At 42.3% G+C, this 144,179-nt stretch overlaps 2 protein-coding genes, 1 long non-coding RNA gene and 1 other non-coding gene across 6 annotated transcripts; 2 read left to right on the top strand and 2 right to left on the bottom strand.

Moving 5' to 3' along the window:
* Positions 1 to 37,140: 37,140 nt before the first annotated feature.
* MFAP3 (microfibril associated protein 3) lies at positions 37,141 to 54,150 on the bottom strand. Its single transcript, XM_005894399.3, is given in 4 exon segments — positions 37,141 to 41,427; positions 44,279 to 44,380; positions 44,383 to 44,756; positions 54,096 to 54,150. Coding segments are annotated over 3 exon segments (1,086 nt in total). The 5' UTR covers positions 44,573 to 44,756; positions 54,096 to 54,150; the 3' UTR covers positions 37,141 to 40,633.
* A 9-nt stretch (positions 54,151 to 54,159) lies between these two features.
* FAM114A2 (family with sequence similarity 114 member A2) lies at positions 54,160 to 89,902 on the top strand. 3 transcript variants are annotated; one of them, XM_070374659.1, is made up of 14 exons: positions 54,160 to 54,253; positions 59,053 to 59,294; positions 59,601 to 59,700; positions 60,100 to 60,192; positions 63,231 to 63,322; positions 64,459 to 64,593; positions 65,097 to 65,255; positions 65,874 to 65,997; positions 70,158 to 70,237; positions 77,839 to 77,961; positions 78,465 to 78,604; positions 82,233 to 82,305; positions 85,857 to 85,910; positions 87,956 to 89,902. In XM_070374659.1, exons 2-14 carry the CDS (start codon positions 59,067 to 59,069, stop codon positions 88,055 to 88,057), a joined length of 1,503 nt encoding a protein of 500 aa, XP_070230760.1. In that variant the 5' UTR covers positions 54,160 to 54,253; positions 59,053 to 59,066; the 3' UTR covers positions 88,058 to 89,902. The 3 variants fall into 3 exon arrangements, with proteins under 3 accessions (XP_070230760.1, XP_070230762.1, XP_070230761.1); XM_070374660.1 differs by having other exon boundaries at positions 54,191 to 54,232; XM_070374661.1 differs by lacking the exon at positions 82,233 to 82,305.
* Positions 55,724 to 55,826, top strand: LOC138988660 (U6 spliceosomal RNA). Its single transcript, XR_011464932.1, has one exon. It is a non-coding gene; the product is annotated as a U6 spliceosomal RNA (small nuclear RNA).
* A 10,317-nt stretch (positions 89,903 to 100,219) lies between the features above and the next one.
* LOC138988655 (uncharacterized) lies at positions 100,220 to 110,110 on the bottom strand. Its single transcript, XR_011464928.1, has 4 exons — positions 109,981 to 110,110; positions 109,720 to 109,825; positions 104,098 to 104,192; positions 100,220 to 100,356 (listed from the first exon to the last, which is right to left on the bottom strand). It is a non-coding gene; the product is annotated as an uncharacterized lncRNA (long non-coding RNA).
* Between the last annotated feature and the right edge of the window lie 34,069 nt (positions 110,111 to 144,179).

Genomic DNA, 144,179 nt, shown 5'->3' with positions numbered 1-144,179 from the left:
GTGTGTGTGTTTGCAGGACTGAAAAGATTGGTACGAGGAGGTGGGGCGGCCCTGATCATCCTGAGTTGTTTCCTGTAAGCATGTCTTCTTGGAAGTTCACAGCCATCTTGACTCTGAGACCCTAGGATTCAAACAGAACCATATGATGAGCAGTAAAGAGTGAGGATGGTAAATATGACTTTCTAACATTCATCTTGGATTATAGATAAACATAAGGAGAATCAGTATTAATTATATTTAGCACCTTTTATAGTACTGTTTACTTGCTATATGCCAGGCACAGTGCCAGGTACTAGTATCTATTTTTTCACTTAACCCTTAGAACATCCCAGTAAGTTAGGTACTATTATTGCTTCATTTTTTTTAGTCAATAAAACTGGAACTTGAAAAATGGCTAGACTCAGGGCAGAGACTGAGTTTTGACCTCATAACCCACCTTGTAGATACCATGTCAGGCCTAGTGAACTTGCCTGGGACTGCATTCTAGAAGACCCAGAAGGTTAGCCTCCAGCTCATTGGGTGACTTTAGAGCAAGTGAAATTTCTCATATGGGTTTTGAATTCTTCAGCTAAATGAGTGGATCAGCTCTAAATCCTCCAGGTAGCCCTGATTCAGTAGCCAGATGCCTATCATTGGAAATACACCTTAGTCTTATCCAGGGAAGTCCATGGTCACTAAGTCACAGAGGGGGTTCAATCATGGGACAGTGAGATATGTACCCATGACCTTTACAGTTCTTCCTCCTATGAGAGTCTGATGCCAATTTTTTTCCGTCTGTTTTCAAATCTAAAAGGCCAACATTTGTGCTCCCTGAAGCTTGGTCATGCTGATTGCGAGGTAGCTCTATTTTCCAGCTGCAATTTGCTCAAGTTACTCAGGAGGCAGGGAGGAAACACCCATCCGTCACTCAGTCTTCCTCCTGAAGACCATGCTTGGCTGAGCACGGGACACTGGGTGGGAAGACCCTGAGACAATTACTCAAAATATGCTTGCTGCTGGTGCCACCATTGTCTCTGAAGACACCTCATTTCCCTACCCCCAGCAGTGCTCTCACTTGGTTGAATGCTGAATGTCCATTAGGGAAGCTCATCCCTTTCATATTTCTGGGGAAAATCTGACACATAAGGACAGGTACCACTTAAGATGTCAAGGCCGCAGCGCAACTGGCAGGTAAATTTCTGCATAAAAATTCCACTTTCAGCTTCGGAGCAAGGAGATCATGTAAGATTCTCTGATGGCAGTCAGACATGAGGACTGCCTTCAGCCAGAGAGGAAGAGGGATAAACAATCTCTGGAATCCAGCCAATTCTTTCACCAGCTGAAGATTTCAGTACTGACTGCCTCTACCCTCACAAGTCCAGTCTTTGTACAAGGCCTCTCCCAAGATCCCTCTCCATGTCTGCCATAGATCAACACCTCCTACAGCATTACCTCTTTTCTATTTCTTCTGCCATATCCTCTTGGAATAATGTCCTAACTTATCTTCCTGCCTCTAACATCTCTGTATGACAATCCATTCTGTAGAAAGTTGCCATTTGAAGACTGTTGAAGGGGGATTCTGGAACAGCAGCTTTCCAGCATAGGAGATTTCCAAGGCTTCTTGAGTATTTACAGAAAACAACACTTCTATGGCCCGTTCTCCAAGCCTAACACTTATTGTGTGCTTACTCCATGATGGCAGGAACGACACTAGCCACTTCATGCATTAACTTGTCTTTCACAACAGCCCTATGAGGTGAGTAATTGTCATTTAGCTGCTAAATCATGTCCAACTCTTGGTGACCCCATGAACTGTAGCCTGCCAGGCTCCTCTGTCCATGGGATTTCCCAGGCAAGAATACTGGAGTGGGTTGCCATTTCCTCCTCATAATACAGCTGAGTAAACTGAGGCTGAGAGATTAAACAGCCTGCCTAAGATCTCCCAGTTTATAAGTGCCTAATCCAGATTTAAACCTGAACAGTCTGCATTTCCCCTTTTTTTTATTATTACTTTTAATAGACTTGATTTTTTAAAGTAGTTTTGGGCTTATAGAAAAATGAAGTGAAAAGTATAGAGAGTTCCCATATATCCCATTATCTTTGTCCCTCCCCAATTATAGAGTGTCCTCTATTGTTAGCGTCTTGCATTGGTGTGGTACATTTGATGAGCTAATATTGATACATGGCTATTGACTATATAGGAGTCCATAGTTTACATTAGGGTTCACTCTTGGTATTGTATATTCTATGGGTTTTGACAAATGTGTAATGACATGCCTCCACCATTATGATATTAAACAGGATAGCTTCACTGCCCTAAGAATCCCCTGCACTCCACCTATTGATTCCTTCCCCCAACTCTTGATATTTTTATTGTCTCCAACTACAGACCCAGCTGCCTAGAGGCCCTTCATAGTTTCTAGCTTCTTCCACTCTCTGGAAGAATAAGACAGGGTGGGATTCAACAAAGTCAGAGCCCATCATCATCACCAATGGTGGGAAGGGACTTCTTAGACTGATTAGCCATGGTTCTTAATGGACTCTGTTTGCCTGTCTCCACAGACTTGACAGGTGACTGGGGGTGGAGAGATGGGACTAAGAGTATCATCAGCAGAGTCAGAGAATTCAGTATATGGAGCAGGTGATGGAATGAGGCAGCAAAGAGCTGTTGGGTCGGCTCGCTCCAGCCACAGCCATGAGGTGGCTAATGCTATTGCAGCTGCCTGTGGCAAACATACCCACAGCACGTCCTTCAGAAGAGCGCCACCTCCAACCACTTACGCAGTGCCGCTTCTCTGAGTCTTTCATGTGCATGTGGGTTTCCTGGGCATCTTGTTAAAATGCAGATTCTAATTCACTAGGTCTGAGGAGAGGCCTGATAGTCTGCATTTCTAACAAGTTCCCAGGTGATGCTGAGAGAAGCAGGGATGTAGGAAACAGAAGATGAATTTACATTGGGCTCATTGCCTGTTTTGTCATTGGGCTTGCTGCCTAATTTCCTTAAAAGCTCTGATTATTTCTTATGCTTCAGAGAAATACTTGCACCTGGCTGAGTTCAGTCCTAAGTTCCACCATTAAATAGGGACATTTTCAACCTCATTGTGCTCAGATGAAGGCACCTGGGATGGATAATGAGGCAATTATTCAATAACCAATTTAGTCTTTCAATAAATATCTGCCGAGCTCCTAGAGTGTGCTGAGCACTGTCATCTTGAGACCAGCCTAGCAGCCAAAGGGACCAAAACTAAGCAAACAATCAAAGTAATTTCAAGTTGTGATAAATGCATGGAAGGACACTAACAAACGCCTAAGTTGCAGACTATTGAGAGGGAAGGGAATATTTTAGAATAAGTGGTTGTACTGGTTTCCTACTGCAGGTGTAACAAATCAACACAAACTTAGTGGCTGAAAACAAAACAAGTGTATTCTCTTTCAGTTATAGATGTGAATGAAGTTCAGAATCAGTCTCACTGAATTAAGGGTCAAGGTGTCTGGGGACTGCTTTCCTTCTGGAGGTGTTGGGGAGAATGTTTCCTTGCCTCTACCAGCTTTCAGAGGTTACCCATATTCTTTGGTTCATGACCCTTTCCTGGAATCACGCCAACCTCTGTGTCTGTTGTCACATCACCTCTCTGACTCTGGTCTTCCCACTTCCCTTTCATAAAAAGACCCCTGTGATGACACTGGGCCCAAGAAAATAATCCAGAATAATCTCCCCATCTCAAGAGTCTTAATCAGGGAATTCCCTGGCAAGCCAGTGGTTAGGACTCAGCTTTTTCATTCCTGTGGACATGGGTTCTATTGTCGTTTGGGAAACTAAGATCCTATGAGCTGCGTAGCATGGCCAAAAAAAAAAAAATTCTTAATCACACCTGCAAAGTCCCTTTTGCCACGTGAGGTGACAGATTGATAGGTTCCAGGGATCGGAATGTGGACATTTTGTGGGGGGTAGGGGAGCAGATGTTATTCTGCCTACCACAGAGTCAAGAAAGCCTCTTTGAGGAAAGAATATGTAAGCTGAAAACTCAGCAGAAGTCAGAAATGAGAAGAGGAGAAGGAACAGCTTTCTCAGCAGAGCAAACAGCAAGGGCAAAGACCCTGGGGAGAGAGCTTTTAAAGCCCAAGCACTGGAGATAACCCCAGGATGGGGAAGTACAGGAAGCAGACAAGATGAAGGGGCAGCAGACAGCAGGGGCCACATGGGCTATGATGAGGACTTTGGGTTTTATTCCAAGTGTGATCAGGAGCCACTGGAAAGCCCAAGCCTGTTACTGACATGACCTGACTTGTGTCTGAAGGGACGATGGTTAGAGTTCTCCTTACCAGGTGAAGGAAACCATCAGTCCTGTGGGGAGCTGAGTTTGGGTGTAGTGTGGTAGTGTGAAGGGGGAGGTATCTTGGTCCTAACTAGCTTGTTTCCAGGCAACCCACATATACAACTCCAAAGACACTCCTTTTATAGTTCTTTCACTGGTTCACACTCTTAACCTCCAGTCCCACAAACTAGACGTCTCTCATTTCTCTAAACCCTTTGATGATGTTGCCTTGAGGATTTGTCCCTTTTTTGCCCCTGTTTGCATCTTTACTCATCTCTGCTCAGGCTCATTCTCTTGACTTTAGATGTCCATATCCCTGTCTTCCCTACCAAACTGTCATCTCTTCAAGGGCCTCTCCCATATATCTCTCATCTTTGCATCTTGTCACTAATTGGAAGCTTGGCTCTAGTAGTCCCTCTGTAAAAATACAGGGCTGACAAACAAATGGTTTCAGCTGCAGATCAAAAACTACTCAAATATGAGATGAAGATGCATCATTCAAAGTAGCTCCCTCAAAATCCAAGGTGCTGGCATGAATGATAACACCACCAGGAGTGGACTATTGAGAATAAAGTCCATATGGCAAGAGGGTGGGGGATGGTAGAGATGGTGTTGGTAAAAACATTCATGCCTTCAACAAATATTTTTGTGCATCTACCACACCTCTGGAGAAAGAAATGGTAACCCACTCTAGTATTCTTGCCTAAAGAATCCCATGGAGCCTGGCAGGCTACAGTCCACAGAGTTGCAAAAGAGTTGGACACCAATGAATAAAGCATTTCCTGTTCCCACCCTGAAAGAGGTAACTGGATAGTCTTCAACTTCCTCTAAATGCTGGGAGTGAATTTCCTTTGCTTCACTAAGCCCTTAATACTCCAAGATAAACTGGGCTCTTCTTAGATCCAGATTTACTGGCGCATGGCATTGAATCACAGGGAAAAGTGGGCAAAAAGATCCCTGTATTTGTTAAGAATTAAAAAAAAAGAAAGAAAGAAAAGAAAGAAGAAAGAACTCCCTCTCCCTTCTCCATCTCCTTTTATCCTCATATGTTCAAATGGTCACATGGAAGTTGAGTCAAGATGTGGCCTGTGCAGGCCTATTATTATGCCAGAGACACAGTGGGGGGTGGCATTGTTTTGACAAACTTGAAAGGCTTCAAAACCCAAAAGGCTTAAATGTAACACGCTGTCTCTGTAAGCTGTCACTCAGAAACTGCTCCAACCATTGATCTGGGGAGAGTGAGGACAAATCAATGATTGGGTAGGGAGAGGTCTGCCTTTCAAGTCCATGCTTCTCTTATTTGCTATTTCTGGCCAGGGAGAGGGATGGTGGGGGTGGGGGTGGGGAGTGTGGGGGGCGGGGAAGGCACTGGGTTATTTTGAAAACCTTACCTTAATCACAAGGAATAAACATTAGAGACTGTAAGCACAGGACCCTCATCCTACAGATATTATGAGTGAGGAGCCTTACTACTGACTTTCCCAATCAATTCCTCCACTCACCTCACCTTAAACCCTCCCTGGGATTAAGGAGTCCCAGAGGAGGGGAAGGTCCTTTTCATCCTGGTCACTGACATATAGAGGGAAAAACTGAGGGCTATCCAAACGTCTGAAACAACTCAGTTGGTTAGTTTAAGAATATGGTTCCTGTGTGACAGACGAATGCACGTTTAAGTCACAACTGTTTGAATGAAGACAAAGAACTGCACTTGGCTGAGTGATTATACTGTTTGAAAGCCTAGACTTAATTTTCATGCCTCAGGCCCAGGATCTGCTTCTGTGAAACAGCTTTCTCTGCCCCACTCAGCCACAATTTGGCACTTTGTGCCTGATGAATTCTTCTGAAAAAGCTCTTGCTGAAACAATTGCGGTTGTTTGGAAGCACTGTCCTGGTGTGTTAGTCCATCTCCTTGAGAACAGGCTTCCTCGGTGACTCAGTGGTAAAGAATCCACCAGCCAATGGAGGAGATACCGGCTCGATCCCCCCTGGAGGAGGGCATGGCGACCCACTCAAGTATTCTTGTCAGGGAGATCCCATGGACTGAGGAGCCTGGGAGGCAACAGCCCATGGGGTTGCAAAGAGTTGGATATGACTGGGTGACTGAGCATGTACACACAAATGTCTCACTGATGAAGAAATAAACACTTGACCACACAACCCTATATTATGTTAGTTATAGAAAAAGATGAAAGGGGGTGTGCCTAGTTCTGAGTCAGAAGGAAACAGGAAGATAGAAAATGAGGAAAAGGAAAGAATAATAAAAGAGAGGGACAGATGGTAAGGTTCCAGGAGGGAGACACAAATTTAAAAGGTAGGGGCTCAGCTGACAGTGAATTCTTATTATCACTCCGCTCTGAAGTGCTAATGAAAAGATTAATGACAAAGAACTCCATTGTTCAGACTTCTTTGGCTGCTCTTTATCTTCTGCAGTTCCACTCTGAAGGGGACAGCTTCAGGGGAACTAATTTTCTGTACTGCAGCCTAAAAGGCAGAATGCTACCACGAAAGCTGGATGAAACCAGATTTGGCTCGAGATGGCTCACGGGGGTCTTTGTTTCTTGGTTGAAAAGCAAGGTTTTTTGCATCTACTGTGATCACCCATAGAACTGGATGTCGTTCTCCCTACTCAATCACATCTGTCACAAAAAAAGAGAGCCACAGAGAAAAGCAGAGGATAAGAAAGGGACTTTTGGGGTTCCCGACTTTCCATTCATTGAAATCCTCAGCAAGTTGCGTGGGTCATCTCATTTAATCCTCACCTTTGGGTAGGTACTTTTATTATTCCCATTTACAGATGAGGGAACTGAAGCTGAGAATAAATAACTTGCCCAAGATCAGATATCTGATCCTCATTAGAGCCCAGATTTGAGACCAAGATGGTTTGATTCCAGAGCCCACTCCCTTCACCAGGATGTTGCTGGACTCTGCCCACCAGGAGGCAGACAATCACTGATGGGTGTGGCGTGACGGCAACGATGTCGGTGGCAGTGGTGATGATGATGACACGTGAAAGCTAGTTTATTATTACTGAGGGTATTTTGTGCCTAACATCATTACTAAGTGATTTACCTACATTGCCCTATTGAAACCTCCTGACAGGTAGGTGAGGTAGGTTTTATGGCTTGTAGATGAGAAACTTGAAGTCCAGAGAGATTTAGACTCACCCAAGGTTGGAAGGACTGATGCTGAAGCTCCAATACTTTGGCTACCTGATGCAAAGAGCCGACTCATTGGAAAAGACCCTGATGCTGGGAAAGACAGAAGGGAATAACAGAGGATGAGATGGTTGGATGGCATCACTGACTCAATGGACATAAGTTTGAGCAAGCTCTGAGAGATGGTGAAGGACAGGGAAGCCTGTCATGCTGCAGTCCATCATGACTGAGCGACTGAACAACAACAACAACAAAGGTTGCCCAGTGAATGGTGCAGTGGCGGAGCTCAGAATTGAGATCACGTCTGCTGCTGCTGCTGCTGCTATTAAGTGGCTTCAGTCGTGTCCAACTCTGTGACCCCATAGACGGCAGCCCACCAGGCTCCCTCGTCCCTGGGATTCTCCAGGCAAGAACACTGGAGTGGGTTGCCATTTCCTTCTCCAATGCATGAAAGTGAAAAGTGAAAGGGAAGTTGCTCAGTCGTGCCCAACTCTTAGTGACCCCATGAACTGCAGCCCACCAGGCTCCTCCATCCATGGGATTTTCCAGGCAAGAGTACTGGAGTGGGGTGCCATTGTCTTCTCCGTGAGACCAAGTCTACCTGGCTCTAAAGATGATGGTAAGGCTTGGAAGGGTTAAACCACAGGACATCTTCACTGACTAGACTTCAGTCTGACCCACAGAACCCCCGTGGAGAAAGGGATCTTCTAATTCATCCCTTTGCCTTTAGGGGGATACTGATAGTTGCAATGGGGTCAGAGACTTTTAAGGGGCTTGTTCAAGGTCACAGATTGTTTGACATCATCTCAAGTCCCCACTACCCAAGACTGTTAAATGATTAAGAGTTGTCTGCACTGCCTCCCTGAGTTCTCTGGCCACTCCATTTCATTCCCCCACCTGGTACCTAATGTCCACTTGATGTTCCTGCGGTGCTGCATTCCTTCTTATTCCTGCCTTTGCTGCCTTTCTTGAATCCTTTTTACTCACTAGAATTTATCTTGCCATGTCCCTCCTGACCCTGCCAGGTGGCTAAAGTCAATTTGATCAAACTCATTTGCACTAAAGCATTAATGGCTTATTATAGCAATCCTTCTGGGTAAGTGCTGCATTTTAAAACACCTCATCTAAATCCTGGACCAATGCTGTACACTGCAGTATAGTGGCAGGCAGCCTGAGAAATATTTTGGTGAGGGTTTGTTTCTTTCTGGTTAGGCAAATCACTTGACCTGGACACTAAGGCAAGTCTCCCCAGCATTCACCAATTCAGAGACGTCTTTCCTTGGCAGATCTTCAGTTGCTTTCATCTGCAAAATGGGGATGGGGTTTTTTTTTGCCTGGAAGGATAGGGTTGGGCCTGCCATTCTCCAGCAGCATTAAGATCAGTTTAATTCCAGAAATCTAATCCAGAGAGGCAGAGACTGTCAGGCAGCCAGAAAAATTAATGAGAAAATTGGAGTAAACATGATGTGTGTCTTGTTGACTGGGGTTGGGAGAAGGTGACTTGATGCCAGTCTGCAGAGTCGGGCTCTCTGGGGTGTGTGTACGCGGTCTACGTGCCTCTTTGGAAGTGCTGTGCGCGCCGAGCTAATGAATTCAAAGGCACGGATGAGAGCTTAGAAAAGAATGCCTATACCTGGATAGTTTCTGGAGAACCTTTCATTTACTTGAATCACATCTTAGATCTACCCTCTGTGATCAAATTAATGAGGAGTAGCACACACACAAAGCCCCTTGGTGTCGGATAAAAAAGACATCATGCTCAATAGGAATGGCGAGAGGGAAAAAGCAATAAGAGATTGAAGAGCTTCTGTTATTCTCTGCCTGGGTATAAGCTTTACAAAGCAGGATTTCTTCTTTTCTCTGCCCTAGAGATGCAAACTTCAGAAATGAAAGTTGCCATTTGATTGAGTCCCTTGTAATGGGGAGATTCTTTTACAAAGGATGTACACAGAAGGAGCTGCCATTACCTGACAACCCATTTGCTTTAATCGATCCAATATTTTTATTACTGGCTCATTCCTTTGAGAGGAAATTTGCTTGGCAGAAAACAGGTACAAGATGGATAATGGGGACCTAGTTCCTTCATCTGTGCTCAAGGGAGGAGAAAGTCAGGGACAAGGGGAGCTTATAGTGAGAGTGGCTCAGATTATCTTAATGACTCGAGGATTTTTGGTGACCTGGAAGGTCATATGTTACCATTTTAATCTCTATTACAGAGGGACGATAGCATAGTGCAAGGTTGCAAAGGCAGTGCCCACAGGGAGACAACAGGTAACATAAATGGTAAATTGATTCGTGTAGGAAACACAACAGGCCAAGCCCAAAGATAAGCAGTACTTACCCTGGATTTCTGGGCTCAGCTGGTAAAGAATCGGTCTGCAGTGTGGGAGACCTGGGTTTGATCCCTCGGTTGGGAAGACACCCTGGAGAAGAGAAAGGCTACACACTCCAGTATTCTTGCCTGGAGAATTCCATGGACTATATAGTCCATGGGGTTGCAAAAAATTGGACATGACTGAGTGACTTTCACTTTTCACCCTCAATTTCTGGAATATAATGGGGAGTGGTGGGTACTGTGCTGAGCTACAATGCACTTGAACTGTCAGGGATCAACCTCTGGAAACTAGTTGTAAATATACTTTATTGAATCAAAAAAACCTAGATTAGAGTTCCAGTTCTGCCTCTTACTGGTTATGTGATTGGGGGAAAGTTATTCAACCACATAAAGTGAAAACAGGAAGTTAAAAAACAGCATGAGAAGGATGATTGCTATATTGGTCAGTTTAGGCTAAAATAAACTGCTGTAACAAACATCCACTGTTATAGGTTGTATTGTGTCTCCCTAAAAATCATATATTAAAGTCCTAACTCCCCAGTACTCAGTTCAGTTCAGTTCAGTCGCTCAGTCGTGTCTGACTCTTTGCCACCCCATGAACCGCAGCACGCCAGGCCTCCCTGTCCATCACCAACTCCGGAGTTTGCCCAAATTCATACCCATTGAGTTGGTGATGCCATCCAGCCATCTCATCCTCTGTCGTCCCCTTCTCCTCCTGCCCTCAATCTTTTCCAGCATCAGGGTCTTTTCAAATAAGTCAGAATGTAACCTTATTAGAAAGTAGGGCCATTACATTATACAATTAAGATGAGGTCATTATGGTGGGCCCTAATCAAATATGACTAGTATCCTTATTAAAGAGAAGAAATTTAGACAAAGATATGTATATTTGCAAGATACCAGGTGAAGATGAGGCAGAGGGGCCTTCCCTGGTGGTCCAGTGGTTAAGACTTTGCTTCCAAAGCAGGAAGTACAGGCTCAATCCCTGGTTAGGGAGCTAAGATCCACATTCCTCACAGCCAAAAAATAAAACAGAAGCAATATTGTAACAAATTCAATAAAAAGTTTAAAAATGTCCACATCAAAAACAAAAACAAAAAAATCAAAGATGAAGGCAGAAATCAGGGTAATGCTTTTACAAGCCAAGAAATGCCCAAGATAGGTAGTAAACCACCAGAATCTAGCAGAGAGCATGGAACAGATTCTCCTGCACAACCCTCAGAAAGGATCAAGCCACAGGAACATCTTAAACTTGAACCTCTAATCTTTAGAATTGTCAGACAGTAAGTTCGGGTGTTAAGCCATGCAGTTTGTGGTACTTTGTTACAGTATCACTAGCAAACTATTGTATCTACTGAGTTCTAATGGCTCAAAACAAGTTTATATTTTGCATATGCTACATGCCCATTTGGGGTTGGCAGGCAGCTCTGCTATCATAATCTTTCAGGTACCCAAAATGATGGGAGAGTCACCATCTCAACTTGAAGCTCAGGGTTTCCCTTAGTGATGAAAGACGGCATGGAGCTTAGCAGGTGCTTGTGTGCTAAGTGGCTTCAGTCATATCCAGTTCTTTGGAACTCCATGGACCGTAGCCCACCAGGCTCCTCTGTTCATGGGGATTCTCCAGGCAAGAATACTGGAGTGGGTTGCCATGCCCTCCTCCAGGGGCTCTTCCTGACCCAGGGATCGAACATATGTCTTATGTCTCCTGCATTGGCAGGCGGGTTCTTTACCACCAGTGCCACCTGGGAAGCCTGGAGAATAACAAATAATTCCTTAAATACCCTGCTCACATTTCATTGACCAAACCAAGTCATACTGAAACCAAGCAGGACCCTATGGTCCTTGCCCTCCATGTCCTCAGCCTACCTTTTGTCTATGGAAAAACTTTAGCAAAAGAATAAGTTTAATCAGAGAAGTGAGAAAATGCAGAAACAGGAAAATAGTCAGATGAGACCAAACAATAATGGTTAGGTGAGTAAGCAAACCCAAGGACTCCTTCCCAAAGTCTATAGATAATATTCTGTGCCATATTCTGTTAGCTGTCTTATAGACACTGAAACCCCCACCAGGCAGAAGTTAACTACATGATGACCAGCCTGCAGCCATGACATAAGCTGCCACAATTTCAAGAATTGGCCTCAAAGAAGTGGGAACAAACCAACCCTGGAACTAAAGACTGACTATACTTAAGGCAATCAAGATGACGCTGATCAGGCCACTGCATGACCAATTGCAAGATGACTGTCAGAGCTGACTGTGCTATTTATTTATGTAACATAAATAAGTAAATTGATAAAAGATCTTATTCACTGATTGTCAGTGGAGCAGGAGGAGTTGGCCTTTGGACAGGACTCGCTCTCCCTTTTGGCATCCAAAACAAAGCAAACTGCCCTTTCTACTAGCCTTCCCTCCTTATTGGTTTTTGAGTGGCAAGCAGCTAGACTCCTCTTTCTGTAACAATATGACCATGCAGAATATCAAGGGTGGGGGGGAGGGGGGAGGGGAAGGAAGTATAATTGTCTAAAGTATCTAGAAGGAGAAGAGAGCCAGGTGATAGACATGAGTAATGTCTATCACAATTATTCATGAATATCAGTATAGAAAAAACAATTGGGTAAAAATTTACCAAAAAGGGCTGATTGATGTTAGCTTATACTTGAATTAAATATTTTTCTGTATTTTCTAATATTTTCACAAAAGATATATGTATATCACCTTAATAAGCAGCAGGGAAACGTTTACTTTTAAAAATAAAGGTTATATAACTTATCAATGGTTAATGAATAGATGAACCACTTAATAAATGCATGGGCCAAGAAAATTTTTTAAAAGGCAAAAACCCCAACTCTAAATTTCTCACTTTTTTTTTCCTGTAAAAGGAATGGATAAGGTTGCCATTACATGTAATGAAATTTCCTTATTTGAGAGACTTTATATATAAGATGGAAATGAACACAAAAACCACCAGGTTAGTTTCTTATCGCGTAGAAATTTGCTGATAGAGTAGATAACTTTGAACTGTGTTGTCCCGTTTACCATGTTTATATTGATGAGATAAACTTCCACAAATGTGACTGATGAAGATCATGGGGAGGGGATGTTTATTCAAGGGAATACAGTCTCTAGGCCTAGAGAAAAAGAAGGTATATAATGGATGAGAGGTGGTGTCTTAGGGCAGGTTTCCCAGAAGGAGACCCTGAGATGATACTGTGCTCACATGTGATTTATTAAGGGAATACTTCAAGGAGAAACTGGTGAGGGAGTGTGAGCAGCAGAAAGAGGCCAGGCAAAGCTGTGATTTCATGCTCAGTCCCAGCCTGACCCCTGGGGGAGCTCTGGAATGTTAAGTGACACCTTAGGTCTGGCCCTGACTTGAGGCAAGAGAGCTGAGTTTTCAGACCCCCGCCCTCGTTGGTCATTGGTTCTCAGGCACTTTCAGCTCTCCAGAAGCGAGGGCAGAGCAGACCAACAGCCGGAGAGGCAGGCCTCTGCAAAAAGTAGCAGGTAATTCATCAGAAGAGCACGTAGAAGCTGGCTGAGGGATTGCAGAAATGGTGAAGGGGATCCAAGGGCTCTGGGTGGGACACAATGGATGGAGTAGTGGAATATGCCCACTATAGATGGAGATTCCCTGCAGACTGATGTCCTAGCACCCAGATAACTTGGGCTTCATAGACTGTGAATGGGGCTTAAGTAAGAGCCCATGGGAAATAATTTTAATCAAGACAGACAACATGGCTCTTAACCATGCCAGTTTCTTGCTGGCAGTGGTGGGGGGGACCCATGTGGCTTTTGGCCATAGATACCTGATATGCTACTGTTGTGAAGGACTGGCAGGTGGTTTCAAGTCTACATGAATCAGATCAGATCAGATCAGTCGCTCAGTCGTGTCCGACTCTTTGCGACCCCATGAATCGCAGCACACCAGGCCTCCCTGTCCATCACCAACTCCTGGAGTTCACCCAGACTCAACGTCCATCAAGTCAGCGATGCCATCCAGCCATCTCATCCTCTGTCGTCCCCTTCTCCTCCTGCCCCCAATCCCTCCCAGCATCAGGGTCTTTTCCAATGAGTCAACTCTTCACATGAGGTGGCCAAAGTACTGGAGTTTCAGCTTTAGCATCATTCCTTCCAAAGAAATCCCAGGGCTGATCTCCTTCAGAATGGACTGGTTGGATCTCCTTGCAGTCCAAGGGACTCTCAAGAGTCTTCTCCAACACCACAGTTCAAAAGCATGAATTCTTCGGCGCTCAGCCTTCTTCACAGTCCAACTCTCACATCCATACATGACCACAGGAAAAACCATAGCCTTGACTAGACTACGTGAATAGCTGGGGGGGAAAGTGCATTGTATTGACTGTGTTGAAATTTTTTACAAACTTGAGGGATGAAAAATGACTTGTTGGGTGGGCCTGGTGCCCTTATGAAGATGTGACCTCTCTTACTATCATCTTGCCCTCTCTTACTATCATCTTGACTGGAATCCAGCCTGCTTGCTTCTCCCTCTCCCTCCCTCTCTCCTGCTAAGGACTAGAAGGCTTAAGTCAAAGCTGCCTAAGGCCTGCATGAGAGAAAGCACAGGAAAAAGATTTGTAGAGAATCAGTCCTGGGTTCAAAACCTGGCTCTGTCACTTACCCTGAATCTCAAGTTCCTTACATATAAAATTGGGAGTGATAACCCGTTTTGTGCTGTGCTATGCTCAGTCTCTCAGTCGTATCTGACTCTGTGATTCTCATGGGCTAGAGCCTGCCAGTCTCCCCTGTCCATGGGGATTCTCCAGGCAAGAAAACTGGAGTGGGTTGCCATGCCCTCTTCCAGGAGATCTTCCCAACCTAGGAATAGAACCCAGGTCTCCCGCATTACAGGTTGATTCTTAACCACCTAAATCACCAGGGAAACCCAACAGCTACACCCGTTAGGACTCTATTGAAGTTATAGGGGACTGGACCCTTTCTGAGTCTTAATTTATTCATCTATACAGCAGTGTAATAAATGAATGATAAATGATGATTATGACAATGTTGATCATTCTTACCTCTCAGAATTGATGTGGTGGGGTGGTGGGGGAGTGGTTAAAGAACTAAATATAGCAGTGTGCTGTGAATAGGTTACTGCCCCTGGCCTATCCTGGGTGCCCCTCTAACCCTCAGTCTCTTTAAAGGAAAGAAGAGTGGCTCTTTCCACAATTGCCACTACTGCTCAGGACATTTTTCATATAGACATGAAGCTCATTTGAAGTGCTGCATCCTGTGGTTTCTAATAGAAATCCTATTGCTTTCCCCGCAGCCATTGTGAGCTTATGACTATGGCTGTCTCTGGGTGAGTGGACACAGGGCCTTCCAGTGGGAAAGAAAGCCCATCAGATCAGGTCTGCTGGGTCCAGGTGGAATAACTATGAATGAGGAAATGTCAAACCCTTCTCTTTCTTCTAGTAAAGGCCTTTGACCAAAATGGACCTGTTTAATTTATAGGCCGGAAGTACAAACTGAATCTTGTACCATATGCATTTGTCTCCTCTCTCTTTTCTGCAGGAGTCTGGGGCTGGGGGAGGGATTAATAGGCTTACTCTAAGAAGGAGAGACGCAAGGAGTGCCATCGAGTCCTTTGTGTTTACAGCACTTGAAAGGATGGATCTCTAACAAGTCTAATTTAATCTTGGCTCAAATGAAGGAACAGTGAATTCCAGGCTGGGAAGAATAAACTGAGATGCCATAGGACATTAGAGATAATTTAATTCAACTCCCTCTCTTGTTAGATAAGGAACCTGAAGCTTGGGGGTGGAGAGGAGGCACTGGTGTGTCCATGGCCACATAACAAATTGCTGCTGACTGAGCCTGGGAGCTGAACTGAGTCTGGGCCAATGCTCTGGGCTCTGCCATTCATTTCTGTGCCCTTGTCATGATTTTTGTCATATTTACACGCCATCTGTACCTTTATTAACCTGGTTTCTTTATTAATTGAGTTGATTTGGTTTTTTATTCCTAAATAAATTTATTTTGAAAGGAAACTGCTGCAAAGGGAAAGCAAGGATCATTTACCACAAATAGAAGGTGACTGTAAAAATAAATGCTATGAACCGAAGCCACACAGTTCAATTTTAGCAAGGTAGTGCTATATGTGAAGAGACTACTCAGTCTTTGAAAAGGGGGAGTCATAATGTTAAAGAGAATTTAAAAGGGAAAGTGTTTTTATTTTAACCATAGGAGAGGATGTTTTTTAATGTGCTGTGGACTATCTAAAATTCTCTCATATCATGAGTGACTAAGTTTATCAGGAAAGAAAATGGGTGTGAAAGTGTCTAAGGAAGTCTAATACTTTACCTAGATTAGAATTCCAGTTGTGTCACTTACTTTGAGCAAGTTAACTTAACCTCTTTCCGTTTCAGTTTCTTCACTCATCAAATGGGAACAAAAGTGTGTGTGTGCCATGGGATTGTTGCAAGCATTCAATTAGACAGTACATATAGAGCCGTCAGAATGCTGCTTGGCACAGAGCAAGCACGTGACAGCATCAGGTATTCCTGTAATTATCATTATTAAAATTTTAAGTGGTATTTACTCTCTAGTAGAATTACAAATTTATTTGTAAAGGTTTACATAGTAAATATCTTAGGCTCTGCAGTTTGTATGGTCTCTGTTGCAACCACTCATCTCTGCCACAGCAGCCAGAAAGCAGCCAGAGGTAGTACATAAACAAATGGGCATGACTGTGCTCCAATAAAACTCGATTTACAAAAATAGCAGCAGGCGGGACTTGACCTGCAGGTTACAGTTTCTGCTAGAGGCTCATAGGTATGGAAAACAAAAGCATTCTATCTCATACCTTCGTTCAAATCCCCAGTTTTTCAAGCCAACCTTACACACCTGAAACGTGGGTTCTTTCATCTTAACTGACTCCCATATGACCATGGGGCTGGACAGCCACTGAACTTGATGTAGAGGATCAAAGTTAAAAGCACAGGTTTGGGAGTCAGGATGACTTTAGTTCCCTGCTAACCCTGTAAGGGGTATCATTTTCTTTTTACACAGGAGGAAATTGCAGCTCAGCAGGGTGAAGTAATTTGCTCAATGTCACACAGCCAGCAAATTGATGTCTATTCCACAAACATGAAATTTGGTTCTAATCCAGAAACCCCAGGGCCAGCAGCATGTCCTCATGACAATTCCTTTGCTGGTTTCGAATCTCTGTGGTAAGGGAGGGGAGGGCCTGAGGAGGATTGATACAGCACTGGGAATGATGCTGCTGGCTTAGGGTATGATTATGACCTTGGGAGGAGGGAGAATCTAGTTCTCAGAGACTATAAGACCGAGCGGAGAGTGCGCAGGGCCAGACAGTCTCCTCTCTCACTGGGGAGCCCTCGTTGTGTACTTGGGCAATTCTTCTTCTCTCTCTGTGCCTCACTTCCCTAAACGTAGCAATAAGAAGCAGCATTTTATTAGTACACAGGGCACAGTGCTCTCCAATACCTTTACCTCATTTTCTCCTTGAAAGTTGAAACTGCCCTGAGATGTTTATCCCCACTTCAGACGAGTAAGGTGAGGCTAAAAAAGTTAATTTCAATTGCCCAGGGTCACAGAACTAGAAAGAGCACAGCTGGGATTTGAGTGCTAGTCTGTCTGGTTATGCTTTTCCAGTTCAAAATATCCCTCAATGGAGTCTCTCTGTGGGGATTCCACAGGTAAGAGGGATGTACACGGATGCTAATTCCAGAATCAGAGGTAACTCAGGTCACACTTTTAGCATGTGCTTGGCACTGTGCAAAGTCAGCCCTTCCAAATGACTTTATAAACGGGGGTGGGGGTGGGGAATAACAGATCTGCTAACCGAGGTTCCTAGACTTTATGTAACTTGTCCAAGTTTACTCAGCCACTAAGAGCCAGTTAGGCTTTGAATTCAGGTCAAACTCACTCCCAAGCCCATGCTCTTAATAGAGCTTATCATTCAACCAGGGACACCTTTGAGAGAGAAAGGCACTATCAACAATTATGCCAGGATAGCAGATAGAAACAGGGGTGTGTGGTCATTCCAGTTCCTGACCATCGGGTTCTCTGCATCCGTCAGGACCACCCCAAATCAGGATGACATGGAGAGGAAATCTACTACAGCTGACAGAAGCACCAATTTAATTGTTACAATTAACATTTACATTGATCTTAGGAAGCATTTTAGGGAAGAGGTAAAGTCCTGTGGAAATAAGGCATTTGGGGTTTGGTGTTTGACATTTTTGGAAGCGGTGAATTTAATTGCCTCTAGAGTTGCTACAAGAAGTAGTCAAAGAGCAGCTGGCACCGTCCCCCTAGAGACTGGTTTTCTTTCACTCTCTGACTGCATGCACTAAGTGAAAAAGAGAAATAGATTAAAACAGTCTCCAAGGAAATGGAGATAAACGACTTTAGATTTGCTATGATAAGAAGACCAAGGAATTTCTTAGATTCAGGAAAGAGACCAAACTACTATCAGACTATTGCTTGAAACCACACATACCTCTAACTCAAGGCTAGTATCACACGTAGGCAGTGCTGGTGGCTGTCTCCACTGGACACTTGGAGGCATGCTGGGGAGAGTTTTCTGCATCAGAATTCCTAGAATTCTGTCTGCCCTAATGGCCTTATCTCTTTGGGTAGAGATTTTGTTCCTCTAGGAGCCCAATTTTAAAAATAAACAACCTTACAACCATTTGAGTTCATTTTCAGTCATATGCATGGTGGAACTTCTTACATATCAGATCTCCTTTTGAATTTGACTGTTGGCTGGGATATAAGAAAGGTAAACTGTGCTAGGGAAATGGTCAGAGGGGAAGCTTCAGGACATGGATTTTTGTCAAAGGAGGTTACCTCAGTGTGGGGTCCTGGGCAGCCAGGAGGCAGCAAAAATGTTTTGAATAAGTGGTTCTCAGTAGAGCAAAAGTGTTGGGGGTGGGGGTGGGGGTGGGGGGAAGATGGCACTAGGAGGGTAAAATCTATCACTGCAGCCTTGCCCATGCAAAGCTCCTAGGTGACGGCCCTGTAGAGAATGGCCAGGTCATGGGAGACAAAGTGGTAAAAGGCAAAGAGGCCAGGGAACCAGGACCCTGGGAGGGAGGCTGGGGTGAGTCTGCTAATGTGAGACTCTAGACAGGTTAATTGCCCTGTGATGCCTCACCTACCAAGCATGAAGTTTGGCTGAAAATGAAATAATCTCTGAGGTCTTTCAGCTCTAATACTAAATGCGATTCTGGACTGAGTGCCTAAGTGAATCTTGCTGTGCATAAGTGGGTGGCTTAGGGCTAAGAGGCTCTTGACTAGAGTGCAGACATGATCCAAACCACACATCTCTCCCCTCCACGTCATCCCTTCTCCTCATCTTAATTCTCTTGATGACCAAGGAAAGCTTTTAACTTCTCCTTGTCCTATTCTTTTCAACCTATGGGAAGGGGAGCAGAAAAGACAGCAAGAGGGAATAGTGGCTGAACAAAAGCTTCTGATGGGTCCTCTCTGATCAGGTGCCACCTTGGCTAAGAGGACACTGACGAGAGTCAAGATGTTTGACCATTAACTGCAGCAAAGAGGAAAACCTTATCTGGAGATGGTCCAGGGACTGACCACAAAGTCTGGAAAAACACACTGGGAAATATCAGCTAAGACATTTACCTTCTCAGTGTTTTGCTTTTTCATCTTTAGTGAGGAGTCAGATTTAAAGTAATATTTAATGAACATCTACCCTCAAAGGGTGCTTGGTGAGAGCACTGTCCCAGGTGGGCCGTGCATCTTAATCACCTCGGTTTCCCCCAGTGCACCGCAAGAGCACCTTCTCAGGTGTCCTGTATGTCTCCTTTGGAGAGCTGATCTCAGGCTGAGACCTTGCTGGCAGATGTCAACCATCCAGGATCTCAGGAAGATGTGGTTAGCAGCTGGGAGCCTGCTCAAAGTTTGGTGGAAGATGCTGTCTCTGGGGCTGAGATTGCAGCAGCCCTTGCCTTCTGGCTCTGGCTGCTGAAAAATTGTCTCTCTGCCTCCTGGATGGGGAGGGGCCAAAAAAAATACAACACCCAGTTGGGGATATGATGGGTGATGGAAGTAAAGTCTGATGCTATAAAGAGAAATATTGCATGGGAACCTGGAATGTTAGGTCCGCGAATCAAGGCAAATTGGAAGTGGTCAGACAGGAGATGGCAAGAGTGAATATCGACATTTTAGGAATCAGCGAACTAAAATGGACTGGAATGGGTGGATTTAACTCAAATGACCATTATATCTACTACTGTGGACAAGAATCCTTTAGAAGAAATGGAGTACCCATCATAGTCAACCAGAGTCCAAAATGTAGTACTTGGATGCAATCTCAAAAATGACAGAATGATCTCTGTCCATTTTCAAGGTAAACCATTCAGTATCACAGTAATCCAAGTCTATGCCCTGAACAGTAATGCTGAAGAAGTTGAAATCGAATGGTTCTATGAAGACCTACAAGACCTTCTTGAACCGACACCCAAAAAAGACGTCTTTTTCCTTATAGGGGACTGGAATGCAAAAGTAGGAAGTCAAGAAACACCTGGAGTAACAGGCAAATTTGGCCTTGGAGGACAAAACGAAGTAGGCCAAAGGCTAGCAGAATTTTGTTAAGAGAATGTGCTGGTCATAGCAAACACCCTCTTCCAACAACACAAGAGAAGACTCTACACATGGACATCACCAGATGGTCAATACCGAAATCAGATTGATTATATTCTTTGCAGCCAAAGAAGGAGAAGCTCTATACAGTCAGCAAAAATAAGACCGGGAGCTGACTGTGGCTCAGATTATGAACTCCTTATTGCTAAATTCAGACTTAAATTGAAGAAAGTAGGGATAACCATGAAACCATTCAGGTATGACCTAAATCAAATCCCTTACGACTATACAGTGGAAGTGACAAATAGATTCAAGAGATTAGATCTGACAGAGTGCCTGAAGAACTATGGATGGAAGTTTGTGACAGTGAACAGGAGGCAGTGATTGAGACCATGCTCAAGAAAAAGAAATGCAAAAAGGCAAAATGGCTGTCTGACAAGGCCTTACAAATAGCTGAGAAAAGAAGAGAAATGAAAGGCAAAGGAGAAAAGGAAAGATATACGCATTTGAATACAGAGTTCCAAAGAATAGCAAGGAAAGATAAGAAAGCCTACCTCAGCCATCGGTGCAAAGAAATAGAGGGGAACAATAGAATGGGAAAGACTAGAGATCTCGTCAAGAAAATGAGAGATACCAAGGGAAAATTTCATGCAAAGATGGGCTCGATAAAGGACAGAAATGGTATGGACCTAACAGAAGCAGAAGATATTAAGAAGAGGTGGCAAGAATACACAGAAGAACTATACAAAAAAGATCTTCATGACCCAGATAACCACAATGGTGTGATCACTCACCTAGATCCAGACATCCTGGAATGTGAAGTCAAGTGGGCCTTAGGAAGCATCACTATGAACAAAGCTAGTGGAGGTGATGGAATTCCAGTTGAGCTATTTCAAATCCTAAAAGATGATGCTGTGAAACTGCTACACTTAATATGCCAGCAAATTTGGAAAACTCAGCAGTGGCCACAGGACTGGAAAAGTTCAGTTTTCATTCCAATTCCAAAGAAAGGCATGCCAAGAATGTTCAAATTACAGCACAATTGCACTCATCTCACACGCTAGTAAAGTAATGCTCAAAATTCTCCAAGCCAGGCTTCAACAGTACGTGAACAGTGAACTTCCAGATGTTCATGCTGGATTTAGAAAAGCCAGAGGAACAAGTGATCAAATTTCCAACATCCTCCGATCATTGAAAAAGCAAGAGAATTCCAGAAAAACATCTATTTTTGCTTTATTGACTACGCCAAAGCCTTTGACTGTGTGGATCACCACAAACTGTGGAAAATTCTTCAAGAGATGGGAATACCAGACCACCTGACCTGCCTCTTGAGAAACCTGTGTGCAGGCCAGGAAGCAACAGTTAGAACTGGACAGGGAACAACAGACTGGTTCCAAATAGGAAAAGGAGTACATCAAGGCTGTATATTGTCACCCTGCTTATTTAACTTATATGCAGAGTACATCATGAGAAATGCTGGGTTGGATGCAGCACAAGCTGGAATCAAGATTGCTGGGAGAAATATCAATAACCTCAGATATGCAGATGATACAACCCTAAGCAGAAAGAAAAGAAGAACTTAAGAGCCTCTTGATGAAAGTGAAAGAGGAGAGTGAAAAAGTTGGCTTAAAACTCAACATCCAGAAAACTAAGATCATGGCATCTGGTCCCATCACTTCATGGCAAATAGATAGGGAAACAGTGCAAACAGTGTCAGACTTTATTCTTGGGGGCTCTAAAATCACTGCAGATGGTGACTGCAACCATGAAATTAAAAGACGCTTGCTCCTTGGAAGAAAAACTATGACCAATCTAGACAGCATATTAAAAAACACAGATATTACGTTGCCAACAAAGGTCTGTCTAGTCAAAGCTATGTTTTTTTCAGTAGTCATGTATGGATGTGAGAGTTGGACTATAAAGAAAGCTTCACCCTCAAGAATTTATGCTTTTGAACTGTGGTGTTGGGGAAGACTCTTGAGAGTCCCTCAGACTGCAAGGAGATCCAACCAGTCCATCCTAAAGGAAATCAGTCCTGAATATTCATTGGAAGGACAGGCTGAAGCTAAAACTCCGACACTTTGGCTACCTGATGCAAAGAACTGACTCATTAGAAAAGACCCTGATGCTGGGAAAGATTGAAGGCTGGAGGAAAAGGAGACGCCAGAGGATGAGATGGTTGGATGGTATCACTGATGCAATGGATGTGAGTTTAAGTAGGCTCCAGGAGTTTTGGTGATGGACAGGAAAGCCTGGTGTGCTGCAGTCCATGGGGTTGCAAAGAGTCAGACACAACTGAGCGACTGAATTGGCTCACTTTGATTCTATGCTGCATGGGGCCTTCTGTTAAATTCCTGCTGGATTCAAGTGCCATATGTGAAAGCAGCCCCACTCTCATCAAAACTGCCATCTTGATGTTTAGATGGTTCATAAAGAGCTTTCACAGTATTTCATCATTTGATCAGCACAAGTAGGAAACAGATAAGGTAAGACTTGAGACACATAGCTGGAAGTGAAACTAAAACTTTTTTTAACTCCTAAGCCCAGAGCTTTTACATATTATGTTATAGAGAATGAAAATGAATTCTTTCTGAGCCTTCAGTTCATCTGGATAGATAGATGGCTATGTTTAAAAAGAAGGAGGAAAGAGCAGGCCCTGGAATATCCCAGATCCAGGGAGGGATACATTCAAGCTAGGCTCCTCACCACTCCCCTCTGGAATTCTTGAGAATTTGGCTTCTTGATATAACCTTGAAGTAACTGCCCTACGCTATCTAATTTTGCCCCTGGGCTGTGTCTACCTGGACAAGGCCGACTTTACTCCTTCTCAGCCTTTCCTCAGGAGCTGGTATCCATCAAACCCCATCAGGGACTTGTGCAAATGCCTTCATCCTGATGTGTTGCCTTCCAAAAGCAGTGAGGATATGGGCTGTGGCTGATCTCCAGGAGGAGCTTGGCTTGGTGTTGAGCATGAGGCTTTAGGAGACAATAACAGACATGTCCCCAGGTCCCAGCTGGGCCTGCATGGCCACCCAGGTACCACATGCTGTTTTCCACCCAGGGTCTACATTAGGCCCTTGGATGTGGGAGGCAGAGCAGCCGTGAGCCTTGCTGTCCATTCTGCGACACAACAGTGGCCTCTCGTGGCTGTCAGCAGAACTAAGACATTCCTGTCTGTCTCTGGGTTTTCTTCAGTTTTTCCTGTTTGTATGTATTGAAACCTATTGAGTGTCAGCTATGGTTCTAGGCACTCTGGACATATCAGTGAACAAAACAGTTTTTACCCCTCATAAGGTTTACACTTTCTTGTGTGAGTTGTGGGTAGGGGACAGAAAATGTACATACATATATGTGTAAATATACATGAAAAACTATAGAAGAAATATAGAAAAAGAATTATAGAAAAGTAAGGCAGGGAAGAGGGTTTGTGGGGGGAGGGGGAGGGGAGCACTTTGCAATAAGCGCAAAGTCTCATTAATAGGTGACACCTAAGATGGACGTGAGAGACATGAGGGAGGGACACCCAGGGAGTTGCTACAGCAAGGATTAAAGGCCTTGAAGTGAGGGACACCTGGCCATGTTACGAACAAGGTGGCCAGTTTGAATGGAATAGACCGAGTCAGGGAAGAGCAGCAAGAGCTGCTGTCTGAGAGTGGTGGGGCCAGATCACACAAGGTGCTGGGTCTCCAAGTGTGGCCCCCAGCTGGGCAGCATCAGTGTCACCTGGGGACTTGCTAGAAATGTAAATTATCGGGCCTTGCTCTGGACCCACTGAGTCAGAAACTCTGGGAGTGGGTTCCAGTGGCCTGTGTTTGAACAAGCCCCCCAGGTGAATCAGATGCTGTTGCATTGTGAGAACCGCTGACGTGAGGCCCCCTGGGCCATCTTGGAGACTCTGACTTTTATTCTGAGGTGAGAAGACATTAGAAGTTTGGGGGCAGAGGAGTGACGTGATCTGACTTAAGAAAACCACACTTGTGCCCTGGTCCTACCCTCAGAGATTCTAATTTAATTAGTCTGCGATATGGGCTGGGCAGTGAAATTTCTGAAACTTTCCAGGTGATTCTAACATGCAGCCAAGAGTGCAGCCCCTCTGGCTTCCAGGTCAAGAACAGACTGCAAGGGATCAAGGGAAGAAGGAGAAGCTCAGTTGGGAGGCTACTGACGTAATATGGGTGAGTTAGGAGGATATTGCTATTATACAGGCGAGGAGTGATGTTGGCTTAGACCAGAGAGGCAGCAGTGGAGGTAATGAATAGTCAGGTTCTGGATCTGTTCTGAAGGTAGAACTGTCAAGATTTTCTGATAGATTCGATGCAGAGTGAAAGAGAAAGTGAAAAATCAGATGACTGTCATGTTTTTACCCTGAGTAACTGGGAGGACACAGTTTCCTCTTTGCTAAGGTGGGGAAGACAGTGGGAGGAAGAGGTTTCCCCCATGGAGCAGGATCAGGAATCAAGATTTTGAACATGTTGACTTTGGGATGTCTATTGTTGACTTTGGGATGTCTATTTGAGATCCAAATGGAGATGCTGAACTAGGTTCAGGGGAAATGTTCATGCTGGACATTCTGTGTGTGAGATGTCGGTGTAGGTGGTACTTAAAGCCCTAAGACTGGCTGAAGTCACTTAGGAAGGGAGTGTAGATGAAAAAGAGAAGTTCAAGGGAGGCTCCAAGAGCCAGAGGTGTCCCAGGAACCCAAGTGGTAAAGTGTTGCAGGAGAAAGGGAGTGGCCAACTGTCACAAGTGGATGACCAGGCAAGTAATGTGAGGACTGAGAACTGATCGCTGGATTTAGCAGCATCAAGGTCACGGTGAACTGCATTGACTGAGAACAGTGTCAGTGAAGGGACTGGGAGAGGGGCAGAGGCCTGTTCATGGAATGGGAGGAGAGGAATTAGAGACACAGAAGACAAACAAATCTTTTATGAAATTTTGCTGCAAAGGGTAGGTGTTGGAAGAGAATAGAGTGAAGAATGGTCTTTTTTTTTTTTTAATACAAGAAGCATAAAACATGTTTCTATCTTTTGTTGGGAACACTCTTCCAGTGCAGGGAGATTAGTAGATATGTTAATAGCAACAAACATATATTAAGCACATTTTTATGCTCCTGGCACTGTTTTATTCATGGTGCACATGAATTATTCTCCTCACATTTTCTCCTCACCACCATCCTATGAGAAGTTTCTATTATTATCCCCAGTTTACACCTAAGGAGCCTGAGCTCTGAGAAATAAATGAATGTTCCCAGACACACTGCCAATAAGAGGGGAAAGCAGAGGTTCCATCCTGGAATTGGCTCCAGAGCTACAGCCCTTGATCCCTTCTCTCCAAGCCCCACTGTCTGCCTTCCCGCATGTGGGCTGCCCTTTTAAATCCTTGCATTTTGGATTAGAAGCAATCATGCCAAAAGCACCACTAGAAAGTCTCCCAGTTATAACTGGGAGGAAAACTTACAGTTTTCTCTTTCCACTGCCCCTCCTAACACAATGTTGCTGTCTACGACCTGGAACATCCTGGGTGCACAAGCTGGCCTTTCTCGCCCTGTTGTAGCCATCTGCAAGGCAGTCTCACAGGTTCTGCTCAACACATCTCCTTCCTTTGTTGCCAGCCTTGATGCTCAGGTGTGCTCCCTACCTCTTCCTCACAGAGTGCCCCTCTGCCCCAGGCTGAGTGACCCCCCCAGCTCAGGGTCTGCTGGCAGACACTGTTGTAACAGTCCATACCCTTGGTAGAAGCAAAGAAAACAGTATTTTGACTGGGTTGAACAGTGTCCCCTGAAGCTTTATGTCCACTTGGAACCTTCGGATGTGACTTTATTTGGAAAGAGGGTCTTTTCAGTGTAACTAGCTGAGGTCATTCTGGATTACAGTGGGCCCTACTCTACTGATGGTTGTTTTTATATGAGAAAACAGATACACAGACAGACCCTCAGGGAGAAGGCCACGTGACGACCGAGGCAGGGACTGCAGTGATGCAGCTACAAGCCCAGGAATACCAAGGATTGCTGGCAACACCGGAACCTGGGAAGAAGCAAGGAAGAATTCTTCTGTAGACTCTTCAGAGAGAGCATGGCCCTGATGACCTTGACCTCACACCTGAACTTCCAGAACTGGGAGAGAATAAATTCCTTTTGTCTTAAGTCACCCCGTTTGTGGGAGCAGTTTGAGGAAACTAATGCAGTATCCATTGGCCAACATTTGGCAGTGCTCCTGTGAGGGATTCTGTGGTACCTCCATGCGCTATGCCTGTCAAGTAGCACAGCACTGCATCGAGATCACCATTAAGAATGCATGAAGGAAAGGGTCAGAATGATACATCCAGGAGGATCCTTGGAGATAATACAGCACAGCCAGCTTCTTTTAAAGATGTGGAAGATAAAGTCGAAGAAGGGAAAGAGGCGTGTTCAAGGTCACGTGGCTATTTAGTTTATGTTCCACCCCTGTAACCTGGAACCCTGCTGGTACCTAGCAGGTGCTCAATAAACATTTGTCCTATGAATGAATGAATGGGACCCAAATGCCTGATTGTGTTCTCAAGACTTGCTAAGATCAAAACCCATACTACATTATTTAAATTAGCAATTCTTTTTCCCCAAATGCCACGACTAATACCTATTAGCTATGAATCGATTTCTATTGCTGAAAATGTCAAGGCTTCTTGGAGAATCCAACCAGTGAAAATTTCTAAAATTGAAGCATAATGCTTCATAGGTTTTCCTTTACTACCCGAAAAGGACTTTCTTGTTCCATTGGACATTCTTCTTTAATAAATGGCTGAGTTTTATAAAAGTAGTGCCACCTAAAATTTGCTTATACCAACCCATTAACTCTAGTTATGCTTATCTTCAGGCCTTGGAGATAAATTCTTCACTGGTTGTTCATAAGCATAAAGGAAACATGACTAAAAGCCACCATTCATCAGGTAACAATGGTATGTTGGATATTCATCAGGCACTTTGCTACATTATTACCTATCTTCACAATAAAGATTGATAACGCCTTTCAAGATATTGATTGTACCTGTGGTGTCCACCTGAGTGGACCTGAGTGTCCACCTGAGTGGATAATACCTTTCAAGATATTGATTGTTCCTGAGTCTGCCACCAGTCTCAGAATGAGCTCTTTTTGGAGGTCTGACATTACCAGCGACGGGCTGATGGTTTGGTGAACATGCAGGAAGATGTTCTTCTGGGTTTTAAAACTTATGAGAACTTATGTTACAGATAAAGTTTCTCAAGTGTGCAAAGAGATATGTCCAGAGATAGTTGTTACAGAAATGTTTGCAAGAGCAGAAGATTGGAAACATCTAAAATGCCCAACAACAGGGGTTGGTTAAAGGGTACATTCAGTTGATAGGATTCCAGAAAGCCACTCAAAAGGATGAGGCAGATCTACAACTATTCCCATGGAAAAATATCCAAGATGTAAGGTCTGAATAGTACAGTCCCATTTGTGTAAAGTAAATACAATGATAAAAAATACACAAAGGAAGGAAGGTGGAAAAGAAGGATGATATTGTCTTATTTGTGTAAAATAAAGATAATTACAAAGGGTATATATAGAAAGGGAGGGAGGGGAAACATTTCTGGAACAATGTATAAAATACTGATCATATATGGGGAATATAATAACTAGGGAACAGAAAGTAGGAAGCAAAAAAGATTTTAACCTCAAAACCTTCTTCAATCTTCATATTTTAAAACAATGTGCATGTATTAAACTAATTTAAAACCCAGTTATTTAAAAATACTAAGAAAAATATTGAGTATATGACTTGTTATTAACACCCTTGGGGTTTACAAAGAGACCACAAAGAAACCATGCAAGCTCATTTCTGCACTGATGCTCAGAAACTAAGAAAATGTTGGCTCTTAGCAGAATTTATACTGATTCATGCAACATCAGCTTAATAAGATGCTCAGAATAGACAGACTAGGGCTAGTGTCACAACACATTCAAAATAGAGTGGCCAAGTCATAGAGGAAAGATACTCCAGAGCACAAATATTGGACAGATGGATGGTGCAAGATAGTTCCCAAAATGTTACTAAATCTCCAAAGGATACAGAAAAATGTAATATGTAGCATGAGTTCTTAATTCATAAGGGGCCACTTTTTTTCCTGAAGCAAACATTTATTTCCAAATTCTTTTTCCTGCTGTAGTGGGCTAATGTGAGTCAACAGACATTAAGCTGTAAAATTAAAGAGTGATCTTTATATCTCCTGATTGCATTGTCTGTGCCAGGCATTTTACACTTCACAGCCATCTGTGAAGTAGGGGATTCACAAATAGGTAAACTGGCTTTCAAAGAAGTCAAGTAATCTGTCCAAGTGGAGCCCTGCATTGAGCCTCCTGTCTGCTAAGCTATGTGCATCTCAGCATTTCAGGAAAGGGGCTGGCTTAGGCATCATCTCATCCTGCGGGAGAGGAAGCTGAGGTCCATGGAGGAAGAGACTTGCCGAAGGGTCCCTACACCAGGGTCCATCCTGGTAGTGGCTGAGGCGGGTCTTGAACTTGGGCATCTGCTTGCAGTACATGTTCACCCACCTTAACTTTCCTTTAACTCTTGGGTATATGGAAGGTGTTTCAGACAATGTTGAACTGAATTAAATTGGGCTCTTACATGTACTATATTGTGAGGTCTCCAATAATGAGGCTCCTTTCTGAAACTTGTACTTCCCAAATCTGAACGTTCTCTTCTCAATTTTTGCACTGTCCCTATGGCCCTTGTCAATTCCATACTTTGTGGATGGTCGATATATATGGCACCACTTAACTTCCTCTAAACCAAAAATATGTGTGAAAGCATAGAGCTTAATGGTTATTTCCTTCTAACATGTATTTTGAAGGGTAATGCTGATTTTGTTACTCCCTTCTTTAAAACCATTAATTTTTAGAATAAAGTCTCAGGTTCCTAGCCTGTGTTTATGGAAGGAGGGGTCCTCAATCTGGTTCCCTGATGCTATGGCATTATCAGGAGACTTGCTCATCTTAGTTTTTCTGCTCAAATGCAACTTTGTCGTTCACACCTTCTGAAGATGCTTTTCCACCTGCCTGGAACATTCTTCCCCTGAGCAATTCATCAGTAGGGATTAGCTTAAAGGCCATTTCTTTGGGGAGGTGTTTCCCAAGCCTCAGGGCAGGCTTTTGAGGTTCTTGTCACCCTTGTACTTCCTGGGTCACTGTAATCTTTCCCAGCAGCCTGTGGGCTCCAAGAGGGCAGAAACCACATTTCTCTTATTTATCACTCTGGGCAATGTTCTTAGTGGTCAGCCTGCAGGGACTAGTGTTTTACTTGTTGAGTAAGTAAACAAACAAACAAAAAAATATGCAATATACATAAAAGATCTCAGGATTTATATAAAAGGTGTACACATCTGTGATTTCATAGTTTATCACTATTTTATACCCAAGTAGATAATGTAAGCTTATAATGATATTCCCAAGTTATTGACAAAAGACTCTACTCAGTGTGCTGCCAGAGAAAGTGGCAATGAAATTCATTTGAAAACTATCTCCATTAAAGCGGTCAAACTGAAAAAAATCTTCTTACAATGGGAACATTAACTATCTGGAAAAACAAAACACTTAGCAAAATACCTATTGATGCCAGCAAAACAAAGTGTTACTCTACTCTGAATTAACATAAGCTGTATTTATGAATTTTTATATTACAAATGGGTACATTTCATTTTCCCCCATCTTATTTACTCCCCAGGAGGTTCACGGGTAATAGAACAAATGAATTTCTTTCTCCATTAGCCTGTCATTGCCACTTTCAAATGGCTTCCTACTCCAATATTTTTCTCATAATAAGTGGTAAAGCCTTCAGCCTTCTCATTTCTTAACCGTGTCCTTTGTGTTCCAGATGAGATAAGCAGTATAGTACCTTCCATCTGCATCAGGGAAGGAGGTAAACTGAGGCAAAGATGCTAAATGATTTAAGTTTATGTAATCAGAATTCATCCATCCACCTGTATCAGTGATGCAACAAATTTTTAGTGATTGTCAATTTGGTGCCCAGCTCTGTTTTAGTTGCTGATAACAGGAAATAAGGTAATGTCCTTGTTTTCATGTAGTTGATACTGTAGATAGGGGGAATAGACAAGGAGTAAGTAAATAAATATCTAATGGAGTGATAGATGGAATATTTGTGTTCCCCCAAATTTGTATGTTGAAATCTAATCTCCAGTGTGACAGTATTAGGGGGTAGTCAGGTGGGGGGTCTTTGGGAAGTAATTAGGTCATGGGGGTAGACCCTCACGAATGAGATTAGTGTCCTTATAAAAGAGACCATGCTGAGCTCTCTCACCTGTTTCTACCACATGAGGACACAAGAAGAAGAAAGCCATCTGCAAGCCAGGAAGCAGGTTCTTACCATACACTTAATCTGCTGGCACCTTGATCTTGGACTTCCCAGCCACTAGACCTGTGAGAGGTAATTTTGATCTACTCGGTCTATGGTGTTCTGTCACAGTAGCCCAAATGGACTAAGACAAATAGTGACAAACACTGTGGTAAAAATAAAAGTTATTATTAGAGTTATTTAGCCCTGACTCTAATCCCAACCCTGGGGATACCTACTATTGTGTGGAAGCCTCTCTGAAACAGTAATGGCATCATTGAGATCTCAATGCCAAGAAGAAACCAGTGAAGGGAACATCTGGAGGAAGGCATTCTAGGCAGAGGGAACATGACCAAAGGTTCTGCAGTGGGAGCAGCTTGGTATGTTCAAGGAACAGCAAGGAAGTCAGGGTGGCTGGGATGCAAAATGAGGTGTGTGGTGGGCGAGGAGTGTGGACAATTGAGGAGCCAGCTTATAGCGAGTCTTAAAGGCCACAGTGAGGAGTATGGACTGTCTTTCAGAATTTTCTTCTAGTGATGGGAGACACTATAGAATATAAGCCTAGGATAACACACGGTTTATGCTTTTAAAGTTCAGTCTGGTTGAACTGTTGAGAATGGATGGATCACCTGGGAACAACAGTGGGGGACATCAAATAATACAGGCAAGAGAGGATGGTGTTCTGGACCAGACACCATCAATGTCAAAGGAAGTCGAGGGCAGTGGATGGATTAGATATATGGTTTCTGAAGTTAAATAAGAGAAATTGCTAATCTATTGAATATTGAGAGTAAGGGAACTTGAGTCAAGGATGAAACCAATTTTGGGCTTGAGCAAATAACTAGATGATGGTGCTATTTACTGAGAGAAGATGGTGGGCATAGAAACGAATGTATTCCTTTGTTATCAGGGCAGGGAATAAAAAATTCTGTTTTGGACATATTAATTTTGAGATGCCTTTTAGAGGTACCTGGCCAATTGGAGATGCCAAGTCGTGAAGTGTTAGATTCACAAGTCTGGAAGAGAGCACTTAGAGGTAGAAATATCAAATTGGAGTCACCAGTGTGATGATGGTATTTAGAACTTGAACGTCACTGATGTCTCCAAGGAAGAGAGTGCTGTTGGAGAAGGGGCAGCCACACCTCCCCAGCCCTCACCCCTAAGTCCTATATTAACCAATATGGTCATACACCATACCACAACAATTTCGCTCCCTCCCAACCAAAATCCAGCTACATTAGACAAAACATTTACTGTCTCTTCTGTAAGAAAGGTGTTACACTAAGGAATAAAGGGCTATAAAGATAGGTGACTAATACATGATGTCATCTCTCAAGTTGCTCATAAACTGGAAAGGAAAAGAGCAAATATAAAAGGTAGAATGTTATTTTATTTCCAAGAGAGTGGAGGTGTCTTTAAAAGGTAGACTTGGGAAGACACACTCGGAGCAGATCATGTACATGCCTGCTAAGTCACTTCAGTCGTGTTTGACTCTTTGTGACCCTATAGACTGTAGCCCAGCAGGCTCCTCTGTCCATGGGATTCTCCAGGCAAGAACACTGGGGTGGGTTGCCATGCCCTTCTCCTGGGGATCTTCCTCACCCAGCGATCAAACTCTTGTCCCCGGCATCACAGGTGGATTCTCTACTGCTGAGCCACTGGGGAAGCCCAGAAGATTATGGGGAGGTCAATTTTTTTTTTTTTTTACTGCAAAGAAAGTAGGACAGTATTGAAGATTTCTGAGTTCCATGACCAGATCAACACCTTTCCTTCCCTGTTGAAGTCTTGTTCAGCCTCTCTGGTCTGCCTCAAATCTCACCCCCTTCATATTATTGCCCACCCTCTATTATCACTCACTTTTCATCTTTAACTCCTTCAGCTTTTCCTATCTAGTGCTAATCCATTTAGTGCTTGATGCCACACTGTCTCTTTCAGATAGTTCCTTTTTCAAGATGTCTATAAATTCCTTCTAAGTAGGATCCCGGTCTTAAATTCATAGTCTCTGGCTCAGGAGGGAAACATAATAAGCCCTCAAGCAATGACTGCTGCTTCTAGTGTCACTTCAGTGGATTCTTCTTTGACCTCTGATTAGATCCAGATCTCACAGACTCATTTTCTAGCACACCTCTCAGTTTTTAACTATCTACCCCACATATGGGGGCTTCCCATGTGACTCAGTGGTAAAGAATCTGCCCGCCAAGCAGTAGACATAAGTTAGATCCCTGGGTTGGGAAGATCCCCTGGAGAAGGAAATGGCAATCCACTTCAGTACTTTTTGCCTGGGAAATCCCACGAACAGAGGAACCTGGTGGGCCACAGTCCATGGGGTCACAGAGTCGGACACGACTGAGCAACTAAAACAACCCTACATGTGACTATTTGAATAGGTTCTGTCTTCCTATAGACTATTAGTTCCCAAAGAACAGGAACCACTTCTGATTTTGCTCATGATGATATCCCTCATTTGTGTGCAACAAACATTTGTTGAAAAACTGAATAGGCAGGGCCTTAGGTGTTCAAAGGGTCAGGGGCTTGAGCACAGCAGCCTCAAGCATGATCCATCCACCTGCTTGTAGTTTCTGAAAGAGCAATGAAATTCATATGGCAAAACTACCCCTCAGATGGAATTCTTCCTGATTAACTTCCCTTCTGCTTAGGGACAAACTTTCCCAGAGAGTGGCTCTTCTCTGGTAAGGAGGCCCCTAGAAGGCTGATTTATTGTCACTTAGGACACTTGAGTCTTCCTTCTTCATACAGCTGAGCAGGAGGCAAAGCAGTGTTCCCAACTGTTAGGAAGAAGCGGCCTGCTGGCAGCAGCTATGATCATCCAGGCAGATGGAGCGACATATGTATATTTACATATATATTTCCTAATCAATAGGTTCCAGTGAAAACATGAAAACTCATGAACATGATTGGGATTTAAGGAGCTCTGAAGGAGTTTAATTCCTTAAAGAAAATTAGCAAATTGGAATTTTTTTCAGCTGCAGATAACTCCAGGACAATAATGAATAGTACTATTGAATGATCAAACTTTCCTACCTACATTGCCAAATCCCCTCTTCTAAATTAGGTACTGCTAGCATTTCCTCTTAAGAAATAAACTTTGAAATATTTTAACCTTATTCCCGGCCCCTGTATGCTTTTCTGACAGTCTTTCCTCATAGCCACACAGGCTTACTTTTCTTTTAACAACAGGCCAAGCTTGTCCCCTAGGATTTTTGTTATTGCTTGCTCATAGCAGGTGGCCAGTACATATCTGTTCATGAATAAATAGGTTAAGATAAGCCAATTATGCCCCAACAGAAACCCATAACTTGTCTGTCTGCTGTTTGAGCCAATTGGAGATAATATAAGTGATGACTTGAAGATTTAACCTAAGATTTAATGCTTGATTCTTGCATGTGTCAACTGAAAAAAAACAACAAAAAACCACCACCACAACCTAAAAGTTGAGAATTATGTTTTATTCAGTGGACTCCAAGGACTTTATACTGAGGACTTAAGTCCAGGATCCAGGCTCCCAGAGAGCTCTGAGGGATTGTTCTGAAGAAGTAACAGAGGAGCCAGGTACATGTTTTTGCAACAAAAGCAGAAAGGTTACTGCAGAAGCTTACTGTAAATCAAAGAAAACCCAGATATCTCAATTTAGTGAACTGAACCCTTCTCTATGTCTGGGAAGATGTGAGTCTGGGTCACTGAAATCATCCCTTTGATAGGCACCTTACCTATCTAAGGCCAGTATCCTGCTAGTCTCCATCCTGAATCCCCTTATGGTGCGCAACTGGGGAAGGCTGCAGTGGCTGATGGCTTGATGGCTGCACCATCCTTTGTTTACAGATATAGCAGGTGACATTTGTCATCCACACATGTGAATATCAAGGAACATAGCCTGCAATTTTACCCACCACAGAATTGCATTTTACTCCTGTAATTCACATGAAGATGAACTTGTTGCAATTACCAGTTGCCCACAACTTCCGTTCCTCCCTCCTTTCTTAATAGAACACTTTGGGGAAGTGTGTCCAGTTAAAAAACATACAATTTCATCTTCCCAGGCTTCCTTACAGCTACAGCAGGTAGCATGGAACCCAGTTCTGGCAGTGAAGTCAGGTGAGGCTTCTGGAAAGCTACTGCCTTCCTAATACAAAGGTACAGACTCAGCTGCTGTGTCTGTTGCCTTCTCCCTGCCTGGAATGTATACGTGATGCTGAAGGGAAGCAACTGTCCTATGTAGCAGGTACCATCAGAACTCTGTCCATAACCTTTTGAAACTCATATGAAATTGTTATATTGACTACAGATTTTTCTATTGAAAGCTCCTGTACCTCTGGCAGAGGGCTTCTGCTGGCTATAGGATCATGCTTAGCCTGGTCGGAAGTACCAGAGAGTTAGTGATGCTGGAAGCAGCCCTCACTGACAGACAGAAGTTGGTGTATAAACATCCAAGCTCCTTGGCCTTCAGATGGGACAACTTTGAGGTGTAAGCTACAAACACAAGGGGCAGATAGGGTGTCCTGACTCCCCCAGAGGGCCTGAGCCCAGTTGCTCAGAGAAATAATGAACTCATCCTGTACTGGCTCTCTTTTTCATCTCACTCCTGGGTTCACCTTCCAGATAAACTACTTGCAGAGGAATCCTTTCTCTGGGGAACCCAATCTCAAACATCTTGTGACTGTGCAGATGAAGGCTACATGCTAAGGATGGAAAGAAATCTAGAAGTCTTTCGATAAAAAAAGACTCGGATGGAGCCCTTGATGCCAAACTTGGGCTGTTCTAGCCTAGGGCTGAGTTTCTCTGGACTTTGTGTTATTTAAGAAAAATAAACCTCTTACTTGGGTAGGCCACCACAACTGGGTTTCTGTGGCATGCAGCCAAATGCAACTGTAACTGAGAGACATCTGGAGAATTCTCAGTTGAGTCCAAGTGCAACCAGTCATCAGCTGGACATGCCTGCTAATAAAGCTGACGCTATGGCTACGTGATTACCAGACACTGTGAGAGTTGGACTGTGAAGAAGGCTGAGTGCCGAAGAATTCATGCTTTTGAACTGTGGTGTTGGAGAAGACTCTTGAGAGTCCCTTGGATTGCAAGGAGATCCAATCAGTCCATTCTGAAGGAGATTAGCCCTGGGATTTCTTTGGAAGGAATGATGCTAAAGCTGAAACTCCAGTACTTTGGCCACCTCATGCGAAGAGTTGACTCATTGGAAAAGACTCTGATGCTGGGAGGGTTTGGGGGCAGGAGGAGAAGGGGATGACAGAGGATGAGATGGCTGGATGGCATCGCTGACTCGATGGACGTTGAGTCTGGGTGAACTCCGGGAGTTGGTGATGGATAGGGAGGCCTGGCGTGCTGCAATTCACGGGGTTGCAAAGAGTCGGACACGACTGAGCGACTGAACAACTGCACTATATTGCATGTCATAGCTTGCACAGTATTTGCTGACATGTTGCTGTATTTAATCCTCATGTTAATTTTGTGAGGTAGGTGTTACCAACTCCACTTTACTGAAGTCCAGAGAGGCCAAGTCCCAAGATAGGGGCTAAATGGTCATTCTAAGGAGTCTGTGGCATTTAAGAAATGAGTTGACCTCTACTTGTTCTTTTGCCTGTCTCCTGAGATCCTGTGCTTTTCCATGCCTGCTTCACTGCCATGGGACTGCAGACATTTGCTCTCCCCACTGCCACACCTCATCACAAACCCTACACACTAATCATAAGCTCTGTAAGACAGGGGTCCCCAACTGCCCCAGCCTCAGACTGTTACCCCTCTGTCGGTGGCCTGGGCTGCACAGCAGGAGGTGAGCGGTGGGGGAACGAGTCAAGCTTCCTCTGTATTTATAGCCACTCCCCATTCATCACATTGCTGCCTGAGCTCCACCTCCTGTCAGGTCAGTGGTGGCATTGGATTCTCATAGGAGTGAGAACCCTACTGTGAACTTCGCATATGAGGGATTCGGGTTGTGCACGTCTTATGAGAATCATCCTGAAATCATCCTGCCCACCCTCACACTCACCCACCCACTTCCCCTGCTCTGTCTGCCCCTGGTGCCAAAAAGGTTGGGGACCACTGCTCTAAAACATGTGCTAAATTATCTCTAGGCCTTTACTCAAGCTCTGCCTTTCCTAAGAATGGCTTTATTTTAGAAATGGGAAACTGCTGTACTTGCGCCAGGTGAGGATGGTCTGGTAACTTCACTCTCATGCCAACTGTAGGCAGGACACCCATCTCAGTATGGCTCATAGCACCGAGAACATACAGATGCTTAGTAAACATCTGTAAAATTTAAATGGGTAGACATAGTAGCATCCAAATTGACTTCAAATTTACCCCTGCTCAAAATCATTAACATCAAATTCCACCAACATAAAAATGAATACATCTCTACAGAAGACTTCAGACAAACAAAATATACTCCACTGAACATTTAATGCATTACATTCAAGTACAACTTTTTTTTAAAAAAAAGGACAAAATTATAAGTATTCATTAAAAAGGTAACTATTTAAACATCATCTGAACCATATTAAGTAATTCATTTACTTTTATGAAATGTGTTGAGAACCTAGAGGTTATGCATAAGGCTTAGCATTTTTAACATTGCTGGCCTAGGAGAGAAAAGATTGTATTCTTTAAATGGTGATTCAGGAAATCTGATATATTCAATACTTGTGTTACAATAGCTGGTGTGTAGAGGCAAGACTAGCACCCATGACTGGCTGGGCCCTGGAAACAAACATGCCATGCTCCCATGCTGCTCTGGGATACAGAATACAAAATCTGACCTAGGCTGAAACAACGTGCAGGGTGTGGAGAGGACTATGGCGCGGGTTCACTGAGGACAAAAGGGAAAGCTGTGAATTTTCACTTTAAAAATATGTGTTAAGTGAGGTGACGAAGCCAGGAGCCTTCACACAACTATTTGGTGTCAGCAACTCCCAAGATACTTATATCAAGGTGGCTGGGAGGAAATAAAAATGTCCACTGGGCCAGACTCAAGAACTAAAGTGTTGGAACAGATACAACTTTGAGGATAGGTTTATCAAACAGCTTATAAACAAGTGGCATACCAGTTCAAAAGATGCCTGACTGGTAAGGAATTTCAGCTGGCAAGGAATCTCTAAAAATGTTTATATGCCTTGTCTTGGTAAATTTATTTTACAAAGCCACCATTTTATTTCACAAAGATGATAAGGGTCATTAAATCCCAATACAAGACAAAATTTATAAATGATGACAGAACTATTTCAAATCCAAATTGCCGAGTAAAGGCATGTTCACCAATTATAAAATCTAGCAAGACAGAAGGATAATTACACTACCACTATTGTCAAAAGACTGTTAGACTGTAGCTGAAGTTCAAAAGGTTAAGGATTTTACAAAAAGATAACAGGAGTATTAATTATATATGAAGAGTATTTGATTAGCTAGAGAAAATGTTAGCCAGTGTGATTTTCTTCCTGTGAACAACTATTTCAGATTTACAAAGTACCGGCTCCACTTAAATTTTGACCTACTTTATCAGTGGCACCATAACCTGGAATACTCAGAGTAATCCAATTACTTTGGCAACTAAATTGTCACCATTATACTTCTAAAGTAATTTATCCAGGATACACTAGAGTAGCCTATATCTCTTATACAGTATTGTGCAACTTACAGTTTTTTTCTGAATATTTCTTATTTTTCCCAAGCCCTGTTTCCCAGGACTTTGATCATTAAATATGTCTACCTTAAGGTTCCAAATACCTATGTCTATTATGAAAACATGGGGGGGTAAATTCATTCTCTTTAATGTGACAAGCTACATTCTAAAAATGACCCCAAACCTGCTATATAGGTACAGGTTATGAAGTGTTATCTAAAGATCTGAGGGACATTTAGGGGACAGACTCAGACCTTAGAAAAGGATTTTAAAGAATTTTAAATTCTCAAGAGAAACATTCTGGGAAGGGAAGAAGTGTTCTATAATCTAGGGCATGTTCCAGAGCCCTTGTTCTCATAGCCAAATGTATGAAAACAGTTTTCTTTAAAGGAATACAGGTCTATGAGCCAAGACAAGATTTGGCTAAATGATTGGTAGCTTCTGTTTGGCTCTGGAGGTTTCCATGGAAACAGCCTGAGAGACAGAAAAGGCAGCATTATCGTCTTTATCTGAAATGCCACCTGATAAAACTGCATATTGATTCATTTGTGCTATCCAGAACCAGATGTATTACTTCTGATAAGCCTTCACAAAGGGAGGCAGGAGTTCTATCTGGCCACACTTCAAATTTCCTGCCTTCCTCCATTTGAAACCTTAAATTAAAATCCTGATAAAACCTCCCCTGAACATTTCCCTCAGGAACCTCTAGTTCAAGTAAAGCTTCAGTAATCAGAAGCCAAATGAAGAAATGTGAAGCACACAGAGCTCCATTGCCAAGTTCTTAAAATTATATGACGCCAAGCTTACTGTAGTTGAAGAAATGACTCTGAAGAGTATTTACAATTCCATTATATCAGATCTCAGCCAGGCAACAAATACTGTCCGAAGTGTTTATTATACACAGTTGAATCAAGTGGCATCATTCATAATTTTTCTCCCTCTTTATGTCTAGATCATTTGTATGTGTGTGTATATATATACCTATATATCTGTATCTATATATTTAATATAGTAACACACAGCACACACCATTCTCTAATCTTATTTCAGGTTAGTGCTTCTCAGAAAGGCCACAAAAGCAGCCCTAGCTTAAAATTCTACATCTGATGTACACAAAAATAAAAACCTCAGCAACAATAAAATATAAACAAGACAAACAAGGTAAGGAGGCATGCAACCTTTAGCACCGTATTTAAGACGATAGAGTAAAGAGTGTTGACAGAGATCTAAAGAGGAATTCAGCTGTGGGTTTCCCTCTGGAATGAGATCCCAAACACAGAACTGTCTCGTAGAGTCCAGTACTTTTAAAAAGGGAAAGCCTGAGAAATTCCATTAACAGAAATGTCAAAATCCATAATTTACCAGAGACAGATGATTTGACACTGCTTCTTATTCTAAAAACAATAAAGACATTATTCTTTAGGAACAAATTTTTCACTTTGGGAGATCAGCTGAGAAATCAGTGCCAGCTCAGTGATTTATCATTTAGCTCATTTATCATTTAGCTCAGCTAAATGATACCTCAGTAAGTTAAAAAGACTGCTATACCCTCACAAGGACCAATTTACTCATGGAAAGTAGCTTACTCATGAGCAGTTAGGTCCCTGATATCTGTATAGCAATATATTCATGGGTGATACTGGAAAGATTCAACAGAGCATATACAATTGTATGCTCTACCAGCAAGACATCTGAAAAACACCCACACTTCTATGCACTGCATTGATGTGGGAATCCAAATCACAGAATAAAATCTCAGGTAGGTCCTTTCTGTAAAAAGGGACTCAAAGTCTAGGGAAGGGTTTATTTAGAAATGAGCTGAAGATTCTTATGGTTTAAAGGTGGTAGGTAAGAAGTCAGAGGGCTAGAAAGGACTTTAGATATCATCTAGTGCAAATCCCTCATTTTTAATGGCGGGAAAACTGAGGCTTCAAGAGAAGTGTCAGCTTTAAGCAATGAAAGAACTGTGACTAGAAGAGAAGTCATGCAATTTTGGGTGTGGTACTTTTCCCGTTACACTGATCTCTCAGGCTCCTTTAAATCTCAATGTGTATCATTTAATCAAGCTTGGGGAAAATGACTGAGAAAGATCAGAAAGGAAAAATGCTGAAGTTTTAGAAAGATTTTGGTAATAATTCATGTTCTGATAGGCTTAATATTAATGAGGGGGGAAATCCTACTTATTTTTTGATAAAAATGTTATTTTCTGCATGAAACATGTTCTTTTTCTGCAAGCTGTTTTTGTAGGTATGAGGGTAGCTCACAGTTGGCAGCTTTCAAATGACCCATCTTTGTAGTTAGAGTTCGATTCAGTAGATCCTGTATCATCAGGTGGGCTGAAATGACTGCTGTCCTGAGAATCAGTATCAATACTTTTCGTCTCTGACTGAGGGTGGACAGAAACTTGAACTGCTATCTCCTGGCCTTGTTCACTCAGGGAACCATCATCTGAATCTCCTCCTGGTGAATTACTCCGGCCCATCTCTGGGTTAATGACAAAGATGCCATCTTGCGCATTCAAGGCAGGTCTCTCTTTAATTCTCTCTCCCATCTCATCAGGGTCATCCACTCGCACAGCCTCAAACATCTCCTCTACAAAGGCCCGGCAGTTTAGAATAAGGGGTGGCAGAGGGACGCTTCTTGCCAGTTCTTCAATATAACGAGCAAACTCCATGGTTTTAAATTGCGTGACTTTGGCAAGTTCCAGAGTCTTGGCCGAGGTGATGATGGGGATGCGTTTTGCAATCTCAAAGGCCTTCTGGAGTTTCTCTGCCCCTTCAGTTCGGAAGAATTCATTGATGGCTTTCTCAGTTTTACGAAGATGGCTGCTCATCATGCACAGCCGTGTAACATTCAAGATGAGAGTGATTGTAAAGGCAATCAGGCAAACAACCATGTAGTAGACACTCATGTCTCCTGAGGTGAAGATAACACGCAGGGTGACCGAGTAGGAGGCACGGGTTGGAGAGGTGATATGACATGTATAGAGCCCACGGTCAGCAAAGGCTACGTTGGTGATATTCAGGAAGTTATCAGAAACCAACCATTTTCCACCTGATAACCCAACAGAAATAAAAAATTACAGCATAAACAGTACTATTACTAAATACGCAAACTGCCTTATCAATATTCCACCTCTTCATGAGAGCACGTTACATCAACTCATCTATTAGGTTCTGCTATTTTGTTAAATGATGTAAGACAGGGCAGACTTTTATGTTCAGAGTCTGAATTTTAAACAGGCTGGAACTTAAAAAAGGGAATCAAGATCTTCCTGAAACTAACGATTATTGTGGCTGCCTTTTCACTGCTAGATGTAAGACACCTTTCAGGGAGACAGGTGTGTCAACATAATGCTAAGTGACTAACCTTAAAAAGAAATGTTTATATATATGTGTGTATGTGTCTATATCACAGTCTCTACCTACACATTCTCATACACTAGAAGGCTATGTCTCAGAAATACAAAACAATGGCTATTTATAGGGTAATGAGTAATTTTTACTTCCTTTTTAACTTTCAATAATTTACTGTTTACTTATTTACTTAAGAAAAGACAAACAAAACCCTACCAATTTAATGTATTTGTTCAATTACTAACTGGCTAATCTGGCATGCCTTATACATGTTAATTTGTCTTGTTAGAAAAGGTTGGTTGATGATAACATCTTGATTTTCTGGCCAGAGTAAATAAAGCACAAGCCAAAAGCAATGTCTCACAAGTGAGGGTAAATGAACAGCCTGGCAGACAGAATAAAAGTTGCCCTAACATGCCTAGACTTCTACTTTAAATTGAAAACATGCTGCCTTTCTCCCATACACGAAGGTATCTTCATTCAGGAATGTGTATACAAATGTATATGAGTATGAAAACCAAAGCACAAGGACCAACAGCCTTGAATAACTTGGCTCTGCCTGCACAGTTCTCACCTCTAAGTCCTCAGTGTGCTCTGTGCTTTAACTATACAAATGCTTTAACTGCCATTCAAAGACAGGATAGATGGGCTAACATGGGGTGGAGGGTATGGGTCCCCATGCCTACAGGTAGTGGCCCAGAGGAGGCTGGGGGACTGCTTGTTAAGCACTGCTTCAGTGCCTAATTTTCTAGCTCCCTTTCATCTCTGAGATTCTACGGTTCAGGATTTAGGGGCACTTCAATTAGTAAGCACTGTGGACCGTGCCCATTCTTATCTACATCAACATTTATCTAAATTGTGTAGTTATATTTTTACTAATGTAAAAAGAGAAGGAAAACATGTAGCTATGAATATAGTCATTATTTTACAAGCTTCTGTCTATAAACCTGGAGCTATAAAAAAGATACCTTGTGAATCCACAGTATGATGAACTATATACATAGACTCCATTCATCAACCACTATAACCACAATCTAAACTCTCTAGCTCACTTGCTGATAATAGCTCAAGATTTATGAACCTTATACTAGACTGACATGCTTTTTAAACTCCTCTCACTTGAGATTCATAAAATTTAATACAATTGTCCAGAGCTGCTGCTGAAAGCATCAGTGATAGATGTTAGTGGTTTTCAAAGTAAAGGCAAAATAGAAAAATAAAACTGCCATTCTACTTGGCTGGTCTCCTAAAATCTGTTTATACGACCAGTCTATAATAATCACACTTACTGAGTAACTCACATCTTAGATGTGTTTGTCAGGACCCTAGGGCCAAAAAAGATAAGGCTCCAAATAGGGAACCCCAAATCATGTTCAAAATACATGTTCAGGGCACCACTCTAGACATTCTGATTTAACAGATCTATATTCTTAAGAAGCTCTGTTCTTTCTAACATTCTAACTCTTCAATTCCTTGGTGGCCAGTTTCTCAGTCTGTAGAAGGTTAAAATGTTTAGCATATACTTTAGAAGGAAGCACCATCTGTCTCCTTTTCTGTTTTCCAGTCTAAGATAAATAGCCAAGAGATTAGATTATCTTTCTAACAGAAAATATAAGCAGGCCTTTTCCAAAATGTAGCTTGTGAGGATACCATAATTTAATCTTTACCCCATTGATATTTCATGGCGATTTCTTTCTAAGGTGTTTTAACACAGGTAGTCTTCAAAAAAAAAATCTAACAGAACACTAGTTAAAGGAAACAATATTCTGATTAAGATGTGTACACAGGTTCTTAAATAGCAAAATCAAATAAAAACCTGTCAAAAGGTAGACCTTGGTCACCTTACTATGATGTTTGTGTGATTTTTTAAGACTGAGACACAAAAATATGTAAAGAGAAACTTTCCTATTTTCATGCAGTTAAGGTACAGAATTAAAAAGAGAAATGAGCTGGAAGGGCTTATAAAGTTCCTCCTCCATGCCCTTCTGATTCTCAGAGGGAGTTAAAACTTTTATGTACTGATCTTTATAACCATTTTCAAAAACATCCGGGATTTCCTCCAACATTTTTAGTAATTCATTTCTGAGTAAAAACAAAAAAATTATTTATGACAAGTTCACTTAACCAAAATCCTTCTTGATCTACTCATACAGGGCCAGCACACTGTACTACTCACAGTACAGTCTAGGTAAATGGTGCTCCTGGAGCTGTGCAGTACACAGTCCACACAGCTGTGTGCAGCAACCCTGATGGAGCCAACCTTGAATGAAGAAGGAAACCAGTTCGCCAAGAGGGGAGGAAACAGCTCACCATCATTATGTGAACACTTTTTAAATTTGTAACTATACTTTATTTTTTTTCTTCTTCTGGTTCAGTAATTACCATTATTTCACTTTTCCTGATAGGTATAATACCCTGGGCCTTTCAAAAGTTTTAACTATTTATTGCAGTACCTCATCTTGGATATTCCTTGTTGAATATGCCATAAAACCAAGATTGAAGTAACAGGAAATGAGTAATCTTGACTAATTATGCTTTGGGATAATTACCTCTGTCTCTGTCATCCAGCTGCTGTCCTTTTGAGTTGTACCAAGAGACCGGTTCATAGTGGTCGACTGTGAGAAGACACTTGATTGAAACACTAGTTCCTCTCTGGCTATGATGACGTCATCACCTGAGTGGGAATCTGCTGAGAGTTCAAAACTTGGAAGAAATGATGCATTGGAAGAACTGTGATTTGTTCCCAGTGGGATCATCTGGTTGAAGTCTACATCTTCCAAAGCAAAAGCAGCTGGCACAATAACACTCACCACTAAAGTGGATAAACAACAAAGTGGCTTCATGGGAAAATGGGAGAAAATCTCGTTTATATTTGGAGAACTCAATAGCTTCTATATTACAACAAGAGCACAGTGGGTCATTGATTGCTTGGTACTGGAATTTTCAAAAAAAAAAAAAAAAACCAAACAGGTAGATCCAGGTATATTCTGGAGTCTTCAAGATTAAAAGATACGAGTGGAGACCAACCTGAAAGAGAGCCAGATACAAAATTTAACCAACAAAGACTCATAATGGAGTGAAGCTTTATGTTCGAGAAATAAATAGATGTGAAACTGATTAGAATAACTGACATAAATATTATGAAGTGAAACAGTGAAAATACCACCTAAAAATTTCAACAGAGTCAGCAGAAAAAACACTGAACTGGGAAATGGCAGATCTAGATTCCGGTATTAGCTTTGCTAATAACTAGCTGTAAGCCCTTGGCAAATAGCTATGCTTGTTTTCTCATGTGTCAAATGGGGACTAGATGAGACAATCTCTAAGGGCTCTTCTAGTTCTGAAATGTTGTGATTCTATTTCACTCTGACAAATTCCATGCAAGAGGGAGCCAATGAAGGCTAAAATATTTAACTTAATGATCTTTTATTCCAACCTGCACCATTACCATCTGCTGTTATATCAATAATGTAAATCAACTGCTACATAATAATTATAACCATGGAGTTCAAAATTTGAGTAATTCAAGTATATAGACATTAGATATAAATAACGCAGGGCTACCTGAAGTAGTTTTTTTTGTAATATTAGAAAATTGCACCACTATGCATAAATAGTTACTGGCTTTTGAGGCTATAGAACTTTCCTCTTGGGTAAGAACATTAAACAAAAGAATTTTCCTTTAATAATTTTTTCAATATCAAGAGATAAGATACAGTATATTTAATAAGCTTGTAAGAATACCAAATTTCTAACTCAAAGTCTATAAACTAGCTATGGGAGGAACTGACACCTTAAATGTCTAGTTAGCAGAAATACAAACTACAGAGAAAGATTGTTAGACACATTCAGAAGAGTAAAATATCACAAATAAAAGCAAAATAATATCCCATTTCAAGAATCTATGTGATTATGATCAACTTCCTGGTCATCTGATTCCTCTTTTAAAATCACTGACTCTTACAGAAATATTTCAATTTCTATAAAATATGGGATGAAACACCTAGCTTTATTTCTTGTAAGGGCCAAACTAAAGAGTTTTGGAAATGACACTTACTTCCCTGTATATTCATACAAAAGCTGCTTGATCATGTAACACAAAAAGCAACAGATCACTGTATTTTGCCATTAAACTGCTCAGAGTCTAAATTTGACAGTTAAGTTGTAAACATCATATAAATTTCATTAGTCCTTGAAAGGATGGTTAGATGATGACAATAATTTTCTCTATCTTACAAATTTAAGGAGGGACCATTTGAAGTAAAACAAAGAACTTCAGAGTTTGCTATACATAATAGATGAACACTGTATGTTTTCATTTCTTCCCCAAATCCCATTAAAATGACACAAAGCTCTTGGGCACTGAAGGGGATTACAGAAGTGATCTGATCTAACCTCTTCACCCTGACTTGCTCTTCATATTATATAGTAAGCAGGAGAATCCTGGCCTCTATTGGGAGGGAGTTGAGAGTGGAAACAATGGAAATAAAAGCTTACAGAATGACTGAAGTAAACCAGGCACTGTGCTCAGGCTTGATAGTTCTCAACTTCTTTTCTACTACAACTGGCAGATAAGATTTTTGTCCTTTATTCTAGACTACTGGTTCTCAATGGTGATAGGAAATGAATGTGCTGAAAAGTACTCCAAGTTTCACCCAGGACTTCCATAAGGAGATTCTGTGGCTTCGTCCAAGTTGGCATTTCCCAAATTTCATTCATTTCTTCTACTGTCATTATTTGTTTAAAAACTATATCTTTTTATTATTTTTTATGCTTTTCTTAAAATTATATTTTATGCTTTTCATAAATTATTATTTCTGCTTTTCTTAAACTCATTGTCTTTCACAAAGTCTGGATAAAAGTAACTGTACACTAGGCACAATGCAAACAAAGCTATGTTATTAACTTGCAGAGAAACTTCTATCTGTTGAAGGCTCTGAGCTGCAGGCCTGCTCTCTTTTGTAGAGAAAACAAAACAAACCTCCACAACTTGTTTATTCTAATAGTACCTCACTTCTTATCCTGCCATTCCTTTCCTCCCCACTGCTTCCTACCACTGAGTCTACAACCCACTATCTTAGACTAGGGGTATACATTTTCATCTATTCAACAGTGTCTACTGAGTACCTACTATGTGCCAACCTACTGTACCACAGACACTGTCTCTGCCTTCATGGAACTCAGTCAGGTGGAGGACATGGTCATTAAATATATTCAAAATACACTAAATGCTACCCAAAGGAAAGTACAGGATGCTATAGGGAGCTAACCATGTTGCAGAAAGCTTCCCTGAGAAAGTAAGGTGTGTGACAAGACTTGGGGGGTAAATGGGAATGGAGAATGTTGGGGAGAGCCATCGAGGTAAAGGGACACGGGGCAGAGAAAAAGCAGATCAGTCACTGGTTAGCAAGGTAGTCAAGAAAAAGAGCTACAAGCAGTCATAATGAGAGACGGTGGCCAGAGAGTCATGGGTCTCATTCCTGATCCTGAAGAGGAGCAGTTTGGCCCAAGATAAAAACTGGAGATAAGACTTTGGGAACTGGAGTGGGAGGCTGAAGTGAGTGAAGGAAATTCACTATAATTAAGAATTGTCCAAGGTGAAGCAGTCAAAGAACTAAAAGGCTCAAAAGTGAGGTAGATCACCTGTGGGGATGCTACTGTCACCCCAAGATCAAGGAAGAAGACACCAGGAATGGAAGAAATGGACTCACTCTCCCTGCTCTGAGATGTAAGCATTTCAGAGGAACGAATAGCCTCCACGTGAGGGGGCTGTGGGGCAAGTGTCCTGGCAGTATTACTGCAGTGTGGAATTCCTTCTTTATGCAGCTTCCCCGAGCCTCCTCGCAAGGCCTGCTGCTTCTTCCCATCCAGATCAGGAGTTCACCTGAATGCAAGACGGCTATTCCCTGAGCCCTGTGGCCCTCACCAGTACACGACTCACCTGGCTCTGTACTGCCAGGCAGTCTACTCCATCTCACCTATGAGCCTCTTAAGCACAAGGACTGTATTTTTTAACGCTATGTGTCATAACTAGCACATACTCAATAAATACTTAATGATGAATAGTTTAAATTTGATCAAGTATGTGATGGATCTTTGTAAACTGACAAATGTTATACAACAGGGATCATAATTATTCAGACTTACGTGCACTTACTAGCACTTGTGATTATTCTCTGAGACAAAAAGAGCTACTGCTAGTAACCTCAAAAGATCTTAAAGGCATAATGCCTAAATGCATTCCTTGAACCGACCACTAACCCTCAATGTCTTCACTTACCATCGTGTCCCAGGAAATAATGGTAGGAATAAAAGATAACCAAGTACAGTTTCCAAACCAGGTTGAACATCTCAATCTCCTAAAGAACTTGTTAAAAATAAAGATTACTGGGTCCCACCCCAGACCAGTGAATAAAAATCTCTGGGTTTGGACCTTGGAATTACGGTTTTTAATTAGCTCTCTGGGTGATTCTGAGGCAGAGGGCTCATGGACTAGCAACCACTAATATACTTCTTCATTTCCTCTGTAACAGCCCTACCTAATGGTGCTCGACTGTCTGAACACTTTCAGCACAAAAGAGCTATCACTCAGATTCCACTCTGGATTAAGTTCACCCTAGAAACTCATACTTGCAGGCCTCTGATAGGCAGAGTGGCAGAGAACTTCAGTGAACAGACTCTCTAACCAGGTTTCCTAGGCTCGACTCTAATCAGCCTTTCGACTTCTGTTAATGACTTAATCTCTCTATGCCTCAGTTCCCTCATCTTTAAATGAGGGAAAATAATAGCATCTACTTCCACAAGATTATTGCAAGGTCTGAAAAAGACAGTATGTGAAAAACAGAGTCTGGTAACAGTAATCACTGTTAACTCTAGTTATTATTATTGTTGATATCACTTCGAGTGCTAAAATCAACACTTTACAGCAAAACCATTATTTAAGATATATAAAACACTTTTACTTGGAATACCATGAAACCACTTAAATATTTTGGAGGGGGAAGGAGTAACATCATAAGGTAATTTCAGTCTTTAATTTTAAATTTCACACTCCTCTCTCAGTGCAAATAGTTCACAAAAATATGGATCAAACAGGCATTGTAAACGGACCTTGGAGACTAACAGGACGTTACATTGTTTTCACCATGTCCTGAGTTTGTGCCAGAGAGCCTTTGTTGTTTCTTTTTTGGAGCTCTGCCTTCTTGGATCCAGGAGGAAGTCAACTCACTAAGAAGAATGTTCCCTTGGAATGTGGACTGAGACACTGTGGGTTAGGGACATTTGAGGAAGAGAAGGATTATAGGGAGCTGAGGCAACCACGTTAAAGGACAACAGGGATGGAGAAGGGAAAAAGAGCAGCCAGGAGACGGGGTCTAGGGAGGCGGGTGGTGGTGGTGGAGAGAGTTACAGAGGGGAAGAGAAAGAGAGGCTCACACATGCTGCTCTGGCTCTTGACAGAGTTCTACTTCCTGGCTCCAATAAGACTTTTTTTTTTAAAGAAATAAACATCTTTATCTAATTTCATTCAAAATTAAAACCACAAAAATGAAAACTGAATGTGCAAACAATGAAAGAAATGGAGAACTGGTCAGGTGGGAGAAAGAAGATTAAGTTCAGCAAAACCTGGAAGACAGGAAAAGAAAGGGCTAACTATATATAAGACAGGGAGAAGTACTTAACAGAAGTGTAATTGTGCTCTGAGCACAAAAGAGAAAGGGAGACTTCAGAAATTTTAGGAATGCAATTCAGTTTTAAGTTTGGGACTTTGTATATCATGCCTGCTATTCTCAATGGGGCAGCTGACATATGGAGGGTAAGAAGAATTCAAAAAGGAAAATCAAAGTGCCACTTTCTGTAAATAGTTAAAAAGAGCTATGCTATGCTTGTGAGTAAAGTTACTTAGTAGAATGTTTTATTACCTGTCTTCTGCATGAATAGGAATAACAGAAGAGTGTGATATTTAAATTTAATCTAACTCCTTTTTCATCTTTCAGGTACAGGAAAAAGTTAGCTTCTCTAGGATCATGAATAATCAGAAATATAGATGATTTTACCCTACAGAACCATTCTGGATATTGGCTGTATCATTAAAAAGGAAAAAGAAAAGTGCCTAAGTTATTATCCCTAACAGACTGCCTTGTTGCTGTGCCTGCCAACTTCTGAGAGAAGAAATATTCCCATTCTGTTCCAATTCTCAACAGAAGTGAATAAGGAAGCAACGTGGCTAATTTCCATTCTCGTGGCTCAATATTAAGTTGGCTGAAGAAATGGCTGTTTGCAGAAATAGTTCTGGGATAATTCAAAGGAAGGAAAAACACTGATGCCCAGATGGTACTGGTTTTTGCTCCAAGAATACTGGGATCGTAATGGTTCATTCTCCATAATTAAATGCATTTGAGCTGTATTTACAACTCATCCACTCTTCTCTGCCTGCACTGTTACACTTGAAAAATGGAGAAGTTCCCTTACACAAGGCACACAAATGGTCAGTGACATTCTGAATTGGCAAAGGGGAGAAAAAGGAAATGAAGAGCAGACTGTTAGCACTCCTCTATCCTTTCAGAGAACAAACAAAAAGCTGTTCTGCTTACACGCAAGCCTTACTATAGCAATCTGTAACATACAAAGGTTAGTAATACACAAACAGAAATCACCATTTTGAGGGCCATTTTCCAAAAAGTTTCTAACTTAACATAGCCCTTATGCTCCCAATAGAATCTTGGAGCCACTGCATACCTCATCATTGGCGCTTAGGCACTCAAACGTCAGCATATTTTCTGGCACACTGAGGAATACCCTCTTCTGTATTTGCTGAAGCTGTGCTTCAAACCCAGGGTTATTTGTTTTGCCCTTGACTATGATCATTTTTGCCATAAGCATCTGCTGAAGCTACACAAAGACACTGATTTCCTTGCTCATTTTTTTTCCCTCTGTGGTCTGACCCTACCCCCCAGTATCTCAAACTTCAGGATAACTAAAAAAAAGATCTTTACTCTCACCCTCAGATCTACCTGTCTAGCATATATATAACTTGAATGATAGCCACACAAATCTTCCAGTTTTGCAAGATCAAAGTTACAGTATCATCATGGCTGTGTGGTTAGGAGTGCGAATTAGGATTAAGAGTGCTTGATCCTATCCTTGTGTGAAGCTATGGGATCAAGAGGCCTTAGTATATACATCTATTGAATAAGGTTATTTACAGTAACCACCTCATAAGGTAGTTGTGAACACTAGATGAACTAATGTACATTTTAAATTCATGCCATTATTATTCACCTTTTCCTTCTTCCTTCTAGATGTTTTTCGATTAAGTCCTGCTGTCCCTGCCCTAGGTCACCTGGGTCCTTTTACCTTACCTGGGTACCACACTATCCTCTTAATTCTTAAATGGGTCTCCTTAATTCCCACCATATCCCTCTGATGTCCCAAATATTGCTCCCCTCAGAACTGGTCCTAAACACAAACCCAAAAGAGTCAAGGCAATTTTAAAATCCTCTACCCATGAAATAAGCTTCACATTTTATGGTATCCGTAATTCTCCAGGAATGGATTCAGGTGGTAGAAGAGAAGCACGAAGTTGGAGCCCAGCTGTGCCTGCATGTACACTAATTCCTTGCTAAAGGAATGAATGGATTAGAAGTCAAATCTGGTCTTTAGTTATACCTGTCACTAATCAGTTGTGTGACAGGTGTAACCTAATCTTTAGTGGTCTCAGTTTTCTTACAAACTGATTATCATTCCTATTTTCCTTTAAATCCTATAATTTCCCCAGCTTCCCTGTCATGGCTCAAAGCTTTAACTATACTTATTTCACTCTCTATTATCTCCAAATAACTTTCCACTTAAAAGTTTTGGTTCTAATTGTCCCTTCTGCTTGAAACTTCCTGCCCTCCCCATCTTTCTGTGGAAATTGGACCTTCTCTACAATATCCAATGTGTTTTTGACCTTATTCAAGAAGCCTTCCTACCTAAGCTCTCACTCTTCCTTCTGGATTTCAGATGAATTCTTTTGCTGTCAGTCTTCTAGCACACTGACAGCACTCAACTGTAAGACTTCACAGTTTCCTTCTTTTATGAATTATCTGTATGTCCAAAAGACTGTAAGCTTACCAAAGACAAGAGTCTAAAACCCCCTTGGTGGGGGTGGAATCAACATTCTGAATTCAGACACCCATTAATGTGGCAGTCAGAAAGGGACCTGCTATAAGTGTCTTATTGACTTTTTAGTCTCAATCTCTGGAAATTGTTAATGGAGAGATATGAAATATGGAAACATAGTTTTTCTCTCTTTTTTTTGGTGGGCAGAACACTCTAGAGTGAATTTGATCTATAACTCGTTTTCTCAAAATGCAATTCTTAGATCACTTAAATTAATCTGGGGTGCTTATTAAAGATGCAGATTTCTTGGTCCCACGCAAACTTAGCCCATCTTTTAATTTTTCATAACCATATTGTTATTCAGCAATTTGCAAAATGTGTTGCACGGGTCCCTGGGGGTCCCTGAGACGTCTTCAAAATGATTTTCGTAACAACACTAGAACATTATTTGCCCTTTCACTCTCATTCTCACACAATAGGTGCTGTTTTCCAGAGGCTACATAATGAATGATATCACAAGAGAATGAATGCAAAGGAGGTATGACAATCTAGCTGTCGTCCATTAAGTCAGATATTAAAGAAACTTGTAAAAATGCAAAACAATGCCATTCTCTCAAAAATTTTTTTTGCGGGCAAACTATTCTTCATAGACATGCCTTTTATGTTAACATGTAATGAATTTAATTATTTTAAATAAATAACTCTTTGGAAAACTGTTTTGACATCTAAAATGGCATAATAATAGATATAAGCCACACAAACAAAACCTCTTCAATATTCTCAAAAAGTTTTAAAAGTCTCAAGAGATTCTAAGACCAAAAAATTGGAACAATTTTCACTACAATTATCATCAACACTATTTAAAAGGTAAGATTAAGACACAATTAAGCGGCAATGGCACCCCACTCCAGTACTCTTGCCTGGAAAATCCCATGGACAGAGGAGCCTGGAAGGCTGCAGTCCATGGGGTTGCTGAGGGTCGGACACAACTGAGCGACTTCACTTTCACTTTTCACTTTCATGCACTGGAGAAGGAAATGGCAACCCACTCGTGTTCTTGCCTGGAGAATCCCAGGGACAGGGGAGCCTGGTGGGCTGCCGTCTATGGGGTCGCACAGAGTCGGACACGACTGAAGCGACTTAGCAGCAGCAGCAGCAGCAAGCGGTTTACCAAATTTCTATTCTTAAACTCCAAATTCTATGCACTTTCCATTACAACAGAAGATCAGAAGAAAACACCTATTTTATACTTATAGTGTTTTTAGTTTGGGGAGAATACACATTTTTAACATGCTCCCAGGTGATACTGATGCCCCTAAATTTAGAGGATCACCATTAAAGCAAATAAACTATCTGAAGGGTTTTAGGAAGTGACAGTTATTATGTATAGATATTAAAATAACTCTGAAAACATGAAATTGAGTTAGAAGTCTCGGGTTCTTAAAAGGTCAGGTGCCTTCACCTCTCTGGGACTTTTTTCACATCTGTACATCTGTACAATGAGGGTGTCTGTAACTTTTTTCTGGCTATCAGTTTGGTTGCACGCATTCTCATTGCCCAAGAGCAACTGAAGAGGTACATCTTTTTGATGAGGGGTCAGGGGTAAGCTAAAGTCATAAATCACAGCATGTTACTCTTCAGCACAGAAGCCTTCAAATGCCTTTCCACTGCTTTTCAAATAAAAGTCAAAATTCTTATCTTGGCTCACAAACCCTACAAAATTTGGCCAGTTTAAGTTCCTGGTCTCATCTTCCTCTTTTCGGTCCACTCACAGTGGCCCTTTGCCTTTTCCTTAACCTGGCTCAGTCTGTTCCCATGATAAGGCCTTTGCAGTTGCTATTTCTTCTGCTCCTAATACTCATCAGCAGCTCTTCATAAGATTTACCCCTCGCTTCGTTCCATCACTTTGTTCTGCTTAATTTTCTTTAAAGCACGCACTACTATCTTAGATAACCGTGTTTGCTTGTAAACTTGTTTATGGTCGGTTTTCTCCACTAGGCTGTCAACTACTTGAGCACAAAGCCACAGTCTCTCGTAAACCAGGGTGTCCCAAAAGCCCAGAGAAGTGTCTGGCAGGTAGGTGGAGCTCAGTAAATACAGGATGGCCGAATGCCTGCAGCAGTCCAAGCCAGGCTTGCAAAACGGCCACGGATACTCCAGCTTCTTTTACCTTGTACCCTAACCCACCGGCTCAAACCCACGTCTCGGGTGCCCCACTAAACCCTCCACACCCCCTACAGCGACCCCAAACTAGCCCTCACTCACCAGACGCCTGCCGAGCTCCTTCCGGCCGGAGCTGCTGCTTGACCCGGAAGTTCTCTCGGTTAAGCGAGGCCGTCTCCACCCTGAAAGAGGACTTCCGGGGCAGTAGGAGCAGCTTGTCGGAGAAGGCAGTGGAGGCGGTGAGGGAGGAGGCGGCCTGGGTGAGGGGCTTTCCCGGAGGAGGCGGGCCGGGTGTGAGGTCCTGGGGTCGCCGAGGAACGGGAGGAAGCAGCCTGGGGCTGGGCGGCTGGCCCCTCGCGGTGGACGCTGATGCTGCGGAAGTCCTTTGGTTATTGAAACGCTAAGCCCGTGTGAGGAATTCTCGTCGTTGTCAGCGTCGGAGAACTTAGGAGCCCAGGTTTACGCCAGAACTCCCGTTGGGCACTCGGTCTTGTAATTGGGAAGAAGGGAGAGCAGATTTTGTCCGTCTCGAGACACGTGGTTATTTAGTAAAGATAGTAATGCTCCAGGCAACCACTTCGTACTAACAGCTCCTGTTTACCCGTGAGCGATTATGTGCCAGGCTCTGTTCCGAACCCCTCACGTCCACTGGGTCGTTTTGTCTTTCTAGGAACTCTGGCATGTAGGTTTTACAGATGTGGAACCAGAGACGCAGATAGGTGACTAATCCCACAGTCACTCAGGTATAGAGTTGGAAGAGTGTCAGCCTAACTCCAGAGCCCATTATATTACTATATACTATATATAACATCTAATATGTGTGTTAAGTACATACCACTGTGTTTTGTAGCTTGGCGAGAGCACACGGATAGCAAAAAGATGGTAAAAGAAAAAGTAAATATGTGTATTCAGCTACAGGAAACATTGATGGAACTTTGTGCAAGAACTGTGTAGCTCTGGGAGTTCTCTGGTGGTCCAGTGATTGAGACTCTGCACCCTCGATGCCCCGGACTGGGGACCAGGGCAACTAAGATCCTACAAACCACGCTGTGTGGCCTAAATAAATAATTTAATTAAAACAGCAACAAAATAGCAACTCTGTAGCCTTTCCTGTTAGGCCCCTGTAAGTAGGCAGAAATTGTCTTAAATTAATTCCCAGTCTCCAAAACTTGTCATACGGTTCAGTTCAGTTCAGTCCCTCAGTCGTGTCTGACTCTTTGCGACCCCATGGACTGGAGCATGCCAGACCTCCCTGTCCATCACCAGCTCCCGGAGTTTACTGAAACTCATGTCCGTTGAGTTGGTGATGCCATCCAATCGTCTCATCCTCTGTGCCCCATTCTCCTCTTGCCTTCAATCTTTCCCAGAATCAGGGTCTTTTCAAATGAGTTAGCTCTTCGCATCAGGTGGCCAAAGTATTGGAGTTTCAGCTTCAACATCAGTCCTTCCAATGAATATTCAGACTGATTTCCTTGATGTTTTAGAAGTGTATAATGTATCATATAATGTATGGTTTATCATATTCTCTATGGTCTAGGATCTATGATGTTATATAAATCTATCTTTCTAGCTTTATGCCTCCTCATCATTTTCCTTCTCATAACAACTACTTCCAGTATCTGTCTGCATTCCACACTTTCAGACCTTTGAGCTTTCCTTTGTGTTGTTTCCACACCCTTGAATTCTCTCTTTGGCGTCTTGATCTGTCAAAATCCTAAGTGCCCTTGTGCTGGCTTTGGCAGCTAATATACTAAAATTGGAACCATCCAGAGAAGATTATCAGGGACCCTGCTCAAGAATGACTCCCAAATTTGTGAAGCCTTCCAAATTTTTTGGCTATGCTCCAGTGTCTTGCAGTTTATAGTCCATGGGAACTTGAATAGAATTTGCATTCTACTATTATGTGAAAATTGTATAAATCTTAATTATGTTGGTTTGATTCACAGTGCTTTACAGGTAGTAGACCTTCTGTTTCTCTCTATATTCATTCTATTAATGGATATTCATTTCTCTAATTCATTCTATTAGTGGATATTCATTCTATTAATATCCTTCTATTTCTCTGTATATTCATTCTATTAATTTTTGAGAGTTTTATATTGAAACTCTGACTAAAAATCTTGGTTTATCTACTTAAAAAAATAATTGTAATATATAGTGGATCCATACGTAACCTTGTTCAGTTTTCCCAAGTCTCCTGTAAATGTGTTATCATGCTTTTGTAATAAAAAAAAAAACTAAAAAAGACCAAAATCCTAAGTTCCCTTTAAGGCAGATGTTACAAGTTCAGATGCCTACAGAGGTTACTCAGGTAACATAAATGAGTCAAGTGGAGTTGGGTGGAGGTTATGGGGATCTAGAGAGCACTACCCTGTCTAAAAGATCCTAGCAAATATTTGGCATGAGCTAGTTATTACCACGGAGAAGGCAGTGGCACCCCACTCCAGTACTGTTGCCTGGAAAATCCCATGGGCAGAGGAGCCTGGTAGGCTGCAGTCCTTGGGGTCGCTAAGAGTCGGACACGACTGAGCGACTTAACACTTTCAGTTTTCACCTTCATGCATTGGAGAAGGAAATGGCAACCCACTCCAGTGTTCTTGCCTGGAGAATCCCAGGGACGGGGGAGCCTGGTGGGTCTATGGGGTCGCACAGAGTCGGACACGACTGAAGTGACTTAGCAGCAGCAGCAGCAGCAGTTATTACCAAGTTGAATGTGGGCCCAGTGTTGTCAGATCTTTCGGTTTTACAAAGGAAGTTGGAGATTTCTATTTGTATATGAAGTCTGATTTTAAAATGTTAAACCAATTAGTATAAAAAAGCATTAAACACTCTGCAGGCCAAACAAAAACCTCTGTAGGCTTGATTTGGAACTCAGAATTCCAGTTTGTGATCACTGTTCTGTGCTATTTAAAGTTTTTAAAGGTATTTAAAGTTGAATGTTATTTCCTGATCCTTGCATACTTTTCCTTGCTGCCTGTCCTTTAAAATTTTCTGTGTACCTCAGTTATAGTGCTGTTTACAGGCTGCCTTAGTTGTTATTATGTCTCTCATTTTTAGTATGTTAGAAATGTTTTGATGGCATTGATGGATTGGATCTAATTATGTGGTTAGATTGTGTGTGTGTGAGTTAGTCTCCTCTGACTCTTTGCAACCTCATAAACTGCCCCTGTGTCCATGGAATTCTCCAGCAAGAATACTGGAGTGGGTTGCCATTCCCTTCTCCAGGGAATCTTCCCAGCCCAGGCATTGAACCTGGGTCTCCTGCATTGCAGGTGGACTCTTTACCATCTGAGCCACTAGGAAAGCCCGTGGTTAGTATATATAGGTACAAGATATGTGCTTATTTATACTTAAGGTCTGGGTGTGTGTATGTATGTGTGAAATGCATTTCTTTTCCTCCCCTGGTGATACTTTGTTATCTCAGAAACCAGCATCTCCTGTTTGTAAATACACCAGTAATATCTTTGCTTTAATCGCTAAAGATCTGTACTTCTGGAAGGAATTGAATTGGTTAACTTTGCTATTCAAAAGCTGGCGTGATGTAAATCTTATCCTGATAGCTGAAATTTCATAATCTTCTCTTTGAAAAATTGAGGTAGGGATGATTAAGAACTAATAAGGTTTTTAAAAAAATGTCAATTAAAGGAAAAGTTAATAAATTGGACTTCATTGAAATTTAAAAGTTTTGCTCTGTGAAAAATTATGAAGAGGTTGAAAAGATAAGCTACAAACTAAAATAAAATATTTACAAAGCACATATCTGACAAAGGACTTGAATTGAGCTCTCAAAACTTAACAGTAAAAAAAAAGTCCAATTAGAAAGCGAGCAAAAGATAAAAATAGCTGTTTCACTGAAGAGGATATACAGATGGCAAGCACATGAAAAGATGTTCAGTATCATTACCATTAGAGAAATGCAATGTAAAGCTTAAACCCATATTAGCGCACCTATATCAGAATGGTTCAAATAAAAAATAACACTGCCAAATGCTGATGAGAATAAAAAGAACCTTGATTTCTCGTATATTGCTGGTAGAAATGTAAAATAGTTCAACTACTTTGGAAAAGAGTACGGCAGCTTCTTAAGTCCAAGATTGCCACTAGCGGCTCAGACGGTAAAGTGTCTGTCTGCGATGCAGGAGACTCGGGTTTGATCCCTGGGTTGGGAAGATCCCCTGGAGAAGGAGATGGCAGCCCACTCCAGTATTCTTGCCTGGAGAATCCCATGGACCACGGCGCTTGGCAGGTCCATGGGGTCACAGAGTCGGACACAACTGAGCGACTTCACTTTCACACAGCTTCTTACAAAATTAAGCATGCACTGGTCATTTATTCCAGGGAAATGAAAGCTTATATTCCCATAAAAACCTGTATATAAATGTTTATAGGCATTTTAGTTGTAATAGGCCTAAACTGGAAACAGCCCGGGCATCCTTCAGCAGGTGAGTGGTGAAACAACTGAGATGCACCCATACCAAGGAACACTGCTCAGCAATGAAGAGGGAGAAACTACTAATGCAGCAGCTTGCATGGATCTTGAGGGACTTTTGCTGAGTAAAAAAACTCAGTCTCAAAAGGTTACATGCTGTATGACTGCATTTATATAACATCTTGAAATGACAAAAGTATAGAGATGGAGAGTGTCAGTGATTGCTGTGGGTTAGGAGGTAGGTGGGAGTGGCTAAAGATAGCTAAAACACAAGGGATCATTGTAATTGAATTATTCTGTATCCTGACTGTGGTAATGATTATATGAATCTGTGCATGTGATAAAATTTCATGGAAGTAATTATGCTCGCATGAATGAGTGTAAAGCTGGTGAAATTTTGAGTTAGATCAGGGGATGGTACATATCGGTACATAGCGGTATCCTGGTTATGAAATGCTATAGTTACACAAACTGTTACCTTGGGGAAAATTGGGTGAAGAGTACATTAGAGCTCTATTATTTCTTACACCTGCATGTGACTTAGTGATAATCTCAAAAAGTTTAAACAAGTAACAAGTAAAAAAAGCCTATAATTAATTTTTTGGGGTGGGGGGGCTTTTATTTTACCAGGCAATGATCTAATCATGTCGAATAAAGATGATCTTGAGACTGCAGTGATAACTGAAGCAACTCCTATCCGTGAAGATGAGAACTGTGAGCCAGTCAAGAATTTTGAGTCAGTTGACCAGAGTGCCAAGTTGGAGAGTAAATCAGAACCTGTAGCTTCTACTCGGAAAAGACCAGAGTCCAAACCTTCCAGTGACCTTGAGACAGAAGTTCTCCCTGTTCAGGCATCACAGGCTGCAGGCAAAGTAGAGTATCTATTAAAACACTGAAATTAAAAAATATTGGGGCTAAAAGGAATATGGAATCAAAACAAACTTGGGATTATACTTATTTACTTCCTTTTAAAACCATAAAACACTAAATTTTCTCAGTTCTATAAATGCTTACATGCAGTTAACATACATCTGCCAGTCAGTACATTTCTTGAGCCACACAGTATGTATTTGTTCAGCCATACTTTTGGCCAATAATTAGCTACCTTGTGTATGCACTCTGACTTCCCTCTAATTTTTCCATTTTTCTTTGGTTTTTCTGGCTACTGGGAAAAATAGGAGACTGTTTCCAAAGATGTACCCCAGTCCGGATGGGGCTATTGGGGCAGTTGGGGCAAGTCCTTGCTGTCCTCAGCCTCAGCTACAGTAGCCACAGTAGGTAAGGTCATCAGTCATTTTGTTAATTTTTGTGCATATTTTGCTACAGATCTGTGTTAAAAATGACTTTGTTAATCATTCTTCCATGATTATGCAGAGGCTTTATAGTTTGAGGATGCATTAGAACGATGGGCTGATTTATATTGCCACTAAAATTTATAATTTTCATTAGAAGGTTGACATTTAGGAATTATAAATATAAAACTATTATTTAGTGATAATCAATTTTTGGGGGGAGGAGATAAGGATAAACTCCCCAAAATCAGTTATATAAGGTCAAAGTAAAGTCTTGTAATGAATTTTAAAATCTGTGGGTTTGAATTTTGGTTTGTTTCTTAAGTTTTGGTGGCTAATTGCAAGTAATATTCAAATATGAAAATGTTATCATTTTTCTCATCAGGACAAGGTATTTCAAATGTCATTGAGAAGGCAGAGACTTCCCTTGGAATCCCTAGTCCTAGTGAAATTTCAACGGAAGTCCAGTATGCAACAGGTCAGTATATGGAAATGTTACAGCCTAGAATTATGGATTGAAATGGAATAGTTCAGCTCATTTCTTCAGTAGATGTTTATGGATTGTGATGTTCAGGGTGTCATGGGACTGATGAGAAAGGAGACTTGAAATCTTTGACTGACAGAGATATATGTCCTTTAACCACTTAGGTGTCTGTTTTTCATTATTTATGCAAGGGGATGATATTTTATATTGCAGAGGACTGTTATAAACATTAAATAAAACCATGAATATAGAATGTAAAAATTGTCTACCTTTTTGCTTGGCACAATTGAGTAAGAGTCTAATAAGAGTTAGCTGAATGTGAATCTGTTGTGGCTTGAAAAAATATTTTAATGTATTAGTTTTGGTGTTGTTGCCCTGTCACTAAAGTTTGGTTCATTTTTTTAAGCCTTTTTTTCCTGTCCTTCAGTTTGCATAGTTTTTGTTGTGGCTTTGCTAATCTTTTGCTGTGTCTAATGCTATTAAGTCCACTCAGTGACTTTTAAAAGGACCTGGATTCCATCCCTGGGTTGGGAAGCTCCCCTGGAGAAGGGAACAGCTACCTACTCCAGTGTTCTGGCCTGAAGAATTTCATGGAGAGAGGAGTCTGGCAGGTTACAATCCATGGGGTTGCAAAGAATAAGACACGACTGAATGATGTTCGGTTTTACTTTCATTATATTTTCAATTCTAGAAATTCCATTTGTTTCTTTTTTCTTTGAATTTTCCGTTTCTCACCTTCTGATGTATTTATTTTAGTGTCCCTGTCTGCTAATACTGTCATCTCTGACATCTGAATCTATTTTTGTTGAGTAGTATTTTTTCTTGGTTATGGATCACATTTTTCATTTCTTTGATTCTCGAAATTAAAAATGTTACATAGTTGAGTGGATTTTGTTGTCTTTTAAAGGGAGTGAGTTTTGTTTGGAGGGCAGTGAAGATATTTGTAGCTTGTGTGCATGCTTAGTTGCTCAGTCATGTCCGACTCTATGACCCAATGGACTGCAGTCTGCCAGGCTTCTCTGTCCATGGGGTTCTCCAGGCAAGAATACTGGATTGGGTTGCCATGTCTTCTTCCAGGGGATCTTTCCAACCCAGGGATCGAACCCAGGTCTCCCACATTGCAGGTGGATTATTTACCGTCTGAGCCACTGGAGAAGCCCAAGAATGCTGGCGTGGGTAGCCTATCCCTTCTTCAGGGAATCTTCCTGACCCAGGAATCGAACCGGGGTTTTCTGCATTGCAGGCCGATTCATTACCAGCTGAGCTACCAGGGAAGCCCATTTGTAGATTAGGTTGATGTTTTTAAGACTTCATTTTAAGCTGCTTTAGGGTGAATCTAGGGTAGCCTTTATAAGTGCTAGTTAGCTTAGCTACTAAGCCTCTAATCCTTCTGAGGTTTCTATCTAATTTCTAGGTGTTTAACTAGGTCTGTCTACTTGATTGTTTGGAAGTCAAGTATCTCTCAGCCTAGCATGAGCTTTGGGCATTGTTTAGTTTATAGCTTCATGGTCATTCTTTGCCCAGTATCATGGAGTCTTCCAATATAAGAATAGCTTAGTATTCAGCCCAAGACTCAAGGGCATGCCTGTGTAGATAGCTGGAAATCTTTACCTCTGTAGCTCCCTCCTCTTCAGTACAGTAAAGTCTGAAGATATTGTGGGTTCAGTTTCAGGCCACTTCAATAAAGTGAATATTGCAATAAAGCGAGTCTCACAAGTTTTTTTTTTTTTAGTTTTCAAGCATATGTAAAAATTTATACTATGTTATAACCTATTAAGTGTGCAGTAGCATTATATCTTAAAAAAAGTGTATATACCTTAATTAAAAAATACTTCATTAATGAAAAATACTAACCATTATCTGACAATGGAGGGTTACACAAACCTTCAGTTTGTTAAAAAAAAAAGCATTATCTGAAGAGTGCAGTAAAGTGCAATAAAATGAGGTGTACTTGTACTCTGACCTGCAAATTCCAGGTGCTTCAGCTTTCTTGCCTGTTTCTTCCACTTAGTAAGACCATGCTCTGCTTGGGTTTCCCTTCCTTGTGCTGTGGTCTGGAAAGCAAACCAATGAGAATTCTCTTCATTTTTTTCTTTTCTCTCCTGAACCATAGTCCAGTATAGTCTGTTGTCTAGTATCTGGAGATAATTGTTCTTCATATTTTGTCTACTTTTCTAGATGTTGTGGTAGAAGGGCAAGTCTGACATCAGATAATCCATCATAGTTGGAAGCAAAAGTCCTCCCTACAGTAGATTATTTGTTGATCTCCTATAATAGATTTTAGTGTTAATAGTACAGATAAAAAAAAATCTCCCTAATGCATGTCTGAATCTTATGAAGAAGCATAATTTTCTAGGATAAAGTTTAAAATAGCCTGGATTTGAAAAAAAAATCAGATTTATTGAGTTAATAATTTACATAAAGTTTGCTCTCTTTAGGTATAGTCATCCTGTAATATCCATGGAGATTGGTTCCAGGAGCCCTCCAATAGATATCAAAATCCTCAGATGCTCAAGTCCTTTATATAAAAATGAGTATCCACAGGTTTGACATCACAGAACAGAGGACCAACTGTTTATAGTTTTATGTATTTTGACAAGCATTAAATCCTCTTTACACTGTGTAATCATAGTCCATTGTGATTATTCAGATATAGAACATTTCCTATATCTGTATAGACAGGACACAAGAATATTTTTACACCACACCCCCCATGCCCCTTTGTAGTCACTCCCCTCCACCAGTTCTCCACTCTCAGTGACCACTGACCTGTTTTCTGACCCTGTGGTTTTACCTTGTGCAGAAAATCATGTTGTCTCTTGTATATAATCAGTAGGTTGTTCAAAAGACTGGATTTTGTTTTGAAATGAAAATGAAAAAAAGTTGCCTTAGCTTATATTTTAAATAGGCAAATGGTTTAAAATGCTTGAAAAATGCTAAGGCCTTGTATGTTGGAAGTAAGATCTGATTTTAAAAAATTCATATAGATGCTAATAAAGCAAACCTATTTACACATCCCTTCCCTACTATAGGAGAGACAAGTGCCAAAGAGAATGGAAACTCCTCTCCAATGAGTGGGCCGTTTGGGGTATTCTCGACCATCTCTACTGCTGTTCAGAGCACAGTGAGTAAAAATTGCCAAGGTGGCCTGCTTCCTTCCATGATTATAATGGGTCTTGTCTCTCTCTCTTTCTTTTTCCTTAAAAGTTGTGGGGACTGATTACTCTTATGGTAGTTCAAATTGCCGAAGATCATTCACTTTGATCTTAAGTGTAGAGTGAGAGCTACTTGAAAAACTTAGAAGTAAAAGAGGGAGGAGGAGATGAGTAATGGAGAGGTAATGTACATAATATTTTATGGACTAAGAATTCTTAGTTTGTTGATCCTAGAAAAACCTCTCTGCTTTACAAAAATATTTTTCTCATAATTACATCTTTTAGATGAAGGGAAAATGAGATGTTTATGATGAGTACTTATAAAGGCATAGATGATTAGAAACATTTTTGAAAGGATTATATAGGAAGCTTAATATCTCCTGCATGACAATAGCTAGTACTTTTTATTTTAACTTTTTACTTAGTATAATCTATATTCAGAAAAATGAAATCGTAAGTGTTTGGTTTTAATTTTCACAATGTGCTCATATTCAGACTGAGAAACAGCATAGTGGTATATCAGATGTCTCCCTGTGCTGTCTCCCTGTCTTCTATGCCTCCCTCTATTGCCCTCTAAGATAGCTACACTTCTGTCTTCTACCAACATACATTAATTTTGCTTGCTGTATAAAGAATCATAAAGAATGTACTCTATTGTATCTGGTTTCTTTCATTCATTATTATGTTTGTATAATTTATTCATGATATAGCTGTGTGGTATATTCTATTTTCTTTGTTGTGCTTCATTGAGTGACTGTGTAACACTCATTCCAGAGTTGGTAAGTGTTGAGGTAGTTTTCAGTTTTTAGCTTTTATAATAGTACTCCTGTGAGCATTCTTGTGTGTGTTTTGATGAACCTCTACACAATTTTTTGAGTTTTTAACCATGGGTACCGTTGCTAGGTCATAGGATATTCATATATTCAGACATACTCATAGTTTTCCAAAGTGGGTATACTGCTTTACATTCCCATAAGTACAATATGATTGTTTTAGTTGCCCCACTTTCTTGCCATTTGGTATTGTTATCCACTATTTTACATGATCAAAACATGCAGGTGTCTTTCTTCAACATTATTGTGACGAGGTTACATGTGTTTCCTAGGGAAAGAGTGTTATCAGTGGGGGTTTGGATGCCTTAGAATTCATTGGAAAAAAGACAATGGATGTAATAGCAGAGGGGGATCCTGGATTTAAAAGAACCAAGGGTCTGATGAACCGGACTTCTACGCTGTCTCAGGTACTATTTGCATTTATCTGTGTACTTTCTGTTTCTATTTTGATTTTTTGCCTGTGTTAACTTGGGACCTTGTTAGTATTTCCTTTTGAGGACTTTTTAGTGAATGTTTTTTTAATTAAGGTTTTTTTTTTTTTTGGTGAGGAGATGCACAGCTCTAATGCTTAGAAAAATGCGCAGTTCTTTTTTTTTCCTCCTCTTTCCTTCCCTCAGAATGTCTTCTCAATGCAGTATAAGATGCCAAGCCCTTTTAGGGTTGTTTATTAGATTAATAGTAAAAACCACATTCAGAAAAATACTTGGTTCCTAGGGTGTTATTTACCCTGTGTAGGAGCAAGTTATGTGATCATATTTTCCCTGCAGCTCCTGAGCCTATCTGATTTGAATCACAGTTCCATAATGAAAGAGCAGTGTTATTCATCTCAGTTTTGCTTCCCTCGACTTTCAAAACTCATCCTTAAGCTTTTGTTATGTATTGCAGTATAATGCCTCCATCTCTCTTTCAGGTTTTACGAGAGGCAAAGGAGAAAGAAGAACTATGGACTTCCAATGAGGTTACCATGGAAACAGACAAGAAAACTCATTATGGGCTACTCTTTGATGAATTTCAAGGCCTTTCACATCTAGAAGCTCTGGAGATGCTCTCTCGAGAAAGTGAAATAAAGGTAATTCCAAACCAAAAATTTCATCTGGGGTAGTCTTTCAGCAAAAGCACACTGCATAGTCTCTTTGCCTTTGTGCAGTTGGAAAATGAAATGTATGTCAGGTAGAGGCATGAGACACTCTGAAAATACTATGCCAAAACAAACAAATTAATATTTGAATTAATTGCTAGAAAAGAATGAGTCAAGTGTTGTTTCTCTAAATTTTTAAAGACAAATGGACAGATTAACAAAGATGTCTTAATAGTACATCTATTATTTGTCCTTCATCTTGTTCTTTTTTTCAGGTTTCTTTGGCTTAAGATGCTGATTTGGATTTAGTTACCTGTTAGCTTTTAATTGATTCAAGACTATTTCATTTTCTCCTAATTTTTAAGCTGAGTTAAGCACTAATTTCTATACATTTCTGATTTATATTGTTTTTCACTAGATGAAGTACATTCAGGATGGTATGGCTGCAGTGGTTTATATTGTTTTTGGAAGCACAAATTCTCCCTATCTTTCCTCTTGTGTTAAGGTTCTTAAGAGCTTGTGAATTCATAATTTTCATTTTACTATGGTCTATAACCTCTTTTGCATTTGAGAGTGTTTTTCTTTTTCATGCTTATTATATCAATTCAGGTGAAGTCTATTCTTAATTCTCTAAGTGGAGAAGAGTTAGAGACTCTGAAACTTGAATTGGAGCAACTCAAAGAAGCATTTTCCCTAGCAGAGCTCTGTGAGGAAGAGGAGGAAGAGAAGAAAGGTAATATGGAAATCCAGCCTTTGAGTGGGAAAGATACAGTGTGTTTATGTGCTGTACGTATGTAGATGTCAGTACATATATAACCATCATATGTCCTAAATATTTTATACTAGTCTTGCAAAATTATAATTTTTCCTTGGACACTTTATATACCTTTGAAACTAGCTTCTGAAGTAAGTACAGGGTATCTTGTTGGCTATTTATCAAAGAACTTGAACATGGCAGCAAATGGTCTGTGTATTGTATTAGAACTGACTTGTGAGGAAAATCTAGATCATCAAGGTCAGCTTTTAATATCTGGGAAAATAAGTGGGGCTTTCAGCATAGCCCTGTGGCATTAGAGTCCCTATATATTATTGTTCATTCCAAGTGATGAAGGCAAAAGGATATTGGTCACCAGAATGTACAGAGATACTGAAGAATGCACTATAGAGATCTATCACAGAAAACAAGTCACTATTTTAGAAATATAGGACAGTAAGATATGGGGTTTGGCACTACAGAATGGCAAAGAATAATAGCATTGATAGATCTCAAGTCTTTTACAATCTCTAACTTTTGCCATTAGATTTTTTAACCAGCAGATGGGGAGTGTTAAAGGGTTGGGGCAAGGCACAATATGCCCTGTCTCAATGTAAGCTGATAGCATAGATTTTTTTTCTTTTATGGCCTCCTACCTAATGGGGTATTAATTAATGAATATTGGGCAGGGATCTATTCTGGTCTGTGGTAATTTTAATGGGTGATGTGGAATATATTTTATTTATTTTTATTTGGAGGATAATTGCTTTACAATGTTGTGTTGGTTTCTGCCGTACATCAACATGAATCAACCATAGGTATACATATGTCCCCTCCTGTCTCCCTCCTGCCTCCCACCCCATCCCACTCCTCTAGGTTATCCCAGAGCCCTGTATGTACCACATCTTCTTAAACCATTTGTCTGGTTATATAATATCTTGCTAAATAGATAATATTTATATAGTATCTTACTCTGTGTAAAGAGTCCTGATACGAAATGGTCCTTGAATATGAATTTTTAAAGCTGTCTTGACATACTGAGAAGACAGTAAGCATGGTAGATAAAAGGATGGATTTTGGAGTTAGACCTGGGTTCTAAATCAAGATCTGCCATTTATTAAGCCTTGTGACTTGGGAAGTTACTTAACCCTGAGCTTCTGTTTCCTCAACTATAAGTAGAGGTGGCTAATCCCTCTCAGTTTGTTATAAGGACTCAATGAAATGTTATGTTTAATGTGTGGCTCATAGTAAACACTCAACAAATGGTGGCTATTATTTTCGTTATTAGAATAGCAGGAGTAAATAAATAAAGATGTTCATTTTCAAAGTCTCACTTAGCAGGACACCTATAAATTGATTTTTGATTTGCTTAAGTTGCTCCATTGCTGCTAAGTCACTTCAGTCGTGTCCGACTCTGCGACCCCAGAGACGGCAGCCCACCAGGTTCCCCCGTCCCTGGGATTCTCCAGGCAAGCACACTGGAGTGGGTTGCCATTTCCTTCTCCAAGGCATGAATGTGAAAAGTGAAAGTAAAGTCGCTCAGTTGTGTCTGACTCTTAGCGACCCCATGGACTGCAGCCTACCAGGCTCCTCCGCCCATGGGATTTTCCAGGCAAGAGTACTGGAGTGGGGTGCCATTGCCTTCTCCGAGTTGCTCCATTATTCCTAACCAATTCCTGGTTATTTTATGAACTTAATTTAGGTTATTTGTACATAATACCATTAACAGTATTTGTTTAATTTAGTCAACATCTCACTTTGTATAGTAATCAGAAATCCTGATTTTAAATACCATTCAGAGGACTCTAGGGAATTTCTAAACAGATGGATTTGTGTCTATGAGATTTTTATTCCCTACCTGTTTGCCAGAGATCAGGATTCTTCAAAGACAGCATTGGAGTGCTGCATGCCACCCTTTCCAACAGACCTCCATAGTGATTCTGGGTGAGAATGCAACACTGACCTTGGTATTTAATTATATCTCAATGAAGTTTAAAAAAAAAAAGTGATGGTAGGATAGAGGAGAGAAAACCACAGAGCCCGATTCTGGTGATATTGATCATCTTCAGTTTCTGTCAGCATCCTTAGCCTTTGCCCTTCTACCTTATGTACCTGATCCCTTCATTTTTGTAGGAGACTTCCTGCTTGTGGTGCCAGCCTGTCTTCTGAGTCCCCCCAAAGCACCAACCCTGTCTTCCTTTTGTCTTTGTATACTTTTGTTCTAATACAACAACTGCTTTTTATGCTCAAATTGATGGGGAGTACATGACAAAGATCTCCATTTCCCCCCCTGTATTTTATCTTTTCAAAAAATACTTATTTGTTTTGTTTTTTAGATTCCACATATAAGTGATAACATAGTTTTTATCTTTCTCTGTTTCACTTATTTCACTAAGCCTAATACCAGGTCTGTACATATTGCAAATACATTTTTTGATTAACCTTCAGCAGTAAAAGTTTTTTGAGCACTTAAACCCTAATATGTGTGTGTGTGTGTATATTTGAATGTGTATAAATTATAAACATGTCCCCATAATAATATGTTAATTTACATTTTAAAGTGTATCCTAGAAAATAACTTCTTAAAGAGTGAGACAAATGGCTATAAGTAAAAGTCATTTTTTTTCCCTCCTACACTTACTCTTTGAGATGCTTGCATCCCACTTGGATGCATATTCATCCCTTGATCCCAAATAATTTAGAGCTTTGCTGGGAAAACAAAATTCCCTGCTAAGAGTCAGATTTTTAGTAGGATATGATTAGGAATTGTTTAAACAAGTTACAAAGGTCACAGTTGTATCATTGAGTGAGGTCAGTTTTTCCCAAACTGTGTTATACCTGGGATCACTAAACGATTTGAATGGTCTGCCTTGAATCCCAAGCGAGGACAAAAGACTAGCAGATAGAGAAGAATCAAGGCAGATTTTCTTCCCCCTAAGGATTTTGGGGAGGAAAGCAGGTATGAAGCTGTAATAATTTGCTTTGGTAACCATGAACTAGTGACTGAGAGATACTCACATAGATTGTAAGTGCTAGGAGATTTCTGTATACAAGAGTTCTCTCTGTAGTCTTTGGTGCAGAAAACACTTGGGCTCTGCTTCAAAGAGGAGATTGGCTAGGATTTAGATGAATAGAGAGAAACAGAGAATTTCCTGTCATTTGTTTGGATGTGTTGATTGTTTTTGATCTTGACTCACCCATTTGCTTGCGTGTTTCTCAGGTATTAAGTATTCCATGTTCCACATCATTGCTCATCAAGCTTATTCCAATAGCTTCCTCACCATCCTTCCAACATCTTGGAATCCTTTTTCCTCTTCCTTTCTTACTATCTACCACTATTCTTATCTGGATCCTGGATTATTGCCTCAGCCTTCCTGCTTTCCTTCATGTTTCTCTTTGATTCCATTCCTACCAGGAAGCTAAAGTGATTTTTCTAAAATTTTAATTGGATTTACCTGTCTGTTTAAAATCATTCAGCAGCTCCTCATTCTCTTTGTGAAAAGTTCTGAATTCTTCACCATGGCTTCACCATGACATCCCTTAATACCTGAATCCTGCTTACTTGCCTAGCTTCATTCTATCCCTCTTCTCCTTCTTCCATCAGGACAATCCCAACGTATGGAACTTCTTGCCTTGCTTTCTGGATCTTTGTACTTGTTTTCTCTGCCTGAAGCCATTCTCTTGGCTAACTTGTACTCATCTTTTATGTTCCAACTTAAATTTAGTTTCTTGGGAAGCACATGCGTAGTACTCGGTTAGTACTCTGCCTTCATCAGTTCTCCATTCATGCTTATAGGATGGAATACAAAGAGCACAGGCTGTGGATTGGGGGTGGGAAGGGCAAGGTTTGACTCCTAATTTGTTATGAGATTTGGGGGATGTAAAATTAACCTCTTCAGGCCCTATTTTCTTCATCTCTAAAATGGGATAATGATGCCTTTTTTTTTTTAACAAGCCCATTAAAAGAATTCATAATAAAATATACATTAAAAAGGATTTTGTAACCACTAAAGCACCTTGCTCGTATAATTCGCTTCTGCTGTTAGTACTACTGCTGCTGCTACTATTTCTCTTTTCTTCCCCTGCAATGATCCACTCCAGTCTTTGTACAGTGTTTTACATGGGACTTGTTTTTCTAGGGGATGAAGACTTTACCAAAGAGATAACAGAGCTATTTTCCCAGCTGCATGTCTCCTCCAAACCAGAGAAACTTGCCAGGGTAAGTTTTTCCTCTTGGTGAGTTTCAGTTTTTTACATACATATATTTAGTGGATAAAGAATGTAAGGTTGTAAATTCCTGGCAAGGATGTCACCAACACCAAGGGTACATTCTGAGATCCATACCTTGTATCCGCTTCTTGGTTTCACAGGTTAGTGTGCTAAACTCACACTGCGCTTCCCACCCCCAACGCCCCTACACGTCTGCCATCCTCACCTGTTTTCATATGGATTGCTTTGCTTGTCTAAAAGCTTAAATTAGGCCCCAGCCATTGGTTGTGCTCACCAGCCATTGTGATACCAATGGGCTAGTTCTCTATTGAGGTCTCACTCTGTTGACGTTCTCAGGGCTCTGAGTGATTCACAGATGATGGCATGACCCCTGCAATTAGGTAGCTAGAGGTTGCCATTTCCCAGAACCCAGTAACTCAGATAATGACTGTTTAGCTTGTGGAAATGAGAGTTCTTGGCCTGGACCTTGCTCTTTGGTGGTGGTGCCTGAGCTGTCGTCACACAACTGGAGCGTGGAAGGACTTTGGTCAGAGCTCAGAGTGGGTTGGGAGAGACTGTTAGCAGAGTAGGACCTGCCTACCATTTACGCCAGTGTGCCAGCTCTTGGGAACTATTCTCTGGGTCTTGGGCTGCCTGCTGCCTCTTCACTCTCTTCTCCTAATCTCGAGAAACGTCTTAGAATCAGCAGCAGGTACACATTGCTTCCTGGCCAGGGAGAACTTACAGCCATTAAATAGACATCAGAGTCATCTCTTGCATACCCCAGGGTAAGAAATATGATGCTTGAGGGAAGTTATGCATTGCTCTGTCATTACCAGTGAAAATGCTGCATTCTCCAAGAAAGCTTTCAGCACCTCGCCTCAGCAGCTCCTCTCCCTCATCTTGTCTATAGCATTTTATAGCTTGGATCATAATGTTTTTGTTTTGGAAATAATATCCAGCTTAGAAAAAAGTTGCAAGAATAGTACAAATAGCCATTCATATACCTTTTATGCAGATGTACCTGATAACATTTTACTTCATTTACTTAATCATTTGTGCTTGCAAATATGTTCTCTTTTTCTATCCCTTTCTCTCTACCTCCCTCATACACACATGCACACACATGTTATAACTATTGTTGGGATTATTTCTGGCCCTGTCATGTGCAATGCAGGGTCTTTAGTTCCACAACCAGGGATCAAACCCATGCCCTCCACAGTGAAAGCACGGAATCTTAACCACTGGACTGCCAGGGAAGTCCCTGGGACTATTTTTTTTAGAGTAAATTATAAGTATGATAGCCCTGTACTCCTAAATATTTCAATATGTGTCTCTTAAGAATATGGATATTCCCTTACATAACCACACTAATTATCAACTGCAATAAATTTAACATTGATATCATACTTTAGGTAGTCTGTTGTCTGCATTCCAGTTTTGTCATGACCTGATAATGTCCTTCATTTTTTTCCTCTAATGTTGGAGCAAGAACATGATCATAAATTGTATTTCTTTGTCACATGCTCTGTCTCTCTTAATCTGTATTTGCTTTGTTTTTGTTTGTTTAGTCTCCTTTAATATGGAATAGTCCTTAGCCTTTCTTTGTCCTTTATGATTTTGACATTTTTGAGAAATACAAGCCCCTTCTCCCTTTATAGAAGTAGAGTATTCCTTACTTGAGGGTTATCTGATGTTTTCTCATGATTAAAGTCAGGTTATGCATTCTCAGCTGAAAGAGCTCATAAGTAATGTTGTATCCTGCACAGGGTACAACATATCTCGAGGCACATGATGTCCATCTGTCCCTGATTGGTGGGGTGTTGTCTGATTTCTTACTGTATGGTTATGATTTTGTTCCTGTGCTGCTAATGAGCTTTCTGTGGGGAGACATTTTTAAGACCATACAAATACCCTGCTGCTCATAATTTAGCATTCTAGATTTAGCAACTATTAATGATTCTTGATGCACCAGTCTTTACTGTGAGGATTGCCAAATGATGATTTGTTTCAATCCCAGTACATGCTTCACATTTACCAGTTGGCTGTCAGCTGCTGAAGAGTTAAGAACTTTCCCTTCTCCCTTTGTCTCTTTATTATCTGTTATTGGTATGGTCTCATGGGTTTCTATTTTTTTCCCCATTGGTTTGTAATTCATTACTGTCCTTAATTACTTTGGTGTTCAAATTGTCCTTCAAGCTGACTCCTGTGTGATGTGTCCCTATTAGTCTTTGAGTACTTCCTTATTTGGGGGCATAACAAGATCTTGTGCCTTCCATATTTCTCCCTAGAATCAACCTGAAATTCAAGGAGCCATGGTTCCTTTTTGCTATTTCAAGCCAAAACTTGGGTGCTAGATGTATTCATTGCTTAGGGTATCTTTGCTTCTAGGCTTGTTGGCAGAGCTGTGTGTGTGTGTGTGTGTGTGTGTTTGTTGGCAGAGCTATGTGCATGTGTTAAGTTGCTTCAGTCGCATCCAGCTCTTTGTGACCCTAAGGACTATAGCTCACCAGACTCCTCATCCATGGGATTTTCCAGGCAAGAATACTAGAAGGGATTGCCATGCTCTCCTCTAGGGAATCTTCCCAACCCAGGGATCGAACCTGTGAGTCTTATGTCTCTTGAGTTGGCAGGCAAGTTCTTTACCAGTAGTGCCACCTGGGAAGCTGCAGAGCTAGGAAATGTATTTAACTACACACATGTGCACCACCCTGTGTATATGCATAAGTGTATGCATGTGTGTAAATGTGTATACTCATATACTTATTTTAGAGATCATGAGTTCATACCAATAACCCCAGTTTCAGTCCATTTTTATGGGTTCTTCCTTGCCTCTCCCCATTTTACATTTGTCTCTTTCACAGTAAGAACTCTGTCTCCCAGTAACATTACCACACTTTCTACTTTCCTCTATTCTGTAATGCATTTGAAATGTATGCTTGCCCATACTACTATAAAACCAATCTACAAAAAAATTTATGATTTATTTACTGTCTCCTCTGGTTAATTTGATTTCATCTTTGAATATGTAGAGTATTAACATGTTTTCAAGTCACAACTTCAAAAAAATATACACAGAAGTGTCGCTCCCTCTCAATTCCTATCTACTCCATTCTCCACTCTCCTTTTATATTTTGAACTTTCTTGTTTTCCAGCATGTCCTTCCTATGTTTCTTTTTTAGATAACAGATATATTTTTTTAATCTCCTTCTTATATAAAAGTATACATACTATATGTATACTCCATGTAGCACTTTATTCACTTAACTGTGCAGATGTACTTCATAAAATTATCATTGGTTCTTATTTGTTTTTAAATGTGTGTATCTTACCTCCCATTCTAACAGTTAAATTTCGTCAAGGCTGGATCTGTGATATGCTTTATTGTTCTTAAGATCCCACCTCTGCCATCTTACTTTCTGTGCAGTCTTAAACAAGTTGCTCAATCTCTCTGTGCCTCAGCTTCTCTGTCTGTGAGGCAGGGATAATGTAGGGTTCCTGTAAAGATTTAATGTGTTAATACACACAGAGCTCTTAAAAGTGCCTGGCCCATAGTAAATATACATTGTTTATGGTCCTGAAGAAGCTATCTCAGTGTGTTATACATTTAGATGTTCAATAAATATATGTTTACAATAAACCTTTATTTTGCTAGGTGCTAGGGAAAAAGTAATGAAAGAGACATAGATTCTTTGCTCAAAGAGATTATAATAATAAGTTATTAGTCCTAGTCATTCTCTGAAAGCAGTTTTCATATTGTTTATATTTTGGGTTTTGAGACTTAAGATATACAATGATTAAGGATAAGGGCCTGATTATTTCCAGGAATTTATATGAGAGTCTGTATGATTCAGAGGAAAAGCAATGAAGTAAAAATCTGAAAGCACAATTCTGATTCTTATTCTGACCCTCACATGTGATATGGGCAAATCCCATTCCTTCTTCAGGCCTCACTTTTTTTAAGCAAAATAAATAAATAAATAAGCTGTTGCAGAAGCTAGGCTCAAAGGTGCCTTTTAATTTTTAGGTCTTCCCTAATGGCTCAGTGGTTAAATAATCTGCCTGCAGTGCAGGAGTTGCAGGTTGTATCACTGGGTCGGGAAGATCCCCTGGAGGAGGAAATGGCAACCCACTCCAGTATTCTTGCCTGAAAAATCCCACAGACAGAGGAGCCTGGCGGGCTACAGTCCATGGGGTCGAAAAGAGTTGGACATGACTAAGCATGAGCCTAGAGGCTCAGATGGTAAGGAATCTGCCTGCAATGCAGGAGACCTGGGTTTGATCCGTGGGTCAGGAAGATCCCCTGGAGAAGGGAATGGCTGCAAACTCCAGTTCCCTTGCCTGGAGAATTCCATGGACAGGAGAGTGACAGCTTATGGGCTACAGTCCATGGGGTTGCAAAGAGTCGGACACAACTGAGCAACTGACAACAGCAACAAGCACTGATGAGTCTAGATCTCAGACTAGTTCCAGACTGATCTGGGTGTGGAGGGTGGCTACCGTTGGTATTTTTTTGAAAAGGATGATAAATTACACTGAGTTGATACAATAGACTGTAATAACATCACTTAATGTATTTATTACTAGAGAGGTTATTTTAAGTATATATTATGCCTACTAAAATGATTCTTAAGTATGTTAAATTTATAGTATCAGTTTTCTTTCTGTTTTATATGGCCTTATCTCTTTATTTTTCTTTTTTCCATCTCACATAAATCAGTGTCTGTTTTTTCCTCTCATTTTATCTCCTCAAAGAAATTGTAAAGACTTTCACATATATTTAGACTATTCGTCAACTGTTAGAATTCTTAACAGCCTCATCTTTCACTGTTCTCTTCTATATAAATTTTACCTCCCCAACCTCATCTTTTATCACACTTCTCCCATATTGGCCTTGGTTCTGTTCCTTGAATATACCAATTTGGTTTCCCTCTGCTTATGTCTCTCATTGTCTAAATATTTTATATGGCTAATACCTCTTACATTTCATAATTCAGCTCAGATATTGCTCCTCAGAGATTTCCTGCCCACCCAAATGGAATCTGCTTTCTACTCACCCACTCTACACTCTTTAGCACTCCATTTTATTTTCTTCACACATTTACATGTTTGCTTGTTAATTGTCCTTTGGTAGTAGAATAAAGATCAGGGCCATAGTTTGTGTTAGTCACTATATTCCCAGCATCTAGGACAGTATGTGCTACATATTTGTAACAAATGAATAAATGTGCCCTGTTATCTGGTCTTACCAGTTATCTGACAGTTTTCTCAGTACACCTTGTGTTTTCTTGCTTCCAAACCTTTATATAGTTAATGTGTTTATTTATTTTTTAATTTTGAAGGTTAATGCATAAAATGCATAAGTAGTGGGAAGGTTATAGATCAGAGCCAGATTATACCTGAGGGACTTCTGGGAGTCCCTGTATTACAGGGGAAAGAACCTTGAAGTGAATGTCGAGTACATAGATTCTACTCTAGCTCATTCATGTGTACCCTTGGTTATGGCACCACTTATTGATCCTTAAAGGCTCAGCCCTAATACTATGTCTGTAATAAAGCCTGCGAGTCTCTCAGTTTTCAGTTGGAATGACTCTCAAGGTCTTCTTTGGATTCCTATTGCTTAGTTACAACTCTGAACACATTCTGTCTATATAAAGTCACTCAAGTGGGTTAACTCATGTAATGACAGTAAACATTTCCTTAGAAACCTGGACTCTCTCAGTTGCAAATGACAGAAACTTAAATCAGACTGGATTAAGAGAAAGGCATATTTATTAGCTCAAGAAACTAGAAAGCTGGGGCTTCCTTGGTGGCTCAGTGGTAAAGAATCTGCCTGCCAATGCAAGGAGACCTGGGTTCAGTCACTGGGTTGGGAAGATCCCTTGGGGAAGGAAATGGCAACTCACTCCAGTATTCTTCCCTGGGAAATCCCATGGACTTAGGAGCCTGGTGGGCTACAGTCCATGGGTTGCAAGAGTCGGACACAACCTAGAACCAAACAACAAGTTGAAAAGGTATTTAGGGGACTGTAGGCATACATAAAAGGGTTGTTGAGGTGCCCATCTCCTGAGATGTCTTTGAAAGTTACTTCGAGCAGACAGTGTTTGGATGGAGAATTGAAAGAAAATTGAGTTGCCTTGATTTAAGGGGGAAAAATGGGAAAGACACTCTGGACTAAGTAAGTAACATGAAAGAACAGGCACATTACCGGACATTATTATCAGTTCATAAAGTGGAAAGTGGTGAGAGAAGCTGGAGAGGTAGGTAGACTAGATCATGGGCACTTTTTAGATCATGTCAAAGAGCATGATCTAGTTGATGGGGAGCCATTGAAGAGAAGCGGAGAAATCAGCTATGGGCTTAGATAGGTCACTGGTACCACTGTGGAAGATGGATTTTAAGATGAGCCAAATTGGAAGCAGGGAGACCAGAGTGCTATTGCCATAAAGTATATCTGGACTCCTGTGGTGGTAACAGGAAGAGGAGAGGCAAATTGGAGAAATACGTAGGCTAAAATCAGACCATGTTGGTGCTTGGAAAGGAAGAATCTAGGATGGCTCAGGTATTTTGGCTTGGATGACTGGTGGTTCTTCTAAAGCTCAAGGGAATAAGAGAAGATGAAAAAATTAGGGGTAGGGAGAGAAAGATGACATTTAATTAAATTTTGTCCATGTTATACATGATACAGATGCCATAGGATATCCTGATATGTATGTCAAGCAAGGAGTTGGAATATGTTGTTTTCAGGAGAAGTTAGTGCTGGAGATAAGGATTCAGGAGTCAGCAGCAGATAGGGAATAGTTAAAATTACTGAGTTAGGACTGATGGAGAGAGAAGAGAGTAGGGTGAGAGAAGTAGAGAGCCATGACTGCTATTTGGTTTGATCAGTACTGACTAGGAAGGGGTATGGGGGACTTTCTAGAGGGATGGGAATGTTCTGTATCTTGATCTGGGTCACATAAACATAAATGTGTACACATGTAACCTGTCATACTCTGAAAATTTGTGCACTTTATGTAAGTTACACCTGAGTTTAAAAACAGCCAAAGGATTAGAGAATTCAAGAGGGAATGAGTGGTCATAGATGTTAAGAGTTTTATAGAGATCTGGTGAGTTCAGCACTGAGAAGTTCAATAGTATGTTCGGGTGAGAACAAGAACGCTGACTTCCATTGTGCTAATATGTTTCTGGTGGAGGCACAGGAATCTTGGTGAGCTAAATTAAATTGCTGATGGACTATACAGCTATCCCTTGACAGCCTCAGAAGTATCCTGCTTCCAGGGACCCCTCTTGATACCAAAATTCAGGGATGCTCAATCCCTGATACAAAATGGTGTAATATTTGCATATAACCCATGTACATCCTCTAGTATATGTTAAATCATCTCTTGATTACTTATAATACCTAATACAGTGTAAATGGTGTGTATATAGTTGTAAAAGCAATATAAATGCTGTTGAAGTTGCCAGCCTTTGGCAAACTCGGGTTTTGCTTTTTGGAACTTTCTGGATTTTTTTTTTTTCTGAATATTTTCAGACCATGGTTGATTAACTCTGAAGATGTGGAGCCTGTGGATATAGAGGGCTGACTGTAATCTTTTTCTTATTTAGGCAAGAAATACAGCCTATGAGTGGATCAGGACATCTCTGGCCAAACCGTTGAAAGAGAAGGAAGAAGGAGAAAAACAGTTGGAAGCAGAAAACACTGAACAGATCAATAACAAATCAATAGAGGTAAAATGAAAACAACTAAGGCTTTTTTTTTTTTTTTAATTTGAGATGGGAGTATCGATACGTAAGAGAAGGCCCTAAGCAATTTCTATTTTTGTTGTACTGCTATCCATAATTTCTGCTTTGTGATCCAAGATCCCAGCATCTTAGTTCCAAACTATAGGATGGAAAGAGTGAAGAAAAAGAGGCAAAGGGTGCATGTATGTGGCGTCATGAGAACGTTCCCAGAAGCTAACATCTGACACTTTTTATTCTAATCGTTTGACTAAAACTTGGTCACATGGTCACACTTCATGGGAGCCTCTTTTTACCTCTGTGAGCCCAGTTATAAAATTATGTAACAACTCTAGAAGAAGAGGAGGTTTATTGACGGGCAGATACTAGTCTTCGTTGCTTTCAAGGTACTGAATACTTCAGTATGGGAGAAGCAAGGTGGTGTCATTTCCTCTTGTATAAAAAAAGCCGAGTGCTCAGACTTGTTATGCTTTGTTTTGTTTTCCATCCAGGATATCCATGCATTTGCGATCCGAAGCCTAGCAGAACTGACTGCCTGCTCAATTGAACTTTTTCACAAAACAGCGGCTCTGGTTCTACATGGCCGGAAACAGGAAGTAACAACCATAGAAAGGAGCAGAGCCCTTTGCCAGTAAGTGTAATAAGTATCCCTCTAAAAGGAAGCATATTGCTATAAGAGTTTTCTCAGTTTTCTTTCCAAAGTTTTAGAAACTTTCCTCTCAATAAGATGTTATTCACGTTGCACCATTCACATCTTTGAGGTTTATTTTGGATTTTGTTTATTTTCATTGAGCCTTAAATCTGCATTAGAAATTTACCCTTTTTAATTAACCAACTCATACTCTGAAAACTATTTATTTCCCCAGATTATTGGCCTTATTTGGAGTAGAATTGTACATAAGTGAAAACAGAAAATAGTTCTGAGAACCTCAGTTTTTTTAAATTTTTTAAAAAAATTATTTATTTTTGGTTGTGCTGAGTCTACATTGCATAACAGTTGCTAGATTTTGAGTGCTAACTATATGCCAGGTACCATGCTAAATGAAGTGAAGTGAAGTCGCTCAGTCGTGTCTGACTCTTAGTGACCCCATGGATGGCAGCCTACCAGGCTCCTCCGTCCATGGGATTTTCCAGGCAAGAGTACTGGAGTGGGCTGCCATTGCCTTCTCCATGCTAAGGGATACATGTAAATGTATCATTAGTAATCTTTAAAACAAACTTTAAGATAAGTGATCAGTCCAGCTTTAAAAATGAGGAAACACAGACTTAAGTAAATTGCCAAGTTTTGCAGACTGGGATTTAAACCCAGGTCTAAGTTTCAAACCCTTTTTTTTTTTTTTTTTTTTTTTTTTTTTTGTTTTTTACTATATTGATGATTTTGAACAAAATTTTTAAAAATAATAGAATGTAGATAATCACAGGAGGAAAAAAAAACCCTACTGTTTTCTATAGTCACAAGAGGGAGAAAACAAAATCCTACTGTTTTCTAACTAAATCTCCCAAAAAAATAATGAGAATTTTCATTGGGAAAAAAACGTGAGTGACAGTGTCTAGTGTATTAGGATTAGAAGAGACCCTTGATAGTCTCTGGGCCTCTTCTTCACTACACTTTTGCTGCCCCTCTACAACATCCCATAAGGAGGGGGCTTAGTCTTGTTTTAAACATTTTTAGGATGAGAAGTGAAGTTGCTCAGTCATGTGCGACTCTTTGCGATCCCATGGACTATAGCTGACCAGGCTCCTCCATCCATGGAATTGTCCAGGCAAGAGTTCTGGAGTGGTTTGCCATTTCCTTCTCCAGGGGATCTTCCCTACCTGGAGGTCGAACCCAGGGCTCCTGCATTACAGGCAGACACTTTACTGTCTGAGCCACCAAGGAAGCCCCATCCTTAGGATGAGGGATTCACAAACCTACAGCATCCTGTTCTTTGGGAAAGTAGCTATTTCCACTGCTTGGAATGCTTTTCAAGTCATGGCTCTTCCCCTCACTGAATTCAGTTTTTACTTCTAAGAGGTTCCTTTTTTCACCTCCAGTCTAAAATGCTATCTTCAACCATTTTCTCATTCTTTTTTCCCCTCTGACTGTTTCAGTATCACATAGATCAATTTAACTTCCTCAAGGTTTGGATTTATATTTTATTTATTTATTTATTAAGATTTATTTATTTATTTTATTTTTGGCTGCATTGGGTCTTCATTGCTGTGCACAGGCTTTCTCTAGTTGTGGCAAGTTGGGGGCTGCCCTTCAGTGTGGTGTGCAGTGTTCTCATTACAGTGGCTTCTCGTTGCAGATCTCAGGCTCTAGGCGCCTGGGCTTCAGTAGTTGTGGTTCACAGGCTTAGTGACTGTACGGCATGTGGGGTCTTCCTGGACCAGGGATTGAACCTGTGACCCATACGTTGGCAGGTGGATTCTTAACCACTTGACCACCAAGGAAGCCCATTTTGTTTTGTTTTTTAATTTTTTTAATTAAAAAAAAGTTTTATACAGTTTTTAAAGATTACCTTTAAAAAGTATAAAGATTCACAGTTATTACAGAATATTGGCTTTATTACCCATGTTGTATAGTACATCCTTGAGCCTGTCTTAACACCCAATAGTTTGTACTTCCCACTCCCTCACCTACATATTGCCCCTCCCTCCCTCTCCCTACTGGTAACCACTGTGTTCTCCATATATGTGAGTCTGCCTCTGGTTTATTTTATTCAATAGTTGTATGTTTTTTATTCCATATATGTGATATCATACAGTATTTGTCTTTCTCTATCTGACTTGTGTCCTCTTAGTCCATCCATGTTGTTGCAAATGGCAGAATTTCATTCTTTGTTTATGGCCAAGTAGTATTCCATTGTGTATGTATACTGCATCTTTATCCATTCATCTGTTGATAGACACTCAGGTCACTTCCATATCTTGGCAATTATGAATAATACTGTTATGAACATTGGAGTGCATGTATCTTTTTGAGTTAGTGTTTTTGTTCTTTTTTGATATATACCCAGGAGTGGAATTGTTGGGTCACATGGTAGTCCTATTTTTAGTTTTTTGAGAAAACTATACTATTCCCACAGTGGCTACACCAATTTACATTGCCACCATCAGTTACAAGGGTACCCCTTTTTCCACATTGTTGCTAACATTTGTTATTTGTGTTCTTTTTGATGACAGCCATTCTGACAGGTATGAGGTGATATCTCATTGTAGTTTTCTAAAAAAATTTTAAATTTTTAAAAATTAAAAAAACTTTCATTGGAGTGTAGTTGATTTACAGTGTTGTACTAGTTTCAGGGGTACAGCAAACTGAATCAGCTGTGCATATGTCCACTTTTTTTTTTTTAAGATTCTTTTCCCATGTAGGCCATTAGAGTACTAAGTAGAGTTCCTTGTTCTATGTATAGCAGGTTATTATTAGTTATGTATTTTATATATAGTAGTATGTATACATCAGTCCCAATCTTCCAGTTTATCCCTCACCACCCTGGTAACCATAAGTTTGTTTCCTATATCCATGACTCTACTTCTGTTTTGTAAATAAGTTTTTTTTAAGATTCCCCATATAAGTGATACCATATTTGCCTTTTTGTATCTGACTTATTTCACTCAGTGTAATGTTACTGTCTTACTGTGGCTTTGATTTGCCTTTTCCTGATATATTTTTGAATTCTTTATTTTCTTAGCTCATATCACCATTTAGTGCATATTATGTATATATAAATATATCTATATGTTTATGTGTCTATGTATAAATGTATACATACATAACTATAAACATATACAAATACCCATCTCTTTCTATATTTATAGTCTCCCTCTTAATCAGCAAGTAAGTCAGTATTCATGAACACTGGTACTTTGCTTGTTTACTAATATATCCCCAGTGCTCAGAAGTACCTGGCACATAGAAGCCTTTCAGTATGTGTTGAATGAATGAATAAATATTTAACTATTTTTCTAAATGAAAAGTAGGATCTTTCAGGTACTACCTTGTATCCTTAAAATGTATCTTAGTTATTTCCTTTGATTTAATTTGAAAGCATAGTTTTTTCCAGAGAATTTTGTAGAAAAATATTTCTCTAAGGACTAAACCTTCTCTTCCTGTAGTATGGGGCTCCAAATACTTGCTTTAAAAGCTGCCTTCTTTCACATTTAGTATCAGGTGTGGGTTTTTTTTTTTTTTTTCTGGTAGTAGCTTTATTTTAAAAAACAGAGAGAAAATAATAAAACAGAAAAGAACCCTTCTCTTTTCCCTTCTTTTCTAGGATGACAGTTTTGTTGTGTAAAGAATTGTCCTGTCTGTCTAAAGAGTTCACCACCTGCCTAACAACTGCTGGGGTAAGAATTCATGACTTTTGTTGGGCTAATGTCTGTTTTGTTTTGTTAAAACAGACATTTTAAAATGTTTTAACAGACATTTAAATTTAAAACAGGCATATCTTAAAAATTTGCCGATTTAAGTGTACATTTTAGTGATTTTTAATATATTTACAGAGCTGTGTAGCCATCACCATAATCTAATTTTAGATCTTTTTCATCACCTCTCAGAAAACCTCACACCATTAGCAATCACTTACTTTTCCCTTACCCTCTATATACTTCTAACCTTAAGCAACATTAATATATTTTCTGTCTATAGATTGGCCTATTCTGGGCATTTACTATAAATGGGATCACTCAGTATTGTGGTGTTTGTGTCTGGTTTCTTTCACTTGTTTGTGGTGGTTTAGTTGCTAAGTTGTATCTGACTCTGCGACCTCATGGACTATAGCCCACCAGGCTCTTCTGTCCATGGAATTTCTCAGGTAAGAATACTGGCATGGGTTGCCATTTCCTCTTCCAGGGGATCTTCCTAACCCAGGGATCAAACCTGCGTCTCCTTCCTGACAGGCAGATTCTTTACCACTGAATCACCTGGGAAGCCCTTCTTTCACTTAGCATAATGTTTTTGAGATTTGTCCACATTGTATCAGTATTTCCGTTTTATTACTAAATAGTACTCGTATTTTATGGATATATCTTATTTATCTGTTCATCAGTTGATAGACATTCGGATTGTCTATGCTTTTTGATTATAATGAATGTTGTTACTATAAACATGCATATATGTTTTTATTTCTCTTGGGTGGATAGTTAGGAGTAGAATTTCTGGGTCATATGGGTAATACAGACCATTAAGGAACTGTCAGACTGTTTTCCAAAGTAGTTGTACCATTTTACACCCCTGCCAGCAATGTATGAGGGTTCCAGTTTCTCCACATCCTTGTTGACACTTGGTGTTTTCTGTTTTGTTTTTAAAAATTTTACCTGAGCTAGTAGGTGTGAAGTATTATCTCATTATAGTTTTTTTTTTTTTTTTGCATTTCCCTGTTGGCTAATTATGTTGAGCATCTTTTCATGTGCTTGTTAGCAATTTGTATGTCTTTGTTAAAGAAATGTCATTTCAAGTCCTTTGCCTCTCTTTAAGGTTATCTTTTTATTGTTAGTTTCTAAATTGGGATGTTTATTATTTCTTATTTATTCTGATTTTAATTACTTGTCTTTTATTATTTACGATTTATTATTGAGTTATAGGGGGCTTCCCTGTAACTCAGACAGTGAAGAATCTACCTGCAATGTAGGAGACCTGGGTTTGATCCCCGGGTTGGGAAGATCCCCTGGAGAAAGGAATGGCAACCCACTCCAGTATTCTTGCATTGAGAATCCCACAGACAGAGGAGCCTGGTGGGCTACAGTTCATGGGGTTGTAAAGAGTCAGACATGACTGAAGGAGATGGTGAAGGACAGGGAAGCCTGATGTGCTGCCATCCATGGGTTGCAAAGAGTCAGATATAACTGAGCAACTGAACAACATTGAGTTATAGAAGTTCTTTAGTTTTTCTAGATACAAATTCCTTTCAAATATATGATATGCACATGTTTTCTGCCAGTCCATGGGCTATTCTCTCACTTTCTTGATAGTGAATAGTGATATAATCCAAATTGTCAATATTCTCTTTTATCACTTGTTCTTTTGGTATTGTATCTAAAGAATCATTGCCTCACCCAAGATTATGAGGATTTATTCATGTTTTTTCCCTAAGACTTCTGTGTTGCAGCTCTTATGTTTATGTCTGTTATCCATTTTTTTGTGTAGGATGTGAGGTAGGGGCCCAACTTTATTTTTTTTTGCGTGTGGATATCCAGTATTCCCAGCACCGTTTGTTGAAAAATTTTCCTGTTTTGAATTGTCTTAGCCCCTCTCTGTCTAATATCAACTGACTGTAGACATGTGGATTTCTTTCTGGACTCTTATTTCTATTGCATTGATCTGTGTGTATCTTTATGCCAGTATAGACTACTGTAGCTTTGTAGTAGGTTTTGAAATCAAGCAGTGTAAGTTTTCCAACTTTGTTATTCTTTTTCAAGACTTTTTTTTTGTCTGTTTTGGGCCCTGTGCAATTACATCCGAATTTTAGGATCAGTTTATCTACATCTAACTGCATTTTGCAACTCATTTTTGTTCTTTTATATACAATCTTCAGTATATTTTGTGCTGCTCTCCTGAGACCTGTGATGAGAATGTAGACTTTATAAGATAAGAATTCCGAAGTTTGACTCTAGTCTTAAGGGCAGCGCCTTACTTTGACTATGGTAACTCTAATATTTTGCAGTTGGCAGCCAGTAGAAGAGTTGTAGTTAAAGCTAAAGTTTTTTTTTTTTGTTTGTTTGTTTTGTTCTGGTTTAAGGAATTGTAAAAATTTACTGAAGGTGTGTGAACTAAGGAAGATGATTCAGACATCAGTAATCATGAATTGGGACAAAATCAAGGGCATTTTAAATGGACAAATAAAAATCATTTTGTAGTAAACCAAGCTCATCCATACAGAGAACAGATAGGTGGTTGCCAGAGGCAAGTGGTGGGGCTGGGCCACATGGGTAAAGTGAGTCAAAAGATGCAAACTTTCAGTTATAAATAAATAATGTACAGCATTGGGGATGTAATGCACAGCATGGTGTCTGTAGTTAATAGTGCCTATTGCATATTTGAAAGTTGCTAAGAGAGTTTTTAAAAGTTCTCATCACAAGAAAAAATGATTTATGTATAGTGATAGATGTTGACTGGTCTTACTGTCCTCATTTTGCTGTGTATGCAGATAACAATCATTATGTTGTACATCTGCAAAAATACCTGCAGTTTATATACTGTTATATGTCAGTTATACCTCAATTGAAAAAAAATCAGCTTGTGGTAAGTATCAGTATGGCAGCAAAGTTATTCTGGGCCTTTACATTTATTTTAGTTAAGAGCATGGCCCAAATTAATTTTTCTCACTTTGAGTTTAGATTTTTCCTGTAGGGGACAATTCTGTTATATAGCTTCTTTTTTCCTCTTAGTATTTTCTTTAAAAGAATTTCTGGGTTTCCTAAAGTTAATCTTCTGAGGCTAAATTTTTCCATGTATTTCATAAAGATGTCACAGCAAGTTGGTTCTGAGGTGCTAGCTAATACATGGAAGTATTAAATTTGCATTATTTGTTTTCATGTTTTCCAAATGGTGTATCTTAAAAAATCAATTGAGTCTTTTGAGCACAAGTTTTATATCTGCAGATTTTGTTTTAAAATTTTTTCTGGTTTTCATGGTCAAATAGACCATTTCTATCCCCTTCTGAAATGAAGATACTTTTTAAAGTCAGTAAAAACTACGAAGGAGTACACTCTCAACTTGGATATCACAGAAGGATAGAAAGAAGGAAATTTAAAGTCCTTCCTGATCTGATTCAGACTTTTTCTATGCTTATATTTATGTATGGGTGTGTATGGGTGTGTTTCAAAGTGGGGTCATACTTTACCTATTTTTTCTTTTTTAAATATGCTATGCTCCCTTAACATATTATCCTTTGTTCTAGGTTAAGGAAAAGGCTGACGTCCTTAATCCATTAATCACTGCAGTATTTCTAGAGGTTAGTAGTACTAATTATTATTATTATTTTTTAAGTCTCTAACTTCTAGGGCATTGTGTATTAATAACTCTTCTTAAGTGTTTTTTTTTTTTTTGGTGGGGGCTTCCCTTGTGGCTCGTCTGGTAAAGAATCCACCTGCAATGTGGGAGACCTGGGTTCAGTCCCTGGGTTGGGAAGATCCCCTGAAGAAGGGAAAGGCTACCCACTCCAGTATTCTGGCCTGGAGAATTCCATGGACTGTATAGTCCATGGGGTCGCAAAGAGTTGGACATGACTGAGCGACTTTCACTTCACTTCTAAATTTTATTTTTTGGCTTTTTTTAAACTATTTTAGCTGTGTTGATGCAGGTATGACCAAAATGATGTATATTTGATACATATTTCCTGTCCTTTAATTACAAAGCATAAAGATGCCAGGTAAAGTGCAGAGGAAGAAGCAGTTAGGCTGTCATTACTTAGTACTACCCCTTGGTAATTAGTGGACAATTCTCAGTAATGAAACATCTTCTGGAGACCAGCTGGTAAACATGAGGGGCTGGAAATTACAAATAGGCTAGTATTGCTACTTGAAGGGCTAAGGTTCATGCAGAGGAGATTAGTTACAAAACAAAAATAAAACATTTTGTCTTTTTCCTTGCCTGGGAATTTTCTTTATTTTGTCAAAAGGGTACATGTGTTTATATAACCCTTTTCAATTCATTAGATTTAAGGAGGTGGGTGGTTTAAATCCATGGATGGATTATAGTCCCTCCATATGGGATGCTTTCTGGATTCTGTGGTTTAAGAACTCTATCTTGTAAATTAATTGTGCAAAAATTTAGATGTTTGATTACCTATTTAAAGCATATTATCTAAGTCTAAGGGGAAAAATACATTTGATAATCAGTTAGGTTTTAAATATGAATTAAATATTTTTGCCACCAGACTGTTACTTCTTTAGTTTTAGATTCTTTTAATATTACCAATGAGGGAATGCCTTTCATTCCTTAACTGAATCATTTTCCTTTAATAGTCAAAGAAATCATTCTGATCACTTAAGCAATTAAATATGTTTATGATTTAATAGATGACAGAGTGGTATAGATGAAAGGAGCTTGCAAACCAGGAGCCCAGTCCTGTTCTGGATCTCCCCTGATTTGCAGTATGATCATGGACCAGGCATTTACCTTCTCGGCAGTCTTGTTATATTTATATACAGAATAAGAGATTTAACTAGATGTGTTGTGAGGTCTCTTTTGGCTTGAAAGTTTGGCATCAGATGTCACATTGAAATTAAAATAACCATTTAAATTATGCTACTGATAAATCAAAAAAGGGTTAACACACTTGATATGGGTACCCTTCTGCTATTTTTGAGTTGGTTGTTCTTGCTTATAGATTTGAACACTCTTGTCCTTGAAGTTATACTTTTTTTTTTTAATGTAATGAACTCTGTTCTTCTAGAAAGTCAGAAGTTGTCAGATATTAATGAAGTCTGGTAAACTCTGGGCATAATGAATCCTAGCTTTTCATAAATACATCTCTTGTACTAGACAGAAACATATCTGTACTTTATCATCTTTAAAAGTAGTATTCTTTGTTTATACTTGTGAGCACCTGTCACATGTTCACAACTGTGCTGAGTCCATGGAAGAGGAGCAGTCACAACGGACTATAAATTCTGTTGATTTAGAATTCATAGCCTTCTGAAATCCTCTTTGAGTAATTGAGTAAAATGCTTGTGACAGGATTTACCCACTCATTCAAGGAATCAGTAAGCTTTGAATGCTGAATCTGAGCATGATGCCAAAAAATGGCTGTTATTTTTGATGGACCAGTTGGACAAAAATGGTGACATTCTTTTTTTGTGCTATCATATCATCTTAAGAGCTGGATCATTCTTTTCCTTTTAACTTCAGTGCAATGATTAAGTCTGTATTCTTATTTGCCAGGCTATAGATTCAGTTAGATTATAAAAATTAGTTTGGTTTTTGTTGTCTTATATTTTCTCTTTTAAGAGACAGCAATATTTTCATTTTCTTATTTTTCATTTCTTATCCCTGTAGGCATCAAACAGTGCTTCCTACATTCAGGATGCCTTTCAGCTACTTTTACCTGTATTGGAGATCTCTTTTATTGAGAACAAGACTGAATTACCAGAGGCATGAGCTTCATGTCCAGAGGCCTTTGTCCGAACATTGAGGAACAGAGAAGATTCTACCTGAGACTTGTGATGGCTGAGAAATGCCACTCACTTCTGCGTAGCCCTGCAGAAGTGAGGGAGAAAGGTTATTTTGGTATATAAAAATGCTGGCAGGAGAGCAGATTTGAAGGAAGTTTGTTGTCTTCACTGCTTGACTGAAGTATTCAGGTCCTCACACTGCTCTTCCCAGTTGTTATAATTAATAAATTATTTGAAAAGAAACTTTTATAGACAGTTCAAAAATAATAGCTCCAGGTGAAAGTTAATGGGATACTCAGGCAAAGATATTGATCTTTCTTTGGCAATATGTAAAACACTAATATTTTTGTCATGGATGTCATTTTATAGTCCATGGATATAATTGGTTGTTAAGCAAGAGGAAAAGAAATTAAAAAAAAAGAGGAAAAGGAATTCAGTATTTTGGAATTTATGTGCTTGATCTGTTAATGCCATTTTCTTTCTCCTTTCTATAATAAAATCTATTGCTTTTAAGAAAACTGAGTATGTATAAACTCTGTAGTGATTGCCCTTGATTACATGGATTTTTGGAATTGGCTAGAAAATTTCATCTACTCTTTAATTCTCAGTGGCATTGAGGAGAAGCTTATGGAATATACCTACCTATAGCCACATTAATTAACTATAGCCAAGTGTCCTTTGACTTCAAGTTGCTCTCCTGTCCCACAATGGTAAGCTTCAAATTGTTGTTGCCTCCCACTCTACCGGATTCAAGACAAAGAAATGCAATTTGGAGAAACAGTTTCATGTTTGTAGATATTCTGAGTTTCTAGGATGTTTTTCACTCATACCCTGTATGCAGGATGAATTCTGTAATAGCTAGCTCCAAAGGAGGGTTGAAGCTCTTTCAGTGATGGAGATTTTGTTACTTGGTTGAAATGGATTGTAGAGTCCCATGAAAATGATGTTCATGTATAATAGGATTAAGACACAGTATATTTTTCTTCACTTTTTTTGGTTTCTTTTAATGTATTCTTTAGCATCTTTATAAATATAAGTTTTATCCTTCAGATTCTAAGCCTTCTTTTGCTTTCTTCAGCAATTTAAAAGATTTATAAGTCCTCTGGAAAATCCCATGGACGCAGGAGCCTGGTAGGCTGCAGTCCATGGGGCCGCTGAGAGTTGGACACGACTGAGCGACTTCACTTTCACTCTTCACTTTCATGCATTGGAGAAGGAAATGGCAACCCACTCCAGTGTTCTTGCCTTCAGAATCCCAGGGACCGGGGAGCCTGGTGGGCTGCCATCTATGACGTCGCACAGAGTCGGACACGACTGAAGCGACTTAGCAGCAGCAGTAGCAACAGCTATTTTGCTATCCACTCTTTTGAAAAAAAAAAAAAAAAAGTTCTCCAACTTGGTGATTTTTAATGTTTCAGGTAACTTTTATGAGCTCTGCCCCATATCTTGTAAACCTTTAAGTAAAATGTAATAATTCTGTCAGTTTATCCTTTTATTTAGTTTTCCAAATGTAAGCCCCAGTATTTTCCCGGACCGAAGAAATAGCAAAGTGAAGCTATAACATAGATTGATATCAAGACTATTTCTATGTGCACCTTATTTGGGGTAGGGGGCAATTTGTTAAGCTAGGCAGATTTGGAATCACCGACATCACGAAAATGTTAACTCTGCTTATACTATGTTCTAACATGATGAGAAAAGTTTTTGAGTATTTTTTTTTAATAGACGCATTTCACTGTTCCCAAAGTGAGCAATTCTGTAATTTCAGAAAAGCGGTTGTGTTATGGTAAATAAAGCTGGTGTTCCAGCCCTAATGTGTGCCTCAAGCTTAGTTGCTCTGTCTGAACTGAACTTAGTATTCTTTTGAGCAAGGTTTGGAAACTGGTCACGCTGACTATTACCTGTTTGGACTCTCATATAAGGGCAATTTTCAGCTTTTACTCTTCTATCTGGAAACATATCTAAGGTTTTTCTTCAAGAAAGGGGTATAGAGTCGGGGATATAACAGTGACTGTTTATGCATCTGTCCAGATTGCAGCCCCCATTTTCACCTATTTAGATTAGACCTTACAAAAGGCCAATGTGACTTACCGCCTCTTCTTCTTCTCTCATCCCTCTCATCAGCTTCACCCGCCCACCCACATGTGTTTCAGTGGATTCTGGAGACCACCAATGAGGTGATGAAAGGGCCAGTTGATTCTACATAACAGTTGCCTACCTTTCACCTAGAATATAATGAAAAAAAATGAAAGTTCCTTGATGTAGAGTTGAGGAAATAAGAACGTAAACATTCATTGATAGGTGAAGTAGGTAGGTTGAGGGGGCATATTGGAACCTGTTGGATTATGGTGATGGTTTTGGATGATGCATGCTTCATTATCCCATTTGGAGTGAGTACATGATGTAGTTTCGTAACGATCCTTACTTTTTTTTGGTGCTGCTGCTGCTAAGTCGCTTCAGTCGTGTCTGACTCTGTGCGACCCCATAGACGGCAGCCCGCAGGCTCCCCCATCCCTGGGATTCTCCAGGCAAGAACACTGGAGTGGATTGCCATTTCCTTCTCCAATGCATGAAAGTGAAAAGTGAAAGTGAAGTCGCTCAGTCGTGTCCGACTCTTAGCAACCCCATGGACTGAAGCCCACCAGGCTTCTCTGTCCAGGGGATTTTCCAGGCAAGAGTACTAGAGTGGGGTGCCATTGCCTTCTCCCTTTTTGGTGCTACTTCCTTTAAATTTTCTGGTATCAAAGATTTACCGCTATGTCTTAGTATGTGCCACCCACCTCTTCCCAATTCACTTAGCACCTTGATAGATTAAATGTTATTACTAGAGTAAATGTTCCTCTTCCTACTATTGGATTTTTTAAAGGCTGTGATTAAGAGACTTCATTAATTTGATCTAAAGGAAATAGAAATGTTCATAAACTAATGTCAACCCCACATTTATCTCCAGTGTACACACTGGCCAGTGCTATGCTCTTAAGCTGTTCTAAAGGGAAGTCGTTTTCCCAAATCTGCTGTACATGTACCAGTATCGTTAATTTTTTAAAGCACATTTTAAAAATTGGAATAATCTGTCACAAAGTTTCTACCAGACAGTTCAGCCAATTTCAGCCAAACTTGTTTAAGCCTGAGTTGTTTATATCATAATTGTGGCTGTTTATGTCATAACTGAAGAACTTCTCTTTAGTACAGCCTGTTCTTCGTTTGTTGCTTCCAGTTGCATTACTGAGCATAATGAAAACTGCATGGTTAGCATGTATGTTGAAGCAAAAGTTTGAAAGTAAGAATTGAGTATTCTTAGGCGTTTAGAGGGGCTTCTCAGGTGGTAAGAATCAGTGGTAAAGAATTGCCTGTCAATGCAGGAGATGCAGGTTCGATCCCTGGGTCGGGAGGATCCCCTGGTGAAGGAAATAGCCCACTCTAGTATTCTTGCCTGGGAAATCCCATGGATGGAGGAGCCTGGTGGGTGACAGTCCATGGAGTTGCAAAAAAGTTGGCCATGACTGAGTGACTAAATAACAACAATAAAAGCATTTAGAGCATTCAGTAAATCAACAAACACTTAAGTACCTGTTTTTCTGTGTTTGTTTTGCTCACCATTGCATTCCCAGCTCTTGGTATTGGGTCTGGCGCATGGTAGGAAATACTGTCTGACTGTAAGAAAGAATGAAGAAAAAGGAGCAAGGGAAGGAAAAAGAACAGGATGCTTAGTGCTTTCCTGCTACTAGAGAATATGGAGCTAGAATATCAAACATATAAGGTGGAAACTTCTGCTTCTGTTAGGTCCATACCATTTCTGTCCTTAATTGTGTCCATCTTTGCGTTAAATGTTCCCTTGGTATCTAATTTTCTTGGAGAGATCTCTAGTCTTTCCCATTCTGTTGTTTCCTTCTATTTCTTTGCATTGTTCACTTAAGAAGACTTTCTCATCTCTCCTTGCTGTTCTTTGGAACTCAAGAAGAAAGGCTTCCCTGACCAGGAATTGAACCTGAGCCACAGCAGTAAGAGCACCAAATCCTAACCAGTAGAAATGGTATGGACTTAACAGAAGCAGAAGATATTAAGAAGAGGTGACAAGAATACACAGAAGAACTGTACAGAAAAGGTCTTAATCCAGATAACCATGATGGTGTGATCACTCACCTAGAGCCAGACATCCTGGAGTGTGAAGTCAAGTGGGCCTTAGGAAGCATCACTACAGACAAAGCTAGTGGAGGTGGTGGAATTCCAGCTGAGCTATTTCAAATCCTAAAAGATAATGCTGTGAAAGTGCTGCACTCAATATGCCAGCAAATTTGAAAAACAGCAGTGGCCACAGAACTGGAAAAGGTCAGTTTTCATTCCAATCCCAAAGAATGTTCAAACTACCAACAATTGTACTCATTTCATATGGTAGCAAGGTTATGCTCAAAATCCTTCAAGCTAGGCTTCAGTAGTACGTGGACTGAGAAATTCCAGATGTACAAGCTGGATTTAGAAAAGGCAGAGGGATGAGAGATCAAATTGCCAGTGTTCGTTGGATCATAGAAAAAGCAAGGTAATTCCAAAAAAACATTTGCTTCATTGATTATGCTAAAACCTTTCACACAACAAACTGGAAAATTCTTAAAGATGGGAATACAATACCACCGTACCTGCCTTCTGAGAAATCTGTATGCAGGTCAAGAAGCAACAGTTAGAAGCAGACATGGAACAACAGACTGGTTCAAAATTGGGGAAGGAGTATGTCAAGGCTGTATATTGTCCCTGTTGATTTAATTTATATGCAGAGTACATCATGAGAAATGATGGGCTGGATGAAGCACAAGCTGGAATCAAGATAGCTGGGAGAAATACCAATGACCTCAGATATGCAGGTGATACCACCCTAATGGCAGAAAGCAGAGAAACTAAAGAGCCTCTTGATGAAGGTGAAAGAAGAGTGTGGCTAGTTTAAAACTCAGCATTCAGGAAATTAAGATCATGTCATCCGGTCGCATCACTTCATGGCAAATAGATGGAGAAACAATGGGAACAGTGACAGACTTTATTTTCTTGAGCTCCAAAATCACTGTGGATGGTGACTACAGCCATGAAATTAAAAGATGCTTGCTCCTTGGAAGAAAAGCAGTGGAAACCTAGACTGCATATTAAAAAGCGGAGACATTACTTTGCTGACAAAGGTCCACATGGTCAAAGCTGTGGTTTTTTCGGTAGTCACGTATGGATGTGAGAGTTGGACCACAAAGAAGACTGAGCACCAAAGAATAGATGCTTTTGAACTGTGGTGCTTGAGAAGATGAGAGTCCCTTGAACAACAAGGAGATGAAACCAGTCAATCCTAAAGGAAATCAGTTGTGAATATTCATTGGAAGTACTGATGCTGAAGCTGAATCTCCGATACTTCGGCCACTTGATGCGAAGAGCTGGCTCGTTGGAAAAGACCTTGATACTGGGAAAGACTGAGGGCAGGAGGAGAAGGGGGTGACAGAGGAAGTGGTGGTTGGATGGCATCACTGACTCAATGGACATGAGTTCGAGCAAGGTCCAGGCATGGTGAAGGACAGGGAAGGCTGGCGTGCTGAATTCCATGGTGTTACAGAGAGTCAGACATGACTGAGCTACTGAACAACAACAAGGTGGAAAATGCTTATTTCATAGCTGGGGACATTGAGGCCTCATAGAAGGAAGTGACCCCCAAAGTCACATGGCTTGATAGAAGGCTCAGTGGAGACTTGAACCTGGGTCTTTGGATGCTGGCCTTGTCACTCCATTACACCAGAGCCTCCCTGGGGTTCTGTACATGTTTACTGGGATAAGGGCTGCAGGGAGCAGACTGCAGAATGTGTAGCTTCTATCCTGTAGGAACTCCGTGGATGCCACTGAGTGATCTCTGCATGGTAGCTGTAAAACCTGAGAAAGAAGTGAGGCAGCTGCTCTGTTGTAAGGGATTTTGAGGCTGAGTTGGATGGACTCATCCCAAATGTGGTTGTGATTGTTGGGCAGGTCACATTGTAAATGAAGATGCATCCTCAAAACCCTCAGATTTCTGTTTTGGTGGTTTGTGTCTTAGGCCTGTTTCTGCTGTATATAGAACTATAGAGTGATGTATTGTTCATCAGCCACCAGTAGTTACAAGGGGACACTAACACGTATGGAGCAGGTTGACTCCCAGGCACCATGAAAGACACTTCTTTGTAAATCCTTATAACTGCTCGAGGCAGGGCACTGCCATTTCCAGTTCATGGGCCTTCAGGGTGGCATAGAGGTGAGAAGCAAAGACAGGCTCAAAATGGATTCTCAGTTCCCTCATTTTCCAACCATGTGATCATGAGCAAGTGACTTAATCCCTTAAAATTGCAGCTTTGTCATCTGTAAAACTGATCTTCTAATAGCACTAATAAATAAAGTCATTGATAGGATTAAATAATCTGCATAAAGTGCTTAGAATAGTGTCTGCCACATAGCAGTGGGAACTAATGCTTAGTAAATGCTATGTGCCAGGCACTGTTGTGAACATTTGTTTTGTGTGTATTACTTTAATTCTGATGAGATAGGAACTATTTACAGATGGAAAAACTGAGGCACAAGGAGGTTAAATAACTTGCCTGAGATCTCATACCCAACAGGTGATAGAGTCAGGATTCAAACCCAGGCAGCTTGGTACCAGAGTTCCTGTTTTTAGCCATTACATTACACTGCCACCAAAAGCTGTCGATAAAGAAACCTTCCCAGCTATCAGCTACTTTATTATGATTATGAAACAGATTGAGCATTAAGTGACTCTCGTGAGACTTCACCACGGTAAATAGCAGAGCCCCTGCCATGTGAGCCCACGTTGTCTGGCTTGCAAACTCATGTTTGTTCTATTTTATTTCTTTTAGGAGAAAGGCTTGAAGGTGCCTATCTAGTGATAAGTGTCTGTAGGGGAGCATCTGGGCAGATTATCCAAAGCCACTAGGAGCTGGCACAGAAAGGATGGTGTGGTGATGAGTCATGTTTGCAGCCACAGGAACAAAGATCTCAGTGAAGTAAGAGCATCTGTATCAATTAGTGATCAAAGTGGATAGAGGAGTACATGAATGTTCATAACAGCTTTATTTGTAATAGCTCCAAACTGGAAGCTTGGTTTGGAGATGTCCTTTAGTGAGTGAATAATTAAATGGTGGTGTGTCCCCACCATGGGTTGCTACTCAGCAGTCAAAAGGAACAAGCAAACTACATGTAAGATCTTGGCTGAATCTCAAGGGAATTACACTGAGTGAAAAAAATCCAATCCCCTCAAAACTGCTTAAGGTATATAATTCCATTTCTGTAACAGGAATGACAAAGTTACAGAAATGAAGAACAGATGAATAGCTATAGGGGGTTAGGAATGGGGATGGGGGAAGAGGTAGGTAGGTATGTTTTTAAAAGAGCAACATCATCCTTGTGGTGATGGACTAACTTGGCTGTAATGGTGGCCACAGGGATCTAGTCATAAAGTAAGGTATATAGACTAAATGCACACACACATACACACATACTGCGTACAGGAAACCTGAGGAATCTGAATGAGGCAGATAGATTGTATCAATGTGTATCCTGGTTGGGAAATTTTAGTGTTGTAAGATGTTACCATTGGGAGGAATTGGGTAAAACATACACAGACTTTGTTTCTTATAATCAAATGTGAATCTACAGTTATCTCAATACTTTTCAATTTTTAAAAAAAACGAGGGCTTTGGGCCAACAGAGCCAAAGAGTCAAGAAACATTGCCCACTTCCTGGGTTTAACAAAGGCCTCGGGGCCTCTCAGGTGACTGTCCCTGTTACAGGGGCTCAGAAGCAGGAACGGTAGTAAGTATAGCACCATCTGGCTCCTCTTCATAAGCAGGTCCTTGGGGAGCAGGTTCCAAAGTGGAAAGTGTTTGAGAAGTTTCTTGGGATAATTTTAATCCATTGTCACTGCAGATGGTGACTGCAGCCATGAAATTAAAAGACACGTGCTCCTTGGAAGAAAAGCTATGACAAACCTAGATAGCATATGAAAAAGTAGAGACATTACCAACAAAGGTCTGTCTAGTCAATGCTATGGTTTTTCCAGTAGTCATGTATGGATATGAGGGTTGGACCATGAAGAAAGCTGAGCGCCAAAGAATTCATGCTTTCGAACTGTAGTGCTGGAGAAGACTCTTGCAAGTCCCTTAGACTACAAGGAGATCAAACCTGTCAATCCTAAGGGAAATCAGTGCTGAATATTCTTTGCAAGGACTGATGCTGAAGCTCCAATACTTTGGTCACCTGATGCGAAGAACCGACTCATTGGAAAAGACGCTGATGCAGGGAAAGATTGAAGGCAGGAGGAGAAGGGGACGACAGGATGAGATGGTTGGATGGCATCACTGACCTGATGAACATGAGTTTGAACAAGCTCCGGGAGTTGGTGATGGACAGGGAAGCCTGGAATGCTTCAGTCCATGGGGTCACAGAGTCATACACAACTGAGCAACTGAACTGTTCATTGAAATCCACCCATTTAGTTGAAAAGATATTTGTGGAATTCTGCTTCCAGCATTATCAAAGCCAGATTCTGCATCAAACGGGTGAAAGAAGCATTATGAATTAAAGTTATTTATAAACAAAGGTTTGAACAGAAGCTACCCAGGACAGCGGGATTGTAATGCTGGTTTAGTTTCTAACTCAAGATTTATATGGAGACACTTTCAGTGTATTAATCTTGATAATAGATAATGTTAACAGTGATTACTATGTGTCAGGCTAGTGTGCTGAAGGTTTTAAGTACATTATGGTATTTATTTTCACAACAGCCCAACAAAGCCAGAACTGTTATGATGGCCTGCAGAGGTGAAGACATTAGCCTGAGGTTATATGGTGTGTGGTGGGGGTTGGGGGCTTGGTGTGGCAAGCAGACTCACCACCAGCTCTGCCTGCCTTTATAGCCACTGCACCGATGGCAGCTTGGTTCTCAGCCGTGAAAAGAGGAGATTGGGTTGTTGGGTCTGGATTCTCCATGGCTCTAATGGATGCTGAGCCAATTAGCTAGTTCTCACCTGAACCTATCAGGGGGTAGTAAGGAAATAATGTAAGAACTGCCAATCTTGCCCTACAGGGAAGAAGATAAGTCTGGGCAGGCTGAGGGTCAGAGAGGGTAAGGAAATTATTTTTTACCCTTCAAAGGGATGTGACTGACTTAGGACTTCCTGTTATAGCCTAATTAAATCTGAATAATAAGCCCTCTCTCTCCAGTAGACTTAGGATCTCTAAAGAGTCCTGATGGTTGAATGTATATCATAGCCTGTCTCTTGATTACTTGAAAGACAAGCAGTGCTACTGCTGCTGCTAAGTCACCTCAGTCGTGTCCGACTCTCTGTGACCCCATAGACGGCAGCCCACCAGGCTGCCCCGTCCCTGGGATTTCCAGGCAAGAACACTGGAGTGGGTTGCCATTTCCTTCTCCAGTGCATGAAAGTGAAAAGTGAAAGTGAAGTCGCTTAGTCGTGTCTGACTCTTAGTGGCCCCATGGACTGCAACCTACCAGGCTCCTGCGTCCATGGGATTTTCCAGGCAAGAGTACTGGAGTAGGGTGCCATTGCCTTCTCCAAGACAAGCAATAGGATGATAAAATATTGGTATTCTGGTTCATTCAATTTCACATTAAGCCCTCCTGGAAAAGCAGCTGGTGCTGTTAATATACCATAGGAAGGAAACCAGGATAGGACCCCTGTTAGCCAAGATAAATACCAAGATCCAACAGGAGAGGACAGATAACATACAACACCACAAACAAGCAGAATTACTGCTGAGGGGTTTTCTTCTGCATTTCGAAGTTCCTCTGGGCTTAAGGAGACTACCTTTGGGTGGTTTTTGGTTCTATACTTCAGGGTTAGCATGTCTTAAAAAGGGGGTCACTCAAATGAAATTAGGGTGAGAGAACGCTTCTCCCTAGAGTGGGCGGGCCCATCGGCTGTCAGCAGCTGCTTAAAATCCACTTCAGCTTGCAATCCTTACCCTGATCACTTTCCCTGAGGAGGCAGAATGGCAAGATGTTTTAGAGCAAGGGTGAGCCCTGGAGCCACAGAGCCTCAGTTCATTTCCCAGCCCCAGGCTTTGTGACCTGGCAAGTTGTTGAACCTCTCTGCTGTTTCATGCCCTGTAACATCGGGTTGGCATCCACCCCAGAGTTGGGTGAGGTGTTACACAGGTGCTTGGCACAGTGCCTGGCCACAGAAATCCCTCCATAAATGTTAGCTCCAATGATTATGACTCTAAGATGTCTGAGGATATTATAAGGTCCCCAAAGCTTCCTGGTATTCTGCAAGCCAGAGTAGTTTTTGTCTTCATTAGGCTCTAGGACCTCCAGGGGGCAGAGAATGGAGAAACGGGACTTCTTGCCTTAGTCCTTTAGTTTTTCTTTTTGAGTCTCAGCTTCCTCACCTATAATATGGGAATACTAGGATCTGCCTCTGTTCATCTCATAACACCTTTGTGCATCTCTTAAGACACTGTATATGAGAGCACTTAAAGAAGAATTGGCACCATGGGGCCTAGAATGTTAGAAGATATTCTTGAGTAAATGATTCCCATTCTGAGACTGTCTCTTCCACTGTGGAATACGGGCAGTAATCCCTAACTTCCAGAGTGAGGACTGAGGTGATAAAGCCCTTGGAACTCAGTTCCAGTGCAGAATCTGCTCCCCACACTGTCCCCATCTGTGGTCCTGTTTCCTGATTAAAGGAGCCAACATCTCTGGTTTGCAAGCTTGAGAGATGCAGCAGGGGAAGTAAACACCAGAACAAGTTTCATTCTGGCCATCCCAACCAGTCTGAATCAGCTAGATCTGCTTATTTCCCTCATCCTGAATTCAGGCTGCTGGGCGGACTTCAGATCCCCACCCCACAATAGTGAGATTTAACGTAGAGACTAGCAGGAAGAGCTCTGGGATCTCGAACAAAGCATTTGCAAACCAAATGATATTCCTCTGAATTCTGGGTTTCTCCAAAGTCTCCTTCTTGCCTTCTGCTCTCCTCCCTACCCCAAAAGATGCCCTAGCTCATATTTTCAGTCCCAGTGCCCATAATACCACACACCTAGACAAATCATCAGGACCATAAAAGCAGTCAGCTTCTGGCAAGTCCTTGCTGATGTGGGCAAAGTCATATGGCAACGACTGTATCACCTTCCCTGTGTATAAAACTTGCACAAAAGTATTTCCACACCCGTTTGAAAGAAATAATTTTACTTATTTTTGGCTGTGCTGGGTCTTCGTTGATCCCCAGGCTTTACTCAGGTGTGGCGAGTGGGGGTTACTCTCCAGTTGCCGTGGGTGGACTTCTCATTGTGGTGGCTTCCCTTGTCGCAGAGAACTGGCTGTAGGGTGCAGGCTTCAGTAGTTGCAGCACACGGGCTCAGCTGCTGCAGCCCCTGGGCTCCATAGCACAGGCTCAGTAGTTGTGGTGCGTGGGCTTGGCTGCTCCACGGCATGTGGGATCTTCCCCGACCAGGCACTGAACCCACGTCTCCTGTATTGGCAGGCAGATTCTTATCCACTGTGCCACCAGAGAAGCCTCACACCTGTTTTAAGGTGGGGTATCTGAGGTCTGGAGGGGTTGAGAGGAGTGTCTGTTCGCTCGGTTGTAGGTGGCTCTGCTGAAATGTGGGTTTTTCTGGGTTCTGCTCAGCTTCCCCAGGAGGCAGAGGAATCTCATACAGCCAGCTGAGGTTGGGTCAGACTATCTCAGCTAATGAAGAGTATTTCAAGGTGTGAACGCTTTCCTAAGCCTCTCATTGCCTCTAGGGGGTCTCTGCCTTCTCCATCTAGGTGAGACGCTGACCCTGGTATGAATTGTGATGGCCTTGATTGTGGTTAGAGGGCATCAGGGACTACTGTTCTGGAGGGGCTCCCCACCCGGGCTGGAGTCCAGTCCAGGCTCTGGACTCCAATTGACTTGGGTTCAAATTCTGTCTAAGCTATTAATACTTCCAGCTATGTTACCTTAGGCCCCATAAACTCTTAAGAGCAACTTCCTTGTCTGTGAAATGGAAGAAAACAAGCACATTCCTTATAGGAATGTCTGGATTTTCCCAGGCAATTTAATTTATGGGCTCCAGTGCAAAATGGAAATGGGGTTCTCTGTTCAAAAAGCAAGAATAGAGCTTTTTACCTTCTTCCATGGTTCTTCAGGGCTTCCTGGGTAGTTCCAGTGGTAAAGAATCCACTCGCCAATGCAGGAGACGTGGCTTAGATTCCTGGGTCGGGAGGATCCCCATGGAGGAGGAAATGGCAACTTACTCCACTGTTCTTGCCTGGAAAATTCCATGGATGAAGGAGCCTGGTAGGCTTTAATACAGTCCATGGGGTCGCAGAGTCAGACACAACTGAGCAGGCAGGCACCCATGGTTCCTCTCTCAGCATGCCATGGTGTTTTTATTTGGTGTTGAATCAAGCACAAGGATACTTGGCAGGCTAGCGTAGACCCTCACAGGCGCCTGGGGCCCCAAGTGCAAGTGAATAAGTGAAAATCGCTCAGTCATGTCCGACTCTTCGTGACCCCATGGGCTATACAGTCCACGGAATTCTCCAGGCCAGAATACTGGAGTGGGTAGCCTTTCCCTTCTCCAGGGAATCTTCCCACCCAGGGATCGAACCCAGGTCTCCCGCGTTGCAGGCGGATTCTTTACCAACTGAGCCACAGGGGAAGCCCTGAGACAAAGTGAGTTGGGCCATGTGTTAGTGGAGGCTCCAAGACCCCAGCACATGTTCATTGTCCATCTGACATTGCTTCTAAGAGTCCAGTCCAAAGATAAAATTATTAAGCATTTCACGATGGTAGCCACAGAGCATTAAACCCCCAAGCATAGGCCCTTCTGAGCGTGGGCCTTGTGCGTTGAACTGATCACACACCCATGAAGCTGGCCCTGTATGTGCCGACAAGCCTTTGGCCTGGTCTGTGGTCCACAGTAAGCCCTCAGTAAGTGGTTAGGAGAGAGAGTCCAGCTTTGCTATGGCTCATTAGGAATTCTCAAGCTTAAGTCCTCACTTGAGCTTTGCATTTCCAGCCTGGTTCATAGGAGAGTTGGAAAAGTGTTATTATCACCTTTGTACCAATGGGGAAACTGAGGCCCAGAGAAGGGATAGTACTTGGCCATGTTCACTGTGCAGCTGGTAACAGTCAGAAGTGAACCGTGATCTCCAAACTCTTAGGCAGTGTTAAGCATCTTAAGTCCTGCGCGTCCTCTGACATCGTTACCTGAGATTGTGAGTGGCAACAGCTCATGCTTCTCCCATCAGGACGTCTCCCCTCAGGAGCACAGCCCTTGCCCCAGCCCCCTACCAGCTTTCTGAACAAACCCCAGCTCCATGCCAGCCTCCTCCAGGAAGCCTTCCCTGCCAAGGACCTAACCACAATATGCTTTTATTTCATATGCACATTCACCCCAAATTCAGTTATATGTAGTTTTATTTCCTGTGCTTTTTATACTACCAAATATATAAGCATATTTGTGGCTTATTAAACATTTTTAACCTCATTTATAATAGCTTCATAATATTCTATTTTAGAGAAGTTCCATAGTTTATTTGGCAAATCCCTTATTGTCAGATACTCAGGTTGTTTCAAATTATTTTTCAGTTTCTTGAAGGGAATGTACAAGTTCTAACCTGGGGATAATCACAATACTTGGCTCATGGGTCATTGTGCTGATTAAATAAATTATTATAGGAAAAGTGTTTAGGAAATGAAACAAGTACTGTATGTGTGTTAGCGAAGGTTATTCTTTTAGGCCTATTATTTTGATAATGCTATAGTTGTTACCATTTTATACGCATCTTTGAACACATAAGTGATTATTTCCTGGGTCAGAGGGGAGAGCAGTGTGAAGGCTGGCATAAAATTCATCCTCAATTTATGGAGGGTGTGCTTGCCACTGACAGGGAGACCAAAGGGGTGGAACTGAGCCCCAGGCTTTGGCTGGAAACATCTGTCATGATCTGACTGTGATGCCTTACGAAGTATGAACAATGAGTTAGTTCACCTCAGGGCTGAAAAAAGGAAGCGTAGAAAGCATGCAAAATAGAGACGCCCAGGAAAGTATCTGCCAGCGCAGCAAAGAGACCAGTTTGCCCTCGAGCTCCAGATTGGTAAGTGGATATTTCCTCTGTTCTCTTGGCTTCTGCTATGACTAGTGAATTTGGGCCTTAGATACTATGGTGTTGAGATAAAATTGAGTGGGACCATGGAGTCTTAGATAGTCAAGGATCTGCAATATTAGGCTATCACTTCAGGTCAGCACTGGGTTGGGGGGCAGAGAATTAACAGCTGCCTTTGTGGTTGGTCTGCCCCCACACACTTCCCCTGCCAGCCATTTCCCATCATGGAGCTGTGACTTTGTAACTTAATAATCTGTCTTTAGGATGGTCCTTGTACAACACAAATAAGGAGGGGAGATATGCATTTCAGAGGATAGAATCATAGAATTTCAGAGGCGAAAGGGAGTAGATTCCATCTGGTATTCTTCTGGAGCAGGAATTCTCAAACATTCATTTGTGAACCAGAATCCTACATCAGAAGTACCTGGGAGCTTGTTAGAAAGGTAGATCCTAGCCCACACTCAGCCTGATTCAGTGATTGTTGAGTGGGTCCCAGGACTTTGCCCTTTTAAGAATAATCCCAGATAATTCATTCTGATACAGGTGGGCTACGCTTTGAGGAACTCTATTCTATTAGTAGGATTCCCTAGCAGGTTGGTTGCCTCTAGTGTTGGGGAGCTCACCACCTCAGGAGACAGCCCATTCCATTTGGGAACAGTTCTGATTATACAAAGTTCTGTTTTATGTGGAGCTGAAATCTGCCTCTGTATAAACTCCACCTACTGGCCCTAGTTCTATCCACCAGGGCTGTGCAGAGAAAGTCCAGTTCCTCCAGGCTTCTATGGGCAGGGAGACTTGAGAAGTATGCACCCATGAGAGTTTGTGAGTCAAAGGTGCATTGGAAAGGAGCCCCTAGGTCTCTGAACTGGCTGGGGCTTTGAGAAACTCATTTCCTCTTCTCACCAGGGTAGATGCCTCCTTCCAAACCTAAGCGGAGGTGTCCCCAAACCAGAGGGCAGATTCCCTGGGGAGGAAGAGAAGTCCTTGGGCAGCTCACGAGAGGCTGTGAAAATCAGTTCCTGTGATCACAGAATGGTGGGAAGCAGGGCCAATGTCTGGCCAGGCGTGCTGGTGGTGGGTTCCTGGACCTGGGTTCCAGCCCAGCTGTGCCTTTAAGCTCCCAACAGATTCTCAGCAAGTCCCTGCCCACTCGGGCCTCAGTTTTCACATCCACACAACTATCATTTCCAGTCCTCTGCAGTCTGAAATCCCATATTTAAAGCCCAGTGCTGTCTGATCTGGCCTTGTCTTTGCTGCTCTAGTAAGTTGTCTGGTAGAGGTGGAAAGAAGGGAGGTGTCAATGTTCTCAGAGAATCCCGAGACCACGGCTGAGAAGCAGAGCAGTCTCATGGGCACCGGGCAGGGATGAGTCATGAGGAATGGAGGGGTAGCCTTTCCTGGCAGTCGTCCCTGGAGAATGTGCACTTTGGCCTGGAGGCAACCTCCCCGTGGGGCTTCATATAAAAAGGGGGGTCCTCCAGGCTTCCGGGCTGTTGGAGGCCTGGCTCAGGGAGGCAGAGAAAAGGAAAACAGAGTGGCAAATGGTCCTTATTCTGCACCCCAGCCTGGCTCTCCGCCTGACGCAGCTCCTTCCTTTGTTGAGAGATATTGGAGGTTTTAGGCAAAGAGAACTGTATGTGAGCACTGATTCCATGGGTTCTTGGGAAATTCCTCTCACCTCCCTGGGCCTCTGTTTCCTCATCTGTCGAGTGGGGCTAGCAATGCTGACCTCATACGGCTGCCCATCATAGACAATATCCATAAACACCCTCTGTAAGCTAGAATGTGCCAGGAAGATGTCAGTTGCTGTCCATCTATTTGTTCTCAGGTTGGTGTGCAGAGAAGCAAGAAATTTCACTCAAGATAGATTTTGTCCTAAAGTTCAAGTTACTCCTTACCTGGGATTTTTTTCTCTGTATCCTGGGCATGACCTTCTGCGGGGCTGGTGGGAGAAACAGCCAGCTCAGCAGGCTCTTCCCAGGGTTTCTGAGGTCTGATTAGGATTTAGAAAAAAATAATGTTTATCAGGGGCTTCACTGGTGGCTCAGTGGTGAAGAATTAGCCTGCCAGTGCAGGAGACACAGTTTCAATCCCTGGGTCAGGAAGATCCCCTGGAGAAGGAAATGGCAACCCACTCCAGTATTCTTGCTTGGAGAATCCCATGGATGGAGGAGCCTGGCGGGATACAGTCCATGGGGTCACAAAAGAATCAGACATGACTGAGCGGCTAAACAATGACAACAAATGTTTATCAGGAAGTCTGGAGCCCAGGACGAACAATACTGGAGAGGCCATGCCAGCCACGAGCAGAAATGGGCACGGGGACATACACACGTGGGTTGTTGAAGGGTGAATGGCCGAGCTCGGGCATGCTACGTGCACACACATCACCCGTGGACACTCACTTGTCATTACATATACCAGGCACCCAGCATCCCTTCCCACAGCCTGCAGGAGCCCAAAGGCTGACCTCAAAGTTTCCCTCACAGGCAGAGACTCCAGGTCCTACCTGGGGAGGTGCTTAACTAGGGCCACCAGTCAATGTTGATGGGGGAGCTGGCTGTTTCCCTCAACAACCATCATGGTCTACTTAGTTGGGGAAGGACCCTGGACCGTGTGGGAGAAATCCTAGATTCTAGTTCCCCCATGGCACCAATTTCCTTTCTTGCTTTTACAGATGCCACTTTTCTTCCTTGGATCTCGGTTTATATCTCCGTGAAATGGGTCCATAATCCCCATTCTACCCACTTCTGAAAATGGCAGTAGGGCTCAGATGTGATACTCGGTATGAAAGTGCTCTGAGAAAGTTGCAAAAACTGAGCATGTGAGAGGGGGAAGGGGCACAGGAGAGGTAGGCATGGGAGGAACAGACCCTGATGAGTTCAGGTCACACTGTCAAGCCAGTCTCTCATCTGTGCATGCTTTCTCTCCACCACCTGCTCCAGAGTTTGGCAAAGATGATGAAAGAGAAGGAGCATGAGAAAGAGAAGGGGAAGCTGAAGAGTATGTCCTGTGAGAAGTAGCAGCAGAAGGTTGAGAAGGTGGAGAGGCCCCTGTACCCTCTCTGTGTCAGAACTCAGGAAATGAGACTTGCTGGGCCCACAGTTCATGTGGACACTCTCTCTGGGGTGACTGTGCTGTCCAGCTTTAAGCTTCTCCTGGCCAGCAGATGTCCTGGAGTGGGGGAGGCTGGCTATGCTCAGGGATAAGAGGACCCAGAAAGGAAGTTGTTGGCCAACTGTGAATTGACTTCAGTACTTTCTGAATGGACCCGTCAATGTCAAATGGCTGTATAAGAGGACTCAAAAACCACATACAAATTACTGAGTAGGGTTGAGAGGCTGGGGAAGCAGGACTGTGGGCTTCATAAGGCACGTTGATTTACAGGATGCTGTCCTTGTTCTCAGACCAAGGACTGGTCTGATTCAGTCCTTGTGATTCCTTGTATCAGACCAAGGAATCTGCTCCTGATTCCTCTCCAGCCTCACCTCAGCCGGGCAGGGGCACGGTCCTAGCTTCCTCAAAGAGTCACTGGCCTGAGTCCTATGTCCAAGCAGCAGCATCCCCAAATAACATTCTCCCTTTCCTCTAGAAATTTACTTTCCTAACCAACTTCTCTTTGAAGCGTGTGAAGAAGCAGATTAATGGATGCAGCTGCCTTCTGCCTTGGGCAGCTCTTGGAGAGGTCTTACAGTAGGAAAATTGTGATGCCACCCCATCCTTTTTCTCTGCTTACTTCTTCCTCCTCCATCCTCCCCTTGTAGCCTTTGATGCTGAGGCTAGGGGTTCTTCCTTACACCTTTACCAGCTCTCTAGAAGGAATCTGACAGCAGCCATTTATAGTTAAGGTCAGAGACTTCAAGAAGCTAGTGTCAGAATTTGGACTAAAATCTATGTCTCTTTGTTGCAGTGTCCACTTTCCTGGTCCTTACTGCCCCAACTATATCATAGGCAGGGTTCTAGAGTGCTTCTCAATTACTTAACATCACAACACAATAAGTCTATAATTATTAGATGAGAAATTCTAAATTATAGATGAGAAAAACAGGTTTAAGGAGCATCAGAGACTTCCCAAAGTTAACACAGTGGTGGAGTGGGTGGGCTTCACATATGAGTGTGTATGAACATATTGCCTATCCACATGAAACAAGAAAGCCAGACCCCATCCACTTAAAGGTTTACTGTCTCTCCCTCAGGGCCTCTCCAGTGCCATAAACCTAACGCAAATGAGCTACAACTAGATCAGGGCGTCTTGGGATGAACTCAACTGAACCAGAATCCTGCGGCATAAGCAGAGATGAAGGGAGGGTAGAAAGATCCAAGGGTAGGAGAGAGGCGCTTGGTTTCCAGTTCTGCCAGTGAGCAGGTAGAATGCCGTAAGTACATCTCTTACAGTGTTTATGGTTTAGTTTCTGCACCTGTACTGCTAGAAACAAAAGCTCACAAGGTCAAACTTAGGTTTTCAGGGCATTTGGCTCCATCTTCTGGCCAATCCCCATCACTGCAGCCTTTTGCAGTGTGTCCATCCACTACGGACTTCAGGTAATACTGAGGCTTCTAGGAAACTTCTGGTCGTCGCTCTGGGGATTAGGGATGCCTGCGGGCAGAACCAGAGGTGACCTGAAAGCCCAGGGAATTTCTGTGGCCTCTGAGTCACACTGGCCGTATGCTGCTAGTGGGTGGGTGATGACTCAGGGAGGAAAATCCCCAGTGCCAGAGAAGGATGGACAGTGGAGACCATGGAGTCCAGCCACTCCAAAGAACAGGTGGGGACACGGAGGTCTGGGAAGAAGTAGGGACTTGCTCCAGGCTACACACATCAAACATAGGTCCCAGGTCCCCTGACACCCAAACCCTCGGGCCTCCTGTCTGCCTAGCTGACTCCTACCCCTTTCTCCAAGGATTCCATCCCAGCTGGTCACTCTCATTGTCCTCCTGAGACAGGCCTATCTACTTAATAAGCACGCTGCTCCATCCACTTGCTTCCATGGGATCCACTCTCTCCTGGTCCCAGCTTCTGCTCTGACTGGATGGGGTGTCCATCTACCTCTCCATGCCAGGGCTTTCCTGGAGGAGTAGGGGGCACAGAAGAAAGAGGGAGGTGGAGATCTGTGTCTCTTTCAGATCTGCACCACTCCCAGCCTCTCTGAACCTCAGTTTCCCCTTCCGACACTCAACCAACCCCTACACCAGATTCCTGAGATTAAACGGATTAGTTGGTGTGAGGTGCTTTGTGAGTTCTTGAGCCCTTTAATAAAGAGCTTTAAGTTACCACCTCTATTTAGGTCCTCCCAAGTCACATAGGATGCCAGGTGCTAGCTGGAGCCCAGTTAGTGCACAGGCCGTGGGGCCCGCCTTGGAGACGGGAGATGAGCCATTCTTCTAATGTCCTGGCTTCAGGATTGCAGGACAGAGTCTATAGCTGAACTCCCTCCTTCCACCCAGATTCTGCTTATTTCTGAAAGATGAGTGAGTCCTAGTCCAAGACAGTATCTTAGAGTTACTCCCCACTGACCTGGATTCTAGGCTTTGAAAGCTCAGGAGCTATAATGGGAGAGGCAGAGGAGGATCAGTTTAGCCAACTCTCTTCCTGCCCCTTGTCTGGACATAAGATCCATGGCCTGGTAGTCCTGTGGCTAAGACTCCATGCTCTCAATGCAGGGTGGGGGACAGGGCTCAGGTTTAATCCCTGGTCAGGGGACTAGATCCCACATGCCACAGTTAAAGATTCCACAGGCTGCAACTGAAAATCTTTCAGGCTGCAACGAAGATCTAAGATCCCATGTGCTGCAACTAAGACCTGCTGCAGCCAAATTAATAAGTGTTTTTTTTTTTTTTTTTAAAGATCCACGGGCTCTCGCTTGGATGAGTGAGATCTAGATAAGCAGCCTCAGAAAGAAAGGAAAGTTTTTTTTCCACCTGAGTCTTGAGTTCCCAGTACAGTCTTGATTCTGTTTGCACTTCAGAGTGTTGAGGAAACAGGAGGCAAGATGGTCCTCTAGAGCAGCCCTGTTGAGGTCATCTAGAGCATCTAGAGTTGAAGTCTAGATCTACAGGTCTAGCATCTAGAGATGAGGTCATCTAGAGCAGCCTTGCCTTGCTTGCATACTCCCAAAAGTGGAGGGATCACTACCTTTTCTAGGAAGCCCAGTTTCTCCTCAAGCAGCTCTAACCCTTCAAAAAGTCCCACTCAGTGATTGGAAAGGGTGGTTCTGAGACCTCCTGTACTATAGTCACATAGGGTGACGCACTGCATCAGACCAGTTGGGAGAGGCCTGGAATCTGCACCTACAACAGCCTCGGCAGGTGAAGAGGAGCCATTGGCCCCCCTTCTCCACACTGGGAATGACAGCTGTTACCATTGGCCCCGACCCCCTGCCCCTACCCCCTGCCCTGCCATCCTCAAAGCCTGCCCTGGACACACTCTACCAATCGTTTCTGATAGGACATAGTTTTTCTTTTCTTAACACTCTTCTGTCACTTTTCAGGTTCTCCTGTCTTTTTCCTGGTCTCCAGACCTGTTTTGTAAAGAGAGCATCATAGAATTTGGGGTCTGGAAGTATTCTTAACAGAACACCTTATCCAACTGCTCCTTTTATAGATGGGATATTTGAGACCCAGAGAGGGCAGTGGCTTGCCTCAGCTCACACGGCTGTTCCATGGGTGCCCATAGGAGACCCAATCCCATGACTCCTGGTGGGTGCCCTTCCCACTGTGCAGTGCAGTTCTGTCCTGCTGGAAAAGCCACACTGAAGGCCAACACCCCTCTGAGACCCCTTCTTAAAAGAAGCCATCATGGTGTCATCACGGGATTCTCCCTGGCCAGCAGAGCTCTCTGAGTTGGGTCATTCAGATTTTCTCTTGAAAGAGAGTGGGTCACTGATGCTCTTCAGCCCTGGGCTAAGAGGTCAAGCAGACTCCAGGGTTGGGGGTTGTGGTGGTAATTTTTGTACCACGTATGCTGAGGAGCAAATCGAGGAAGAGGACCAGCAGAGAGAAACTAGAGGTAGGAGACTGTGCAGTGAGAGAGAGGGAGAGGGAAAGAGGGGCACTTAGAGAGTGAAAGAGATTGCAACAAACATCAGAGAGAGACAGAGATACACACACATACATATACACAAAGAGATAGAAATACAGGGATAAAAACACAGAGAGACATAGAGGGAGAGACTGGAATAGAGACATGTGTGAGAGAGAGGGAGGGAGAGAGAGGGGACGGAGATTGACTTAGACAATGAAAGAGAAGAAGTCAGACAGAGCCCCAAAGTCTCGCTGCCCCCTGCCCTTGTCTGCCTTCCCCGAGATGCCCCGAATCTCTCCCCAACCACCTTTCACTTGAGTGAGCTCCACTGGATTTCTGCCTCTCTCAGTGATGCAGTTCCCAACCAGCCTGGCCCTGGAGGGGTTTCTGGGAGGGGGTGGCGGTGGGAAGCTCACAGAGCTGCCTGGGAGCAAATGCTGCACACTGGGGGAGCAAACGCTGCCTTCTGCTCAGGGGACCACCTGTCAGTGCTCGTTACCTCCGCGACTTGGAGATGGTTCTCTTTTTCAGCAGTCAGAGCAGAGCTGCCAGCTCCCAGTGGTTGGCTCGCCTCCGGTCAGCAGCAGTCTTCCTGGGAGCGGACTCTGAGAACGACAGCTGAGTGAACAAGGCCCAGGCTCTTTTCATCGGCACCTCCATGCCTGTATTCACTTGACACCCTTCCCTTCCGGGGACAGTCCTTTCTTATTTATTTATTTATTGGGTACTGTCCTCCCTACCCAGGCCACACCCTACTCACCTTTCCACTCCTCCAGAAAGTCTTCCTAGCAGCAACCCAGACTCAGATGAATCCTCCCTTTGTAAACGTTCTCTGTTCCAAAATTATGTCACACAAAGGGCTATTTTACTAAGTTATAAGCCTATCAAGCTTATCATGTGAGTGGAAAAGGAAATCACTAAATTCGTATGTTTGCGACAATAAGAGCTAGTCACGAGTAACTCATTTGATCCTTGTGACTGTTTACAAAACAGGAACAGGGGGCCCAGAAAAGTCACTTGTTAAAAGGCCACATCTACAGTCAAGGACAGAGGGCAAAAGAGCTTGTATGGCAGATTCCTTCCCCTTCCCACGTGGCTGACCGGTACCTAACCGTCCACCATTGGAATTTTGTCCTTTTGTTTTAAAGCGGTAATTCTTGTAAAATACAGATTTTTGTTTCTTTCTTTTTCTTTTTTGACAGAGGAAGAAACATGTTCCAGACCATCATAGATTGCCTCCTTGAAAGACAGACACCTAAATAACTAGCACTCTCTTGTGTTCTGGGTGTGTCCTGTGGACACACTAGTTCCTTGGGATGTGAAACAGATTTTACTGAAACAAACAAACAAGCAAAAATAATTCAATGTGGTTAAACTGCTGACTTTGCAGCACAACTGCTCAGTACCTTAGTGCTGTGGGTCTGTAAAAAGAGGAGGAATGTGCTGCATTCACTAAACAAATCTAACCGTGGCCTCTGTTCTTACAGATCATCTCTCAAATTGGGCTTCCACGGACCCGTTGTGTAGAAACACTGCCTGAATCCACTGGGTAACCCAGCCACCACTGACCATGATCTGCAGTTGTTCACTCTTCCTGTGGTCTCATACCCGGCCACCTGCATTTGGTGGTGCTGCCTGCCAGGTGGCTTCTCAGGTAGACAAGATAAACCCAAATTACTCGCATTCACCTGCCTGGATTCACCCTGTCACCAATCAGCTTCCTTTACAGAGTCAGGACTGTGGAATAGCTAGCCCCTTCTATCCTTGACTGACCTCACTCGCTCACTCACGCTTTTAGAAAAAATTTTTTTGCATCTCCAAGACCCTGAGAGGTCCCTGAGGGGATCAGACCTGGGCTCTGGGTGGATGTGATGGATACACAGGGGAGGGGGAGGGATGCAGGATGGAAGGAGAGCTCATATCCAGCTCTGGGGTGGGGTGGGAGGAGAACTGGGATTCTGGGAGGCCACTCCAGGGAAGGTCCACTAAGAGCTGGACCTAGAAGGGTGACAAGGGGTGATGAATGGAGCTTGTGGCTGAGAGGGACTCCAAGCCAGTGGGACCACCAGGGTCCCTGGGTAGGAGGAGCCCTCCTGTGCTCTCCTCCCCCACAGCTAACTTGGGAGGGAGGCAGCATCTGTGTCTTGGACTCTGGGGATTGTCTTGTTCTCACTGTACCCAAAACCTGCAGAGGGACCTTCAGGCTTCACTGGGTGAATGGGTGCCTGCCTCTTCTCCAGCCCCTTTCTCCACGCTGTACTTTCTATTTGCCCAGGGCTTTGTTCTGGCACTGAGCCATGAATCTACCAAGGAGCAAACCCCTCCAGAAAACCTGTCATTTTCACATGGAACTTTTGATGATGGTGAAGACTTGAAGTGGGTTTCTACAGAATCAGGGGTCCGGGAGTGTCAGAGTCGCCTGAACACCAGGAGGGCGTCTGGGTACCCAGGACGGTGGCAAGTCAGGACAGTGGCCATGAGCCAGACCAGCAGTAGAGGAGCCTTCTAAGTAAGTATTTCTGAGTAACTTTGAAAATTACATGTCATTTGTGTACAGTCCCCCATTATCCTCGCTTTTACTCGCAGCGGTTTCCTTTCTGTGGTCAACTGAGGTCCAAAAATATTAAATGGAAAATTCTGGAAGTAAATAACTCATAAGTTTTGAATTGCATGCTGTCCCGAGTAGTGTGGCGAAATCTCGGGTTGTCCCGCTCTGTCCTGCTCAGCGTGTGAATCACCCTTGTGTTCAGCTAACTTGTCCATTAGTCACTCAGTAACCAACTTCGCTTCAGACCACTTTGCGATCTCTCGGTGCTTGTGTCCAAGTCATCCTTATTTGACTTACTAATGACCCCAAAGCCCCAGAGCAGTGATGCTGGCAATTCGGATATACCAAAGTGAAGTGATAAAATGCTCTGTTTAAGGGAAAAGGGGAAATGTCTTGACTTAATAAAGATGCAATTGTTTGCTGAGGTTGCTAATATCTGTGGTAAGAATGAATCTTCTATCCGTGAAATTGAGAAGAAGGAAAAAGCAATTTGTGCTAGTTTTACTGTTGTGCCTCAAATTGCAAATTTTGCTACCACAGTGCGGGATAAGTGCTCAGTTAAGATGGAAAACGCGTTAAACTTGTCCAATAAGATATTTTGAGAGAGAGTAAGGCCACGTTCATGTAACTTTTATTACAGTATATTGTTATAATTGTTCTATTTTATTGCTAGTTATTGCTAATCTCTTCCTGTGCCTAAACTTTATCATAGGTATGTAGTCATAGGAAAAATCATAGTATTGATATGTACAGGATTTGGTACTATCTGGTTTCAGGCATCCCTGGGGCTCTTGGAATGAATCCCCCATGGATAAGCGGCGACCCCTGTACCAGAAAGCACATAGATTCTGGAATCTAGCTTGCTTCCTGTCCCAGGCCAGTGTGCTGGGCAAGGGCCTCTCATCCATTTTGTGGGCCTTGATTTTACTTTTTGCAAAGTGAATACTCCATCTGTCTCCAGGTTTCAGGGAGGCTGTGAGTCCAGCCAGGAGATGGGGGAGAGGAAGGTGACCTGGGAGGGTGCAGGGAAGTGGAGGGGCTGCTGCTCTCCCTGGCAGCATAACCCAGGCACACCCCAGATTCTTCCCCTCGCTTCTGACCCGCTTCTCAGAAAGGACCAGCCTACCGTGGTGGCTGCTGGAGGGGGCTGGCATGCCAAAGGTGGAATTCTGTCTCCTACCTTTTACCTGGTGGGATGGGTTACATAGCTTGCAGGTGACAGGCTCTGTGGGGGCTGAGAGTCAGGCTCATGTGCCTGCATACCCAGGCTTTCTGGCCCTTCCTGGAAAGAGAGGTCAATGAGCTGTGCCTGCTCCTCCTCTCCCCATCAGCTGTCAGCCCCTGCTATCCTGACCACCCCTGCTTCTCTTGCTAATATGGGCACCACAGTCTCCAAAGGGCATCCTCCTGCCCCCCACTGTGAGGACTGCTGGCCAGGACTCTTAGCCACATTTCATGGGCAGGGAAACAGAAGCTGAGAGAGGCCAAAGGACATGCCCTTCTGGTAGAACTACAACTCCTGCCCTGGTATTCTTTGCACCATGCTGGTGACTCTAAACCTTGGAGTGTAAGAGTTACATGAGACTTAGCTAAAATGCAGATTCTTAGGCCATCATCCCCAGAAAGGAGATCCAGAGCAACTTCAGTGGTGCCTGAGCATCTGTATTTCTTCTAACTGAAGTATAGTTGACTTACAGTGTTGTGTTAATTACTGCTATATAGCAAAGTGCCTCAAATACATATATATAAAATATTCTTTTTCCATTATAATTTATCATAAGATATTGAACATAGTTCTCTGTGTCATATAGTAGGCACTTGCTGCTTATCCATTCCATCTTTGAAAGCCTGCATCTGCCAACTCCAATCTCCCACTCCACCCCTCCTCCACCCCTCTCCCCCTCGGCAGCTACCAGTCTGCTGTTCTGTGCCCGTGATTCTGTTTCTCTTTCTTAGGTTCATCTGCGTCATATTTTAAATTCCATGCGTAAGTGGTGTAATATGGTATTTGTCTTTCTCTTTCTGACTCACTTAGTATGATAATCTCTAGCTGCAACCATGTTGCTGCAAATGGCATTTTTTAAGGCTGAGTAATATTCATATATATATAGACACATCTATATATATACCACATCTTTCTCCATCTGTCGATGGACGTTTAGGTTGCTTCTATGTCTTGGCTATTGTAAACAGTGCTGCAGTGAACGCTGGGGCGCATGTATCTTTTCAAATTCCTGTTTTCTCTGGATATGTGCCCAAGAGTGGGATTGCGAGATCATATGTTGGTTCTGTTTTTAGTTTTCTGAGGAACTTCTACACTGTTTTCCACAGTGGTTGCACCAACTTACATTCCCACCAACAGTGTAGGAAGGTTCCCTTTTATCCACATCCTCTCCAGCTTTTATTTGAAGACTCGTTAATGATGGCCATTCTGACTGGTGTGAGGCGGTACCTTATTGTAGTTTTGGCTTGCATTTCTCTAATAATTGGAGCATCTGTGTTTTTGACAAGCATTCAGGGATGATGATACACCCCTGCACTATACCTCACTTTCTAAACCCCAGAGGTGTGGTGTGGTGGGAGGAGAAATCCAACGGGAAAAAAACCCTTTATTGAGTTCTCATTGGATCAGGTACTTTACATGCATTGTCTTCCTACAAGGAGACATTGTTATTCCTGTTGCATAGTTGAGAAAATTGAGTCTTAGGGAAGTTAAATAGTTTATCCAAAGTCTCATGGCTGGCAACTACAGAAGTCTGTCTTTGAACTTGAGTCTCACAGCTCCGGAGCTCAAATCTCTTCTGATGGAATTATCTGCATGACCCCCTCCTCCCGCATCTCCGACTCCATCTTTTCAGGCTGGAATTAAAGATCTCCAGCCAATGGGAAAGGTGTCGTTCTTGCAGAGCTCCAGCAGGTGGCAGTGTTGGACTGAGTATGTGGGCAAGGGTGGGAGCGGCTAATTGGAGGACCCGCGGACTCAGTGGAAAAGCCCCTTATGTTGGGAAGGATTGAGGGCAGAAGGAGAAGAGGGCGTCAGAGGACGAGATGGATGGATGGCATCATTGATGCAATAGACATGAACTTGGGCAAACTCCGGGAGATGGTGAGGGACAGGGAGGCCTGGTGTGCTGCAGTCCATGGGGTCGCAGAGTCCGGCAGGACCGGGCGACTCAACAACCAGTGGGAAGGTGTCTTTCCTGCAAAGCTCCAGCAGGGGGCAGTGCTGGACTGAGTTCGTGGGTAAGAGGGGCGGGGGAGGGGGAAGAGGAACCGCTAACTGGAGAACCATCCTCTATTGTTTTCCTCAGGTGGCTTTGCAGCCTGTTTCCCTCCCACATTCTAGCCAAACTAGGCTATTAAATCTGCATTTGCTGAGCTGATGTTGTCTGTTACCTCAGATCTGATCTTCGTGGCTGGGCTGCCCCAGGAATTCCGGGTCTCCTCTAACCCTCATCTGGTAGAAGCCAGCTGCAGCTGTGCTCTACGTTTGCCCAGTTATTCATCTGGCTTCCCGACATGCTTTCTATGCGTTACCTAGTTTAATTCCCTCTACCCCCAAGCCCTCTCCGAGTTAGGTGCTGTCATGTCACCTATTTGTTCAGAGGAGGAAACTGGAGCTCCGAGAAGCTAAGCCGCCTGGTGAAGGTCAGGGTGCTGGTTCACTGGCAGAGCCCGGCTGGGACCTGCAGGTTTCTGGCTTCGGAGCTGCGCACTTAATCTTTACCCTCTCATTTAAACTGATGGGGAAAGTGATACGTGGAGAAGGAAGAGATATACATCGGGGAATTAGCAGCATTGCTGGCTTGTGAATTCAGGCCATCTCATAATTCTGGGCCTCCTCTTATTCTCAGGCCTCCGGCAGCTGTGGATGAGGCCCTGGGCAGTGGGGGAGTCCCTGCCCTCCCCGTCTCCAGGCACAGGATGTTTGGCGGGTGCTGTGTTCAGAGCCTGGAGAAGGCAATGGCACCCCACTCCAGTACTCTTGCCTGGAAAATCCCATGGACGGAGGAGCCTGGTAGGCTGCGGTCTGTGGGGTTGCTAAGAGTTGGACACGACTGAGCGACTTTACTTTCACGGTTTCACTTTCATGTATTGGAGAAGGAAATGGCAACCCACTCCAGTGTTCTTGCCTGGAGAATCCCAGGGACGGGGAGCCTGGTGGGCTGCCGTCTATGGGGTCACATAGAGTCAGACACGACTGAAGCGACTTGGCAGCAGCAGCAGCAGTGTTCAGAGCCGGGCTGGTATGGCCGGGCGCAGGGATGGCATCGTGGGGCAGTGAGCCTGTCAGTCCTGTCATCATGAATTCCCAGCTCATAACGTGGTCTAGAATACAATCAGTGCTCAGTTAATATTTATGGAGGGAATAGACATTACTCTTCTTTGGCTGTCTTCCAGGCCCTCTTCCCTGGCCGCTCAGCTCTCGGCCTGCAGGAGTTTCTCCTCGGTGGGGTCCTCTAGCCCTGCCAGGGGCACACATTGGCTTCTTAGCACAGGCTGTCTTCTTGTTCTTCAACTTTCTAGATCTGTCCTTTACCTGTCCTGCCTCCACTCCAGATGAAAAGACCCTAGCAGACATTCTCTCACCTTCCTGTGTGCGTACATCACAGTGTCTAGCCTGGGGTTGAACATAAAATAAGCTCTATGTGAAAACAACAGTGTTTTACCCAAGCAGTACATAGTCACTGTTGCCAAAGAGAAAATAAACCAAAGGAAGAAAATTAAAATCAACCCCATGATAATAGGATCCTTCTCTTCAAGGATATTTTAGTGTAACTGTTTTTCTCTTTCTCTTTTTATTATTCAAGAAATACATGTTTATTGTACAAACATAAAAAATATGGATAAGCAGAAACATTTTAATTCACTTGGAATACCACTTCATAAGCCTGTCAACAATTCAATTAACAATCATAATGGCAGTAACCACCTCTACATGCTGAGGGTCTGCTGTGCACCACTCCATATAATTTTTTAAGAACTTTATTGAGGTATGATTTATATGCCATAAAATCCACACATTTTAATTAATCAGTCATTTTAATGCAGAGACTTTTAAGTAAATTTACAGAGTTGTACAACCATCAGCACAGTCCAATTGTTGAATACTTCCAGTGCCCCAGTAAAATCCCTCAGGACTGGTTATAGTTAATCCTCATTCCCAACCTTCAGCCCAAGGCAGCCACTAATCTATTTGCTCTTTCCATAGTTTTACTTTTTCTGGACATTTCGTATAAATGAAGCAGTGCGCTAGATGGTCTTTATCAACATGAATGGTGATAGATGCTTCTCATTTACAGATGAGGAAACTGAGGCTTTGCAAGGGTAAGTGACCTGTGGGCAGCTGGCACAGGAGGAGAGAATGGAGTAGCAAGGACCCAGCTAAGGTCTGTGTGGCCCACGGTCCTCCGCCGCCTTGTCACTGGGACATGACTTTTCATGTTCTAGCCTGTGCAACTGCATGTTCATATGTGTGTATTTCTCCCAAAGGGATTGATCTCTGTGTATTCTTCTGCCACTTTCTCTTTATAACAGATCGTGAGCATGTTTCTACGTGGATAAGTGTAGAAGTGCCCCAGTAGTTTTGTGACAAGTACTGGGCAGCATTAAAGCATGAGAGCCTCCATGGGCTGGGGTTCAATACCACTTCTGCCACTTACTGGCCGTGTGACTTTGGGAAAGTTACTTAAAGCTTGTACCTCAGTTTCCTCATTTGTGAAAGGAGATGGTAGTGTCAGCTGACCTTACCCAGCTAGCTAGTACAGCCCACCTGGTGCTGGGCATGGCTCAGCCCCTGCCAAATGGGTTTGCTGAAATTTTTGAACTAATGGATGAACCCCGTCTTTGCACATCGATTTCAGCCTGGAAGCTGGTGTTGGGGATGGGACATCTCCTCACTAGACCCGCCAGCCAGAGAAGGTGCCACTGTGCCCCTGCTGTATGCTCTGCAGCTGGAACCTTGGCTATCTTTCTGTGGAGTCGTGGATGAAGAACCTGAAGAGGTGGGGAGATGGACAGCCTTATTCCAGCTGGAAGTCCCTTCCCAGGGAGTTTAGGAACTGAGTTCCAGAACTGGGAAAAATGCTGGGATCTGCTCCAGACTATGCTGGTTTGCAGATTGTGGGTGGGAGGGCAGGATGTGGTAGGAAACAGCTCACCAACTCGAGGGGTGGGGGTGGCATTTGTCTGTGTTCCCTGGTGATTTGGCACCGATGCTCCTGGGCACTTGTACGGTGTTGGCAGACTTGGAAAAATCCTGTAAGGGTCTTTCCTTCAGTAGGGTAAGAGGTGGGGCCACCAGCTTTACTGTCTGAACAGTGGGGTCAGCGAGGCCAGTGTGGGGACCACCACGCACATCCTGGGGGTGGGGTGTGGAGCCAAGGACAGTGGCGAGGAGATGGGTAAGGGGCCTGATCCCGGGGGGAAGCCCTGGCTGCAGTGGTGGGGCTCAACCCTAGAGACTCAGGGGAACCTGCTGGTGCCTTCGGCAGTGCTTGAAGCCGATAGAAATTACCTAAGGGGTTCCCATGGAAATCCAGGTTTCTGACTCCTCTTGAGAACTAGAAATTCAACAGCATAGCTTACATTTCTACAAGGCAGCACCCTGACTGAGGCTGATGCTGGCTGTCCCTTTTGGATTAGGCACCCATTCTCTGGTCTAATACCGTCCCCATTACTCCCCAGCATCGTCTAGCCCGGGAGTCCAGTGCCATAGCCATTCACCCACCAACTCTGGGCCAGTTTCATCTTTGAGTTGGTGATGTCTGGCCAGGGAATGTTGCACTCAGGACCTGGCTCCCTACTTAGGGTGTTCAGGGGGCTGTGGTGGCGGTAACTCCAAGCTGAGACCTGAAGACCCAGCCTGTCCTACGATGTGTGCCAAGCAGGAGGTCCAGCAGAGGCTCTGAGGCAGGAAAAGGCTCCTGTGCTCTGGGAACTCCTGGAATGGGTGCTCAGGACAGACTGTCCATCAGGAGGAGGAGAGAAAGCCTATTAGAACAAGTCAGAGAGCCATCCCAGCTGTGAAGAGATAGGGCAGCCAAGAAGGGCCCACTGAGGCTGCTACAGGAGGACTGAGCTGTCAGAGGCTGAATGGAACTGGCAGTCAACGGGCTGTTGACATATCTCTGCCCTGGGGCTGAGCTGGTTCCTGGCTATCAGGGAAGATTCTGCCCTCCCCTCTCAAGGGGGAGTTTGGTAGACCATCCCCACTCAGTGGAATCCAAGCCTCCTTCACCAGCTCTGGTCTCATTGACTGGGATTTGACATCAGGGCTGGAGCTGGGCTGGGAGGGCAGCTCCTGCACAGCCAAATGTTATGCATCCCGAGGGCCCCCAGGAGTCCTCCCACCCAGCCAGTGAGCCAGCAGATTCAGGGCCTGGAGCCTGGAGCATAGAGGGGAAGAAGTGCTGTGGAGCTGCCTTTTGGGGTCCCTTTTGTGAGCTAAGTCGCTTCAGTCATGTCTGACTCTTTGTGACCCCATGGACTGTAGCCTGCCAGGCTCCACTGTCCATGGGATTCTCCAGGCAAGAGTACTGGAGTGGATCACCATGCCCTCCTCCAGGGATCAAACCCTTGTCTCTTATGCCTCCTGCATTGGCAGGTGGGTTCTTGAGGGGAGAAGGCAGCTCAGCTGACCTCTGTGTCCATGTGACTTTCTCTCCTGGGCCCCAAAGAGGCAGCTGGACTCATCCTGCTGGGGAAGGAGCAGGGTCCTGAGCCTGCAGGAGTAGGGGTAGGGTGTGCCGACTTACGACTTGCTCTCCCTTGGGGCTGTTCTGAGCTCTGGGTGCTTCCTGGGACTTCAGAGAACACAGAGGCCTCCCCCCCACTCCTTATTTTAAATATAGCTTGGAGTTGGTGATGGACAGGGAGGCCTGGTGTGCTGCGATTCATGGGGTCGCAAAGAGTTGGACACGACTGAGCGACTGAACTGAACTGAAATGAATTTTCTCTAACTGTGAAAGAAATGTATGTTTATTATAAAAAATAGCTAACGAGGTTAGACTATGACCTTTGTAGTCCATATGTTTCTGTGGGGTGCACTTGCATGGGTGTGAGGTAGGGACTGTGGAGGGTGAGGGGCACTCGACTTGGACAACCTGGGTTCAAAACCTGGTTCTGACACTTGGCAGCTGCATGGCCTCCATCCAGGGAGCTGCTTGATTTCCTTGTGCCTCCATCTGTGAAATGGAGAAAATGGCATCATCTTTCTCATGGGATGATGCAGGTCACACTATTTTATGACGTGTGTTTTTCACTTTACTACTGCAGTCAGTATGGATGTTATTCCATAAACCTGGGCATGTAAGCAGAGGCAGATTAGATCTTTAAATCAAATATTTTCTCCTTTAGCATATCCACCCTGCCCCATTGGTGGGCTCTCCATGTCCACACCTTGGGCCTCCCTAGGACTGGCCTGGAAATAATGAGTCTTGTCCCGGGTCCTTTGCTGGGCTATGGGCCCATTGCCAGGTGTCCCTTCATGGTGAGCCTGCTGCAGGTTCTGTGCTGGGTTTGCTCAGGGAACTTTCGTCAAGACTGACAGTGCGGGGCTGGAACTCAGGGAAAGCCCCCGGGGCAGGCTGCCACCCTTCTCCCCGGGCCTCCAACGCCCTGTGGTGCAGAGGAGGGGAGACCCGGGAAGCGAGGAGGGGCAACGAGCGCCTGCAAAACCTGATCTCCCCTCTCTCCTCTCACTTCTCTCTCCCTGTCAACAGCTTCTCCCTTTCCCCCTGCAGATCGCCCCGGTGACTTTAGAATTTAGAACTAAAACCCAGAAAGGAGGTTGCCTTGCATCACCAGACTCCCCTGAGGCCAGCAAGCGGAGCCGCGGCTCGTGTGGGCAAGGAAGGAACGCAGGGAGAGCAAGCCACAGTAGCTTCTGTCCTCGCCAATGCTTCTACACAGTGACAACACCACCAGAGAGTATCTCAACTTATTATTCTGTCACTGTTTTCTAAATGTAATTAAGAATTCTTTTTTTACAGGGTAACCTGTATTAGCTGTAAGATAATCCAGCACGTTGGCATTTCCGGTTTCCCCAGTGCTTTCCTGTTACATGTAACTAGAGCGAACATTCTTACACCTAAAATGCAGGTGGATCTCTGGTGTTTTCTCGTAATTCCTGGCAGTAGGGTTACTGGGTTAAAGAGTCTAGCTTAAAAAATTATTTTCTTTATTTTTAAAAATTGTGGTTAGAATAGATAATGAGGCCTACCTCAACAAATGTTTAAGTGTACATACAGTATAGTTAACTGTAGGTACAGATCTCTATAACTTACTCATCTTACATAATTGAATTTTTTTAATGTGCCATGGAAATAGGCAATCTATCTGAGAATAACTGAAGGCTTATACACACTGGACAGCACCTAGCTTGTCCTCCTCCTTTAGCCCCTCATCCGGCTCATTTCCAAGGAACTTGGTCTTTTTTTGTCCTCTAGCATGCGTGCATGCATGCTCAGTCATGTCTGACTCTTTGCAACCACATGGACTGTAGCTGCCAGGCTCCTCTGTCCATGGGGATTCTCCAGGCAAGAATACTAGAGTGGGTAGCCATTCCTTTCTCCAAGGGATCTTCCTGACCCAGGGGTCGAACCCTTGTCTCCTGCATCTCCTGCTTTGGCAGGCGGATTATTTACCATTGTGCCACCTGAGAAGCCCTGATGGTTGTGTAAATTCCCAGGCAGAGTCCTGAGTTCTTCCCAGGGATCAGAGGCGACCTCTGGCATCACTCCAGGGACTTCACAGGCTTGACTCTTGGGTTCCAGTGGCTTCTTTCTCTGAGGTGTTGTGAAATCCCCCTGGCCACATAGCACCTGGGGGAATGCACCTCCTTCCTTAGTGGCTTCCCCGACAGTAGCACCTGGAGCTCACCTCACATGGGCCCAGGGATGGGGAACAGACAGGTCCTTAAGAAGCAGATGCTGCTGGCACAACCCTGGGGTGGACCCTGGCAAGGGGAGAGGCTCCTGAAGAATGTACACATCTGCTTCATGGCAGAAAAGGGCACAGATAGGCTGATGCCCTGGAGTTCTGATGGCATTGTGGGGAGAAGGAGGCAGTCTGAACAACACACGCTCATTCCTTCATTCTTAGAATTGAGTAGATTTATAGCTGAAATTCGGCCTCTGTACCCTGGTACTAAATAGAATCTCAGAGACAGAGTCTGGGATGAAGTAGAAAAGAATAGCTTGATTGTTTCCCCAGGAAAAAGGGCCACAGCAGGCTAATGCCCTCAAAACTGTGCATGCCCCCTGGAGGGTGGTAGTGAGGTTTATAGCAGTGGTTCAGAGAGGAGGGTGTGATCAGCTCATGGACATTCTTCTGATTGGTTGGTGGTGAAGTAATTGGGAGTCAGCATCATCAACCTTCTGGTTCCAGCCGGTCTGTGGTCTCCATGCTTGTGGACAGCGTACAGTTAACTTCTTCCACCTGGTGGGGGCTTCAGTGTCTGCAGAACAGCTCAAAGATATTGTTAATGTATGTCCCTCGAGGAGGAACCGGGACCATGCCCCATGCTGGGGTTTCTTCACTGCTCCTCCCTCGTCTCTTCATCCTCTCCCTCTGTGATTAGCAACTGTTTGAACCTGTCCTTCCTTTGGAACTCAGGAAAGGTCATGGAGGCTGAATGAAGCCTGTTTCCTACAAGCAAGAAACGAGGGATAAGGAAAGGCTTTTGTGCCCAGGAGCCCCACAGGGGCCTGCTTGGGTTCAGCTTTTTCTCTTCTAACGTTTTCCCTCTGTCATTGCTTCCAGACGCCCATCTGCAAACTGGAATGGGTCTATGATGGAATTTTCATTTGTCTGTGGCAAACTGAGAAAAAAAAAAAAAAAGGACTTTGTGTGAATTTTTAATGAGGCTGGGTTTATTTAATTTCAAGGACTGTCTTTTATTCTGAGGCAATGACCTTCCTTTTGGTGTTAAAATGTTCTTTCTTTTATGAAATGATTATGAAAGTAAATGGCATTTTCTTTCATCTCCTCACATAGCAATTGAAAAGCCTGGAAGTTCTAGGTGGGGGCCCTTCCGTGCATGACCCCACTTTCAACTTCTGTGTTTGTATGTAGGTTTATCTAGTTAAAAATTTAAAAAATTAGAGTCCACCGATAAGTCCTTTCAAGGGTGAGCCTAGCCCGTGACTTTACTTCTCATCACATTGCTTCCAACAAACTATTCACTCAACAAATCTCAAGAGCCCACCACACTATGTCCCAGGCCTTGTCCTGGGAGCTATGGTCGGGGGGGTGGGTCGCAAGCTTCCCAAGGTCTCGACCCTCCTGTAGTGGGCTGAAAATGACCTTGCAACAGATATCCGTGTCAAAGCTCTTAAACTTGTGAATGGACCTCATTTTGCAGACACTGTGATTCAGTTACAGATCTGGAGAGGGGGCATTTTCCCTGAAGTATCCAGTGGACCGTCGATGCAGTCACATACATCCTTACAAGAGGGAGGCAGGGAGAGTTTTGAGAGACACACTGAGGAGGAGGAGGTGGTGTGAAGATGGAGGCTGAGACTGGAGTGATGCAGCCTCAAGGCACGGAACACTTGCAGCCTCCATGGGCTGGACGAGGCAAAGAACAGATTCTCCCAGGAGCGTTTGGAGGGAGGGTGGCCCTGTCAACACCCTTTTTTGGTCAACAAAATCAGGTGACCCTTCATTTTGGAGTTCTGGCCTCCAGAACTGTGAAAGAATTCCTGTTGTTTTCAGTTGTCAAGTTTGTGATAATTTTTTATATCAGGAAACTAATATTCCCTTCACTAAGTCAAAGAGGGCAGCTAAGTCAGACTGAGTTACTGGGCTTGATTGTCCCGCAGGAGTCAGCATTTACTCTACTGCTTATTACAAATCCTGTGTCATGAATTTGGACTGGTCCGAATTCTTGTGGTCCAGCCTTGCTGGAAATCCTCCAGATCTCTCTCTCCCAGGCTTGGACCTGCCCCTGAGACCTTGCTTCTCACTCTACTCCCCATGGATTATACCCCGGCCCCCAGCTAGTAATGTCAGTGTCAGGTGTGAACTTTACTCCAAACACAGGTGTGTGCAACAGCTAGTTCACGTTTCTAAAACGGGTTGAATCTGCTGCAAGATTCCATGGTTCTGGGTGGTGGGTGATTCCGTTGCAGTCATCGCTCAGGCCCTTCCTTGTCCCTGGCATGTCCTGAGGTCTTGTGTACCAGGGGTTGGTGGGGGGCGGTGTGTATGGCTCAGACCTTGTGTCCACACGCTTGCAGCTGATCCTTCGTTGTTCAAGCCTACGGGGTTTTGAAAGCGCGTGACTCTCTATCTTCTGTGCCTCGCTGGCTCCTGGAAAGCACACAGGGCACAGCCTCTCAAGGTGTGTCGCAAGACATCCCCTTTGATCTCCAAGCGCATCACTGCCTGCGAGGGCAGGAGGCACCTGCAGACCACTTGATCCTCTCAGCCCTGGAAGGCATTTCCTATTGCTTCCTTTTCTGAGTCTTTCTGTTTCTCAAACTCCCACACTCACCTTTCTCTCTCCCTCTGAGTGACAATTCAGAGGAATCCCCCTGTTACAGGTTGAATTGTGTCCCACTCTTAAATTCCTAAATTGAATCCCTACTTCCTACCACTCCCCTATCAGTGACTCTATTTGGAGATGGGGCCTTTAAGGAAGTAATTAAGGTTGAAATGGGTCGTTAGGGTGGGGGCTTTCAGTTCAGTTCAGTTGCTCACTCATGTCCTACTCTTTGTGACCCTATGGACTGTAGCACGCCAGGCTTCCCTGTCCATCACCAACTCCTGGAGTTTACTCAAACTCATGTCCATTGAGTCGGTGATGCCATCCAGCCATCTCATCCTCTGTCATCCTCTTCTCCTCCTGCCCTCAATCTTTCCCAGAATCAGGGTCTTTTCCAATGAGTCAGTTTTTCGCATCAGGTAGCCAAAGTATTGGAGCTTCAGCTTCAGCATCAATCCTTCCAGTGAATATTCAGGGTTGATTTCCTTTAGGATTGACTGGCTTGATCGCCTTGCAGTCCAATAGACTCTCAAGAGTCTTCTCCAACACCACAGTTCAAAAGCATCAGTTCTTAAGCACTCAGCTTTCTTTATAGTCCAGCTCTCACATGTATACATGACTACTGGAAAAACCATAGCTTTGACTAGACAGGCCTTTGTTGGCAAAGTAACGTCTCTGCTTTTTAATATGCTATCTAGGTTTGTCATAGCTTTTCTTCCAAGGAGCAAGTGTCTTTTAACGTGGGGCCTTAATGGCATTTTTTTTTTTTTAAAGTTATTATTTAGTTAGTTTTGGCTGTGCTGGGTCTTTGTTGCTGAGCAGGCTTTCTCTAGTTGGGACAAGCGGGGGCTACTCTCTAGTTACCGTGCTAGGGCTTCTCATTGGGTGCCTTCTGTTGTGGAGCACGGGGCTCTGGGTGTGGAGGCTTTAATATTTGTGGCTCACAGGCTCCAGGGCTCAGGCTCATCAGTTGTGGTGCATGGGCTGCCCCGCAGCATGTGGGATCTTCCCTGACCAGGGAACAAATCAGTATCCCCTGCATTGTGAAAAAGATTCTTAACTACCGGACCATCAGGGAAGCCCCTAATGACATTCTTAAGAGAAAGGGACACCAGGGATTTGTGGGCACAGACAAGAGGCCAAGTGAGGACACTGGGAGAAAGCGACTGTCTGCAAGCCTGGAAATGAAGTGTCATCAGAAACCAGCTCTGACGGCACCCTGATCTCCGACTTCCAGCTGCCAGAACTGTGAGAAAATAAGCTTCTGTTGTTTAAGCCCCCAGTCTGTAATATTTTATTCTGTCAGCCTGGCAGACTAACGCACCACCTCAGTGAAGCTGTGTGTGTATGCTTAGTCGCTCAGTAGGGTCTGACTCTTTGTGACCCCCTGGACTGTGGCCCGCCAGGCTCCTCCGTCCATGGGATTGTCTAAGCAAGAATACTGGAATAGGTTGGCATGCCCTCCTCCAGGGGATCTTCCCCACCCAGGGATCGAACCCGGGTCTCCTGTATCTCCTGCATTGGCATGCGGGTTCTTTACTACTAGCGCCACCTGGTGGGTTTTTTCAGTAAGGCTGAGTTTTTCAAAACGTCATTCTTCTGATGGCCACCCTGCTTCGTTTGCCCAGAAACGCCCAAGGCCCTGAGGAAAAGGACCGTCCTGTGAGGTGATGTTCAGAGACAGGTAAGCACCTGCAGTTCATGGGGTCGCAAAGAGTCGGCACAACTTAGTGACTGAACAACAGCAAGAAGCACCTGCAGCTTCCCTCTAAGGCGCCAGGAGCACCCAAACACAGCCAGTTCACTGTCCTGCCATTTAGCCCTGGTTCTGTTTGCAAGCACGTGGCTATCCTGGGGCTGTGTGCTCCTCAACACGTTCCACTCAGGACACCAGTGCTCAGAGCCTCCAGCTCCCCCTGTCCGTGCCTGGGCAGGACAGGTACACATGAGGCTCAAACCCTGGAGGTGAGGATGGAGGAGGTATAGGAGTTTACTTATCAGTGTTTCCCAAAATGTATTCTGTAAGGTAAGAGGTAATACCTCAAGGAGTTCTGTGGTGTAAGATTAGGGAACTGTTGGGTTGAGTTAGGCATATTTGGGGTTTTGTTTTACATTAGGTTTCACAGTATCTTTAATGTGCTAATATCCACTGTGAATCTCTAAGGGGAAATTCACATAGACAGCATTTCCCAAACCTAGGGGACCACTTAGCTATCTTTTCACTGAGCATCTCTTTGGTTCAGTGTTTGGTGGACCCCATTTTGAGTTCTGTTGATACTCAATGGAGAATTATAAAGTATGAGATCTGGAAAGGATGCTTGAGATTCATTAGTCTGAAGCCCTTGGATTTAAATTTGGGAAATTGAGGCTCAGGGAGGTTGAAGGGACTTGCCAGGATTATCCACTTGTTAAAAAGAGCTGGGGCTAGAACCCAGGTCTTCTGATTCCCAGCATGGTATTCTTTTCTTTCTTTCTTTCTTTTAAAAAAAAAAAAAAAAAAAAACTTTTAATTTTGTATTGGGGTAGAGCAGATTAACAATCAGTATTGTGATACTTTCCAGGGAACAGTGAAGGAACTCAGCCAAACATATACATATATCCATTCTCCCCCAACTCCTCTCCCATCCAGGCTGCCACATAACATTGAACAGAGTTTCATGTGCTATATGGTAGGTCCTTGTTGGTTATCCATTTAAAATACAGCGGTGTGTACTTGTCTATCCCAACTCCCTAACTATTCCTTCTCCCCATCCATTCCCCCAGCAACCATAAGCTCGTTCTCAAAGTCTGAGTCTGTTTCTGTTTTGTACTTAAGTTCATCTGTACCACTTCTTTTTAGATTCCACATATAAGGGATGTCATACAATATTTCTCCTTCTCTGTCTGACTTACTGCACTCAGTGTGACACTCTCTGGGTCCATTCATGTCCCAGCATGGTGTTCTTATTTCTACATGCCTGCTGCCTCCTCTGCTGACATACACGGGAGGCAGGTTGCTGGAAACTGCTGGCTCCAGGGAGACACAGGCAGGCATCCAGCCTTGACCCGACTCCTACTCAGTCAGGGAGCAGTGCTTGCTTTGTGGTGCTTAATTCCAACCGTGAGTAATCTGGAAGGGTACTCAGCATCTTACCTAATTTTTTTTTAAAGGAAGAAATCATTTTGCATTTGATAAATCAAATCCAAATCTATTTTATCTGGCACATTTCCTGGTAAGATTGAAGGCCTCAGGGAAATTTAATCCCATGTTTCTGATTCATCTTCATTTGAACTCATCTATTTTCATTTTCTATGCTGTTTCCCTAGGCCCAGCCCTTTGAGCTTTCTTATAATCTCTCTTCTCTCAGGAACAAGGCATTCTATTTAGACAAATGGGAAGATTCTCTACCCTCGAATGCCATGGCCCACCTCCCCCTAAAAACACCTGGGCAATTTCAAGAACCTTTCAAACTGGAGAGAGTATGTCAGATGGCTGCAGACAATCAAAAGAGTGTTTAGGTCAAGAGAATGGAAATGATTAATGGCCCCTCCAAATCAGGCCTAGGAAACTTTTAGAATGATTCAGCCTAAAAGATGGTCAAGGGGTGATTTAACAGTTTTAGCAGAAGAGCAGTTAAAATCTGGGGACCAGTTGCTCCAAGAACAGAAGAGGAAGGGAGGATCTGAAGCAGCAGCTTGAAGGAATTCAGTCAGACAGATGGGAGGATTACTTGTCTGAGATGGTCTTTCACACACTGGAATGAATGTGAGGGATTTACAGAGAGGCCCATGGAGTACTGGAAAGATCACAGGCTTTGAAGGCTGTGACCAGACATACTGCTTTTGAGATTTGCAAACTTGGGTGAGATAGTGACCTTAAAACCCTGTATCTGCATCTGGAAAAGCATAAGTGATATATCTACCTCACAGCATTGTTGGGAGGAGAGGATAATATATGCCACATTCTTGGCTCACGTAAGGGGCTCAAAATTGGTGATGCTTACTATGCTGGTGGTCCTGATGATTACAATGAGTGATCAATGAGCACTGGTTCTCATTCTTTCACCCTTACAGTCTCACAGGAGATGAAGCCTTATGCTTATAAATTATCCAATAACCAAGGAAAGGGAAGTGGCTACCTGGGGTGCTTGAAAGAACTAGGATTTCTGGGTATGGAAGACATTTTTCTCCCTCCTGGAGGAAAATAGGGTCTCACTGATACTAAGATTATTTTAAGGACCAGGAGAATCTAATATCTAGAGACATTTTCTCACATTTGGAATCATTACATGCACAGATTATTTGAGTAAATTCTTCCTGAATGGTGATGTAGGGCTGTAGTTCAAAGAGACTTGAATACATCTAAAATTAAGTTTTTCAGGTCAGGGAAGAGCCTAGCTTTGATGGAGAAAGTTATAGGTAGCTGAGGGTCCTATCTGGGACACATCTGAGAGGTGCTGCTTTGGTTTTTGCTCTGCATGACCACTTTGCTTTGGTTTAAGTTTTTGCTTGTGACTCAAATGGTAAAGAATCAGCTGCAATGTAGGAGACCTGGGTTCGATCCCTGGGTTGGGAAGATCCCCTGGAGAAGGGAATGTCTACCTAGTCCAGTATTCTTGCCTGGAGAATTCCATGAGCAGAGGAGACTGGAGGGCTACAGTCCATGGGGTCTCAAAGAGTCAGACATGACTGAGCGACTAACAGTTGCACTTGCATTTTTGATTTGTTTTAGCAAATATCCAGAAATTTTCAGTGAGCATCGTTATGTGGAGTCTCTTCCTGCCAATATACAGCCCACCTGAAAATTGCCATCTCAATTAACTAGACAAGGAAGTATAAGGTAAGGGACAAAGTAAGTTGTAAGCAGTATAGACTGAATTAGACAAGGTCTGGATCAGAATAGCCAGAGTAATCACGGCCAGCTCCCCAAAGGAGTGGGACCTTGTCTGAACCTTACAAGGAGTGATAGTTCTCAGAGAGGTAGAGGTGATAGGCCATTTAGGTGGAGAGAGAACCTGGACCAAGTTTTGAGGCCAGGAATGAATAGGAATGACCGTATGGGTGCCATTATGAGATGAGTAAGACATGAGGCAGGTCAGACGGTTAGTACAGCTTACTGAGTCTTTGGAAGTCATGCCAATGTGGCCTTTCAAGTTGGTATCATAGGCAATGAGGAACTAGAGGAGGTTTTTTGACAAGCTAATGACATGACAATGATTCTTGGTAAACTGAATTTTTAAGTGCTGGGTAGAAAACCTACCAAACCTAGAGAAGAAAGTTAGGGAGAAAATTTAGTTATAACAATAGTTTATCTTCATGGTATAACATTTAGAAAATACAGTTAAACATCAGAAGAAAAAAGTACTTATAGTTACCTACAGTTCTGTGAGTAATCTACTACTCACTGATATTTTTAATTTGTTATAGTTTTTCTTATTTTATTTAGTTTTTATGCATATATAACTTATATATGTAAAATATATATATTCAACTTTTTAACATGTTTTAAAAATCTAAGTACTTTGCGTTATCCTGAACTCTTCATAAATATAATAGATAAGAAGGGGAAGACAGAGGATGACATGGTTGGATGGCATCACTGACTCAATGGACTTGAGCTTGAACAAACTCTGGGAGACGGTGAAGGACAGGGAAGCCTGGTGTGCTGCAGTCCATGGGGTCTTAAGGAGTTAAACATGGCTTAGGAACCGAACAGCAACAACAATGTCTCATGACATTCTAAAATACACCAAGCCACGTCCTAGTTGCTAGATATTTAGTTTTAAAATTTCTACTTATAATAAACATGATTTGATAAGCATTTTGCATGTAGATGAATGAATGGCAAACATTTTACAAATATATATATATATGTATTTGTACTTAGATTTGTCTTAAAATACTACTCAAAATATAAATATTACATCAAAGTTTATGGATAAATTAAAGATTTAATGATTTTTGAAAAATATTGCAAAATTGCTTTCTAAAAGGATGGTATCACTTTACATGTCCATTAACGGTATTTGATCATGTTTGCTTAAATGCCTCTTGCCTGCACTGTATATTCTAAACAAGACAAAAAAAAACACCTTTGCTAAATTGAAAGGTATAAATATTTTAATTTTCACCTCTTTGATTACTTGTAAAGCTGAATATTTTTCCATATGTTTGCATGCTATTTAAGCTTCTTTTATGAATTGCTCTCTGATATCCTTGGCCAATTATTTCTATTGGAATTATAGTATTTTCCTATTACTGAGTGAGTTCTTTATATAGTAATGCTGTTTAATATCTATTTTTCTAATAAGATTTCTCTTTGAAAAAAAATCAGAAGATGAAGATACATTTTAAAAAGAGAAAACAAGTAGCAATCATTATCCAACCAACAAAATATGTGTTATTGTTGTGAATTGTGAATATCCTTACAGGTTTTTTTCTCCTGAACATAAATATACATACAAATAGGAACCTACATCAAAAGTGAGAAAAGTGGGACAGCAATTTCCAAGATATTTTGTAACTGCTTTGTTTCATGTAGCAGACTGTAGACATCTCTTTCATTCCAGTAGTTATATGAAGACTTACATTATCATATTAACTCTTTGGGTAGGATTTCATTGTACAGATAGATACCTAGTTTATTTGATCAATCTCCAAATTAATCTATTGTCGAAGAGGTTTCTTTTCTTCTATTGTGAGCATATCTATTGTAGTTGCAACTATATGCCACTAGTTAGCTATTTTATACTTCCTTGTCCGTATGTGGTCCAATTTTCTTTTGGTATGCTTATGGTTGGTAGTGGCTTAGTCTCTAAGTCATGTCTGACTCTTGCAACCCCGTGAGCTGGGGCCCATCAGGCTCCTCTGTCCATGGGATTTCCCAAGCAAGAATACTAGAGTGGGTTGCCATTTCCTCCTCCAAGGGATCTTCCTGACCAAGAGAATGAACCTGAGTTTCCTGCATTGCAGGTGGATTCTTTATTGCTCTGCCACCAGGGAAGCCCTTGGTATGCTTACAGTGAGATAGTTATCATTTCCTATGAGCTCCATTTATTTTTCTCTTTAAATAGTTGATTCTATCAGTTTTCATCTCTATGAATGTTTTCTTTTTTCTGATTAGATCTGAGTTATCTGAATTAGTTTTTGAATTACCTTTTTGAAATTTAGGGAAAACATGACTTTGTTGAAAGATGGAGGACGGCTGATAATTTGAAGATAGCAGTAGAAACAGTTGTGCTGTACATGGAGCTTAACAGGAGATTAGTTTCAACATTTTCTGATTTATAGTTGTTTTTTTAAAAAAATGGCACCTACATTCTCCTGGACAAAGGCCATGAAAATAATTTCATCTGTATTTCCTCATTCCATACATTCAGTGGGTCAACTTGTTCAGTTTCTTCCTTTGAGTCATAGTTTGGATTAGAACTTGACTTTCTTTTTCCATCATCATCTGGGTCTGAATTACTGCCACCTTGTGCATGTCTGTGTGTGCACACACATGTGTGTATGTGTCTGTGCATGCCTATGTGTGAGTATGTGTGTATACAAACAATTCTAAGAGGGCAGATCTTTGGTAATCTACTGACTGCTGTGTTCCCGCACTTAAAACAGACCTCAAAGTCAAGTAGGTGCTCAACTGATGTGTTCTGAAATGAAGAGATGGTTTGGGGAAGGAGGATGGGTGCTTTAGCTGCTTCACCCATCAGAGACTGCCCTTTTAGGAGGAAATCAGTCTGTCTACCTCTATCCATCTGATCATCCATTCTTTATTCATGGGTGCCTGAAACCCCTTGTGAAAAGAGACAGGTTAAAAAAAAAGAATTAATTGCAGTTATTAGCTAGAACTCTTTCCATAATGTTGATAAAAACTGACTTGAACTAGATTAAATACAAGGGTGGAACTTATTGTAAGGCTGTGGGTTGTTTCTGTGGAAATCACAGAGATGTAGCTGGACTTTAGGAAGGGGAATGAAAGGTTTTTGGGCTTTTTCTTCCTTTCTGAATGTCTGCTTTCGTCTATTATTTTGTATTAATCCTAAAGACCAGTTTCCTCTTCTTCTAGGACCACGGGAATGCAAGATTGTAGCCATGGGACAGTTCGTGAATTTGCATCTCCTCTATTCAAGAGCCTAGCCTAGACTGAATTAGAATCTCTCAGTCTTATTTCCAAATTTTCAAAAGTTCCAAGCCACTGTGACTTGGGGGCAGGTCCATGCTGTAGAAGGCACAGCTTGTGGGGACCTGTGGCCTGTGGAGTAGTTAAGGGGACTTTGAAGTGTTTGCGGACACCTCGAAGGGGTCCATAGTTACTATTATGAGCCAGGCTGTGGGCTGCTTGTAACAGGCTGTCTTTATCAGTCAAACTCTACTAAACTTTTTACCTTAGGACTGTCTATCTGGACTCATTCCATTTTGGTCAAGGATTTCACAAGAATATCCCAGAGAGGTAAATGTTTGTAGGACTAATGAAATTTCAAGGATATGGGACTATATGGGAAAGTGTGGAACAATTAACACATGAGAATTGGGATTAATGGTAACTTTCATTAAGGACACAGCTCTCCACTGTGTTTAATTACTCTCCCTTCAACTGGGATTGATGGACTTAGCTGTTCTGTGAGGTTATGTATGTTATATGCAGTATTTAGGACATACTTGAACAAAAGAGTATTCATTGTTTGAAATTATTATTAACTGGATATTCAGTATTTTATCTGCAATCTAGTATTTTGTCAACATCCTTAATTATACTTGGAGAGGAAGGTTTGAGTAAACTGGAATTGATTAATCATATTTTTGATGTTCTGGTGTTTTGGCGCATCTCAATAAGTGAATGTGTTTGGCATCAAATTTTAAACAATTAAGGCAATGGCACCCCACTCCAGTACTCTTGCCTGGAAAATCCATGGACAGAGGAGCCTGGTAGGCTGCAGTCCATGAGGTCGCTAAGAGTCGGACACGACTGAGCGACTTCACTTTCACTTTTCACTTTCATGCATTGGAGAAGGAAATGGCAACCCACTCCAGTGTTCTTGCCTGGAGAATCCTAGGGATGGGGGAGCTTGGTGGGCTGCCATCTATGGGGTCACACAGAGTCGGACACGACTGAAGTGACTTAGCATTGCAATAGGTACATATTCCTGGAAGGCAGGGTTGAGGGCAATGCAAAAAAAGGGGTGCTCCATGGGGCAAATATTAGATTTTGAGTTAAATTTCAGTGTTCTCTTTTCTACCCTAAAAACTAAACAAATCAACCCTCAGAAACCCTACTCAGCTGTGTTTGTACTTTTGCCATTAGAGATTTATTCCTTTGGCTTAAATTTCCTGCCTGCATTCTGAAAAGGTGAATAGCTACTTAGAACGGCAACAAATCTCATCAGGCATTTTATACCTTATCAGAGTCTTTCAATGAATAAGTCATATAGTTCCAGGTGCTTGCTCTTCCATCTACAACCAGTCAAAATTAATTACTCCCCCTTCTGCATTCTGTTAGGTTCATTTATTCATTCTACAAACCTTTGTTGAGTACCTACTATTTATTGAGTATCAGGTATTTTGCTAGACACTGGATGGAGAGTGATGCCAAAACATCCTTGCCCTTGCCTGTCAGCATTCTCAGCACTGTACATGGGTGTCTGTAGGCCTGGGGCTCCTTGGAATGGGGACCACGATTTACCCATCTCTCCACTTGCCTGTCAGCATTCTCAGCACTGTACATGGGTGTCTGTAGGCCTGGGGCTCCTTGGAATGGGGACCACGATTTACCCATCTCTCCACTTGCCTGTCAGCATTCTCAGCACTGTACATGGGTGTCTGTAGGCCTGGGGCTCCTTGGAATGGGGACCATGATTTACCCATCTCTGTAAATTGGGCTTCTATCATAGAATCACACAGGTGTCAGATTGATGCCTGGTGCTTGAAGAGTTCAAGAAGGGAAAGTTCCAGAAAGTGGCTAAATGAGCTGAAGATACATTGGCTCCATTCATGATTTGCTGATAGGCTGTCCCTTTCTAGAGAGTTGGCTGCCAATCAGTCTCGAATATCCCTCTGAATGTTCCCTCTGAGTGTTCCAGGGTGATATGGAATGCTCTTGCTCCACAAGTGGACTAGTGTTGGGCACAACAGTGTGGGGAGGGGCATGGAAATGAAGGGAAGGGTCTTCAGGGAAGAAAAGCCATTTCATTTAATGCAAGGCTTGGATTATTATTTCCTCTAGCCCAGCAGGTGTCTCAGAAATTGTCTGGCGGCTCAGACATGGCTTGGAGAGGCATTTTGCCAAGTATTACATTTGATATACTATAGGAAAAGGCAATTCACTTTTTCTGAAGGTGTTGATGACTGCTCTGATTTCTGGGGAGAGTTCTCTACGTTCATGACAGTTTGACTTCTTCCCTCTAACTGTTCCCTTCTCCATCAAAGCATCATAAACTTCCAGAGCCAGAGGGAACTTTGGACATCAGAAAGGTTACCCCTTTTATTTAGCTGATCAGGGTAAAATGGTTTAGAGAGTTGAAGTCACTTGCCGGAGGCCGCTTAGGAAATTACACTTTTGATTCCTAGTCCGGTACTTCATTGTTTCCATAAATGATTTATAAACTGTATTTTTATTGCAAGAGTCTTTTTTAAAAATCAATCACATGAGGGTTACATATACACACATGCATATACATACATCTCTACATGCGTGTACCTACATACAGATAAGGGTGGAGTGACTCTAATTAAAGTAGGGATAATGGTCAATTCTACCATTTTGATTTTCCTTTCATCCCCTTTGGAACACCTCCAAAGACCAGGAAATATTGCGGGGGGACCCGTTTGGATAACCTACACTGTCCTATGATAGGATAACTACACTATCCTGTATTGCATTCTACCTCTGACCCTGAAAGATTTTTTTCCCATAAGAAATCTAATAGATTTCTGGCCATAATCATTCTAGAATGTGAAAGTATGCTAGGCCTGCTTCATTTTGTCTCTAAAGCAACTCAGAAATCTGGTGCGGGGGAGAAGTTACAGACAGCCAGGAAGATGTCTAATATGGTTGGGGAACCAAGAGGGTGATGGGAAAAACTGTCATCCCCCAGCCTTGTTGAAAGATGAAGATAACTCGATCAGTGTCTCTGCACCCACCCACTGCTTTCCAGCAGGAACACAATCTAGTTTCCTTCCTCTGTGTTTTGTGTTTTTACACTCAGATTTATGGTAGATAGAATCATCAAGTGCGGTTTAACATAACAAAACTTCCCCCCAAAGGTAAATACCAAATAAAACTCTTTCTACAGTTTGTTAGTGATAAGGAAGATGGAGGAAGACTCAAGACACCTGCAGTGATAAAAGCTTTGAGAGCTTCTTTCCCATGAGTACAGGACACAGACCTGGATATTAGATGATCACATCTCTGGACAGGCCCCTTTATCATTCATAGACTGAGGCAGAAATTTCTTCTCTTTTTGGCAATTACCTAGTTCCTGTCCAACCTAACAAAGATGTTGACTCCCCTTGACTTCAGATATTCAACTTTTTAGTCTTTTTGAAAGCAAATTGCTAATAGATGATTATCAATATAATAGAATCAGAGACAGGGAGTAAGATGTTCTTCAGAAACATTATTTATACCCTCCCAGACTGCAAGCCTTTGCTTTCAAGCTAACAGATGGGCCCATTTTGCTTTTCAATCTCCTGGGGTTGGTATCTAAAGGATTTTTCTGATTATGAAACATATTTACATGTTTAAAGGAGCATCCTTTTAGCTAAAATGCAAAGACGACTGGGGCATAAGCATACAAAGCTCTTCAGTCCAAGATTAAGAGCTATCAGTGCCATCCAAGGCATTTTTGTATTTAGGTTTCTTTTTGTCCCTGAGGTTATTCTCAGATGATGGCAAAAAATGGTCAGGCAATCACTTTTCAAAAAATAAAAGTAATAATCACCTTTTAAATACACATATCCCCAATCCTAAAGCAAGAGGGGCTTAATCTCATGACCAAAAAAAACAGGGCTATTTCTGCAAATGCTCCTTCAATTACAGGTGAGTTTTTAATTTTATTTTCTGAATGACAAAAAAGAGAATATTTTACTGAGACCAAAGAAGCTCTAGTAGCAGTAAATTCTACTCTATTTAGCATCATCAAGACTTGGTGCCATGAATAATTCAGCAGTCATGTCCTGAAGATCAGTTCATTCAGTTGCAAGTGTTTGTTAGTTGTGTTCCTTTTTCCTGTTACAACCTGCAACATTTATCCATCTCCTTAACTCACATTGGGAGGCTCAGTTCTGCTCAACCCACTGCAGGCAGTCCATGCCTGCTTTTAGGACACGGCATTTCTGTTTGAAGGGGGATCAATAGTGTGAGTAGGACCTCTGGGTCTACTTACTGAATTGCTCAGTGAGGACTTTGTGATCTCTGTCCATGTGTTCTGGCTAAGTGGCCATATTCTCTGGGAGCTGGAAAAGGTCTGTCACCTTCCTTGTGTGACCATCAATGTGTCTGGCCACACTCTGACCCTCCACAGGCTTCTGCATTGGCAGCAGCATAACTTGAAGCTCCTTATACTGTGGTAGAAGGAAGTCCAGTACTTGGTGCAAACTTCTGTGGCTGAATTTCATTTTTCCTACACCCCTTTCTGCCTTTTCTGCATCGTCCTTTCATCACGCACCCAGTGGGAAGTCTTTGCTGCTTGTGCAGAGAAAGGTTAAAAAGCAGCTTGGGAGTGCTTTCCTTAGACAGGCCTTCTGACAAAGTTGACCCTTGGCTGGTGCCTGAGAACTTGGATTTGGGGAGGTTCCCATCATTTCCTATCTGATTCTCTCACTGTGCCTTAACTGTTTACAAACGATGTGGTTTATGCTGCACCCTTGTATCTGTTCAGTTCAGTCGCTCAGTCATGTCAGACTCTTTGCGACCCCATGGACTGCAGCACACCAGGCCTCCCTGTCCATCACCAACTCCTGGAGTCCACCCAAACCCATGTCCATTGAGTCGGTGATGCCATCCAGCCATCTCATTCTCTGTTGTCGCCTTCTCCTCCTGCCCTCAATCTTTCCCAGCATCAGGGTCTTTTCAAATGAGTCAGCTCTTCGCATCAGGTGGCCAAAGTATTGGAGTTTCTGCTTCCACATCAGTCCTACCAGTGAAGACCCAGGGCTGATCTCCTTTAGAATGGACTGGTTGGATCTCCTTGCAGTCCAAGGGACTCTCAAGAGTCTTCTCCAACACCACAGTTCAAAAGCATCAATTCTTCGGCACTCAGCTTTCTTTATAGTCCAACTCTCACATCCATACATGACCACAGGAAAAACCATGGCCTTGACTATGTTCACCCTTGTATAGGGGGAACAAAACTCGCAACTCCAGAATATCTCTGGCATTTAGATTATTTCTAGATGGAAAAAAACAAGGCCCAAAAGACTGAGGAAGAAACTTTGACCTTCACCCCAACTGCCTAAAAGACTCTAGATAGAGGGCCTCTTCCCAGAATAGAACTGTCTGCAGAGAATGTAGTCTAAGTGTGCTGGGGGAAACTCAGCAGGAGATCAGAGTCCTCTTGGTGTCCCATTGTCCCCTCATGGCCCAGCAGACATTTATTCACCAAACATTTGTTTTTCATCACCATGTCAATTGCCTTCCTCTCTCTTTGAAATCCCAAACCCTTACCCTTCAACATCCTCTCTTTAGCTGAAGATGGTCTGGCCATGTTGGTGTGTTACTCAGCTTTTCTGGATCTCTATCATGTACATGTTGTTGAAGGTTTTGTTTGATTTTCTTCTCTTAATCTGTTTCATATCAACTTAACTCTTAAACCAGCCGGGAAAATCTAGAAGGAGAGAGGATAATTTCTTCCTCCCCATACTAGCTTTCCTTCTGGGAGTCTGGACTTTTGGTGGCAGAGGGTACCAACATGAGTAGTCCCCAATAAAAACTTTGGGTGATGAGTCTCTAAAGAGCTTCCCTGTTAGATAACACCTCATACTTGTCACAATTTGCTACGGGGAGGACTAGGAGAGATTAAGTGCATCCTGTGTGACTCCTCTAGGAGGGCACTCTTGGAAGCTTGTTCCTGGTTTCCTCTGGACTTCATCCCATGTGACTTGTCCCTTCACTCATATTGCTTTGTATCATATAATAAATTTCACTGTAATAAAGTCTAGCTGGGAGTACAACTATATGCTGAATCCTATGAGTCATGCTAGTGAAAGATCAAACCTGGGGGTGATCTTGGGAACCCCACCTCCCTGACATAGTGCTCCTCAGCTTGGGGCTCTAAACTCTCCAGCTGAGCATCTGTTCAGGGTCTGCAGTTGTTCTAACAGGTGTAGAAGTTCGAGGTCTGACTGTAGCCACAGCCAGTGCGGCAATAGCATTGCCTTCATCACACTTCTTTTTTAACTGAGGTGTGATTTGCAAAAGTGAGGGGTTCAGATCCCCTTGCTTAACTTCTGTGATGAGTTTATACAAAAACCTCCAGTTCCCCCTGGGCAGGAGTTGATGATGCCAATGTTCTGAAGTGGAGTTCTGGGGTTGTAGCTGGAGATGCAGTTTGTAGCTGGAGCCAACCTGTGAGTGCACTGGCAACAGGTTGGAAGAAAGCCCTGGTGATGCTTCATTTTATGTGTCAACTTGATTGGGTCATGAGATGCTCAGACATTCTAGGTGTACCTTTGAGGGTGTTTCTGTGTGAGATCAGCATTTGAACTGGTAGACTGAGTGAAGAGATTGGCCTTCCCGATGTAGATGGGTCTCATTCAAACAGTTGAGAGTCTTGAATGGAACAAAAGGCTGCCCTTGACTGCCTGACTGCTGTAAGCTAGAACATCAGTCTTATGTTGCCTTTAGACATGAACTGAAATATCAGCTCTTCCTGGTTCCTGAGTCTGCTCCTCTTTGGATTGAAATTGACACCACTTTCCTGGGTCTGCAGCTTGCCCACTCACTCAGCACATCTTGGGGCTTTTCAATCTCTGTAATCATGTGAAGCAATTCCTTGCAATAAGTCTCTATCTATCTGTCTTCTATTAGTGATTTTCTCTGGAGGACACTGATATGTTCCCAAGCTAATCCTTCTTATACCGGGTGTTGAGAGGACCAAGCCTGCAGGAGCTATGCAGGAGGGATTTTGTGCACAGAAACACAGGGCCTCCAAAATTAAATCTGCTCATGACTCTGAATTCTCAGCTACAGCTGTTGTTCCCACTCCAGACCCCAAAATACAGGTCAATTTCTTACAAGTAAGCTGAGTGTTTTTTTCCCCCTCTTTGCTCTGTGTCTCTATCTCTTCCTTAAATCTTGTTTCTTTTCTATTTTCTTTTATTTCCTCTTTGGAGTCATATGTATATGTATGAGTTTCAGCTTGGCTGGTGTTCTCAAGTGTCTTTATGCCCAATATTGTGATTCTCGGTCCTTATTATTTCCCTCCTTTTCTTTTTGCAAGAACCCATAGCCCCTTTTCTGTGGTTATTGTCTGCACTTTTAAATTTTCTTTTCTTTAAACTTTTTATTTGTAACCAGGTGTAGCTGATTAACAATGTTATGACAGTTTCAGGTGAATGTATCCATTCTCCCCCAAACTCCCTCCCATCCAAGCTACTACATAACATTGAGCAGAGTTGCACGTGCTATACACTAGATTCTTGTGGGTTATCCATTTGAAATATAGCAGTGTGTACATGTCCATCCCAAACTCCCTAACTATCCCTTCCCCTATTCCTCCCCCCAGCAACCATAGATTTATTCTCTAACTCTGTGAGTCTGTTTCTGTTTTGTACATGAGTTCATTTGTATCATTTCTTTTTAGAGTCCACATGTAAGGGATGTCATACAATATTTCTCCTTCTCTGACTTACGTCACTCGGTATGACACTCTCTAGGTCCATCCATGTTGCTGCAAATGGCATTGTTTTGTTCTTTTTAATGTCTGCCCTTAGTTATTTTCTACAACCGTTGGTACAAAGCTCCATTTGTCTTTCGTGAGGATGCATTAGGAGACAATGTGCTCATGAGTGCTGTAGAGTGTGCAATGTGTTCTAAAGAAAAACACGGGATGTGGGAATTTACACAGTGATTCAGAAATGGGGGTCCAGCTCATATGATACACCATCCTCTGGGAGGGCTCAGGCTTGCCCGCCTCTGCTTCTCCCTTAGTCTTGTTGGGGAGGAAGAAATTTTTCTCTACCCTTCTATGTTCTGACTCGCCTAACAGTCAATTGACATCAGACAGATTAACAGAAGAAGATCAAACAAAAGTTTAATAACATATATATATATATATGGGAGAGACCCAGGAAAACTGAGCAAGTCACCCAAATGGCCGAAGACCTTACCTTAAATACCCTCTTCAGCCAAAGACTGAAGAGGAGGTTGGGGTTAGTGGTTTGGGACTTCATAGAGGAGGAAGCCAGTTTACATAGAGATGGAAAGGCAAACGTTTGGTGTACAAATGTTTGCTGGGCCCTTTTGAGGCCGTGGGACACAGAGAAAAATTTTAACAAACAGACTTTCCTAGGTTCCTCCCCATCTACACACCTAGTTCATACTGTAATTATCTGTGATAATGGCTCCCTCCCTGGATCAGGTCTTCTTCTACATTCTTTTAGGCAATTGGAGGAAGGTCACAGATTCTTCCTGAGTCTTTTGGGCCTTGACTGTTTTCAGCTTGAAATAATCTGCAGAAATGTTTTGGGGGGTGGCAAATTTTGCTTCCATACAGAATTCTCCCTATGTTTTCCTTTCCAGAACTTTGGTTATATTTTCCCCTGTTTCTCAAAGGGTAGGGTGATCTGTATGTTTAATAACAAGATCTTGTGATTCTGAAGTGCCTGGTCTGAGGGCCACACTATCTGATCTCTCTGCCCCCCGCCCCAGTTCTTTTATAATCAAATCTAGCCAGTGTACCTGGAATAAGAAAACAGGGAAGGGCCATGGGGAGCATCTAAACCTTGAACTGTGGGAAATCAGGGCTGTTCTTCTGGGTTCCTTTTGGTTTTGAGAAATCAGCTGAATAATATCGATAATATTCTTGGGGGTTTAGGGGATTCATTTATGCATTCCAGCTATTATCTACTGAGAACCAGGGCTGAAGCAAAGAATTAGAAGGCCTTGTCTCTGAGACTATTGCTGGGTTAGAGAGACAGGCAATGTGAGCCCTAATGTTATTCCACTCTAAGAGATGAGATGTGAAACGAACAGCACCAAAACAAGTTAAACAACAACAAAAAGACTCTGTGTTAACATCACCAGATAAGAAAACATGAAGCTGATGAAAAATGAAATTGGAATCCCAGGAAGAGAACATTATGAACTGCCTTGTAGTAAAAGAGTAAGGATTGAGGGAAGCCAATGTTTTCAAAGTTGCTGATTTAAGGCGGGATTTTTTTTTTTTTAAACAGAGATATCAAACTGTCTCTAGCATGAAAATAAATGAGTCACAAATTTCATGTACACAGGACATGTTGTCAATACCCTCTGTGACATTTGCTTTGTCAAGAATTCCACTACTGAAAGTCTTTGGCATAATACAATTTTATCACTTTGTGAAGACTTTAAACAGTTGGCTCAAGAAAAAAAAAAAAAGAATGTAGCCAAGAAAAAGTTTTTATTATAATAATGACTTAAAAAAATAGTAATGACTTGATGCTTCCTGGAATGATCAAGCTAGAGGAGAGAAAGTAAATTGGAGGGTCCATCATTCAACTATATGGATCTGAGTTTGCAAAACTTTCATCCCATAGTGAACTCACTAACAGAAGTAGGAGATGAGCCACAAATATAAGACACAGATGTTCAATTTTCTGGCATGTGAACCATAAGCCAGAAATGTGAGATACAAATTTTCAATTTTCTTGTAGCACATAAAAAAAAAAGGAACAGGAAAGAAACAAGAAATTAATTAAAATATGTTTTATTTGACCCAAAATATAAAAAATATTATAATTTATATATATATATATATATATATATATACACACTTCATTGATTCAGTTTGTCAAGCTTTCATTAATTGACTGAAACACAGCTCAAACTATCTAATCTTTAAAGGGGCATTTATTGGCTCTCACAACTGTGAAGTCTGGAATACATGGCTTCAGGCATACATGGATCCAGGAGCTCAAATGAAACCACTGGGACTTCGTGTTTCTCTACCTCCCAGCCCTGGGTCTTACTGTATTGCTTCACCCAGGCAGGAATTTTCCATGTGCTGGTGCTATGGCTTACAGCCTATCAGCTTAGCAACCCATGTGAAAGTACCTTTTTCCCTATGGGTTCACTAAGGATTTCAGGTGGCTCTCAGTGGCCCTGCTTGAGTTATATGCCTATCCATGAGAGATTCAGTGTTAAGAATCTATCTTGAGTCACATGTTCACCTCTGAAACTGTAATAGAATTCATCCTATGATTGACACACGATGGAAAAGTGGAGGAGATATATGGAAGAAAGCAGAATGGTAGCTAAGAGGGAAAAAGTATTTACTCCAGGGACTAGCTATGAGAAGCGACATGATCTAGCCAAAAACCCCGGTCTGGGTGCTATGTATTCTGTAAATTACTAAGGGACTACTTTGCATTCTTAAATGTCAGTGTCCTCACTTGTGGATTGGGGATAATATCTGTACTCCTTAATTTACAAGGTTCTGGGGAGAATAAATTTTGTTCAAAGATACATGAGAGATTTGCATATGTTAAAGAACAGCACAAATATTTTATAACCCATAATCACTGATTCCTTTATCAACCGATTGCAATTCAAGTGACTAGATGAGAAAGTACTTCCTGCTCAAACACTTTGAGTTATGGAAATTATAGTGATAGAGGAACTAAATTTTTAAGACACTTAAAATAGAATTTAGTAGGGTTTTAAACAAGTGATATAAAGTAGCTCCAATATAGTAAGAGGTGGAACATAATTGAAGGAAGATTTTTCAGAATCTTCCTCCCAATTTCTCCCTCTTAATTTCCTTTTCTGTTTAGAAGCAGTTATTTGCCTGTCCTCTCCTTTGAATTCAGGGTTGCTCAATTCCTGCCTTGGAAGGAAGTGCATAAGAAGACAACCCCAAAGTAGTGAGATGCTGTTAGTACCTAGCTTGGTTGATGGTACCCTGAGTCTTTCACATTAATCTGGGTCTTTCAAGAAGTAGAAGTTAAGATGGGATTAAATGTCCAAGCACTTCATTAGGGGAAACAATTGGGAGAAAAAGTGAGGAGGGAGGAGGGAAAGCCTGGGAGAGCTGTTAGACTGCAGCACAAATCTGACTCCTAATGCAGGAGAGAGAGGAAGAAGATGCTTGGCAGAAGCATCATAGACTGACATGTAGTCAGAGGCAAGCTCGACAAGGCCATCTCCAGGAGTGGGTGGCCATATTATCTCTGTCATACTCAGTCTTGGTTGGGAGCAGAGGGGGTAAAACTTGGTGGATTTCATCAGCAGAGACCCTTGGTGATTTATGTTCCCTGTAGTTGAAGATGTGTGAGGTTTATTTGTATGGCAAACACATCTTCTGTTCACTTTTTCCCCACTTTTTTATTCAGTAGGTATATGTGCATGTGTGCTAAATCACTTCAGTTGTATCTGACTCTTTGCGACCCTATGGACTGTAACACGCCAGGCTCCTCTGTCCATGGGATTCTGCAGGCAAGAATACTGGAGTGGGTTGCCATGCCCTCCTCCAGGGGATCTTCCTGACCCAGGGCTTGAACCCCCACCTCTTATGTCTCCTGCATTGGCAGGTGGGTTCTTTACCATTAGCACTACCTAGGAAGCCCTCAGTAGGTACGTATTGTGTATGATCAGGCACCATGATGGATACAGGAGATCTAGTAATAAAGGTGATTGAAAAAGTCCCTGATTTCACGACGCTTACATTCTAATGATCAGATTATCAACTTTCCCTTGGACTCTTCTGGGTTTTATGTTTGTCTCTCATGAACATATAAGTTATCTACTCTT

Source organism: Bos mutus, chromosome 7 (genome assembly GCF_027580195.1).
Source record: "Bos mutus isolate GX-2022 chromosome 7, NWIPB_WYAK_1.1, whole genome shotgun sequence".
In the NCBI taxonomy this organism is placed as follows: Eukaryota; Metazoa; Chordata; class Mammalia; order Artiodactyla; family Bovidae; genus Bos; species Bos mutus.
Note: the sequence above shows the minus strand (reverse complement) of the source record. Positions and strands in the feature narration are given on the sequence as shown.

Excerpts from the sequence above, each read along its gene's own strand:
- FAM114A2 (XM_070374659.1), top strand. The coding sequence starts at position 59,067 with ATGTCGAATAAAGATGATCTTGAGACTGCAGTGATAACTGAAGCAACT. Across the intron at positions 65,256-65,873 it reads CTCGAGAAAGTGAAATAAAG|GTGAAGTCTATTCTTAATTC; the intron begins GTAATTCCAAAC and ends ATATCAATTCAG. Across the intron at positions 78,605-82,232 it reads AGGAGCAGAGCCCTTTGCCA|GATGACAGTTTTGTTGTGTA; the intron begins GTAAGTGTAATA and ends CTTCTTTTCTAG.